Here is a 121,896-nt window from a genome sequence, read left to right as displayed (position 1 = left end):
AGATGGAGGATGCCCAGCCAAGAGACAGTGACCAAGTTAGCTGAAGGCAAGAGCCCTGTTGTTTGAGCAATATCCCTAACAGACATAGGGATGCTGAGGGTCCAAGGGGGAAGGGCCCTGCCAGGGAGGCAGGGAAAAGGAGTCTAGAAAGGAGCTTTTAGGGTTCGGAATGTGGCGTGAACGAGAACTTAGGCCTCTTTGTTCGGGCACGCTTTTAGCTGTGGCCGGCAGTGTAAGCAAAGCTCTTGCACCGAGGAACTGTGCAATAAAGCACATGTTTCAAGAGCTGCCCTGGACTCCAGTGATGTCTCATCTCTGTCCCTACACTCGCCTACAGATTTGGAGTGTTTTAGTTTTTGAGTCCTGTGTGGGACTGGGTTAACTGGGTGCTGCAGGGGCTCAGGCAAGGCATCCAAAGCGCTTGCCCCACACCCAAGGGTGCAGCAAGATCTGCTCCAGCTGTGGCCTTTGCGCAGGGTGCTTGGACAAGCACCAGCAGATGAGATGATGGCACTCTGAGGAGAGAGAAGGCAGAAAGCGCCGGTCAGTTGCAGAAGGCTCCCGCCCAGCGGCTCCCGGCACCCGCAGGGCCCGGGCCGTGCTGCGTGTGCTCAGAGGCGCGCCAGCCTCCCGACGGGCTCTGGCCTGTGCGGGAGAGCGGCCCGGCGGGACACAGCCACGTCCTTCAGCCACGTTTGCCTGGCCGACCCCGTCGGCACGGGCCGCCTCCCGCAAAGGCCAGCCCTTGAGGGCAGGCCCCGGCGGAGCCGTGTGAGGGCCACGCCGGGCCGCGTGCCACCATCTGCCAAAGCCTTCCTTCTGGAGGCCGCATACCAACCTGGAGAGAGCTGCCGCGTGAAGAAGAGCTGCTGCCACACAATGTCACGGTCCTCCTGGAAGGGGAGGCTCCCGCACACCATGACGTACAGCAGCACGCCCAGGGACCAGACGGTGGCTGCATGGCCGTGGTAGTAGCCAAGGCAGATCCACTCGGGTGGGCTGTACACGCGTGTTCCTAGGGGACACAGGTGGCACTGTCCAGGCGCAGGCCACTGGCTCCCAGAGCCTGGTGCCAGCCTCCTGGCAGAGGCAGGGGCTGCACCGGTGGCCACAACTTCCCCCCAGGCCCCCCCGCATCCCCCATCCAAGCGGCCAAAGCCAAGGAGCCATTCTGCAAGGCAGAGAAGGCCAGGGGAGCAGCCCCTTGTGGGCCTGCCAAGCCCAGGGGCCATGGCCTGGCTTTTGCAGCCTCCCTGTGTCAGCAGGGCTGGCAGCTGGCTCCCGGGGCACAGCATCTGCCCCGTGCCACAGGACAGCTGGCAGCAGGCTGAGGGACGCACCCACAGCCCAGGAGAGAATGGGGCTGAGCAGTGGCTGGCACCGGGAGCAGGGCCCGGGCTGGGGCTCACCGGCAAATTGCGTGTAGGCCTGCTCCTGGAGGAAGGTGCCGCAACCGAAGTCGATGAGCTTCACGTCTCCGCTCTCCGGGTCCACGAGGAGGTTCTCCAGCTTGATGTCCCGGTGCAGGACGCCGCAGGCGGTGCAGTGCCGCACGGCCTCCAGCACCTGGCAGAAAATCCAGCGCGCCATCTCCTCGCACAGGACGTCCCGCTCCAGCAGGAATTCCAGGAGATCCTGCGACTGCTCTGGACGTTCCATCACCAGTGCGAAGCCGTCAGGCTGCTCGAACCAGTCGAGGAGCTGGATGATGTTGTAGCAGCCGGAGCGCACCTTCTCCATGAGCACAATCTCCATTGGAACACGGGTGCCGTCGGGCTGTGAGGAGAAGGCAACACCTCCAGCAGGCCTGCTGCTGCCCTGTGGCTGCGCTGCCCCTGCCTAGGATGCCCCAGGGCCCTTTTGGGCAGCCTCTCTGGCCATGGGGATTCCTCCCGCCCAGGGGATGCTCGGGTGCCACGGCCCGCTCAGTCCTGCTGGCCCTGCTCACTCACCAGCTCGACCCACTGCAGGACGCTCTCCCGGGCCACGCGTTTGATGGCCACCTGCAAGCCATGCAGAGAGGGGGGCTGAGATCGAGCCCTGCCTCTCCCCACCCGTGCCCCTTCTCGCACACCCGGGCCTCCCGGCCGCTTACCGGCCTCCCGTCCGAGAGGCGGATGCCCGAGAAAACGGTGCCGAAGCCGCCGCTCCCCAGCTGCCGGCCCCGCTGGTACAGGTCCTGCAGCTCCTTCTTTTGCCCTGCAGCCGGGACCGAGGCATCAGCCTTGCGCCCAGGAACCCCCCCAAGGGAAGAAACCCACCAGTGAAGCGGGCCGGGCCAGCGCGGGCCACGTTGCTCTCACCTGCTTGCTGCTGCGCGCCAGGCAGCGGGCACCGCCTTGCAGCCGTGGGGCTGGCGAGAGGCAGAGCCGGGGCAAGGCAGCACGCAGAGGCGGCTGCAGGAGCCGCAGGGCAGCAGGGCAGGGTGGCACCGTCGCTGTCCCTGGCCTCGTGGGCTGCACTCAGCTGTCGAGGATGGCCGGGGCTGCAGCCCGAACCTTGGCACAGGGGGGTCCCAGGAGCAGCTGCCAACCAGAGAGGGGTTTTTTGAAGCCGCGGCATCAGAGCCACTGGGAACAGCCAGGGACTAGGCTGCTCTCGGGGCCCTGGCCTGGCCTGGCCTGGCCTGGGGATGCCCCAGGGGAGCCTCAGGACAGCTCCTGAGGAGATCTCACCTGCTCCTAGAGAGGCCTTGGAGGTAGTCCAGGGCTGTTGTGGGGCAGCTTCCTGGAGGTGGAGGATCCTCCTTGGTGTCTCAAGGATCGTCTCCACCACCAGGCTCGGGCTGTTGCCTGCTGGCACAGCCGGCACAGCCAGCACAGCGTCCTGGGAGCTGTGGAATGGCAACTGCTGGCTCCCGGACGCTTGCTGCTGCGCCAGATGCTCCTGAGAAGGCTCCCCTGCATTGGGCTGGGCTCCCATTTGGACTTCGGGGCTCTCCCTGGCCACGTTGAGGGTCAGGGTTGTGCCCGTGCTGTTGAAGTCCGTGAGTCCAAGGGAGCTGGGAGACCTGTCCACGGGCTCTGCACCTTCTGCAGGCGGACGGGTCTCGCTGAGCCTCTGCGAGGGATGGAGGCTGTCAGAGATAGCAGAGGCTCCTGGCAGGATGGAGGGTCTCTGACAGCCGGAGCTTCCTGCAGGGATGGCGGGTGTGCGCTGCTGTGCCATCCGTGCAAGGTTCGAGGCTCTCCCAGGGATGGAGAATGTTGCTGGGAGCAGCCTCTTGGAGGGATGGAGGCTTTGCGAGGAGCTGAAGGAGCCACAGCAGGGCAGGTGGCCCAGCTTCACCAGCTTCTCCAGTTCTTTCCACAAGGCCTGCCACATCCCAGTGTAGAGCGGCACACATGTCCCTTTGCGAGCCCAGTGCAGCAGCATCAATTCCTGCAGCTCCTGGGCTGCTGCCACGCAGGGGCGGCAGCAGCAGGACAAGTCCAGGGGGCTCGCGGGAGCACGTGGCCGCTTGCGAGGGGTGGCCCGAGGTCTGGAGCGCCTGGGAGCCGCAGGGGCTCCTCGGTTCCTCCATGAGCCTCTGGGCCAGAATCTGGGAACATTGTTCCTCTTGGGGGTCCGTGTCTGCCGCCTCCGTGGTTGCCAGTGGCCAAGGGCCCAGCAGGCAGCCACGGCGGCCAGCAGCAGGACAAGTGCAGCTAATAGGACGCCACCGTCACTCATGGCTCCGGCACGTGCCATCGCGGCTGCACTGGCAGCTGTTGGTGCTGGCACAGCTTATATAGGCTTGGCGTGATGTCACAGTGCTGTGGCCAGGACAGCTGTGTGACATCACAGCCCTGCCTCACGCCAGCGCGTGGCCCCTTTGTGATGTCATGGCCTCGCCTTACCCCAGCGCTCTCTAGTGACATGACAGGGAGAAAGGGGCTCCCTGTGGGCACTCAGGGGCAAAGTGGGTGGAAGATTCTTGTCTACGTAGGACACAGAGTTGAGAAAGGGAATGGTATGGTGTCGCCTCCTTGCTGGCAGAGCAAGGGACATGGATTTCCAATGGGACCCTGCCAAGTCCTTGAGGAGGGCAAGCCCTGCTCAGCTACACCCAAACCGTCTGTTTGCTATCCACCACATTCCCATACAGATTTCAAAGCCAGCTCTGTGTTATTTACTGGGAAGAAAATGGATCCTATCCCACTGAAAACCAGTACATCAGTCAGTTCACCCAGCACAGCCTGTCCCTGCTCATCTCACACCTGGACCCCTGCTCCCAGATTCTGTGAGGGACAGGATCAAAACTCCACTGAAAATCTTGAAAGAGAACCTGCATTGCCTTCCCATTATCCATGAGCCAGGTGACCTTATGGCAGCGGGATAATCAATCAGTTAGACAGAATTTTCCCTCTGTTATCTCACACTGCCAGTGGCTGATGCTGGCACTGTCCTTCCATCACTTCCTGGTAGTGCCAAGTATGACCTTCTCCACCATTTTTCCTGCTATCATGTTTAGATTAACAGGGCTGGACTCTCCTGGAAAGCCCAACCCCTTCCTTTTAAGTCAGATACAAGTGGAGAATGCTGAGCCACCATGGACCTCCTCATCTTTCAGGAGCTTGGGTAGATGTTGGGGGTTAGGTTTCTTTCCTTTCGTTCCTCCTTACTTATAGAATTATTTCCCTTAAGTTGACAGGAAACACTAACAACTGGGAACTTAAGAAAACAGAAGAAGTGACCAAGCTCAGGGCAGGGGGGCATCTGGTTGCCCTTCTCTTACCTGGGAGTTTCTCTCCAAAGGGCAGAGATACCACAAGAGTTGGGCAGGTAAAAGATGGGGCTGTGTGGCCACATTCTGTGAGTTTTTTGAATTGTTTACCGTTCTGCAGCTGAGCTTCTCACGCTTGTACCATAAACAAGAATCGTTGTTTTTTACATTCCTTTCTGATGAAGAACACTGACTTCTAGCCTAGCCAGTGGGATGGAGAGGTAGTAACCTTGTTCTCCAATCCCTAGTCATTGTTCAGAACCTATATGAGTGAAGGCTTAGTAAGTAATAAAACTTTTTCTTCAACCTTCTTCTTGAACTCAAAAATGTGTAAGTATTCATTTTCTCTTCGTGTCCTCTAGCAACAGGGCTGGGGCAGCTGCTGGCTCTCCCTCTCTCACCGAAGGGGAAAGTGCCTGTGGCCGAGAAGGGGTCACTGGGTTCCTGGTTCTCTGTTGTTAATGCCATAGTTGTTGTTTGTTTGCTTTATTGTACATACTAGTAAAGAACTGTTATTCCCATTCTCGTATCTTTGCCTGAGAGCCCCTTAATTTCGGAATTAAAGTTATTTGGAGGGAGGAGGTTTACATTTTCCATTCCAAGGGAGGCTTCTGGCTTCCTTAGCAGACACCTGTCTTCCAAACCAAGACAGCAGATGATTTAGGGGCTTCCTGCTGGGATATATCAGGATGAATCCCATCCAATGCCACAGCCTCATGGATATTATTCTGGTCCAAGTTGTCCCTAGAAAACCCAAATGGAAGATCATTGTCCCTCACACCAGTGTCCCTCCACCATTGGAGACACTGGACACCAAGAGAAGCCGGTGGTACTTGGAGGAGCCAGGGTCTGTGGAACAAGGATACTGGGAACAGATAAAAGCAGAGAGGATGCTCAGAGGGCCCAATTCCTACAGGATTCTGCCACCCTGAGTGGGCCAACCTCTCCTGAGAGGATGCTTGGCATGGCTTTGGGTATTGGGGTCCTCCTGGCCCTGGTGGGCTGCACAGCCATGGAGGGCTGAGCTGAGGGAAAGGGAGGGAAGGGGAGAGAAGGGGAGGCACTTGGTCCAGAGAACCAGGCACTGCAGGCTTGGCACTGCTGGCTCTCAGGGTGCCCTGGGTGGACAAGGTGGTGCCAGGTGCCATCCCATCCCATGGCCCAACTTTCCTCATGTCCCCAAATCCGTGACCTCGGGACATACGGCTCTGCACATCCTTGCCCTCCTCTTCGGCCAACACAGTCCAGGGAAAATACTTCCACTACCACTACTGGTAAATGTGGGAGATAGGTTTGAAATGCATGAATTTCTCTTTGTTCCTAATTGTGATTGTAATTCACTGGGAAAGGATTTGACGGTTAAACTGGGAATGTAAGTTATTATTGTGAAAGGAGGAGCCTGACAACTCAACAGCACCAACAGCTCTAAATGCAGCTCAGCACATTCCAGCCAAAGCTGCTGTTATCTCAAACCCTTCCAGCTCCATGTTGGGCACCACAAAGGGTTTAACCCCAGCTGGCAACTCAGCTCCACATGGCTGCTTGCTCACTCCCCCACCGTGGGATGGGGAAAGAATCAACAAAAGAAGAAAACTCATGGGTTGAGATAAACATTTTATAGGTAAAGGAAAAACTGCACACAAACAAAGCAAAATAAGGGATCTATACTGCCCACTTGCCCCCTGCAGGCAGATGTTCAGCCATCTCCAGGAAAGCAGGGCTCCATCACATGTAATGGTGACTTGGAATGACAAATACCATCACTCCTGACATCCCCCACTTCCTTCTCCCTCCAGCTTTATGTGCTGAGCACGATGCCATATGGCCTGGGATATTCCTTGGGTCAGCTGGGCTCAGCTGTCCTGCCCGTGTCCCCTCCCAACTCCTTGCGCCCACCGCTCCCTGGTGGGTGGGGTGAGAGGCAGAAAAGGCCTTGCTGCTGTGTAAACACTGCTCAGCAACAGTGAAAACATCTCTTGTGTTATCAACCCTGTCTCAGCTCAAATCCAAAACCATGCCCATACCAGCTACCATGAAAAAAATTAACTCTACTCCAGCCCAAGCAGCACAGCTCAGTAGCTTCACAAAGTCTGGTTTCAGGATCAAAATAATCCTCAATTGGTCATGTTCCCTATTGTCAGGTGCTGAAAATTGCACTAATTTATAACAGTTTTCACTTTTGTTTTCGATTATAACAGTTATTTCAGACCAGATTTTGCAGTTCAGTATTTCCACTGCTCATCTCTTGACAAGCAACCAAGAATCAAACCTTCTTTGCCATTGTTCCCAACTGTAGGTTCTGATGGTCACAAGCAACTGCATCAGAGAACTTCTTTCCTAAGGAGATGACAGATTTTTTTTTTTTCTTCTTCTGAAGCACTGCAAACTGCTTCCAGAACCCTGCTACTATCAAGGGTAAGGCCACCTCCCAGCTTTGGGATTTCTCAGGAGTCTCAATACATGCATCTTTCCTTAAACTCCAAGTTAATTTGGAAATGGGGAGATTCAGAAGGATATTCCAATTAAAAGAATCTTCTAAAAAAGCAGGGCAGTTCAGTGCCTCACTTCAGTTACTTTAAACACGGCATGCCTGCATATTTCTTCTTCCTTCTTTCCCCTGCATCCCGTGTTAGCCTTAAAACACTCCGGGCAGGAGGCGGTAGGGCACTGCAGCCGTGTAGCGCTTCCAGTCCTTCCCATACTTGCTGCTGCAGCGGTGCTCGTCCCTAATGCAGCGGTGGGTGAGCAGAATGGTCATGTAAATGATGTAGAAGTAAGGCAGGATGTGCTCAAAGCCACAAGCCAGGCAGTAGGCCAGCGAGCCCATCAGGTCTCCCGTGTAGTTGAAGTGACGTGCCCAGCCCCAAAATCCGGAGGTCATCAGCTTGCTGTAGTACTTGGTGCCATCCACGGACGTGTAGGAGCACTCGATGTACTCCGGCCTCTTCCCCCAGATCCTGCAGTTGCCATTGGTGCGACGGAAGAGATCCTTTTGGTGGTTGGTCACTCTGAAGATGTAATAGCCCAGCAAGCCCAAGATCAAGACCCCTACAGCATGAGCTGTGTGCAGCTGGACGGGATGGTAAACCAAATACAGACCCTGGGGAGCACAGAAACAATTAGCCATTCACTTCCAACAGAGGCTAGGCATGCCTTGTCAATTTCCAAGTCAATTCCTTGACTACAGTGACACACAACAGAGCAGAAGAAGCAGTAGAAAAATCCACTGCAATAGTGAAATTGCCCCAAACTTTCAGAAGACTCTGCATGCTAGAGTTTCCTTCTCTCTTTCTCCAACACTACACTTCTTTGTGAAACAAGAAGGAGGCAAACTGGACAGAAGGAAAAACCCGAGGAACAAAACCCAAACAAACCACCACTAACCAAAAGACCCTCAACAAGCAGTTTCCTTAAAGGAAACTGAAAGGCTTTAGAAAAGTATGTAGACACAATGGACAGTGACAGAAAGAGGCACAGAAGACGGGCAGGAGAGGAAAAAATGTCAAATCCATGCAGGGACAGGAAGCCTTCCTACAAGAGAATTGTTACAGAGAACGTTGCAATACTTTCTCAACAGTTCAGCTACACAGAAACATATAAGGTAGAAATCAAACTGCTAGAATGTTTCTGGAAAGTTTCATTCTTGTTAGCCCAAATACACAGTGTACACACTCTTACCTGCAAAGTATAGAGGTAAGGCAACCAAACACAGTCTCCCCAGCCCAAATACCATCCAAAATGATCATGGCAGATATCAATGGTTTTCAAGTACCAGGCTTCATTCCAAAAGAAGTCCAGAACATAAATACCCTGCAAGAGAATAATTTCACATTAATAACAGAGCACTGTCACCAGTTACCCTGTTTAACAGCATCAGCTTAATGTCTGTGCTGCCTTGTGATGTGGTCTCAAAATTCCTTGGTGTTCTCATGTTAGCACTTCAAAACCAGACATTTCTGAACACAGTTAAGAAGAACTACCACGGAAATACAACCTACCTGGATACACAACATCTATCTCTCTGGACAGATAAAGCAAGAACAGGATGACAAAGGCAAGCGTACAGGTCAAGGACAAACACTTGGGAAGTGAACTCACAACTGAGCACCCTGATCTCTCTTCAGCTTAGAGTCACGGGCTTACAAAGAGGAGGGACAGCGATTCTGTTGAGCAGGCTTCCATTTACACAGATCAGGGAATAAATCCAAAGAAGTCCCATTGCTGAATGAGCTTGTTTCAGGCCAGGAAAAAATGCCTCTGTTTCATTTCCATGGAGGGAGGTTTTTTCCTATTTTCATAGTAGCTCATTTCCAAACTGGTTTCTTAATTTCCCCCTTGGAATTTACCTGGAGGACATTGACAAGGATCATGGAGTTTGTCACTTCACCGTAGAGCTCCTGTTGTTTGGCAGCAAAGGAAAGGTTGATCAGAGTCCAGGCCACAATCCCAGGGCGCCCATTAAAGAACAGCTTGAAATCAAACCACTTCCCTATTCGAGGGTTAAATTCAATCCCCATCATGTAGTCATAAAAGAAGTTTCCAGTGAACTTGCTGTAAAACATAAAAAAAAACAAAATTAGAAATGTACAAGGTTATGCACAAATACAGGTAATTGCTACTCTGACTACAGAATTCAGATTAATTTGATGTAGCAATAATAAAAATCAGAAAATCACATAACACTGTGCAAGATAACACAAACTGACCGCACTGAAGTATTACATTAATACTCATAAATTGTAGGATTTCAGAGGTGCCTGAGTTTAGGATGGGTGTATCTGTGACATGGAGGCTGCCAGTCCCATGGTGTGCAGCAGGAAACACAGGGAGAAGCAAAGAACCACTGACATACACTGGCCTAGCTCTCTGTGCCAGTGAAATACACTCTGTTATACAATTTGTATATCCCATTTTTATTTAACTGCTTTAATCTCTGATATCTAGCATTCTCTCATTCCTAAAATTCACATACCAGTCTTTGGCATTGGTAGGGAACAAGTAGCCTTTAATCATTGCAAAGGTGGACACTGCATATCCCAAGATATTGGCACACCACAGCAGAGGAATCCAGTTGTCAAAAATGATGGTAGGTGAGAAAAAGTGCAAGCAAGAAGCATTTGCAAACCAAAGCACGTGGGTAATGATCCAGGCCTGAAGTCCATTGATTTCATATTTATTCACAACACCTAAAACATGAAGAAACAATGGAGTGTTAATGACCCTGCATTAATAGAGCTTTTAATTAATATGGGGATGCACTGAATACACAGAAGCTCAATCAAGTGCTCATGAAATGACTTCTCTTCCCTCATCCTCCCACTTAAATACCCCGAGGCACTTTTCTGAAAGTTCCATTAGACTCCGCTGTAGCCATTAGGCTTTCTTAGGCTGAGTTTTTCTCCTCACAAAACTGAATTTAGACTTTCCCCAAAACTGACTAGAGTAACAAGCCACCAGTAACAGCTCATGTCACACATTTTGTCCAAGTCCCTTGGGTTAACGGAACTTGAGCAGGTAAAATTACCTTGTCAAATACCAGTAATAGTCCACTGACAATTTCAAGTGCCAGAATTATCAACCAGTACTTTTCCACTAATGGTGTGGTGCCTACCAGATCAACAGTTTTACTAATCATAAGAGACAGAAATGCTACCATGTATTCTAAAAGATAACCTAGATTGATTTCTAGTTTTGTTTGAACTGAACACGTGAGGAAGGTGAGAGCATTTATGTCCATGTTTCCTCTGGCTACACATGGGTTATTGAACACTCAGAGAACAGAAATGCTGTAATTTCAGAAGATTGCATGGTGTGCATGGATTCCAAGGAAGACCTTACCAGCAGGGGTGACAGCGCCTTCTTGGACACCTCCCACATAGCCAGGGAGAAATTTATGGCAGAAATCAGGAATGGACATGTACAAAACCACCTACAAGAGAGAGAATGCATTCACAGTAAATACAAGACAAAACCCCTCAAAACACTGTACCTTACGTACATGTACCAAATATAACATTTCTATTAAGTTTCTGGTAAGTATTGGGTAAGCCAATATGGCAATATTTAGCTGTTGTGATTTTGTACCAGTAATACATCCAAGCTATTCTACAGCTCTCAAGATGTATTTCATGTAAGGCTGTCATCCTTTATTGGTGGGGACAGTTGGTAACTACATTCAGGTCCTCATTCTTTTATTTTGATCTATTTCTCATGTATTAATTTAAAACAAATGAGTATTGTTGTTATAGAGCTTCTTTTTCTTAAAAACCTCATTAAGGAATATGTCACACAAAGAATACTTGTGTATATTCCCATCATACTTCTTTTCCAAGTACACAGGCTTCATCTGGATTCCAAATGCCAGTCCAGCATTCCACCATCCTTTGTGCAAAATGATTCATCCAACAGTTGTGTGAGAAAGCAGAGACTGCACCCGGAGCATAACCCAACTGTGTACCTGGAAAGTGACCCAAAGGGAATAGATGCCAGCAGCCCTATATGTCAGCATGGGAGTCCTGTTCCAGATGTCAGACAGGTGCTTGTTGCCCTTCAGCAAGTCCAGGAGAGGATCAGTCAGAGAGCACTGGTACTGGGCACAGGACATGATGAAGTAATACACAATCAGTGGTGCAAACATCAGCAGGAAAAGGATGCTCGCCAAGGAAAACCAGTCCACCTCCCTGCAATCCAAAACAGAGCATCTTGTTTCCCCAGGTTTCACAAAGATGAGTTACAGCAGACAAATTTTTCAGCGGACCTTTTAGACTTCACTGGATGAAAGCTGAAAATATGTTCAGGGCATGGACATGTCTGGGGTTCAAACAGCCATAAAAAACTCAGCACAGAACAAAATTTGCCACAAACTGCTCTAAAATTATGCTAAGTTGATCAGAGCAAGAAATTAGATAAGATCTCCCTTCCAAAAACCAGATTATTATTACAGACTCCACCTTTTTTGATGGCAATCGTGGTTCTGACTGGTGGAGTATTCAGCTGGAAGTGATAATGGAATCCCAAGAACATTATGCAAAGCTTGGAAACTTGGAGAAGACAGACCTTGGACAGCCATATGTTGAACCTGTTGTGCCACTATTGCTGTTCCCAGCTCCACTACAGCGTCCTACCTGCCCAACCCTTTGAGAAAGTGGGACATGAGCCATAAATCTTGCTACAGCAGGAATTTTCAGCTGGGAATGCCAGCTGATGCCAGGATGTCTGTTTTCCAAATCTTGGGAAATATTTATTTCCTTGAAGGAACGAGAAATTTCACCCATTTTTATGATTTCCTTTTTTTCTTTTTTATTTTTTTTTGCAAGGATAGTATTTTAACCCGAACCATCTGGCAAACTCTCTGCCTTCAAAAACTTGAAGAACTCTTCTTAAGCACCTGTTGCCACAGCAATCTACCCATGAGCTTCCCAGAGCAGGGCAACACAAAAACCTGTTCTTCACAGAGGGAAGTTTAAAAGGAATACAGCATCCCTAAAAGTAACAATGAAGCAATTGGAAATACAAGGACTACTTAGGATCATCGGCTTCTCTCACCATGCTCTTCCCCACTGGCCTTGAGATGCTTTAGGACCATTTTGCTTGTTTTGGTGTTTTCTTTCTTCAGCAAGTTTTTTCTCCTGATGGGCTGCCATGATGTCCTGTAGTAAAGAAAACAGGAATCCTATTACTCCAGCTGGTTCTCAGTAAGTCTTATGCCTCTACAAGAGAATCACAAATAAAAGTTACTAAAATCTATTATATAGCCTTCAGAGCTGGTGAAATCTGGGGGTGGAGGGAGAGAAAGCAAAATATTTTCACCAATTAATTCCCTGTGAACTTACATTCAGCAAAACATAATCAAAACACATAATCAAAGTCATCTATTAAACTTCTTGCTAACTGGAAAATTCTTTTAAGATGGATAGCTAATATATAGCTTATTACTTACATGTAGATGTAAAAGGAAAAAAAAGTTTCACCCCATTTTCATAAACCTCTGCAACTAAACTGCCTTTCTTATTTTGAGAAATTGCTACTGCTGTAACATTATCCTTGCGGGACCCTGACAATTGGATGATACTTTTGCCCAGAGTCCTTGGTTCATATATGTCATTTACACCATAGAAAACAAGATATAATCCTTCCCAAGCCAAAAATCAGTGGGAATGGAGAATGATTTACTCGGCACCACCTAATTCCGTGGAATATGCACTGTAGCTTTCCTTCAGTCTCATCAAACACTTCTTACGTTATAGATCATCATCCTATGTATGATGTGAACAATGGACTGACTTCCTGGCTCTCTGAGCCTCATCACGGCGAAACTGATGCATTATCTGGACATGGAGCCTGGCCATACCCTCTGTATCCACCACCTCTGGGGCAACCTGTTCCATCGCCTGATCACACCAACAGCGGGCAAAAAATATTTTCTCGCATCTAATCCGAATCTGCACTACCTCGCCTTAAGGTAGCCTTTAGTCCGCCCCAGTAGGCTTCTTTTCAGAAGCGATCTGAGGAGAAGGCGGCTCGGCGCTCCGCTTTGCACATACGGCCGGCTCCCTTCCAGGCCCGATCTCAGGCTCGACAAAGAAGGAACGCACCCACCTGCGGGGCTGGGGCCGCTCTCTCTCGCCGGGGGTCCCTGATAGCAGACCACTTTCTCCCGAGGCGCCTCTGTCGCACCAGCGGCCCCGCAGCCGGCTCGGCCCCTCCGGGCCCGCCCCCGCCCCATGGCTCAGCCAATCCCCGGCGCGCCCCGCCCGTCCCGCGGCTCCCCATTGGCTGTGCGCGCTCGTCCCATGGGCCGAGGAGCGCGAGGGGCGCAAGCTCCGCCCCCTGCCCCGGGAGCCGCGCTCCGCCGGGAATGCGGGCGCAGGAGCGGGAGCGATCGCTCAATAAATCCGAACGTTCGGGAGGAGCGGGAGCTGCCGTCCATGGAAATAGGTCACACCTGCTCTTGGGCCACAACATCCCCTTCCCTAAACCAGGCTGGGCCGCCTTGAGTCGTTATTAAACTCTCCACGTTCCGCTGATCATTCTGTGCAATTTCCAATGGTCCCGCAGAAAAAGACCTGGGGGCGCTGGCCGGGAGCTGCTGGACACGAGCCCAGGTGTGCCCAGGTGGCCGAGAAGGACAATGGCATCCTGGCCTGTGTCAGCAATAGTGTGGCCAGCAGGACCAGGGCAGTGACAGTCCCCCTGTTCTGGGCACCGCTGAGGCCCCACCTCGAATCCTGGGGTCAGTTTTGGGCACCTTAATCCAAGACATTGAGTTGCTGGAGAGTGTCCAGAGAAGGGAATGGATCTGGGGCAGGATATGGGGGGAGAGCGAGGTGGGGAGGGAGGTCTCATCCTGGAGAAAAGGAGGCTCAAGGAGGGACCTTCTTACACTCCACAACTGCCTGAAGGCAGGCTGTAGTCTGTAGGCTCTTCTCCCAAGTGACAAGCGACAGGAGAAGAGGAAATGGCCTCAAGGTGCGCCAAGGCTTGTTTAGATCAGATGTTAGAAAGTTCCTTCATGGAAAGGGCTGGCAGGCATTGGATCAGGACTGCCCAGGGCGGTGGTGGAGTCACCACTACTGGAGGTAAAAGCCGTGGATATATGTGACGCTTGGGGACATGCTTTAGCGGCTGTGCTGGATTAGCGGTTGGGCTCAGTGATCCCACAGGTCTTTCCCTACCTAAATGATTCTGACTCTAGTACAGAAAGAACAGCAGCCAAATATGTGATGAGGGACATAAGAGAGGTGATTGGACTTCGAAGAGGTCATCCTCTCTGGCGTCAGCACCCTGAGAGCTGCCGGGATGATGCTGAAATGAGAACAGCAGAACGTTGCACCCTGTTCCAGTTACCTTCAGCACTCACACTCTGAATTCGGTTTGAGAGACACCTCTTAAAAGAAGCTGCAGGGCCACGAAGCGGGCTAAACCTGCATTCCCGTTACTCAGGGCTCTGGAGAGATAAAATTGCGGAAAGCGCTCAGGGCGTGCGGCAGCGCACGGCGCGGGAGGACACCGGGTGTGCGCGGAGCCCGTGCTTGAAGCGCGGACGGGGCAGGGGCCGCTGCCGGGACCGGAGGAGGGACCGGGAGGAGGAACGGGAGGAAGGACCGGGAGGAGGGACCCGGAGGAGGGACCGGGAGGAGGGACCGGAGGAGCGGCCGGAGGAGGAACCGGCAGCCCCGGCCCGGTGCCGCCCCGAAAGCCGCCATGGGCCGAGCAGTGACCGTGGCCACCTGCGCCCTCAACCAGTGGGCTCTGGACTTCGAGGGCAACCTGGAGAGGATTTTCAGAAGTGAGTGCCGAGATGCCTGGCTACCCCTGTCTGTTCCCGGCCATGGGGAAGCCTGTCCCGCTCCCTCCTTCCTTCGCTCCTCCCGCGGGCGGAGCAGCGCAGCCCGTGTCTGTTTCACGCACTGCGCTCCCAACACTTGCAGGTATCGACATCGCCAAGAGCAGAGGAGCTCGGTACCGGCTTGGGCCAGAGCTCGAAATCTGGTAAGGGCGCCTTGCTGGCGCTGGGTTTGGTGCGATTCCAGTTCACCGTGGAAGAAGAGTCAGGAAAAGCTCGGGTCCATGGTGCTGCAGTGCACAAAGCCGCGCTTACAGCATGCGGCTGTCGATGCAAAGAAAAGCGCTGTAGTTGTGAGCACACGATTGGATCTCTTGGAAACCTGACTGGTAGCGATAATTTTGGACCTGTTTCAGTGAGTTTTACTTCAGGGGAACTGTAGTGCTTTGATTTCTGCCTGGGCCCGGGCTGCTCTTGGAGTATCATGAGGTGATGCAAAATGCCACAGTTTTAAATGCTGTAAGTAGAGATGGTGTTGACAGCACTGCTTCTTCATTTTCTCTACAAATTACCTGCGTGGGTGAAATGTTCCCTGTCTGAAGTAGTTTTGGTTCTTTGGCTCTGGTGCTGATCTGGCTGAAGTTCTGATTTCTCCTTGTTTCTATACACAGTGGCTACGGCTGCTCAGATCACTATTATGAGTCAGACACACTCTTGCATTCGTTTCAAGTTCTGGAAAAGCTCTTGGAGTCTCCAGCTACTCAAGATATTATCTGTGATGTGGGAATGTAAGTTGTTTTTTTGTGTACGTGTGGTAAAGGGGTAAGTGCTTAGGGAATGCTGCTTGTGCCATGCTCTGGATAGCGAGGGCTGTGCGCCAAACTTCCAAACAAATCTTAGGAACTGCACTACTTTTCCTCTTTTAATTATCATGACCACGACTGCAACATGCAAAACACTTTCTGACAGATAATCCTTTCAGAGATTGCTGGTGGCTGAGCCCTTCAAGAGAGAAATAGGATAATTACAGTTATATATTGGAAGCCTTAATGTCTGCTCCTTATTGCCACAGGTCAGACTTGGTGTGAGGTGTAACACAAAGGGCTTTATAAATTGACTGTCTCGTAGGAACGTGGGGGCTGCTTTCTCTGACAGACACCTCAAAGCAGCATAAGTGTATGTGAAAGTCGCTGAAGGCATTGTGAGCCTTGTGCTGACACAGAAGGGTGATAAATGATACCTGTAAAATTAACGTGTTAGTATTGATATAAACGTGCAAAGCTAGTTTGATTTTGGACTGGGTTGGCAGTATCACGAGAGGTCATGTTTGATTAAATAACCTGGCCCAGCCATGGGGAATTTTCTGGTGTGCTCATATATCTGATATATCTGTGTGCTGATATATCTGAAATTGACAGCACAGTCAGTGACTCTGATTTTTTCAAACAACTACTTTAACTAAAAATTAGAAGCTAAAACTTGATATATTGTTTTGCTTGATTCCCTCTAGTGAGGGCTTATGAGTAGTTCTTATGCAGTGAAGTAGTATTCTGTAGCTTTTTATAATTTCATTAAGTGAGTGTAATCACTGCTAATTTTGCTTCTTATTTTCACAGGCCTGTTCTGCACAGAAATGTTCGCTACAATTGTCGAGTGATCTTTTTAAATAAGTAAGTAGCTCTTGATGTGTTGTGAGGTAACACATATTTTCAGACACCAGTCTGGCTTTTAAGCAAGATTCTTCAATGCTGCGTAGAGTGATGGATTTGTCTTCCTATTTGCTAAGTTTTGAGAGATACAACTAGGGTTTTCCATGATCTATTTTTTTCTTTTCTAATTTGTGGAAACTAAATTCCCACTGCTTTCTGAAAGAGTTCAGAAAACCCGCTTGAGCCTGCAAACAGAAACTTGAAAAATGTTACATTACAAAAGAAAAAAAATGAGTTGATCTTAATCAGTGTTCATATATAGCCTTGTTTGGCTGTACATCATGTGTTAACTCAGTTTTTCTGTTTTGTTTTATGATTTAAGGAAGATTCTTCTGATCAGACCAAAAATATCACTGGCAAACGCAGGAAACTACAGGGAACTTAGATGGTTCACCCCATGGAGCAAAGCAAGGTATGCCGGTAATTGTTAGAATTGTGTTAAAAAACACAGCTTGCTGATAGCATCCACAGCAACAGGGTTGAAATACCTACAACAAATCATCACTGGCTGCTCCAGGGAGAGCAGCAAGACAGAGTCGGCCAAGTGGTGTGGTTGCAGCTTGGTTAGGAAGCTTATTGAGCAGTCAAACTCTGGGTTGCTGAGCTGGAAGAAAAAGTGGGGCTGCTTGATCCTAGAGCCAGTGTAAAGTGTCATTTTCCTGGTGTGTGCTTTCTAAGAACACCTAGCTCTGGACTGGAAGGGGCTGTGTTTATCCGCTGGGTTGCTGCATCCCAGTACTGAATGGGCAAACATTGAAATGGACGAGTTCTGTCAGAGCTTTCAACAACTGCAGGGAATAAGAGGTGCCTACCTTATGATGCTGCACAACAGGCCTGGCACTCATCTCTGATTCTGTGTACTCACCGTGTAGTCAGGGAATGTTTCCAGCTTGAGGGTTTCAGTTAAGCACTTCTGGTCCCTCCTCTGAGCCCCAGCCATTTCTGTGTTGCTGGTGCAGTAACCCTGCAAAAAGAGAAACTTCAGCTGGCATTTGACTTGCGTGCTGGGTTCTTTGTTGGGTCTGCTTTCTAGCCAGGATGGGGCATTGCTTGCCATGCCTTTCTGAAGCACAGATGTTGCTATCTTGAAATGTTAGCGTTTCTGATTAATCCCACAGAGAGAATATGAAGGTAATTTTTCATTTTTTAAGCACACACAGTTCTTATAACTTCAATACGGTTTCTTTAACCAACGTTAGAAGGTGAGATGAGAACCAGTTCTTATGGTGTGATTTATGTAATGATGTATTAACATTCTATAAACTTCATTTAGGCATGTGGAGGAATATTTTCTACCCAGGATAATTCAGGAAGTGACTGGACAGGTAAGGTGGTTTGTTTTTTTTTTTAAACTTTAGCATCTTCCAGATTCAGCAATTAAAAACTGTAGTCCCCAAAATTCTTCTGCCAGTCATGTTGTAGATTCACATGTTTCAGTGGTGGTTCTAAATTACATTAAATGAGAGCATAATTTAACATTTTTTATGTTAGTAAGTGGCAGCAAAGGAAGTAAATTTTAAATCTGCCTCAGGAATTTGTACATACAGAACAATGATTGGCATATCTTGCACATTTTTGATACTGAGTTTATCTGTGCTTGAAACTAGAATTGAGTATTTGTTTTTAGGTAAAAAAAAAATTAAATTAAAAATCATTTAAACCTTCTTAGTTCAGAAGGATCTAAAATTTATGTTAGTTCCCACTAAAGCATGAGTGTGATTCATAGCAACAGACAGTCTCTGTTTTGTAAATTGTTTAATACCTATCCTTAAGCAAAGCACTGGATCTGAATACTACTGAAATTGAAACACAAAATTTCAGTCAGTCAAGAAATTTGCATTTCAGATTTTTTTTATTTTTTTATTTTTTTTACTCAGACTTGGTAAAAAATGAAAGAAGTTATAATGTGATTGATATGTCACTAATTTCACATAAATGAGCACTCAATTTTTATATTTTCTTAAGATTTGTTGTTAGGTTTTTGAGCTGAATAGCTTGTTCTACTGCATATGTGTAAGAATGTTCTTGTTTTTCCTCAGGAAACTGTTCCTTTTGGTGATGCAGTGCTAGCAACCACAGATACCTGCCTAGGGGCAGAAATATGTGAAGAACTCTGGGCACCAAATAGGTAAAGGAGAAGAGGAAGTAAAAAGTAAACTGCAACATACTCTGGAGCTGCGTGAAATAGATGTTTGAAAAGATCTGCTTATATTCTTCTATGTAATTTATCTTTCAGAAAGTGCCAGTAAGATAAAATGTAATTAGGAGCAATAAATACATCATGGGAAAGACCTCATTAGGCTAGGTGCAGGATGGCAAAGAAATATAGGTGGCTTAGCTAAATCAATTCAAAACAGAAGGTAGGGGAGAAATACCAAAAAGAAGCAGAGTGAAAAGAGTGACCTAAGGAAACAAATGACAGGTAACTCCAGTGCTCACATTCCTGATGTTTTTCCAAATCTCCCAGTTATATTAATTTCCTTGTAACTGCAGAAGTTATGGTGTATCAAAGATGGGATTTTTTCTTCCCTAGTATTTCTTTCTTATGACTTTGGAAAAAGCAAAAAAGCAGTAAAAATCATCTCCTTGTGGTTCTATTTTTGGATTAAAAATCTTCCCTTGTGGTTCTGTTTTTGTGTTTACTAAGAGACAAGGGAAATGGGACAACTGAGTTTGAAGTGTTTATCCATGTTGCCCCTTCAGACCAAAGGGTTATTCTCTCTTTCTTTGAGACCTGGTCTTCTATAGAGTAGAGGGGATTTAATTTAGAGCGGAATGAGCAAAAGCCCTCCTGACCTCTGCATCCACTGCTGGTCTTTGACAGAAGAGTTGGGCAATGCAACAAAACATATTTTTTGAAAGCCCTATCCTTGTTTGAGCTAAGGCGTGCAGAAAACTGACAGTGGCATAGATGTTTCTGTTTGTCAGTGATTTTTTAATGGTATCTGCAGTTTTCACAGCGCAGCAGTGATTTTTTTTTGTGCCTTTTGCTTTGACAGCCCTCACATTGAGATGGGACTTGATGGTGTGGAAATTTTCACCAACTCTTCCGGGAGTCACCACGTGCTGCGGAAGGCTCACACCCGGGTGGATCTGGTGAACTCTGCCACAGCAAAGGTGTGCACTTTTCTACTTGGAAGGTTCTGTTTGTTTCAAAAATGAGAAGGCATTAAGTATTTGGACTGTAATCCTATCTAACAGCGATGGGGACAAAAATAAAGCTATCGGTGTACATTACACTGTGAAAAAGCTGCTTTGTCATTGTAATTAACATGCTTTGCTTATATTTAACAGTATCTGCTCTCTCCTCTTGATATACAAACACAGCTTCTGTCATCACCTTCCTGCTTTTTCCAACCTCAATTTGAACTCAGAATTTCAATTTAGAAGTGCAGCTCTCTCTGTTTGGGTCGAGGGAATGACTCTTGCTACAAATAGAGACTCCTGTCAAGGGAGAATCTCAGCCATAAATCATTCACAATATAAAGGGAGAGGAAGTTTGTAAGAAGGGCAGGAACGGAGAAATAACATTTTGATTTTTAACATCCTGTCAGGTGCTATATTCTGAACAGCTTTTTTTTTTTTTTTTTTTCCTTCCCTGCATGTTTGTTTCCCTGGCAGAATGGTGGAATCTATATTTTAGCAAACCAGAAAGGCTGTGATGGTGATCGTCTGTATTATGATGGCTGTGCCATGATTTCCATGAATGGAGAAACAGTTGCACAAGGATCCCAGTTTTCACTCGATGATGTGGTAATGTATTCACCCCACAGCTGCCAGGACACTTAAGCTCAACACTTCTCAGACATTCCAGACTCTAGGTCTGCATCTCTAGACTAAAAAGGGTGTATTTAAATTGTGCTATTCAAGTAGATCCGAGTGTTTTCCTGGTCAGATCACCCACAGTTTTTCTCCTGCTTTTGTGGGGAAGGAAGAACTGTCACAGTGGAAGAAACTTCATGAAAACATTTTTGTATGCAATCACCATGAGGAGGAGAGACCCTGTTAATTGAGATTCCCTTATCTAAAGGAAGAAAGGTCAAAGACTGCAATGTTCTAATTATGAGCCAATTTTTTAGACACAAGGTTTCACTTTGATTTCAGAAAAAAGATTTGTCATCTAGGTTTCCTCACATTATGTGCCAGACCCATCTCTTTCCCCAGTAACGTTTCTTGCCTTTTCCTTTGCCACAGCTGATGCTGAATCTTTTGCCAGGCATTGTTTATCTGTTTGTGTAGAGTGATCTAATGTTGAAAACCTTTTCCCAGGAGGTGCTGGTTGCCACTCTGGACCTGGAGGATGTTCGAAGTTACAGAGCAGAGATCTCATCTCGTAACTTGGCGGTAAGAGCTCTTTGTGTTTGTAAACCGTGCCAAGTTTGAATAGTTATTGAATGTAAAAAGTATTTGCATGTCTTGATTTTCACAGTATCTTATAGAGCTGATGTTTTATAGGTATATGCTACGTTAAAATCGGTGTCTTCTGAATTCTTCTGTACTATTACTTAGGCAAGTAAAGTGAATCCTTATCCCAGAGTAAAAGTGAACTTTGCTCTGTCCTGTGCTGATGATGTAGCTGTTCCTACTTGTATGCCAATCCAGTGGAGACACCACAGTCCTGAGGAGGAGATCAGGTAATCAAACACTGAATCTATTGCTTGAAAATTATTTTGATTTAAAAATAAACCAAAACCAACCAAAACTCAAAAGACATAGACATAAGGTGTTGTTTAGATTGTAGTAAAAGAAGCCTCTCATTGGAAGACCACAGTAAATATCTTGACTTGCTTAGGTGTTGTTCCCTAACCATCTTAGAACTGTGATGTTCTGTAATTTCAGCCTTGGACCTGCATGTTGGCTCTGGGACTATTTAAGGCGCAGCAATCAGGTAAGGACAACTCAGTTTGTTTTTCCCTTGGCATACACTGCTTCTTTTGTGCCACAGGCACAATCCAAATTGTTACCCTGTGCTGCTGGTAACCCAAACTGATGTTAGTCCAAGGTTCAAAGTTTGAGTTTTGAGGTAGCTCGTTCAGTGTGATCTGTGCACCTTTCCTTTGGGAATTGTTCTGTCTTGAGTGCAGCAGAGTGACATGAAGTAGTCATTCAGTGTAACAGTAAAGTATATATGAACAATGGGATCCTTATTATTAGCTTTTCTGTCTTACTAGAGGGTGAAGACAACTGGATTTTTTCCTAGCCAGGGGGTTTTACACTGACTGTTTGTTTGATTATTCACTTGATGAGAGTTCCAGAGGACTGGCTCTGGGTGGTTTGTTCTATTTTTCCCCAGTAGAATATAAACAGCTTTGAGCAATGCACCTGTCATTCTTCTACAGGAGTGTGTTTCTGAGTGGTACAATAGTTTTTTTTTCTATTTTTGCTATGTGGAACCTCTTCCTTGCTCTGTTTTCAAGGCAGGATTTCTCCTACCTCTGAGTGGTGGAATTGACAGCTCTGCTACAGCTTGCATAGTGTATTCCATGTGCCACCAGGTTTGCCTGGCAGTCAAGAATGGCAGTAAGTAGATCTGTGTGTCTGGCCAGCTGTGTTTACTAATGGTTATGGACAAGGTAATATTAGCTGGGTGCAGCAGCTGCAAGAGCTTATTAATGGCACACCCTTTTCCATTTGTTGTTCTAATGGAGTCCTTTTTATTTCTTCAGAAATTCCAGCGAAAGCATGTACCCACATTCAGATTCTCTGATCTGGCATCATGGTTTTTGTTCTGGGTTTAAGAATTGGATGTGGAACTCACACTAGTTTCTGTCTAGAATGTTGTCCAAATGTTGGCTGATGTTTATTCTGAAAATTTTCCCCTTCTATTAAAACCAGCACTACAAAGTATGGTTAGGAATAGTTTATGTTCTTAAACTGGCTTTAAGCAGACTTCATGCTGTTAGCTAAGTCCTTGTACGTACAGGATCGTGTTTTCTATGAAAATTCTTTAGTAGATCAAAAGGATGTAATATTTCTGTGCTCAAAATCAGGGTCAAAATCAGTAATTTTTTTATTTGCTAGGTGAAAAATTTTTGGGGGGAATCAGATGTAGCCATCTTATTTATCATGTAAAGCTTAATTGGAATACAAGGGATGTGCAAGATATTTGCATTTCCTGCAAATGGAGGAGCACATTAATTTCCACTCTTGTCCTGTTGTTTTTTCCTCTGTCCTCAGATGCAGATGTGCTGGCTGATGCACGCAGGATTGTGAATGATGAGACCTACATCCCTGAGGATCCTCGGGAACTCTGCAAGCGTGTCTTCACCACGTGCTACATGGCTAGTGAGAACTCCTCCCAGGATACCTGCAACAGGGCCAAGCTGCTGGCTGAGCAAATAGGCAGGTACAAGCTCAGAAGTGCTGGGAGAAAAACATTGTGTTCTGGCAAAGACTTACATCTAAAATGTTCAAGCACGAAAATGGGGAAAAAATAAGGGAAGAATGGTTAAGTGGGTTAAGTAGGAATGCTACAGATATTATTGTTTAAGTGTTAAAGTGAGGTAAATTTAGAAGCATTTGGCAAAGGACATGGAATTTTGGAAACAGACTCTGAAAAGTGTTATTCTTTCGTAAGTTTCTTCATACCAGATCTGAGATTTCAGCAGCTTTAAAACCTCATTTGATGGGTGGATTTTTGTTGTTGTTGTGGTTTTTTTTCCCCCTCTTTTTTTTTCTTTTTTCTTTTTTTTCTTTTTTCTATTTTATATAGTCAGATTGTGCTGGTTGTGTCACTTGTGCTTGAATTCTTCTCAGCTACCACATCAACCTGAACATTGATACGGCTGTGAAAGCTGTTGTGGGCATTTTCAGTGTGGTGACAGGTCGAACTCCCCGCTTTTCTGTCTATGGAGGGAGCAGCAGAGAGAGCCTGGCTCTCCAGAATGTGCAGGTGTGTGTCCTGTAGGCTGAATCAGCTCACACTCTTTTGGTTCTGTGGGTTTTGGTTTGGTTTTTTTTTTTGGTTTTCTGACCTAACCAGCAACTCTGCTTTAGTTCTGAGTGTTGGTTGTCCTGTTTGATAATTTCTGTTAATTTGAGGACTTGGTTTTTCTCTCTCTGTTACTGGAGAAATCCAGTTGTTTGCTCTGGAAGCAAACATTGACTCCTTTATCCACTTTTTGACAACAGGAGAGGCTTAAGTCACAGAGAAGTGTGGGCATTTGCTTAACATCACCCACTACTGTGGCTGGAGCTGGAGGCTGGATCCCAGGTTGGTTTGGCATTACTGCCATCCTTAGGAAAAGCTGAGTTTCAGAATGGGGACAAAAGCAGTGTGAACTTTTTTTCACAGACTAGAGGGATTTATTTACTCTATAAAAGGGTATGGTTTATCTGCATACTTCATCCATCATGGATCCTTGTGAGTGCTATTAGAGGTAGCAGATGGCAACTGCTCCCCAGTTTGTAGTTGGCCAGGAGAAACTTCCTCACTCTGTGGCATGAGCAGATCCTGAACCTGGATTTCCTGAGTGTGTCCAACAATTTCTCCACAAGACCATCCTTCCTGCAGCCACACTTACCCTGCCCGCATTTTGTTCTTCACGAGTTTGTTTAGACAATTGATTCATAAAAGTGGCTGGGGAGAAATCACTCTGCTATGCAAATTTTGCTTTCCTTTTCATTTTGCTTTGCAGGCTAGAATAAGGATGGTCCTTGCCTACCTGTTTGCTCAGCTGACACTGTGGGCTCGTGGGATGCCAGGGGGTTTGCTGGTGCTGGGATCAGCCAATGTGGATGAAAGGTTGGTGAAAATTAGAAACCCAACTCAGGTGGAACACGTCACTGTCATTTCCTAGAAATTCTACCAAATCCCACTGTAGATTATTACTCAGAAGAGGTAACAACCTAAGAATACACTAGTAACAGTGAAATTAATGAATGTAGTTAAATCAGCCTGAATGGGAAATTGTGTATTTTTCAGAGGTTTAGCCAAAGTATTGCTGTAGCTTTCCCATAAAATGCTGTTTTCAGTAGAGCTTACCTGTGCATTCACTAGCCTAACTTCCCAATTTGTTGAGTTTTCAATAACGGTATTAGGAATTAAAATGTGAACTTTGAGCTGAAAAAACAGACTTTAAAATCTGGAGTTGAGTATTTGAAGATTAAAGCAACCCCTCTAAGACTGTGGGAGTGGTAACCTCTAAAACTGTGAGAGTAGCATGTGCTGGTTGTGGGGTGTTTTGAGATTTATTGGTCAGCACAGTATTTTAATTGTTTTGCACTTATTGCTTCAGCATGGACAGTTTTGCAGTGCTTTATAATTGTTTAAAGTATCATCTTCTGGAAATGTCAGGGCTTTAGGATAGCCCTGTTGCAGTTAAACATGTTTGCCCTTTAGGTATAAATATGTTACTTATCTGCAGTCTGTTTTCCCCTTTCTTCATGCTACATTGTAAATTCTCTGTAGTGTCAAGGATTATCTGTTATGCTGCAATTACATTATTATGAACTGCTGCTATATAAAATTTCCTGTTTTGCTCAGTCTCTGTGGTTATTTGACCAAGTATGACTGCTCCAGTGCTGATATCAACCCCATTGGTGGCATCAGCAAGACTGATTTGAAGAACTTCATTCAGTACTGCATTGAAAACTTCCAGCTCACAGCCCTCAGGAGGTGAGCAGTGATTCAGTGACTGTGTTTGTTCACTCCGCTGGAGCAACTGTCTGAGCCACGTGCCTCATTTTTGGGATGAGGCGCTGTTTTAACAAACCAGCACTCCTAAGACTGCATAGAATCTATGTTTTTACTTTTCCTTCTCCCTTACAGTATCATGTCAGCTCCACCCACTGCGGAGTTGGAGCCCCTGGTGGATGGACAAGTGGCTCAAACTGATGAGGTAATAATGGGCAGTGTCTCGAAAATGCTCTGGTAACCCTTACCCCAAAATCTGGGGTTTGTCCCTACCTCTGTGGCCTCCAGTCTCCCAATTCAGAGAGATTCCCATGTTTATTTTTAATTTCTGCTCATAATATTACTATATCTTTTTGACATTGACAATTTCATTTTGGTGTTTCTTTGATTTAACTGGGTTATTTTAATTGCTCCAGGAAATTATTCATTAAAATTTGCATAGTTAAGATTTTCAATGACTTTGTGTGTGTGTGTGTGTGTGTGCATGTGTGTTTGTTTTCAGGCAGATATGGGGATGACATATGCAGAGCTCTCAATCTATGGGAAATTAAGGAAGATTGCAAAGGCTGGACCATACAGTATGTTCTGTAAGCTGATCAATATGTGGAAGGAAATTTGTACTCCAAGAGAGGTAATATACCAAAAAGAAAAAAAAAATCAAATAGTTTAATGCTTTTGCCAAAAGTAGAGTATGTTTGGAGAAAGGTCAGGTTGCTTTTAACTGAAAGGAATAGGTTCATTATTTTGTGTTTAGAGATTATTCTACAGCTGCAGCAAAATATGCTGGAAAAGCTGGTCTGCATCTCTTAATTGGAGCTTCTTGTCTTGTGCTGCAAATTGTTAAAACAGTTGTTAATTGGGTAATTTGGAAACAATTACTTCAGAACTATACCTCGGGGAAAATTGTTCTCTGAAACAGAAATGACCAGTTACTCCTGAAGCCTTTGGTTATGTGTTCTGAGACAAAAAAAAAAAAAAAAAAAAAAAAAAAGGCTCTTGCTTTGAAAGAATATCTAGGCTGTGTAAAGGTAGAAAAGTCTCCAAAATGCTGTGCTCCTCTAATTTTTTTAAATTAAAATACTAAGGAACTTCATCTGATTAAAAGCTACATTCTTTGTACACCAGGTGGCATCCAAGGTTAAGCATTTCTTCAGGATGTATTCAGTCAACAGGCACAAAATGACCACCCTCACTCCTTCCTACCACGCTGAAAACTACAGTCCAGATGACAACCGGTTTGACCTGAGGCCCTTTCTCTACAACACCTCATGGTCCTGGCAGTTCAGGTGTATAGACAAACAGGTAAATGCCCTCTGCTTCGGGAATGATTTTGTATTTAAATTATTCAAAGTGGAATAATTTAAAGTGAATCTCCAGCAAAAGACAACTGACATTTAGGGTAGCAGTTATTACAGAAATAATTGTGATTGTTCTTTTCACATAACTGTGAGGCTAAATCCTCTGATTTCAGTGTAAGCTGTTTAGGTTCTTTTTTTTGTTGTTGTACTGCCATGAAAACAAGAAAAAGAAAAAATAAAAGAATACATGTATCGAGGACAGAAAGTAATAGGTGTACCCAGACTCATGAAGTCCTGTGCTAATGGGAGAAACAAGATTTTGTGTTTCGGTTTCAGTACAGGACCTGTCTGAAGGGAGCTGCTTAATTGCAGAATTAAGGCTTGACCTACATCAGCTTGGGGAAAGTCAGTGTAAGACAGCAAATCACTGTGAGTGCTTCTCCCACCTGCTTCTGCAGCAATTCCTTTTTTGCATCTCAGGTTAGCTGACTCCCAAATACACATTTGCTCAAACACAGCAGCAGTAATGGTACCGTGCTCACTTTGAGCACTGAGATGGGGAGGGGCTCAGGCGGTTATTGGAACCATGCTTAACTTTTTATAGTATTTAGCCGCCCCTTCAAACTTATTTTAGTGCCTCTTTTATGGCAGAAATGCTGGGGTGAAGAATTTTAGCACCTTGAAGTTTTTTCTGCCAGAGATTTTACACCCCAGTTGCTTTTAAGAATATGTTTATACATGTAATAAACCATTAATTCCTTCATCTGTGAAATGCCAGACATGTTGTAATAGTATTTTACTACCTTGAAACCTGTGATAAAAGCTACCATGTGCAGTACTTTATTGTAAAGTATGTATGGTGGGGGATTTTTTACATCATATTAGAATTTTTCCCACCAAAGTCCAGGACAAAAGTTCTTTTGGTCTCAGTGGGAGTCAGGCAAAATGTTTTTGTAGGGTCTGGACCAAAATGTAATTATTTTATGCTTACAGTAAATGTGATTAAGACCTTTTTATGATGCAGGATATTGTTACACTCTCTAACTAGATTTGTATGTAATAGCAGCTGTGCTCTGCAAGGGTAGTGGCCATTGCAACTTAATCCTGGAAACCGGGAGACAAGTTTGGGGAAGATTTTATTGTGTAGATAAGAGAAACCTGAACTGATAACTCCTGCAGGTCTTTGCAAGACCGGAAAATAATAACTTGCAGTGGTTTGAGTCAAATCTGCCCTCTTCAAGAAAAGGAACTCTGTAGGACAGCGTCCCACTGGTGATCCTGCTCCTGGGACTCAATCTGCAGTTAAGATTTTTCTGGTATAAAACAGACTGAACATGTGGCATAAACTTGACATAAAACCCACTTTTAGTTAGGTAATGCCAAGTTTTCCTGTAGGAGAGTCACGTTACAGCTCCAGCTCAGTTGTGAATGGAAACAATTTGGAGTGCTAATGATAGAGAAATCTGTTGGATCTGCTGTGGATGTCTGTAGTGTAGTCGAGCTAGTTTAGTTATCCAGTCATTTTTACTGCAAAATTCATATTTGCTGCAGAAGGAACAGGGGTAAAAGGAATTTGACATCATAGCATTTGCTGGGAATTGCCAGGCTTGCTCTTGGACTCTCCGTGTCATTCAGCTCTACCTGGCTGAGGGGGTTTAGAACAACCCCAGGAACTCTGGCAGCGCTGTCTGTAGCTTCTGCCTTGGAGCTGTGTCTCAAGTGAAGGATTTGTGGCCAGAGCACAAGTGCTGCACTTCCAGGTGCCAAAGTTCACTGGGATTTTTATAGCTGGCGTAATTTGAAGGAACTGTGAGGCAGCTCAGAAGAAAGCCAGCACATCTGCCCACAAGGACGAGATATCTGCAGGCTGTCTTCTGCTTTTTCCAGTGTCATGCCACAAGATTAGCTGCATTTGGTCAGACCAAAAGATATATACACTTCATAAAAACCTGACCTTTGTTTGTCTCTTTTACAACCAGCAGCAGATGCTGATGGAAGAACAAGCTTATTTTTGCTGCTGAATTGGTTTCCTTTTTACTTGCAGGTATCCAAGCTAGAAAAAAAGGAAGGAATTTCTGCAGTTGAAGATGTGGACTGACTTGCTGTCTTGTTTAACTCTGGTAACTAATTTGCCAAACAGAATGTTTAAAACTGGATTATACTGTGATGATGAGCAGGGATGACCTGCTTAAAACAGTTCTTGAGCTGACCATTGTAATCAATTTTTTTAATTGACTCCCAGTTTTACTCCCAATATACTTAAACTGTAGTTTGGCTAAGGGATCATTTATTAAGGATTTTCTTCAACTTTGTGAGTTAATTGCCTTTAATTTAAAATATTTGGATAATCATAAATAAACCCAGGGTAGTCTTTTGTTTGGTTCTGGTAATTTGGATATGACTGTTGAGTAACATTCAGCTAAAATTTTAACAGTTCTGGCATATGCTGTTGAGGGGAAAAACTCACCTTACTTTGCAATAAACTTGTAATTTTGTCACGCTAATTGACTCAGTTCTCATGCTACATGTTTTTTATTTGCCTGGCACTGGCTTTGCAGACTTCGTCCAGTGTTTTGAGTTGCCACAAGGTCTAACGTTGTGCTAGTGGAAAATGTCTGCTAGAAAGGGCACACTCTCCACATTTGTTTTCCATAACTCTGGAGTTGATTCACTTGGAGGTAAAGATGCTGCATTGTTCATTGTGTGTTTCTTATATGGTACTAATTTAAATACATAACTAACTTACCTTAAGGGGTGCTGCTGGTAGGAAGGATGGAAAAACCCCAGCTGCCATTTGCCTTCCATCACAGTTAGCTGGGCGCTTCCCATTCCAGCCAGAGGGAGTGGATGAATTCTGAGCAGAAGATCGAGAACTTGTTGTATATTTGAAGACTTCTTACTTCTTTGTTTCCTCTGGAGGTTACTGGTTTCTCTTTCTGGACAATCACAGAAGAGGAAAGAGGAGACATTTGCTTTCATTCAAATGAAAACTAATAGCACAAAAATACAATATTTACGCACATCTCCTGGGTTGTTACAGTTACTGTTAGTGTTGTTACCCTGACTACTTCCGACACTTGTCTTTCCTAGCAATGGCATTTACAGCACATGTACAAAATGCATTTTATTTCTTGCCTGCTAGTGCTGACTACAGATTGTACTGGGTCTCTCCTATTCTGCTTTTGCTATCCAGAAATTTTCACTGTGTCTGTTCCGATGCCTCTCACTGGACCGTTGTCAACACTTAACTCCGGTGTTATCAGTGCATTGTTCCCTACTGCGAATGGGAAATAATTCCAACGTGTAGCTGATGATGCTCCCTTTTTACTGGAGACAACTTGTGTTGGGTTTGTGTGGCCAGGTTTTAGTGGGGGAGGGCTACAGAGGTGGCTTCTTTGAGAAGCTTCTGGAAGAATCCTCTGTGTCTGGCAGAGCCATTCCCAGCTGGCTTCGGGATAGACCCAGCGCTGGCCGAGGCCAAGCCGAGCAGTGCTGTGAGTAACGCCTCTGAAAACAGATTTAAGAGGGAGAAAAAGGTGTTGTGCAGAAGTAATTGCAGCCAGAGAAGAGCGGGGTGAGGATCTGTGCGGGGAGCAGCCCTGCAGACCCCCAGCCCGGGGCAGAAGGAGGGCAGGAGGGGCTCCAGGCGCCAGAGCTGAGATTCCCCTGCAGCCCCCGGTGAGGCAGCCGTGTCCCTGCAGCGCGGGGAGGGCACAGGGACGCACGGATCCGCCCGCAGCCCGTGGAAGGGCCTCCACCACAGCAGGGGATGCCCAAAGGAGGCTGTGAGCCTGTGGGCAGCCCGTGCTGGAGCAGGGTCCTGGCAGGGACCTGCAGAGCTGTGCAGAGAGGAGCCCACGCTGGAGCAGGGTCCTTGTGTCACTGTGAGCAAACCACAGTGGAACAGGCTGTTCCTGAAGAACTGCAGCCCGTGGGAAGGACTGACGTTGGAAGAGTTCGTGGAGGACTGTTCTCTGTGGGAAGGAAACCCCCACGCTGAAGGACAGACTCATTGCCCTGAGGAGGAAACAACGATAACTGACCATAATCCCATGCCCTGTCTCCCTACGCAACAGAGAGAGGGGTAGAGAATCAGGAATAAACTGAAGCCCAGGAAGGAGGGAGGGCTGGGTTGTTTTTAGGATTTGCTTTATTTCTCATTATCCTGTTTTGATATGACTGCTAATAAATTCAAATAATTTTGCTATGTGCATTCCGTTTTGCCTGTGATGGTATTCAGTGAGCAACCTCTCCCTGCCCTTAATTCCTATTTTCTCTCCAGAACCATTATGGTAAAGATAACATCAAAATAAAACATCATCAACATCAAAATAAACCATCATTTTATCTTCAGATGGATCTTACCCTGACTTATTTGGAGGTCAGTTTTAAACTCATTTTTGACTAAACAGTGGTGCAGATGAAAGCAAAAGCGATCCCGTTGCTATTTATCAAACATATATAAATTTTCAAACATATATAGAATTATACATGTTCCTTTTCAGAGTTAAATAAGTGTGGCCCATAGAGACCAATCAATTTGTTGTCATTTGGCTGAATTTGTGACACATCATGATTTATGAGCCTTTTGTTATCCCTACATACCACCAGGTGAAAGAGACCTGGCCCTACGGTAACACCATTGTCCACCGTGAACATTGCTTCCTGGTCCATGATTTTACTTGCAATTCACCTAGTTCTTACAACTAAGTCACCTTATAGCAGTCTTGCCTAGTAAATGTGTAAAACGTTCACTGAAGTAAAGAGCACGCAGTTCGATAAACAACGTGTAACTTCCAATTAAAGAGCAAAGGATGGGTCAGCTTTTACTTATCAGGCTGGAATAGTAAAATGAGGGATTGATAACGCCCTCGTGTTCATCATCATGCTGCCACAGATCCCAGTTTGTGACCGAAAAGCGTTGTCAAATTCTGCCGACGCCTCTCTTGAAATTTCAGCTTTGTGAAACTGACCATTGGAAGGGCGTGTGAAAGGGACCGTGAGAAAAGCGGGCAAGCAGCACAAGCGAAGCGTCTTTTAACAGTAAAAACATGAGTGAAATTCACAGTTCCTTATGGAATGCCTAGGTGATTAAATACAAGTTAACCGCTTTCTGCGAACAGGGACGGAAATGGTTTTTTAGGACTGTGATACATGAGGGAAGCGGCCCCACAGCCGCCCTCAGGCACCCGGCCAGGAGCCCGCAGCTGGCGTGCGGCAAAAACCCCACAACTTCTCATCAGGGATGTACTTTAAATCCATAAATGACTAGTGGGATCCCCCCTGGGAAATTCAGCTGAAATCGCGACACTATCCTGCCTCACACCCCCACTTCTCTCACCTCACCCCGCCCGCTTCAGCGCCCCAGGTCGCCAGGGGCGGGCGGCAAATGGCGCTGAGGGGAGGCTGCCGGGGCAGCGCCGGGAGGAGCCCGGCGGGGCGGCGGCTCCCGCCCACCCCCGCCGCCGGTCACATGCGGCGGGCGGAGCCGCCCGGGCCGGGCCGAGCCCCGCTGCCGTCCCGCCCCCTGCTCCCACCCCTGCCGGCCCGTCCTACCCGGTCGCGACCCGGCGGCGGCGCGGCCGGAGCGCGGTCGGTGGTGCCGATGGAGGCCGGCGCTGAGGCGGAGCCGCTGCTGCCCCCGCGGCGCTGGCGGGCGGGCCGGGGGCTGTGGCGGGAGCGCGGCCGTGCCCGCTCGGCCGCCGAGGACGGTGAGTGCCCGGGGCGGGCGGTGCCCGGGGCGCTGGAGCGGGCGGAGCTCTCGCCTTTCCCGCAGAGCTGGGGCTCTCCCGGGAGCGGGAGGGGCAGGAACCCCCCGGGCCGCCGAGGGGCTCGGCGGGGCTCGGCCGCGCTGCCCGGGCTGCTCCCGGCTGCTCCCGGCAGCTCCGGCGGGGACGGCTCTGCGGGAGCCGCTGGGCTCAGGTGCGAGCCTCGCACTGCTGCTGCAGCCCCGGGCTTCTTTTAGTTCCTTATGTAATTTTACGGTTTTCCTCTAAAGCGCTGACAAGTTTTTCTCGAAGCCGGTGGCTGTCGTAGGTCTGACATCTCGATTTTCCCAGGATGGAATCCTTTGGAGACCTCAGGTTCTCTCTTTTCAGGGTATCGCATCACCTAGAGGAACTCACACTTTTTATTGCTCTTTTGTGCGATGCCAGAAGTACGGCGGGGTCTCGGATGGATCCTGTGTGCCCAAACCCAGCAGTGCTTTAATCATCGCTTGTGACTAAGCGTCACTTGCTGTGACTAAGAGTTGCAGGATAAGTTGGATATCCATGGTAGAATGCACGGAGAAATTGCTAAAGTAAACATTTTTGGCTAATTTTCCTGTTTTATGCTGTCAATAGTCGCTTAGATTCTGCCCTTCCAAAATCCTTGGCATCAACACTAGTGGCTTGCTGTGTGCTTCCAGTACCTAAAGCTTTTGCTGGCCTTGCAATCCTTTTAGCTAATGGTTCCTTTAAGCAACTTTTATTTTTATCTCACTGGTGTGGGTTGTCATAAAAAAAATAATGTCTTTACTGCGTGAGCCTGCCTTGCCTCCTGTTTATGCTCCGATCTTTCTTGTGCTGTGGTTCATATCAGGATCAGTACAAAACTGTTGTTGCTGATGCTCAGATAAAGGGTGACATTTAAAAACCGCTTGCAGTCTTTGTAGGAAATTGATGCTACTGAATCATGTGGAACATAAAACTGTCTGTGGCTCTGATCAGTGGGGTTTCTGGCATCGCTTGGTGTCTGGAGGAGTGCATTGTGCCACTGCTGGGATGGACTCTTTCTTCTTTTATCCCGGCTTATGATTGCTGTCTCCTCGGTGGAGATGGTGTGAAGTGCTCCTTGGGACTCTTCCCCTCTGTGGGAAGGTTACACTAGCATATGCTTTTCACATTTTGAGTCGCCCTCAATTTTTTATCTCTTTATATATATATATGTTTGGGGGTTTTTTCCTTATTTTGGTCTTAACTGCCTTTATTTTTCTTTTTGGCTTAATTGCCAGGTTAGTTCCTGAAAGGTCTTACTTCAAGTAAACACGAGTGGCTGACACTTTTTTTATGTTTCTATCTTCACAAAGACTTCTTAATAATGAGTTTTGAAAAGTGGCACAGTAACTGATTTGGTGGTATTTTATTTCGATTTGTGTTCTTTCGCCCCTTGTTCTGTCTTGAGCTCTGAGCTGTTTGGTATGGTAATAGTAACTCTCAGAGCAAATTTTAAAAGCACTTGATTTAGTTCTCATATGACTGGAGATTCCTGTTGGTTTTGAAGGTGCAAGATCACTCTAAACCGCGGTATCTTTGTTAAACAAAAATAAAAATTGCTGTAATAGTAGTGCCTGATTTTTCTGGCTTCACTTGACTGTACACCCTGTCAAAGAACAATTTAAATATCCATTATTTTGCGTGTTAGGACTTGTCCCTGTGTTGTTTTGTGGTACTTAACTACCAGTGTAATCTGGCTACTTAAGCCTAAAAGAGAACCTTTTAACAAGACATAGAAAGATGCATGATGTGTTTGATATTATTATTACTTCCTCGGTGTAATGCACAATGCTGCCGACAGAGCAAACGTGGCTGGAACTCTCTCCTTTTTTTGGATGTGTACAGTGCCCTTTGTCATGAGAGACGTGATTGTGCACCTTCTGTTAGCTGATAAGCAGTTTTATCCAAAATTTGTTTATCCAAAATACAGCAGGTGATTCTTATTTCTTTTTGACTTCATAGGAGCTGGAGCTGATAATGACCTGTATATAAACCAAGCCATAGTATTTATTGAAGATGCAATACAAGTAAGTAATTTTGTTGTTGTTGTTGTTAGCTGTTATGCTTCCCGTGCTGGGTGTTTGTCACACGCTCTGCCAGTTTTCAAGTTTTTCTGTGTTCAGGAAACGTTCGTACACCACCATCTCGATTTACAAAGCAAAATCAAAATTTCAAATTCCTGTGGCATGCAAGTCTCAGTGAACTTCTGCCTAGGAGAAATATATTTTTTCCCCACAATGAAGTAATCTCTTTAAGGGTTTCAGAAGACATGCTGGTTTGTGGAGGGATTTTCATGGTGGTTTTTTGTTTGTTTGTATTTGGGTTGGTTTGATTGTGGGTGTTTTGATAGTGACTAACCTCCTGCTGAGAGAAGCTATTTGAGCAAACCCTGTAATTTGCCTTTCAATCCGACTTCTTGCACATCTTAAGAGCTGGTAAAAGCTTAAGAGCTTAAGGCTGGTTTCAAGTGTGAAGCTGGAACTCTTCAGCTGAACTTGGTGCCTTTGGAAGTCTTGATTCCCTCTTTGTCTCTCCTTTATTGGCCATTACTGCGGGTTCCTAGATGCTGTTTTCTCCCAGGCGGTGGGAATGCTGAAGGGCAGTTCTTGAGCTCTTTTGCTGCATCTAGATGGCTTTTGTTTGGGAGATTTCTGGGGATCAGATGTATTTAAGGTGTGGCCACCTTTCTGGAAGCATCGACTCAGCGGGGTAAGAACAGCCCAGGAGCTGTCACACAGGAGGGTTTTTGGAGTTTCCTGAAGAATCACAAGCGCTTCCTGATCTGAAAGCATGTTTTATTCAAAGACATAGGTTGAAGTCTCTTCTGTTTGCATCTTATGGGCTGTTGGAAGAGAAAGACAAAAGAAGATCCATGAGTGGAGTGAATGTTGGAGAGGGGAGTTAAGTGGGTGGACCATTTTAGGGAGTACATAGAATTGGCACTGAGTTATTATAAGTGCTGTTATTTGAAATGATGGCGGTGCTTGTTTCAGATGACTGGCACACAGTAGGGTCTTTAGATAGCAGAACTTCTTTAAAATCTTTCTCTTTTCACACATGTAGAGTACCTCTGTGGTCATGGGTGACCTGATACTCTAATAATTAATAACGTGTACTAATTTGTTTTGCTTTGGTCACTTGATCTTTGTCTTTGGGACAGACTGAATATAATGTTTGAATTAGCCTTTTTGCTTCCTGCCTTCAGTATCGATCTATAAATCACCGCATGGACTCCAAATCCCTGTGGCTTTATCGCTGGTACTATTCCAGGACTTGCCAATGGTAAGAACTTGGTTATTCTCTTTGCTTTTTTTTGTGTAGGAGTTAGTCTTTCTGAAAAACTACTCTTCATCTCTCTTGCTTGTTAGAAAATTAGATAATTGTGTTTTTATCTTTATGAAAACTTACTGTGGGAAGCAAGGGGATTGACCACGTGTGAACACGATAGAAGTGGAAAGCAGCAAATTTTATGGAAGCGTGGTGACGTAGATGGCTCTTTGGAACAGCCACAGGACTGTTGCACGAGTGTTCTCATTAGCATGATTTACAGCATCGTGCCTTAAGAGTTTTCAAAGTGGCTATTTCTAAACATGTTGTATACAGCAAGATTGTTTGCTGCTGTCAGTTTCAAAAGGACACCACCTAGGTTATTTGGTGGTCAGCAGTTACATCTCCAGTGCAGGCAACAACACGCTAGCCAAGTGCTGCCTTGTGGTCTAACCCATTTGAGTGAAATACGATATCGATATCATAAAGCTTGGTTTGTTTCAAAGAGAATTGCTTTACTGTAAGTTTTTTTTGGGGGGGGGCGTTTATGGTTTTGTTGGTTTTATTTTTAATTTCACCTCCATCCAAACAGGATCTTGAGCTTAACCATCACTGTAATCTTGGCTTTGGCTTTCGTGGAAGAGCCCTCCTCGCTCACCGTCACGTCGGATGTGCGGTACCGCCTTCCTGCCTGGAGCCCTCCCTGCGGCCTCACGGAGAGCATCGAGCTGCTCTGCTTCCTCGTGTTCGTGGTGGACGTCTCTGTGAAGGTGAGCATCTCCTTCAGCCGGTGTTGAGTGAAGCAGCAGGCGTGTGGGAGAAGGCGTTTGCAGAGTGAAATCGCCTTGCTCTATCGGAGCCTCGCTTCCGGAGAAATTAGCAAGTGTATATTTATGAAGACATTTATTCTCCCCCCCCCTTTTTTTTTTTTTAACCCAATTTTCCTAACTGTGTGAAATAATTTTTTCTAAGAGTGAAAGTGTTTTGGCTTAGCTGCTTGTATTAAAATCAGGGTATATATTAAATATGTGTCAGTTCATTTACACAAAGCAAAAGTTGTCAGAAACTGACCTTTCTTTGGGTTCCTTATCTTTATTAAGTGGCGAATTTTCTTGCATTCAAAGGATTTCTCTCACATGGCCTATGTGTACCTCTCACTTTTACTGATCTTTTTTTAGTTGTTATAGAAAAAAAATCTCTCAACAATGTATTTTTGTTTGGATTTTTAGGAGAGCTTTTTAAGAGCACAAATGTAAAATTGCAAATACTTGGAAAAAAAATGGCACTGACTTATTAGTTTATGGGATTTTATTATTAAAATAAGTTATGGTTCCTCCTTTTTTTTTCCTTTGTCCAGAGTTACTTAATGGGATGGAAAGAATTTTGGAAAAATAAATGGCTAATGGCTTATATACTGACATTAATTGTTTCCCTTGCTGATTGGATTGTGTCACTGAGTTTTTTCTGCAGAGAGGTAAGACCGGCTTTATTTTGGTCTTTGATAGCTGCATAATGCACTGAAACACAGAAAAAGTTGTAGCTTAACAAAGAATTCTGTTTGATTCTTAATGTAAATTTTGTGTTTGTTGGCAAAATTAAGTAGAACTCATTGCTTTAGTCTGTCAGCAGTCAAAGAGTGCAGGGAAAACTCATTACGTGGCACGAGTTGTGTTGTGCAATTGGAGAATTACGTGCTTAACTTGACTGAATGGCAAAGCCTCTGTAGTATAAGAAAAAGGTAATTATGTAGTTTAACAGCTGCTTTCTAACCTGAAGCTGTGCTGTGTTCAAAACAGTTGAGTCCTGATAAAGGAGAAGGGAATGCAGGTGACCCTCCCCCTGATAAGTAACAGCTGTGTTAATTACCCAGTACCCAGCCTCATCCCCTATGAGTCCCAGCTGTATCCTTTCGAGATAAGTGATGAAAAGCGGATGGGTTGGCTGGATGAATGGGAGAGGAGGAAGAAGAAGGATTTTGAGGAGAGAAAAATCTTTGCTCTGAGGTCAGTCTGGGTGTGCAGTCAGAGCCTGTTATTGGAACCTGCAGAGGTTGCAAGGGAAGCTCAGAGCAGGAGCTGCTGCTGCCAGTCGGTGAATGGTTGGAGTCAGGATGACTAAGTTGTGAAGGGGAATAAACCAGGACCCTTTTCATGGTGTGGTAAATGAGAAGTCTGTCTTGCCTCATTTCTACTCTCTAACAAGAGGGCTGCTGCAACATCCTGAGAGTAACGTCAGGTTTGGAAATGGTTCCAGAAGTGCCCTCTTTGATGCAATACTGCACTCTCCAGGTTGGTTTTGTCTGCCACAGATTTACATTAAATTAGTTATTGTGCACTTATAGTCCTTGTTAAGAAAATACTTAGGTGGTAAAAATGCTGCGAAGTGAATGAGAGAGACGTGACGTTAAAGTGTAAATTCTTGAGGTGTGATAGTGGACAGCTCGTTTGAACAGGAGCCTCCCAACACAAAGCAGTGGCAGAAGGAGCAGTTGAACTGCTGGGGTGGATGAACAAGAAAATAGAAATAAAGAAAGTGATTTTTTTTGTGTGTGTTTGTTTGTTTGTTTGTTTTGCTGCTAAGTGTGCCCTATCCGAAAATGTAGGGTGCTGAAACACTTGAAGTAGCAAATAACTGATAGGAATTACTTGAAGGCTTGCAAATGTCTTGACTGCAAGAATCAAAAAGATTATCTGCTGTAGTGTTGTGGGGGAAAAAGCAATTGCAGCTTGAGTCTTGTCAGAGACAGAAAATGCTAAGTAACAAGCAGGCCCTTTAGTTATAAAACAAGCAGTCTGAAAATTGAAATTAAGCACTTATTTTTAGAAATATGTATTTATTTTTATTGAAAGCAGCTCTCTATTGATCCCTTTCTCGAGATGGACCTTGGCAGAAACTACAAAAATGCCATCTCTTGCCAGATTGTTATGTCTACTGAGCAATAAAGTTAGATTGTTTCTAATTAGTGGCCTGATGAGACCATTGGAATGTCAGTGTGTGTTTTTAAAGTAATCTCTCCTCATTTTAATGAGGTATGAGATCTTTTTCTGGTGTTTTGCAAGCTCAGAAGAGCAGAGCTCGCTTCCTTTTCTGTTCCACTGTTGGCTCTGTCGACATGTGTGTGAAACGCTTTCTGACAAATTTGCATTTAAACTGTTTGTGCTGCCGGTCTGGCAGGAACTCAGTGTCTGCTCCGTTGTTTTCTGCAGAGTGTGAGAATAAGAAGAATCCTTCGCCCCTTCTTCCTCCTCCAGAATTCTTCTATGATGAAGAAAACGTTGAAGAGTATCAACAGCACATTGCCTGAAATGGCAAGGTGGGTTGTGGCAGAGAAAACATCCTTTCACAGCATGGTTGTTCCCCTTTGTGTTCCTGTCTGGGGCAGCTGAGCAGCTTTCTTCTGGGTCAGCTAGCCAAGTGCTCAGTGAGATCAGGTCACAGAGGGTGAAGGTTGTGGTAACTTCTGGATTCCTTTTAGTCTGTACAGGATCTCTAGACTTTGACATGACTGTGTATGTGACATAGTTTTTTTTTTTGAGGCTGGTCAAGTGGGAGGTTTTGATTCTGCTTTTCTAAGCCCTTTTGTAAGGGAAGAACCGAGGCACATAAGTGTGATTTTTATCTTTTATCCAGACTCAGATCTCCTCCTGTTATCTCCATATAACTTCTTCAGAACACCCCTGGTTTTCTTTATATGGCATCATTTTGCATTTTCAGCAGGGGATATTAAGAATAAGATAAAGTTACTGTTAATACTTGGATATCTTTTCTTTCTGACAGTGTTGTTCTGCTGCTGGCTGTTCATCTGTCTCTCTTCACCATGTTTGCCATGCTGCTCTTTGCTCGAACAAAGGTAATGAATTCTACTGCTGCTTTGGTAGATTTGGGTGCCTTTTCCCTGGGCTTGCACAGCTGCTTCTTGTCTAGTTTTAGAGTCAAACTAGTGAAACTCGTTTTCCCTGAAAAAGGTCACATTGTCAGGTGTGCTGAGAGTTTGAAGTCCATTTGGAGAGCTCTAACATATGCATAGTGTTCATGTATACCGAAGACTTCCTTGTACATTTACCCACTTTGATCCCTTGAGTTACTTCCTCTGCTGTTGTTGAAACCCTCTGTGCTGTTCTGTCTCCAAAGCTCTTGTCACTTTTTCATTTATATTATCGCTCATTTCTTTTTTTTTCTCTTCCCTATCTAGCTGTTTGCTAGCTTTAGTTTCTTCTGTGTTTTCTCACCTTTCACTGCTGGCATCCCTGGCTGTGCCCTGGTGGGGTTTTTTTGCCTGTAACTAGTTTTGATTTCTGATCCCTTTGGATTTTCCTCTCGTTTTTCTCTTCCTGTTTCTGAAAAGCAAAATTGAAATTTTGTGGTTAAAAATTTTTGTGTTCCAGCAGCATTGGTATGTTCCTTCTCTTCTAGACTTCCGGTATCTTTATTTATCACACTCAGATTATGTTGGGGTTTTTTTTTTCATTCTTACTTTTTAAGGCCTTTCATAAATATGTTGCTGTGAACACAAAGAATTCTTGCATACTTCTCCCAGTAATTTTGGTCCTGTCCTTAGCCTCAGTTTTGCGCCTTCATTTCTACTCTAGCCAGCTCCTAGTCTTCCTTATGATGAGCAAATTCCCTGAATCCCCATGTTACTGGATCTTTGTAATTAGAAGCAGAGTCTGTTTTCCCACTGTTAGTTGCCTGCTGGACCTTTGTCTTATCTTTGTTTGTCACATCTAATTTCAGCTATGGGCTTCCCCAGCAGATGTCTATTTATTTATAACTTGTATATGTAAACTAGTCACTTTTGTGTACATTGAGGTAAAAAATAACGAATTAGAGAGTGGATGTTCCTATTTTGGTGTGCTGCTCTGACATACATGCAAACTAATTTTATCTAACACAGCAAAATACTGCAGGCAAGTTCTAAAAGTAGGTTTATTAATGAAGTTCATGACTCTGCATTTTTGCCTTGTCTTTTATATGTCCTCTAGGGTTACATATTCCAGTCTTTGCAGCAGATTTGCAAGCTGTTTGTCCTCTGCTGCCTGACTTATTGTGTTGTTTGCATTCTGCATCTTTTATCTGTCTTTTCTTGACCTTCAGGAAAAAAAAAGTGGAGGATCCAAGATCAGCCTCCAGTGTGTTTTTGATGAAGGTGTTCTGAGTCCTGTACTGTCAGTTTGTGACATGATTGTTTTTTCTGGGTCTGAGGTGCTAACTAGACATAACTTCTGTGTGCACGCTTCCTGTTCTTCCTTGTGTTTTTTAATTGCTGTTAATAAGTGATTGCTCTGTACTCATACACATTCTCTTATTTTTTATGTTTGGCTTTTGCTTTTTCCACAGAGTAGATTTGATTACGTATGTAAGAAATTGATTGTTGACTGATGGTAATTAAAAAAAAAAGAAAATTTCCCCCTTCCTTGGTAAGGCAGTGATTCCTTGATATTTCTCTTAACAATGAACACATCTCTTTGTTATTTTTTTACCTCTAGGATAACCAGCAGGATAAGGAGTGGGTGGTGTATTTCCGGAATTTGCCGGATTCCCTGACGTCACTGCTGGTCCTGCTGACTACTGCAAATAATCCTGATGGTGAGCAGTCTTTCAGAAATAACTCTTGTCTCTCCTTTCGAAGAGCAACAGAGTAAGATTGCTCTGTTCAGACTACTGTAAGAATTCTTTCAGCTGGTGGTTCTTAGTACAGCCAGAGGAAGGCTGTGTAAAGGTTTTTCATGCCTTTGGTAACTTGGTTCTTGCTTTCTGTGGGGTAATTATATATGTCACTCTAAAGTCCAGCTGTATGAGAGCTTTTACCAATTGCCAAGAGTTCATAGAGGTCTCTACTGTGCATCTCCAAGCATTGAAATGATTTCCTATTTTTGTTAAATTTGATCTAGTGATGATACCTGCGTATTCGAAGAATCGAGCGTATTCAATCTTCTTCATCCTCTTCACTGTATTAGGTAAGGAACCTCTTGTTTTCAGCAGTGTAAATGCACTTCAACCGTGACACCTGTGCATACCTTCTGCACCTGTTTTATTCTTCTAGGAGGGTTTAATCCTTCATTTCTCTGTTTTTGTGATTCTTCCAGTTACTGTGTGGTGTCTGTGAGATCATTCTCATGGAAGGTGTTTATGGTTTGGAGTTTTTTGGTAACATGTCACAGGGGAGTGGCTGCATTACACTATATTCAGTCATTAAAAATGCTTTGGAAATCAAACAAACTAACTAACCCTCTTAAAGTTTTATCATCTGGTTTTCTGCATGCATTGGAACTTCTTTGAGAAACAGGTGTTTTTCAGTAAATTTTACTGCCTCTTTTTCTCCAATAGGCAACTTGTTTTTGATGAATTTGCTTACAGCCATAATATACAACCAGTTTCGAGGGTACCTTCTGGTGAGTAAAGCCTTCCTAATTTCTGTATTCTGCCATAACATTAAACCTTTGAAGAATTAAGTTTGATCTGTGTATTAAAGGAGCCTTCCCACTCTGGTTGCAGAAGCAGTTTTAAGGTACTAAATGTTCTTTGGTGCAGATACTTAGTAACTTCAACCCGGTTTGTGTGGAGAAAATCTGCTGTGCCGTTTAAATAGCTGTTGTTGCAGAGCAAAGAATATTAGGGGGTTGGAAGGCACATGATGACATAATCTGTCTACTAATAAAGTAACTGAGTTTGAAAGTGATCACTGTAATAAAACAAAAGGGCATGAAAAACCGTAGCTCTGGATTTGTGCTTTGAGGCAAGAAGCTGGAGTAGGACAAGCACTCTACCTCTTCTCTCTGCACACCAGTGTGAATTTATGTGAATGCTTGAGCTTTGCTGTTGCCAGTGCCTCTGGAAGAGGCACATGCCTATGCACTGCAGAATTGAAAATAAGCCACAACCTGGATGTTTACTTGAGTTCCAGGGACTTGTTTGCTTCTACTCGCTTCCTTCCTCCTTGTACACGGAGTTCTTGGAGGGAGTGAGGCCCAGGGCAGTGTCCTGTTCTGATCTCTAATCACAGATCTGGGATGTGTGCCCAAGGGTCAGTATATTATCTGGCCATGGGGCACAGTAGTGCCTGAAGTGTGAGTAAATTGTTTCCTCTGTGGTGTTTTTGCTGCTCAGAAATCAGTTCAGTCCTCCCTCTTCAGGAGGCGGCTGGGAATCCGGGCTGCGTTTGAGGTGCTGTCTTCCCTGAAAGAGACTTCTGCTAGTGCACAACAGTAAGTGAAGGATCTTGACTACTAGACTATCTAGCAAAAAAAACACAAAAAAACCAACAACTTCTGGTCATCCTGTTTTTTTTAATATATTTACCGAGGATCTGTTCTCAAAAATGGCAGTTTGTTGCTCATCTCATTTATTTATTTTTTTCTGTAACTGGATGTTCACTGTTTGTGACTCTTAACAAAGTCTGTTCCCTTTTTTCCTACTTTTAGTTTTATTTGCTTTTCGAAACAAGAAAGAGGCAGGAACACATGTGGAACAGCTCATTTTGCCATCTATAAAGTTATCTGTAGCAGAGCCTGTTCTGTTTTCTTTTAAATAGGTCCTGTGTCAGTGTTGGAGCCTTACTACAGGTGCTGCAGAAGGCTGAGATGGATTCTCGCTGCAAGCAAGCCATCATGAGAGTAAGAACTGGATTTTCTTAGCCTTTACCTTGGTGACTATCAATCCTGATCAGCAAATCCAGAGATCTGCCCTCTGTTGCAGCATTCCTTGGATCATAACAGAATAGCTGGTGCTACTACATGGGACTAAAAATTTAATTTAGTCAAAAGAACATATGATCCCAGAGAAGGAAAATAGAAAAGGCCAGATACGTCCTCCAGTCACTTGGCAGCGTTGTGTTAAAGCAGAGCAATATTGAACCTTACTCAAACAGCTTGAATTACATCTTTATTTCTGGATTTCCAAGGTAGTCTGGGGGCTTTTGGCAAACTTTGCAGATGTTCCTATTGCAGATGTTGACCTGAACGTTTTTCTTTCATGTGAAGTCACTCAAAGTGTGCTCCTGTGACCAACTGTCAGCTGCCCAGTTCCAGAAGCTCTTTGAAGAACTAGACAAAGATGCCATTAAACAAGTATGTATGTGATCATCATCTCTAAACCATCAGAAGTTGTCTGGTCTTGTACAATAATAAAGTGAGAGTACTCTAGTATAAAGTGTATAAACAAACCTTGCAACATGTGATCACATGGCATTGATTTTTAAGCTTTTTGTGAGCTGCTTTTATAGCCACAAACAAAATTGCTGTGGGAGCTTTTACAGCATTAGTTTGGCATTGCTAGGTGGCGTTAAATGTACAAAACGTGCCTTTGTTTATTCTGTCCGCGTTTTAAAGTGAGTTGATCAGGCAAAATAGCTCAAAGTCGTTTTTCTCCAATACCTGAATGAAGAACAAAATGTGGATTCTCTCAGTGTTCAGGTGAAGATGGGCAGAAAGCAGTTTTCTCCACTTGCAGAGAGAGAAAGAAAGAAAAAACCCACTAAACTACTTGAGGGTTAGAAAACGTTCTGTTCTATGTTTGCATGTAACTAAGACTTCTGAATTAAACATTGGGGAAGGGGAGAAGGGATGTATACAAATAGTAGCTTGGTGTTTAGTTTATCTGCTTGGGGCACTGGAGAGAGGTTGGATTATCTCCCTTCTTTGACATTACCTTGTGTTGTGCCATAATGAGGAATGATCTCTTGTTGCTAGTAGCCACAGCAGGAAAATGTTTTCCAGATTAAATGTCAAAATTAGCCTGTGGCCCTGAGGTTTTGCTTTGAAACTCTCTGGGGTTTTTTTTTAAATCTGGGATGGGATGTGTTTCTAAAATTATTTTATTGTTTTTAAAATGCTTATGCTTTGTGACTCAGCAAATCCTTTGTGTTCTTTTCAGCACCCTCCCAGCCCAGAGTACCAATCCCATTTTATGCAGAAAATGCAGTTTGCCTTTGGCCATCCCTGCTTTGGCTACTTGGGGAACGTGGTAGCCCTGGCAAACATTATTTCTATTTGTGTAAGTAAAGGGTTTTTTTGTTCTGGGGCGGTGGTTTTCTTTATTTTTCTTTTTGTCATTGTTTTTTCTCGGCTACGAATTTAATTTCCGCTTTTGTTCTTTTTTTTTTTTTTTTTTTCTTTAAATAACTACTTTTTCTAGCACAGTTGGGTTTTTGGCACACTTTAGTCATGCAAAGTGTTAAGAGGGAATACTTGAAGTTAAAAATGTATTTTGAGCGGTTTGAAAAGGTCTATGCAAAGCATAAAAGACTGTTCTTGTGCTTTAAAATCTGTTTAATGTGGCAGTAAAGCAGTAGATTGATAAAATATTTTTTGTTTAAGGTGGTTTTGGTGATGGATGCAGATAAGCAGCCATCTGAAAGAGATGACTTCTTCCTGGGGGTAAGATGCAGCGATGTTCCACGCAGTTATTGCTGTTCCCTGAGATGTCACTTATTCTAATGGTTGTTTTTCTTTTGGGGGGCGAAGGCTATCAACTGCTTCTTCATCCTATACTATCTGCTGGAAATGTTGCTGAAAATCTTAGCAATGGGCTTGAAGAGATACTTGTCTTACCCAAGCAATAGATTTGATGGACTTCTGACTGTAATTTTGCTGGTAAGTGCTTTGTTAGCTTACACATATTTCGATTTGTTGGCTAGGGAAGTTAGAGAACTACAAGAGCTGGTGGGATTGCTTTTTTTTCCCAGCATTGATCTGCTGAGCTGTACAACAGGAGCCAGTGTTGCGAGTTTCTGTGGCTGGCAGGTTATATGCTGGTACATGGTTGTCTTAGCGTCTGTGTTCTGAGGATAGGCTTATTTAAATCCTTGGGAAAAGGTGCTTTTCCTGATAAGAAGCCTTGAAAATTTTATTTGGAGAAAATCAGCTCTTGGAATAATTGCACGGGGCATTCTGTTTAGTAATTTAAAACTGCTTTTCTCTTTAAGTTTAAAAAATATTGTCAGACTATTGTAATAATTATTTGGTCAAAGCCTGGTGTCCCTGTGTCAGATGAGGTCAAATTCAGTTAATGGTATTCACTGCATATCCTTCTATGAGTCACTGTTGGATGCTCTGTGTACATTTGGTTAGTTTGGGGAGTAACTAGGGAAATGTGACAATTCAGAGCTTTAAAGGGAGTCGAATTAGTGGCTTGAAGCTCTTGAAGATGTTTCCTGTCAGGAAGCTTACATAATTTCTGGAACTCAGAATTATGAAGTAAAGTTTTGACTCTGGTGTTTTTTTGTTTGTTTGTTTTTCTTTCCTAACTGAAGATCCTGGAGATTGCAACTTTTGCTGTGTATGGATTTCCTCACCCTGGCTGGTGAGTAACCTCTGTGACATGCTGTGCTTTGTCAGGGGAGCACACACACTGTCATACATACATGTCATGATGCTGTGCCCAGTCTTAAATTTACCAAATTTGATAGAATTTCACACCCTTGTAGTCATTAGAGGCCAAGCAACATGGGTAAGTGAAAGAATTTTTCTTTTTTCCTAGTGCTTTAGAGTTCTGTGTAGCTTTTCTGAGACGGATGCTTTTGTTTTAATTGTAATCTGATTTAAAAGAATATCTTGGCAGTCTCTGCTTACTAAGGAGTGGGCATTTGATACAGCACACACAACCTAATGTTTCAGTATCAGATTGTCCATAAATCCCATTATATGAACTCCCAAACAGCTGATGAAACCTCTTCAACCCTGTATGTAGATTGAAGGCTGAGGTTTTTTCATGCCATAAAATGTAGTAAGAATATTCCCATGGACTTATACTATTTGTCTATGTTGTGATAGCGAGCAGTTGTATTTTGATTTTCCTAAGTTCAAACTGCTTTTGGATAACTGTCCTGTTGTGTATTTTTTTGTTGTTGAAAAAAACTTAAAAATCATTGCGTCATTTTAAAATTTGAAAACTTCCTCCACAAGGAGAGAGAAAGGCAAAGGAATTCTGGAAGATTTCTTGAATCTTCAGCGGTTATTCATAGTGCGTTCTGCTACTTTGTGTCTTCATGCAAGCTCACACTTTTAAGACTCTGGCACTCCCTGAAGTTTCAGGATGTTTGTTATGCTGCCCTCAAGAAGTTCTCCTAATTTACACCAGAATCTCTGAAGAGAGTTAGACAAGTCAGACCTTATGGTTTTTGAAGGGTTTATATTTGAGTACTACTTGTATTCCTATCACCCAGAGGTGATGGCTGCCAGAAGAGTAATTGTTGCAGACTAATGATGTTAATCATTGATGTTATCATTATGTTTGGATTTGATTCTGCCCTTTGATTCTTCAATGTAGGCAACTGTTTGCTCTGTCTTCTTGGTGCACCAGTAATTGTTGTTAGGTCTTTGTGTCAGTCACTGCAGACAGATTTAGAACCCAGATGAGTCGGAGTCCTAATGTGTGCTGCTGTCACATCCACAGACGGAGCAGCCACCACCCTAAGGGCGGGACAGTGATGTTGCTGTTATCTAGAATATGCCTTCTATGCAGTGTTACCTTAAATAATTTCTTTCATTATTGGAGGTGCAAATCATGATTTAGCATCAGTGTTACTGAGGGCCTTTGTCATTAGCTTTAGATCCCTACCACCTGCCCTCCTTTCCAGCCAAGAAGCATCCTGTAAAAGCTGAAATTCAGGGCTGGGTTTTGGAGTGTGCGCCCATCTCCCATGGAATGTTAACACATAAGGAAGGAGGTTGACAAGACAGTCCTTTTAACCTTGTGCTGTTTTCAAAGCCCTTCTTCAGCCAGGCACACCCTGAAGGATTAATGCCCATCTTTGTGCAAGTTTCTGAAGTATCTCCCTCTAGCAGTTCTTTTGATGGACTTTGTTTTCTGAAAGGACCTTCTTTGGTCCCTCCTCCCCAGCAGAAGGCAAGAACATGCACTTCAGAGAGCTCTCTGTACACATTTAAGAGCCCAGGATAAAGGGATTCCTTCCTTCATCAGTTATTAGTTTACTGTACCTGGGATTGCTGCTGAGTAAATCAATGTATTCACAATTACCTGTAGCCCAGTAGATTTAACTGTATCTTCCTGTCACGGGCTGTTCCTCTGATTTGTTGCTTTCCTCTGCCTTTCCTAGGAGACCTGAGTTCATGGGCTTGTTGTCCCTGTGGGATATGGTGCGGCTGGTGAACATGTTAATCGTGTTCAGGTTCCTGCGGATTATCCCCAACATGAAGGTGATTGCTTTTCCCTCCACAGCTTGGCTTTCTTTGTTGGTCAAGCTATACATTTTGTTAGAGCCTTTCAGAATAACGTGTAGTTTGCACTTCTCTTGCACATGTGAGTGGAGTAGCTCAGCTCTAACTGTCCTGACTTTTGCACGGCCCCTCACAAAATCACTGTCTCTTGAGCTGGTTTTCTCTGGTGAGGGAGTAGGCAAGCTCTTGAAGTGGTTCCTTGTCCTTTTAGTAAAAATTTGATATGGATTGGAAGTGTGATGAATGTCATGCTTGCAAAATTCTGCTCTGTTTTAGTTCATGGCTTTGGTTGTTACTACACTGCTGGATCTGGTGAAAAACTTAAGAGCCTTTGCAGGACTCCTTGTGGTAAGTCACGATGCAAGATTGTAATTTCCTTGTCATGGTATAATGAGGGTATGTCACCAGCAAATGAGGTTCTTGTGAAATCACCAGGAACGGTTACATTTCACCTTAACCAGCCAGCTCTTCTCCAGGGCATGTCTTGGAAAGCCACAGTAAACTGCTGGTTTGTGATGGCCAGCACACGGTGGCACTGCCTCAGTTACCAGAATTATCTTCAAAATATTGATTAGGACTTCCTTTGAGTGTTTGCCTTAGCTTGGGTAGCATGGCTTCAAATAAAAATTCATCCATGCTAAAAGTAGGCCAATTTTCCTTACCCTGGTTTGCTTATGTTAAATTAAATGGCAGAACAACTTTAAAATAGTTTTTGGCTGCGAAGGTCTTGAGATGGCATGTTTGGGCATGTTTAAGAGCCTCTGCCGTCCTGGTGTAGGTGTGTCTGTGTAGAACATAAACTCAACAAACGTGTTTAAAGGGTGGATCACAATGTGAGATGTCCATTACATAAATTCTCCCAACTCTGGCTGGAGTTTCTGGCTTTGCAACCATGCTCTTCCTAGCAGGGCAAAGAAGTGCCTGGGTTAGGTTTGGTTTTGCTATTGTTCCTGGGGTTTTGTAGGGTACCTTAATTTGAATGGTTAAGGATCAATGATTTGTTGTTCTATCTAGATACCTACCATGCAATTTAACCAGAATATCTATTTTTGTCATTAATAACATCTACTTTTAAGGTGGCTTATGTTTCACTTTGAAATAAAGAGTTGGGGCAAATCTAAGGTGGTAAAAACCTTGTTGTGCTGTACGTCTCACACTTCTGAGACGAGTCTGCCACAGTGTTTTCCCCTTTCATTAATTTAATTTGCTTTTTCTTGAGGCTACATGGGGGCTCTCACTGAGCTTCTGCTGTTGTGAAATCTCACTGTAGCTGATGGAAAATATCTTTCCTAATGTTAGCCTGGAACACACATGCTGATAAAACAATGTAACTGATTAGCTAATTTCTCAGACAGTGACTGTTTTAAATAGATCCTTTTTTCAAAAAATAAAGTTAACTTTATTGCCAGGCCAGACACAGCATCTTCCGGAAGGTTGTGAAATGTCAGCTTCAGTGACACTCCAGTGTGTCCAAAGTTTGTACATCAGGGCGGTTGTCCTCTCTTCCTTCCAGATTTCCCATTCTCGGATTTGTTTTGTAGCAAAATACAAAAAAGCCCAAAACCAAACAAACAACAAAACAAAAAACCAACCCCCTCCAAAAACAAAACAAAACCCCCCCCCAAACATTCACACAAAAGAAAAAAAGCCAAAACCCTTTTATTTGAAGACTCAGCTTGCTTCAAGTTTTCCTGGGATAAATGGCCCCTTCTCAGAGAAGGAAAAGCTGTTCAGTTATTTCTTGAACAATCTATTTAGGATAGAAATTGCAATATCACCTAGGCAACTGCTGAAGACTGAAAGGTGTCCCTTTAAAAAGAAGTTTGCATTTCCAGCAGTTAAAGAAGTTCCCAAATCCTTAGTGTTGTTGAAAACTTTATTTTTAGACTAATTAGCATTTTTTAAGGAAGTTGCTGATGGAATATAAAATAGTGACATAGTATCTTGCCTTTCAGGTAAGCTTACTGAAAGCTTTTTTTCATTGACTCTAGCAGCAAACTCCTCGGATATTTAGATTTGTTCTTTGTAAACGCTGGTACTGAGCTTTGGTTTTAAGTCTCTATTTGCAATGTTTATAGTTAAATATCAGCATTCTGAGACACAGAAGTAAAATACACGAGAAAATGATTTAATGCGTTTTAACAACTGAAAATTAGGTAGAGCATTTAAAAGTAAGAGCTAGCAGTTGAGAGGTATTTTCACTTTAAAAGCTTCAGGCACTGTTCTTGATGCAATTACCTCAACTGTGGTACTAATAAAAATACCGTGTTAATTGGATTTTGCTGTCTTATTTTGTGACAGAAATATTCAAAGTTAATAGTTCGTTGTCTTCCTTCCAGGTGGTTTTCTATGCATTTGCTATAACTGGAATAATGCTATTTAAAGGTGCTGTTGTTCCCTTGGGAAATACCAGGTAAGATTCTAAACATGACCACTGAAAGAATCTGTTTCTCACAAGCATCTGCAGCTTTTTACCTCTGAGCTGTTTGTGGTTGATTTTGTTGGGTTTTTGGTTTTTTTTACCTCTCATTCTTGGAGCCACCCTACTTTTAATGTTAAATTACAAGGTTTCATTATCTGTTACTCCTTCTGTTTCTTCTTGCAGTACTGAAATTGCAGGAGTGCTTATCTGTAGCTTGGAATTTACCCCTGCTTTACCTGAACTACTTTTTTTTTTTTTTTTTTTTAAACTGTTTCCCTTGAATTCTGCCCGTATGAGAGATTCTAACTTTCTGCAAGGGGCTCAGAAGAATTCTAAAGCAGAGTTCACAGGGAGCTGTGCTCACAGCAGCCTGTAATCTCTTGCAGTGCTGCCAACACGACGTTTGCCAATGGCACTCTGCAGTGTGGGACCTATGAACAGCTGGAATATTGGCCCAACAACTTTGATGACTTTGCTGTGAGTCTGATCATGGATGAAATCCCTCCTCCTTCCCCTCTCTGCTTGTTTTTCCTGCTCATTTTCTCAGGCTTCAATCTGTGGTACAGCCACTTGAACGCTGTTCTTTTCCCCTTGTTTAGGCAGCAGTGGTGACCCTCTGGGATGTGATGGTGGTGAACAACTGGCAAGTCTTTCTGGATGCATTTTCAAGATATTCAAGTCCGTGAGTAGCTGTAATAATGCTGAAGGAATCACATTCCAATCTGGTTTACAATGCGCCTGAACAAGAAGTGTACACATAGCACAGTTCCTACCATCTGCTCAGAGGGGTGCTGCTTACCTTTATTTTGCACCAGTTCAGACATACAGGAAATAAACCTAATGCTTCTGTGTTTTCTCTGTGGGGGAACAGTTTTTTGTAGACTTAAAACCTTGGCCATACCTTTCATTTGTATTTGCTGACTTGGTGGGGAGTGTTTGAATGAACTGGATTGTGCCTGGGCTGAGCTGTTCCTGTGACCCTTGGCTGGTTAACCCCAGAGAGTGAGCCTGTTTGGGTAACTTAATGAAAAGCAAATATTTTTAATTTTTTTATCCAGGCCCTATTTTCCATTAAGAAAGTTGTAGTATTACATTTCAAGGGAAAAAATAGGCTTTCATGGTGCTGTGCTTGCTTTCAGGCTGGGGTTGTTTACTGCCTCCTTTATGTATTGTCTGTTCATCTGATCTGCAGGTGGGCAAAGATCTATTTTGTAGCCTGGTGGTTGATCTCCTCTGTCATCTGGGTCAATCTCTTCGTAGCTTTACTTCTGGAGGTAAGGAAGTGTGTTTATTTGGTGTGAGGTGCTGAAAATGGGTTCTAATTGGTGCAGGAAATGAGAAGAACCCAGACAGCTTTGTGAGGTTTATGTGTATGCTCACTTTACCTTTCTCCTTGCTGCCCTATGCCCAGGGAGCTGAGGAATTGTTTTCTTTTTCCTAGAGAATTCTGTTTTATTTGCAATTTTGTCACAAAACTGGTTGTGTCTCATTGGGTATCTACAATTTTACTGTATCACTCTCTTTATAACAAAGATGAGAAATATTTAAAGTATTATAAAACTGCTTGTCTCTTGTACATTACCATTTAAATTCAGCATTAGTTATTCAAGCTGCAGGCAGTTTGCATTTTAATTTGTCAGCAAATGAAGTGAGCAATTTAAATTTAAAATTTTTATTTTATCTGGTTCTCCTGTGTTTCTTCCCACCCCAGTTTGAATTACCACAATTGTTCAGTGCCGCACTGGAGGAGTGGAACTGATTACTTATTTTCAAGGGATCATATTCTAGAGTTTTTCAGAGAAACTGTGGGAGTGCAGTTGCCTGAGCAATGCCATGAAGAACAAGTGGTTCTGCTAGTTACTCACTGCCTATTTCGCTGCAAATCCAAATTTCTGATGGAGAAGGGAGCTCTGATCATAATCATCTCCAAGTTCACCGTTGTAGACTTCTCTTATAGGTAATGGAGGGAGCTGAGAGCCTGTAGAGGGCACTTCACCCCATCTCAAACCCTCTGAAAGTTTCCTTTGGAGGTGTTCTTGACGTTGCTGACTGTACTGAGAATTAAATACAGTAGGAAGAATGGCAGACTTTTAGTCTGGGACTTCTTCTTCCTGCTTGTTTCTGCAGGGCTGTGGCCAAAGGTTGCTGTCAGAGCCAAGATGCAGGAGAGCAGGATGTCACTATTTTCCCCTACTCTTTTTTTATATTTTTTATTTTTTTGTCTGAGCTGTGTGTCTACTCCCTAGGTATTCTTTTGTCAGAGTTATTCACAACGGGTGAGGGCATGTGACAGAACCTCGACTAGCAGTATGTTTATGTATTGCTGGGTTTTTAAAGAGGAAGAAATTCAAATTAGGTGAAGTCCTGTGGGTAGTTCACAGGGTTGTCTTGGGGAGGCAGTCCTTGCTAGGAGCTGAAAGCAGCAGGGCTGTCTTCTGCTCTGCTGCTCTTTCAGTTTGTGATGAGAAAGTTATTTCACTGCTGAACAAAGGCCTGAATAAAGTAGTGTCCTGCGGCGAGTAAATAAGCTGATGCCTAAATCAATCAGTGTTCACCATGGAAAAACAAACTTCACCTGCCTCCCAAATGTTATCTGCAAACACAGTGACCAGACATAACCTCTTTTGTGGTGCCATCAGAGGAAGCCTTTCTATCTTTTGCTGTTCCTTTTGCATTTCAGAACTTTATTCACAAGTGGGACCGTCGCTGCCAACGAGAGTCTCTTTCAGGCATTGAATACCAGAGGACAGTTGAACTCATGTTCAGGTGAGTTGGGCTGGACTTCATGGACTTCATGTTGTGGTGTTTTTTTTTTTTTTTTTTTTTTTTTTTTTTTTTTTTTTTTTTTTTTTCTTTGTCTATTTTAAAGAAAGTGTGCTGGCTGCAAGATGTCTTTTGTTTCCTCCTTCTGAAGCAAACTGTTTCATCTGTTAGTTTGGAGAAATCCAAAAGTGCTTTAGTTAGGCCTGCTTTAAGCTGACTTGGTAGCCCAACCTTTATATGCTTTCTGCTCGTGATGGGATGGGAGAAGAGGTGCTGGGGGGTGAGGGGGACAACTGCTGAGGGAGGAAAAAACAAGGGAAAGAAGAGAAGGGAAGATGAGGGAAGTGATGCATGTTCTTGGCTTATTATGAAATTGTGGGTGGTGAGTTAATACTTGATGATCGTGCATTAGTTGAACTTGTGGTGCATGTTGGATACTCAATAGCAGCAGTGGGAGCATGTTCTCATTGGGGAGTTTCTTCAGGAAAACAAATCCACTGACCTTCAGTTGTATTGTACTGCATGCAGGAAATTGCTTCTCTGCTTCTTGTGGGAAAACAGCTGCTGGTTTCCATGACACATCTGTAGAGGATGGATCACTTGCAACTAGATGCATCTTTAGGGAGCATCAGCTTATTGTAACTTTAATTCCTCGTTTCATTCCCAAAATAAGCACAGTTACATCTCAGTATTGCACATTGCAAAAACAAATGCTGGGACGCTCCCTTTGCTGCCCCTAACAACTCATGCTTTTTCTTTGTAGAGATGTTTTGGAAGAACCTACAGAGGAGGAGTTGATGGAAAAACTGCACCAGCACCCACACCTGCAGTTATGTAGGTGACTGGTGGGAAGGACTGATTTATTTAGACCTCTGTTTTCTTGAGGTTGTCAGCTGGAAGAAACTGAATGGATTTTCTGTGAGATGCTGTTAGGAGAGGGGCTTGTAGGACACTATGTGAGGTTTTGCTTGGGAATTCTCTGCAGAAAGTTTTTTTTTTTTTTATTTCTGGGTTCATATCTTTTGAAAAAGATTTGAATCTTGCCGACTTGATTTTAAGTTGCAGTTTTAGAAAGGAGTATTGCAGCTGTTATTTTTATAGGGTGTTGATATCAGAAGGTTTTATTTACTTTTTTAAATAGGGAAAAGTCTGTTTAAAATGACAGTGCACTTTAAAACATGAACTTTATAACCACTAAGCCTGCTACTTTTTTCAGCACAAGAAAATGGAGCTGCCTTTTCTGGCAGGCGAGCGTGGCAAGGGCTGTGCCCTGCAATTCATGAATGGATTAGGCAGGACCAGAACAAAATCCTTAATCTTCTTGTAGTGAGAGCTGAAACACTATTTTTATTGTAACATGACACCAGTGTACCTTACCAAATTTTTGGGAGTTAATCATGTTGGAACACAAACAATTCCAGCTTAGTAACAGGGACTGCCTGCTTTGCACATCCTCTGTTATTCTTTGCTTTCCATGGGGGGTTCACGCTTGCTGTGCCATTCTGGTCACTGAGAGCAGTTAGAACCTGGGCTGGAGCGATTGCACTCGTGGTTTTCAATGTGGTAAAACTGAGCTCTTTCAGAGTCAATGTTCTCATGCTGCTTTTTACTGATCCTCTTCCTTTTACGTTCTTCCAAGTCCTGTTCTACGCTGTGTTGTATTCCGTGAAAAAGCTAAGGGGAATGAACTTTGGCTGGATTGTTGTACCATGATCACTGGAGTTGCCCACTTAAATGGGGAAGGGGGGTAGAAAAGGTTGAAAGGGATAAGCAAAATGCTAACAGTTGAAATTTTAATTTGAGACACTGGGAATTGAAGGTGCTCAACCAGTATTGCAGGATCACATTCTTTTATGGCTTAATGACCACATACTGTGTACCACTAACTTTCACCTGGGTACAACTTTTTGGGGAAATAAGTTTCTCAACAAATCCAAAGTGGAGGATTCACGGTAAAGCTGTGTCCATGTGCTTTTTGTTATCCCTTAGTGTTCCTCTAAAAAGGTGCTTTTGCTTGAATCTCTGTCACATAACTGGTAAACTGCTATGAAGAATAGAATCTACTACAGCTGCTGTTCTTATATGTAAGAATGAAACTGCCCTTTGGGGCACTGCCTTCTAATTTGAGACACTTGTCACCAAAATAGACATTATTGTGGTCACCTCTGTATTGACAAAGGCTTGGGGGAGGTAACTGGGTACTAATTTATAAGTCCCTTGATTCTTTTCTTATTTAAAAAATGTTTTTCAGAAGTGCCAAGCAATCCTCTGTACCTTTCCTCATCTTTTTTCATCATTTGCCATTTCTCTCTGTCCTGCTGATGGTGCGTTTGAGGTCAAAAACAGATTTTTGCCTTGTCGTCTCACTGTTCAGAAATTACTTAATTATTCTTGTCTGTTTCTTTTCCTTTTTGCTTGTATTTTCTTCCTGCTGTGGAGCAAAATGTGGTGCAGCTTTCATATGTGTAGTGCAAGTGTGAGCTAAGTTCTGAGCTACTCCTGCAGTCTTTCTTTGCTTCTGTAATCCTGCCTCTCAAGCCATGCCCTTGTCTGTGTGCAGTCTGTTGTCTCTGTTCCAGATTAAGCCACACAGACACTCACTTGCACTGGTTTCAGTAGCATCATCATGCTTATTTTCAGTCATGCACTTAAAACACTCACCATGGCAAGCCGATGAAGGCATCAGCGCACGGTTTTTCTGGTTTTGACTTTGTTCTGTTCAGTACAGCTTCATGTCAGGATGGTTTCTGTTCCTTCTGGTGTGTGATGTGTAATCACTGCCACCAGTGTATTGGTACTTATTACACAGGGTTAAAATGCTCTTGTTTTACCTTTTTACTGGAAAAAAAAAAAAAAAATTGTTTTCCACTTTTCTGAGTACTTGAAGTGCTTTGCCTTGCCAAGAAGGAAGTGTCCCGTTCTTACCAGCCTACAGTTTGATTATTTTTTTTGCCTCTTAAGGTTCTTTGGGGTTTTGTGGTTGATATTTTCTTTTTTTTTTTTTGCCATTACATTACACTATAATCCACCGAAGCAATGCAAATTGGCGTGGGATTACTATCAACATCACAACTGTCTCCATTATGCCATCTTTACACATCTGGACAAATGTGGGGAAGGCATTCTGAAGGGAATAGTCTGCCTTGTTCTTGTTTCACACTTGTGTAATTGACTGAAAGTCTAACTAGAATTTAACACAAAATTGTGCTACCTAATGTCACTTGAACTGGGAGATGTAAATGACCACAATTCTTATGCAATAACTGTATAAATCATGAAAATGAATGTATGTTATTAGGTAAAATTTGAGGTTTGAGTTATTAAAAAACGTTTTTTCTTCTTGAACCATGAAAATAATTGGGTTGTTGAAATGACTCTTGTGGTTTGTTTTTGCTTTTCCCTTGCTACTGATTCCTGCAGTGCTGGACATCTCTGTTCCCATTGTTTTTGCCAGGTAAAGGCTGGGCCCTTTAGGGGAGGGGGTTACATGCAAGTGAGATATAAGTGCTTGGTTACAAAATGCAGACCTAAGGGGTGCTGCTCTGTTATTTGCCAACTCTAGAGGCACACAGCTGGTAATCTACTTGAAAGAATCCTTTTGTAGGTACTTGGCACACTCAGTTTTTAAGGTGAAACCTCACTGGAACTGAGCATGATGGTTTTGAGCAGGTTGATTTTTTTTTTTTTTTTTTTTTTTTTTCATTTGGGTTTCTGTCTCTACGGACCTGATATTCTTTCATCTCTCTTTTCCCCAAGAGACCAGTGGAAAAGCATTCTCATACCACTTCAGCTGGGGCAGGTTTTGCACGCAATTTAGCAGAATCCATGGTATTCTTTGGTAGCATGTTCTGGTTTGGAAGATGGTGGGGTTTTATTAAGGATGGAACAGAATCAGTTCTGGAGCAAGGTGATGTCTCTGACAATGGTTGTTGCAGGTGCTTAGGTGGAGCATGTGGAAGCCAAAGCAAGGAGGAGATCACCTTGTGTTATTAAATCAGGATCAGATTTTTCCAGCTTCTGAAGGAATACCTTAATCATCTGATTAAGATTAATTCCTCACATGTGTGGTTTTTCTTTCCTTCCTGATTTGTTATGAATTTTTATTGCTTAAAGTTTTAGGAGTGGAGGGAGAGGAAGGGTTCAACTGAAGTGTTCTTGATTCTTTTAGTAAAAATACAGAAATACAGTGATGAACGTCACAGGCACGCTCAGCTATGAACTTGACACATTTTGGGGAATATTGCTTTGCATCCCCCCAGTGCTTCTTAAAGTGCAGGCAAAGAAATAAAAATGGACATAGAAAGCTAGAAGAACAAAGAGGGCCTATAGGAAAATGATGCAGGGTATAGGTTAGTTACCTTCACCTCACATTTCAGAGCTCTCTTACCTTGCTAGATGGTTGATTTTTTTCACCTGCCTCTATAATAGGAGTAGTACAGGGTGTTACCGCAACTTTTGTAGTTTAACATTGTGCTTTTGAACAGATTCAGTAATTCTGGTGCTCTGTCCTGGGGTTTTATTTGGAAACAAAATAAAAATAGGTGTTTGCCTATTTTTTTTCTTTCACTAGATTTTTGTCTAATTAAAAGCGTATATGACTCTTGGGAGTTTTCCAGAAATCACCTGGTTTTGACTTAATCTGAAGTCTTTATAAATATACCATTTGTTCTCTAAATTCCAGGTGGCAATAATTTGGGGTTCAAGGGTGGGGGGGTAAAATTTGCTTTGTAGTCCATCTCTAAGCAATACTCTCTGTATGACACTGTTTCAAAATGACCTTGATAAACTGGGGGGAATTGCCAAAATGAGTGAAGTAAAATTTAAGAGATAAATATGCACTGCTACAATTTATCAGTACATGGCAGGGGAAAAGTAGCATTAGAAGACAAATCTGTGGCTGATAATGTACTGCAAGTTGAATGAGCTAACAGCATCTGAAAAAGAGGTCAAAAGAGAACTGCTTTGCTGTAATTTCTAATAGTACTTCCTTTGTCTGTCTCTCTGTTTTGGGCCCTGCATTTTAAAATAAGTAGTTGGGGGAAGGTGTTCATTACAGCACAATAACAGAGGTCTTAATACATGTGAAAGGTGTGATTTTAGAGGAAATAATTTGTTCAGAACAAGAGACAGGCAAATACTTTAAGACAATATTCAAATCTGTGAGTGGTTTAGAGGAGTGAGCTGGTGATGCTGTGCAATAGCTGTGTGCTGGCTTTAGGAGAAGCTGCAGTCTGGATTTGAGGCTGTTCCCTAACTGAGCACTGTCTGGGAGGTAGCAGACTCTCCCCTTCACTTGAGAGCTGTTTTAGGGGGGATTTGACAGTCACCTGCTGGAGCTTTGGCTGGATGTTTGTGAACCTGCCCCTGCGTGCTGGTGGCTCAGCTGCTCCCTGAGATCCTGTCCCGCCTACCTCTGTGTGGTTTCCCTGGAAAGAATTCCCATGGCTGTAACAAACCTAGCTTTTGTTGTTAGAGCATGTCCTGCTGGATCTAGCTAATGGCTTACAAATGTTTACAGCGTGCAAGTGTTGTACAAGTAGGGATAGCAAAAACAAGATTAAGCTCCTTCAGCTTCCCATTGTAACCAGGAAGATGAGCTCGAGTTGTGTGTGCTGTGGTGCTGATCCTTGACCTTGTGCTGGCTCCCCGTAGTTCTCCATGCAGTTCACTCTGCTGGGTTCCCTTTAATCTCATTTCTAAATCCCTTAGCTTTTTGGGCAAGAGGAGGTTGCCTGTTGCCCTTCTCCCAGCCTGTGTTGGCTCGCTGACAAGCCGAGTAGGTTGGATAACTTGAATTTTCCTTTGATGAGGACACTTAGTTCGGGCACTCTGCTCTGCCCGCTGCCAGGTGTCACCAAATACGTGGCACTCGTGCTTCTCACGCTTCATCTCCTTTTTCACACTTGGTTTGGTGAACAAATTCAAAAGTTATCACCAGGGGACTGACTCTGCATAAATCCTAGGAACAACCAGAAAACCTTATGAAAAGCAAAGATGTAGTAATTACCCTTGATATTATGAAACCTTACCAAAGGTAATGATGGAGTAGTTAACAAAATTTGTTAATTGCAATAGGTCTGATGTTTCCCTGGATCTAAGGCAGAGTAGAATCTGAAGCCTTTCTTGATTTCTTCGCTGCACCTTCCAGACATACAATCTCTTTTTTTAAAAGATAAAATAGATCATGAAGCATCTAGGTGATGAAGTTAAGGACACGAGAAATTTGTTGCTAAATCAGGAATAAACACCAGATCATCAGACTTCCTTAATCTTAAAGTTCATATTTCATGATGAACTCAAAACCTCTTCTACATTTGTAGAGCTACAATTTTCCCAGCATAATGTGAAAGAAGATGGTCAGGAAAGAAAAACCCTCAAGGCTGAGCTGGCATTTTTCAAATACTAAGTGCATGGGGATATGTCCAGCAAGCCCCTGGAAGAGCCACCTATAATTATCTCCCACAGAGAATATGAGGATAACTTCAACACTGCATAAAATGGAGTCACAAGGCATAATAAATGCTTTTCAAAAGCGTCTTAGTTAACTAAAACTGTTGCAATCCTGGAGGAAACAATCCTGGAGGAAAAACTGGTGTGTATTTATCTCTGTCATTTGTGCACTTGTTTGCCAGAGGAAGCAAAAGGATATTTTGTCGTGAGCTGTTTGTTACCCACTATAAGGGAAAACCTAAATGTTGCCTTTGATGTGGAATTCCAGCCGTTGATGTAGTTTATTTGCATTACTTTCTTATCTAGTCCTATACTTAAATGTTTTCCACAGTAATTGTATGAAAGGCTGGTTTGCTGATGCTGAATTTCTTAACTGTGGTCCAGAGCCAGTTGCAGCTTGTCCTTTAATGCTAGAAATTCCCTGTAACTGTCTCAGTCATCTTTTTCCCATTAACCAGTGGAGCAGGTGTTGTCTTTGTTCTGTGCAGAGACTTTCATGGACCCCATCCCTGCAGCGAGTGCCTCCCAAGCACTCTTCTGAAAACATCCTGCTGGGAGAGGAAAATACTGCTATCCTTATTTTGTAGATGATCAGCTGAGAGATTTGGTGATCTGCCCACAGCCGAGCTTGAAATCCGTGGGAGAGTTAAGAATAAAACCTGCAGTCCCTGCTCACAGCCTTTGCTAACACACAATGCTGCCTTTTTTTTTTACTTTGTTTTTCACCAGCTGTGAGCTTCAGTTTCATGTTTAGAAGTTGATGTTGACTTTTCCACATCAATTGGTTCGTAATTTTGTTGCTGCCTATTCCTGTATGTAACTTTTTACCTTTGTTTTAAAAAAAAAAAAATCTTTGAACCTCGAAGCTTCTAAATCTGCTTATTTCCTATCTTATCAAAAGCAGAGGGAGGGCTATTGCTGGGTTGCCATCTTGCTTGTAAATATTTAGTAGGAATGAGCTGAGGCTGGAGGTTTGGTAAGTGTAAGTAAACTGATAGATTCTGGTCATTAAGTCACTACTTCAACTGTACAGACTAGAGGAAAAATACAGGATGATCATCCTAAGCAGCAGCTCCAGCCTTCTGTCGGACCTGAAACACACTTCCAAAATGCTTTTAGCCACGCCTTCCTTTGTACTTCTTGTGCTTTGTTCTTGGAGGTGAGTGAACAGTCTGACTTCTCAGAGCTGGTGAGTGCTTGCAACATCGTACAGAATTTGGAAAACTGCCCAGGAGGTCAATTGCCCTGCACAGTCTCACTGGCAAAGGATCATCAGCGTTTGAGAGGGTGGAGATTCACATCAAAACAGAAAACTGAGTGTGTTTTTAAGACCTAGTTCTGCTGTGTAGCAGGTGTGCGTGTCTGTGTAACGTGAAATACGACTAACGCAGCCACGGGTTGCTGGGCTGGATGCAGAAATTAGAATTGAATTGTAAGGGTTGTGTTACACTGCCTGTCACATTAGGTAAGACCAGAAGGGATTTTGATTTTTTTATGCTTAAAATTAGGGTTGTTCTGTCGGACTCTGGCTAAAAGCAGGCTGGATTTGTTAGCTCCCAGGAAAGAATTGCTGTTTTGTGTCTGCTGCAAAAGCATAATACTGTAGCATTGAACTGAGTGGTGGTGTGACAATGGCCTTGTACAAGGAGCATCCTTCTGAGGTGAGCTGGGAAGCTATGTTATTATGTTAGGTCTCCTTGCCTTCAGGGATGAATTAATTCCTCACATGATTTGCTGAGCTGCTGACAGTGCCTTTTAAATTTTTTTTATTTTTTCATAAGTACTGATCTTAAACTTGAAACTCAGTAAACCTTGAGTCTTTAATGTGTTCTTCCCATACCTGTTTAATACCAGTGAGAGTACTCTTGTATTTCACCAAAACTATGAGTGTTTAGTTCCCAGCATCCTGGATAATTGGTGGTTTCCCTGAAAGGACTTGGACAATTGCTAGAGGAAAAATGCCTCCAAAGAAGCTCCCTGTGAAATAAAACAGACAATAAAACTTAGATCAAAGTAGCCAGCAGAAGGGGCCATAGAGGAACAGGTTGTCCTTTAAGCTTTGCTATGTTGTGTGAGGTGTCACCCTCTCTTACTGTAATCAGATCTCATGAAGGAAGCAAAGCTGTTCTTCCCTGGTGTAATTCAATCAGAGCCCTCAGCTGGATGATGAGCAGGAAAAACACCTGCCTTCCTTGCTTTAGATTTTGGTGATGGACCCCCAGTGTTTGATAGGAGTTGGTTAATCTATAATCTATGTGCCTACAGCAACACCTGCCCCACAGGTGAGCTTTTAATCTTGTTAATATACAAATATAATATAGATTTTTTTGTGTTAACTTCACGCGTGTACACACCCAACAGTAAATGTCATGAGTAGGAAAACTGAATAAAATGAGATTATAAATGTCTAATGTACTTTTTGCTGGGCAATAAAATTGGCCACGTGTTGTAATTGAGGTCTGAAGTTAACTTGCTTGCTGAGGCCTCTCTAGGGTAGATTACACAGACTAAGAGAGCGTGTGAAAAAATGTTTTTCGTGCTCTGCTTTCCTTCCTGTTTTGTCCGCTAGCCTTTCCTCCTTAGCTCTGTCTTGGGTTGGTGCCCACTGCAATATCTACTGCCATCAAACTCAGCGCTTAAAAATTAGGCACATGTTTGAAACATCTGCTTATTTGAGACCCTCCACAGTGACTATTAACTTTTGCCTCTGACGTTTTTCCAAAGCCCTTGGTTCTCTTCTCATCTCCTGAGTGATCCTGATGCAGGATCTCTGGAGATCTGTAAAGCAGGATCCTCTGCTTCCTGATTGTGTAGACATTGGAAAGTGAGGTATGAGGGAAGTTTGGGTAAATATTCTAGGGCTCACATGCATTGTAGAGGTGGGCCTTGTGAAATATAGGTCTGAGGCACCTCACATGCAATTCTGCACCAAACTTCCACGTGTGGTGTAGTTTCTGGTCTGCACAGAGGGGTGTTACCTGGCTTTTCAGCAGACACTCCTGAACAGCTGTTTGGGGAGGACCACGTCTAGCTCATTAAATGAGGAAGAGCTGAATTAAACCCCAATCCCACACAGATAAGAACATGGCTTGGATTAAAAGATTTGTGACCTGTCAATGTATAATAATAATTAAGTAGAGTGTGTGTAAAAGATTGCTATTTGAGCTGGGTCACTGCAGAGCTGGGTTTTACCAGGGCTGTCAGTGGGACAGAACCCTCAGACCAGCAAGAGGCTGCTTTGCCATTTATGCTTCAGATCCTTTTATACGGTTGCTGTCACTGTCCTTCTAACTGTACAGTATCTTCTTGGCTGCTTAATTGTGGTGTAGGAGTCAATACTCCTGTGCAAGGTAGTGGTAGGTCAGACATAATGCTCTCAAAATAATTTTGGAATAAGTTTTAAAAAAAAACCCTGGAGCATCTGACCTATTACAGAAGGCACAGAATCTGCTCTCTTGGCTCCTTGGGGCGAAAATCCTTTCTCTGGAAATTGAGATAGATGAAGGGAAGGAATACTTTCCAGGGAAGAAGCCGAGCCAAAATGACTTGGAGCACAAAAAATTCTCTTAGGATTGGGGACTGAACCCCATTTGCCACTCCATTACCTCTTAGCAGAACTTTCTCCTCAGTAAGTTTGACCTAAAGTTGTAATTTTGGTCCTTGTCAAATCCATCTTAATTTGCTATTCTGATGGTGTATTTTTTTTCCCAGCAGTTCTCCCATCCTTTTTGTACAGACTGGTTGGTGTTTCATCACAGTTACTGCTCTCTTTGTGGTCTGTTGGCAGTGCTTAAGAAGGAAATTGTGCAGGACTCATCTGCAGAGCTTCCCAGTTGCAGACCAGTGTTTCATGGGAGCAACACACAGGGGATGTCAAGAGTTTTCCTTTCAGGTACTGCAAAATCGCTAAAACAACTAAAAAAGTGGAAATCTCTAAAGAAGAGATAAATATTATCCTTATTTTAGTTTTTAAGCTTTTTAATGTGCTTTTTTTTCTTTTTTTGAACATGAGAGGTTTGTTCTTCCTAGCTCTTTAGCTGTGTTTTTTAGCCAGCAGAGGGAGTTCAAGCCCCCATTTTTCACTGACCTTGCAGGCTGGGCTGTGTGATCAGCACTTCTGGATGCACTTAATGGAACATTCTCAGCATAGTTAAGTGCTGGGGCCTGAATCAAGGGGGTTGGAATACAATCAGGTTTTGTTTTTTAATGGCAAAACATGAAAAGGTATGTTTTGAGGCTGTGGATCATCAATAATACACATCTGCTTGTACCAAGATGTTTGTATCTGCCACACTTCTGCACTGTGCTTGGAGTATGACAATGGCACTTCTTATAAAGTGCCAAATCCATTTTTTTTTTTGTCTCATAGTTAAATACCATTAACTGTTAACGAGTCTGAGAGCAATCTCTGATCTTTGAGAACTCCAGGGAGCAGCAGTAGACAGAATGTTTTGGAAGTTGCTTCTATCTTTAAATGCAGTGATCAAATTTTCTTGTAGATGGTTGTTGGGAAAAGAAGTCAGTTCTTCCTTCCTTAAGGTTTTTAGTGTATTCTTCTACAACCTGTATGTTCTGGTGAGAGGAACATTCTGCTAGATGAATAGTAATGAAATCCTGCAAGAATAATAATGAAATAGGTGAAAATAAATTGAGCACTGCTGTTCTTCTTTTAAACCTGTAATTGTGATTCCTCTGTGACAATAAACTCTCAACTGAGCTTTCACCCCTGAGCAGTCAAGGTCTTTTATATCAGTTCAAGCTGATAACTGAAAATGTAAACCACGTTTTAAAGTAATTCATTGTATACTCTGGGCTGACAAATGTTAAATTGCACTAATTTGAGCAGATGCACATGTTGTTGCCCTAGAATTCTGGACAGATTTTTCAGAACTGAGCAGCTCGTTCTTGTGTGCAAATACATATTGACAAAAATTGCTTGGCTAGTTTCTTAAACTTGGATTTCCTTAAACTGGCAAATGCCAGTTTTTTGTAAACTGTAATGTAAACTACACAAATGCCTATTTTTACTGCAAGGAAAGCTCTAAAGCGTTCAAACTTTTGAGAACTTAATTATAGAGGTGGGGTAAACCTCAAGACCCACATTTACAGCATTTCCCCTTTTTCACTTAAACTTGACGGGCTACCACTTGTGTTTATACAGCGTTGCAAACTAAATTTAGATGTAGCAGCAAGGGCTAAGACAAATTGTGCTTTGTCAGGAGAGCAAAGAAAAGAACTGAGCAGTGAAAACAGCGCGGGGAGTTGGCGTGTCTGGCATTGACACGGTGCTGCGAAATCAACACTTTGATGGCCCGTAAAGCATAATAACAGCTGTGTGAAAGGTTTGCCGTGCTTAGCTGGCATTATCTCTTGTGCCCATTGTAAACCAGTAAAAATTAACTGCCGCGGCACAATGATGGTTCTGGGATTGGCGATTCAGATAAAGTTATGCCGCTGTTGGCGGAATGATGAAAAGGACTTGGGGCCATTTGCATACAGGTGAGGAGAGGTGGGGATGTCCTGTGTTCCCCAGAGGCCAAGGCACAGCAGGTATGCAAAGTGGTGCAGCTCTAAACGCTGCCCTTAATCTGATTTTTTTTAATATTTTTCTTTTTCCCCTTCGCTAACCTGCTTGTAGAGTAGGAGAAAAGGGTCTTGGAAAATGAACAATCCCGGGAAACGTCATTGGGTGGCAGCAGAGCATTTGCCACTTGCCCGTGGCATCCCAGCAAAATAAAGCTGGGAAGAGCTGCAGTCGTGCTTGTTTGTGATACAGGTAACTGCAGATGAGATCTCAGAACGGTATTTATGGTGAAGACAGCCTTTCGTGTTTGAGACATGAGATTTCTCTCCAAAAGTGTGTTTGCATGTGTATATGTGTAAAAATATCTATTTATACGTAAACATGCATGTGCATGTAAAGGTAAAAGCTGCATCTCTGCAGGTGAGGTTTGCTCTGTGATACTGAGGAGCTTTAATGTGATAACTGCAACTACCAGGTCCCAAATTAGATCCCATATCCAGACCAAGCTTCTTCCCAAGGAGATACATCTTTGTGCTGGTGCGAATAAAAGCATGTAAAAGTTCTAAATTAATTTTTCTACTGGAAAGAATCAAGTGGGTCTGTGAACATGGCCAGAAAAAGTGGTAGGTTTTATTAGTAATTCCTGGTTTTCTGTAGTAAAAATATGACAAGCAGCACAGTATTTGTTACTGTTTTAGGAAGGAGTGAACCTCTCCGTATTTATTCTACAGTGTGAGTATTTGGCCTTTTTGGATAATGTAGATAGTGCTTGAAAGACTTTGAAAATCTGTCCTATATTTGGAACTAGGAGCCAAGTTTGGATGTGTTCATTTCGGTGAAGAGATAGAGCATTTGCTTTTCTTTGTTTTGTGTTTAACACCTCATCACCTAGCAAACACAAAGGGCTGTGTCATGGCCTTAAGGAGAACACAAACTGCAGCAGGCATACATACAAACGTGCCTGCTTCCTTTACAGAGTTACATCTTTGTTTACTAGCTTTTTAAAAATTGTGAGTTGCTGCTGTTGTAAGTAAATCTCTTACCTTCCAACAGCCCATTCTGCTGTCACTGCCATGGAAATGCTGTCAATTTCCTACTTCATGGGCAATGCCGCTGCAATATGGAAACTCGGGGACTGGAAGGAATTTAACATCTTTCTTCTGCTGCTTTGCCTGGGAATAAGAGAGTTAGAACTGTCCCCATGGTCTTCCTTCAGGCATCAGGGACAGGCTGGCTTTGGGAATTGTTTCTCCCTGAACTAGGGAGGGACCTCTGTGCTTCACTGCTCCTACTGAGCACTGAATGTCAGGTGCCAATCCTTACAGTCTGGACTGAAGATCGTGCCTTTGTAGTTGCTGAGGCTTTTCTGAACTACACTGATTTCTGTTTGGTTTGAGCCCAAGGCCCACAAGCCACAGAAACAAGAACAAGCTCTGAACAAGAGCTGTTTTGAAGCTCCCTCTGAGCTCAGGATTCAATGCTTGCTTCTGTATTTCCTAAAGTTATGATCTTGCACCAAGAAGAGGCAGCATGTTGTGGATCCCGGCTCCCTGGGAGCTCTAAACCCTTGTTTGCTGGTGGCATATGGCCTCTTTTGGCTTCTGCAGAGCTTAATAAAGCCTATTTTTATACCACATGTGAGAACTCTCTGAAGAAAGGTATCTCTAAAATTTTATTGCTGTTTTGTTTGTACAGATTACTGCAAGAGGTTCTCCAACTTCTAGCAGCTAAGACATAAGATGTCCTTTGTCTTGAAAAGCTGGGAAAATTAGGCAGGAGTCAATGTGGGACAAGAAACCCCTTCCATCACAGGAAGGTTCCTTGTATTTGGACTACTTCATTCCTGAACTTTTCTCTTATTAGTTTAAGTAATTCCTTGTTAATGGTTGCACCCACACAGCTCTGGGATTGTCTTTATCTGTCCGTACATGATTGAAATGTCCCCTTATGCAGTGTTTCATTATTTGCTTCCATGCTTTGTGTACCTTTTGCAGAACGTTGTGGTGGTAGGCTGGAAATGACAGGAATTGTGGTACTGAAGGTCTAATGTACAAACTCTTGGGATACCCACTTTGGCACTAACGTAGGAACGCAGTCATCAGTGAGAATGTGATGGTAGAAACAGCACCTGAGCTTTTTTACCTGTAGGGAATTGATAAGAATCCACTTTGGGATTATGGTGGAAGGAAATGTTGGTGACTAATAGGATCGTCCTCATTTTTTCATTTGTAGTACATGTATCAGAATTTTCTTTTTTTTTTTTTTGACCAAGATGCTACTTGAGGAAAGAGGCTGATACCGTATAAACTTTTTATTAGAGAAATCCATTATACTTGTTCTATTATTGAAGTTTCATGTTCTTTTCAAGGCTCTGTGCTGCTTCTGTCTCTTTGAGGAGTCAGCTCTCTAAATCTCAGCTTTATAACCCTTAGTTAATTAATAGTTCTTTGGAACACACTGCCTATGGCTTTCGTTTTTGCCAACCTGACTGCAGAAAAATCATGGTGCCTATTGTCCTGTGCCCATTTTGCATGCTGACAATGGGAAAACTTGCTTTTTCCCACAAGTTTGCAGTGACGTCCTCATCCTCTCTAGGGGTTATCAAGAGGATAGCCACCATTTCCTCCCAGTTCAGCTTCCCCGTGTCAAAGACATTTGATCATTTCCAATGGCTGGAGAAGGGCAGTTTGCAGGCTGATAATTCCACGTGTACCATGTTTTGAAGGCTGTATCTTAGGGCAAATCTCCAAGAGGCATAAAACCATCATGTTAACAAAATAACGTGAGGACCTGTGAGGTCAGCACTGCCTGTAGAGCCCTTACAGCCTCAGTGGCTGCAACCAAAGGCCATTCCTGCTAGTAACACTAGCAGGGATTTCTGAAGGTTCCTTTGGATCTGCTGTGGATTCAGCAAAAGTGCATCCAGCGTTTAAAAGGCTGCATTTCAGGCTCAATGATGTGCCCATTTTATTAAAAAGTTTATTTTAGCTAGAAAGCTTCAGAATGTGTAATTAGGAAAGACCCTACAGAAATTCTTGGGCAAAGAAAGAGGAAAGAGGATACTGCTGTTGTGAAGGAGGGCACCTGAAATTGTCAAAGCATTCATGCATTTTTGGCTCACTTTATTACAAATCAGGGGTTTACGCCTCTTCCAGTGTACCACTGACCTCTGGAATGTCATGTTGCCCTATATCAAAGGAAAAGATTATGTGTTATTCATAAAACAATGTTTCAACCATTTTGTCTGTTTCCCTCAGTTCACCAGCAGTGGGCTGAAGGATTGATCACCTACTTAATTTAGCTTGAATTCACAGCTAAAGTACTCAAATTATGCTGTTCCTGCCCCCAAATAGGGTTTGTCAGTCTGTGCTATCTGAATTCATGTTATGGGTTGCAAACCTTGCTGAGCCTGGAGGCCCATCCTCTCCAGAGCTGAGTAATGCTCACAGCAAAGTTGTCAGATGTCGCTTCTCAAGGAGGTGTGGCATTTTGAAGCTTTATGGTTTTTATGCAGAGCTGCCAAGTGGATGCCTTTCTGGAATGTGCAGTTTTAAGCTTTTTAGATCTGCCTGGTGGTTTCTGCTCTGTGTGAGGGGTGATGATTAGATGAGGTGGCTGCAATGGCCCCTCTTGATCTGAAACTGATGTCTCTTTCCACAGAAGCCGTGCCTGACTGCTCACTGCACATTCAGGAAAGGTCCTTGAAACTCTCCTGGTTGCATGCCCTGCTGAGTTGGGTTTAAAACACAACTTTGTATTCTGAGAATGTAGCCAAAGGTGGAAACCTGAGCTTCATGGGAAAGAAAATAGATCCTTTTGGCATGTCAGAATGGGTTAGTTCTTGCAATAACCCCATGCTTTCCCAGCAACGGGTAGACTGAGATTCTGAGTTCCCACTTCCTTAGGAGTGGGAGAAATTCAGCTCCTACTCTGCAGAATTTGTGGTTAAGTTGCCTTTGAGCTGTTCTGCGGAAGAGTGACTTATTTCTTTATTCTGTCTCCACTTAAAGGTCTGAAAGATTTCTTCTGGTTTCAGTGGCCTTTGGTCAGGCTTGGGATGTGTTTTGAAAACAACAGGAGCTGTCACTGTGGCTTTTTTTTTTTTTGACCCTGAAGCAAATTTTCAGGTGACACCTAGCTCAGGGTGGTGACACACCTGAGGGGTGGGGTGCTGTCCAGAGGGACCTGGATAAGCTCAAGAAGTTGGGCCCACAGGAATCTCAAGAGGTTTAACAAGACCGAGTGCAGGTGCTGCACTCAGGTCAGGTTAGACCTTGGTGTCAACCCAGGCTGGGGATGAGCAGATCCAGAACAGCCCTGTCAGAAGGATTTGGGGGTGCTGGTGGGTGAGAGGCTGGACATGAGCCAGGAATGTGCAATTGCAGCCTGGAAAGTCACCCGTGTCCTGGGCTGCATCCAGAGCATGGTGGGCAGCCAGAGAGGGGATTCTGCCCTTCTGCTCTGCTGAGACCCCACCTGCAGTGCTGCATCCCATTTTTGGGTCCCAGCACAGGAAGGACATGGAGCTGCTGGAGTGACCAAGGTAAGGCAGCACCTCTGCTGTGAGGAAGGGCTGAGAGAATTGGGGTTGTTCAGCCTGGAGAAGAAAAGGCTTTGGGGTGACCTAACTGCGCCTTCCAGCACGTGAAGGGAGCCTACAAGAAAGATGGAGAGAGAGTTTTCACAAGAGCATGGAGTGGCAGGACAAGGGGGAATGGATCCAAACTAAGACTAGATTTAGATTAAATATTAAAAAAATAATTCTTTATTGTTAGAATTTATTAGAACTATTTTGTAGTTCTTAATAATTCTTAATTCCTGGCACAGGCTACCCAGAGAAACTGTGGCTACCCCACCCTTGTAACTGTTTAAGGCTAGCTTGGATGGGGCTCTGAGTAACCTGGGGTAGGGCAAGGTGTCCCTGCTCAGAGCAGGGAGCTTGGAATGAGATCATCTTTAAGGTGCCTCCCAACCCAAACTATTCTAGGATTCTGTGACGCACACAGATTGGCAACATACCTATAGCCTAATCTCTTGGATTTTCCAAGGGCTTTGCCACTAAGAAAAAGACGTACATGGTTGCTGTAAAATTATCAGTAAAAAAAATATTTAGATGCTAAATGTGTTCAGAAACAATTTTTTAATGGCTTTATGGGTGTCTTCCTAAGTATTTTGAAATTTTTATATGTCCAATTATGGTCTTCCATAGGAAAATTTTTGCAATTTGAATGTTCTTCTGACTGTATTCAGGCAGCTCAATGAAGAGAAAGGAGTAATTATAAACAGGTAAAATTTACTCCTGAGTATCCTGAAAAGATGCATGAATGACACTCAAAAATAAAATTTCCACCATGATTAATATTTTACAGGTGCCTAGGATAAATGTGATTCCATTTCATGCTATAGAAACTGTTTAAAATATATATTTTACAGAAGAGCTGGTGATTTAGGTTTTATAATGTTTGGCATGTTATGTGCTTTCTGGGGTTTCTTTTGCAAAGGCAGATAGGTATGATTTGATATCACTCTGGTCAGCATTTACCTAGGGCAAAAGCAGTCTCTTTTTATTCTCAATTTCTTATGGTGGTACCTTGGGGCTGGTTAAGATTCAGCTTGTGTTGTATGAGCACACAGAACGGTAAATAATCCCTGTCACAAAGAAACTTTAACCTGAAAGGGCAGCATGAGGACAGGGGCATACAGAGAAGTAACGATATAATAAAATAACATTAATTCCAGTGTTTTGCCTTCCTGTTGAGGTAAGGTGTGTTCTAGGGGAAACTGAGAGGATTGGTGGAGGAAAGGAGCTGGCTGAACCTTCACGGGAGGTAAAGGATGTTGGAAGGAAGCTGAGGTAAAAGACTGAGAAAGGAGGGGAGAAAGGTGGCTCTAAACTGGATAGACAGTGGTGGGTCAGAGCTTCTGGATGAGCCCTGACTCGGAATGATTTCCTTCCTGTTGAGAAGCACAGGGTGTTTTACATGTATATTTATGTGTACTCAGGAGCAGACATCTGCATGAGCTTCGTTCGTGGTTTTTCAGGTAGAATACCTGTTTGAATATTCTACAACATTCTTATCATTGATGCAAAGGTGTAAAGCCCCTTCAGGTTTTCTCTGTTCCAGGGAGCATGGCAACTACTCTAGATTCTGAAATCCCCCAATGCTTTTTAAAGCTGTATGCATTTTCTGTCTCTTTTTGGAAATGAGCTATTTCCTGCACAAGGTTCACCATTCAGAAACTAATTTGAGGTGTGTGAGGATTCTTGTTTTCAGTATATTCAGTGTTACCATCTAACCCCAAAATTTCGATTCATCTCCTCCTCATTCGTTGATGGGGTAAAAGAACAGGAAAGTTTTGAGCTGCCTGGATTTTGAAAACCTAAAGCACACAAAGGCCTATTCTCTTTGCAGCCGCATCTCTGCTGAAGTGCTCAGAAAAAAAGTGAGGGGTGAAACACTATATTTCTTTTTTTCTCTCCTGCAGCTTGGAGATGGGTTTGGAGAAGGTTGGGGGGGGGTTTCTTTTTCTATTTTTTTTTTTTTTTTCATTTAGCCAGGAGAGTTGATTATTGTTAATAATACTACCTCTAATGTTTCATTCAAAATCTTATTTTAAGGAAATGTTTGAGCATTAAGCATTTTTTCCCACAGCAATGAAACAATGTAGCTTTCCCTGCCAAAGATCACGTTCACATATATCCTCTTCATTCCTGTAGTTGGAAGGTGAAGCTTGGATTTTTTCCAGCAGCCTGGCTGCCAATTTGCCATCATTGATCATTATCAGGAGGCATTTGGCTGAGGTGTCTCAGGTATAGCAAAGCATGATCTTGCTGTGTGTGATGTATTTATTACCTGTGCCAGGTCTTGGGGTCCTGCCTGTACTGGTTTTTGGGAGGTTTTTTCACTCCATACCTGGCTGTTGTTTGCTAAGAGGTGGCTCCTATGAAATAATTAAGTCTTAGTGCAGTGATTGGTTAAGGGTGTGTGTGTGATGAAGCACAAAGAGTTTGCTGGCACCCACGCTATCAACAGAGCTAATTTGATCCCTTGGCACTCCATGGAAGTTCGGCTATTGAATTCAATGACAAGAGGTGCCTGCCTAGTGCTCTTCTGATTTAATATTCAGTTCTGAACCCCCCAAAATGTTGCAATGTCTGTTAAGAAAGTTACAAGATCGTGTCATCCATGCAGATTTGGTATAATCCTCAGTTAAGCAGAAAGTGGGGAAAAAAAAAAGGAGGGTGATGAGGATGGAAGAAAGAAAAGCCCATCAGCAGCTCTTACTTCAGTTGCAAAGAAATCAGATTTTTGTCATGTGAAGGTACCTGACAGTATTTACTGCTTTAGGGTTTACCAGTGAGTGACAGTGCAAGAACTCATCACATCCTGATAATACACAAAATGCTGTAAATGCTTTGCGTGCTGATTTATTTCTAAACCCAAAATTTCATCCCAAGTGGTATTTTTTTTTTCTGTGACAGCTAAGCACTTAGATGTGGCTTCATGCTTTGCATCAGTGCCTTGCTTTAGCAGCGCAGCTATTTAAGCTGAGATACAAAAACAGAAGGCATTTTAAAAATTCAATTGATCTTAATTCTTTTTGATCCATCTAGTGATGCTCATTGCATTTTGAATTTTTCAATTCTGTGTATTGGCATTATGTATGCCATATGAGAAATTGTGCAAGGATATTTTTATTTAAAGTAAAATAGAAACTGGAAATTTTTCTGATAGTCTAAGGTTTTATAACAGCTTCTTTATTCAGAGTATAGATTCAGAGACAGATTTGACTTGTACTTTAAGAATAATAGCCTCACAATACTACTAATAAATGCTGGAGAACTTGTCAATGCTCAAACAAGCTTGAAGATATTTGAATTATTTGCCAGACTAGGCCTTCACACTGATGGAGTTGGAGCTAGAATGTACGCTCTAGATGGCTGATCAGTTAGTATTGGGTGCCAAACAGTTATTCTTAGTGTTTGCAGTTGTCCGTGCTTCTTTGACGTTTTAATAATCTATTAATCATTATTAACCCTTTATAAACCATTTATAAACGTAACCCTGAATAAAAAAGTGTGACCATTCAGGATTTTTTTTTCTCAAGTTTAATATTAAAGGCAAGTCCAAGGTCAAGATGGGCACAGGGAGGCTTTAGGGAGCTGATGTGGTTTATATTTTGGCCAGTCAGCTGAGGAACCACGTGGAACTAAACTTAGTAAAGTGCGGGCAGTGAAGAAAGTTCACACGGTGTAATATGCTGTGGGCAGTATTAACGTTGATTTACCCAATCTGTTAATGGCATGGTCTGTCTAGACCTTTGGAACATTCCTCAGCTCCTTATTTAATGTAGGAGGAATCATTTCTGAAATTAGCATATAAATTGTCCAGAGTCAGCAGCCCTTTAAAGCAGTGTTCTACCCTTGTGTCATGGCACAGTGACTGTTTCAAAAAAAATAAATTTCCCAGTCAGGCACGTTCTCATGAAGAAGCTCTCGACTTTACGTTGCATGCTGAAAAAGTGCATAAACCTGAGAAAGTTCATTAAGTTTATAATGGGGAAATGGTCAGAATTTGATTTGGTTAAGTTGTGTTTATTTAGTCATGTTAACAAGGGGAAGTGGATTATGATAAGGAAACACCTGGCAAGGCCTGTCCACATAGGTTTACAGCTATGTAGTTGAAACTGGAGGCTTTTCTGACTTTGACATCCATTCTTTTCTCTTTCCTTGGTCTTCCACGTGACTTGAATACGAGCCGTGCTGTAGGGCTCCCTCCGACTGGCACTCGTGTGAGAGCAGTGATGCTTCTGGTACTTGGCACTGGGATGCTGCCAAAACAAGGTGCCAGGAACCTGATGGAGGCAGATCCTCCTCCCTGGCTCTTGTTCTTTTGTTGCATCTTCTGCAATCCTGTTCTTGCTCCTTTGGACTTTAGTTGCCAAGAGTAACGTGCAGCACTGTCTTCTAGGTTATAGTTTTCAAGGGAAGATGATAAAGCATGCATTCAGCCCGGGAATTCCTGCAGGAGCTGGCAACTTGCATTTTAGAAAGAGTAGGTGTAGCCAGAGATGAAAAATGAAATGTTAGTATGGTGTGTGGAAGGTTTATTTGGCCTGAATCTGAGATGACCGCACTGAGCAGTGAAGCCAATAAAATCTTTGTACTAGGAAATCATGTGTTCTGAACATGCCATGCACTTTACAGAAAAACTATTCCAGGAATGTTGCTTGAGAGTTTTATATGTTTATTTGGTATTTACTTTTTGTCTCCCTTGCTCCAAAAGCCAGGTGCTTTAATCACAATGAAAATCCACTGCCCAGGTCACGGAGAGATAAAAAAAAAAGGGGGGAAAATTATGCGATTACAGCAAGTCCTAAAAATGGTCTAAAATATTGTTTGTATATGCAACTGAATAATAATTTTAAGTTGGAGTATTTCTTTACCTCCCCAGGGTTAAGTAGTGAATTTTTTACTGAAAATGCCTTATTGAAAAGCTTTTTTCCATTTCAGAAAGGTTTGGCTTGTAGCCAGGAAAGCCTCCAAGATGCTGGATCTTAAATTTGTCATAGGCCCAGTGTCCATCCTATATGTTGCCTTAGCATTCTGAAGAAAATGTGTGGATCAGAGGAAGGGGGAGATAAGATTTTTTTCCTGATTAGATTGTGAAGAACTATTCAAGGAGGTAAAAAACCCCAACAAAACAACAAAACCCAACTCCTTCAAAACAATTTAAAAAATGTATTTAAAAAAAAAAAAAAAGCAAAGCTCATGTGGCTAAAAGGCAGGAGTTTTGATAGATGCATGTTACGTGCAGCAAGCAGGGTTTGTGTTCTGTGCTGGAACAGGGAGGCCTTGGCTGGTGCCTGTGAGCCCTGAGCTTGATACAAACCAAAAATCACAGTACAAGGTGCCAGGCAGAGAGGGTATGGCTTGAGGGGGAACACGGGAGTCGTGACTTGTGTTTGGATGTTCCGGCTGTAGTGGGACGGGCACGCGGAGCCTTCCCCCTGGAGCGAGCGATAGCGGCTTTCGCGACGTGAGCTTAGCGACCCCAGGCTTGCGTGTGTTTCACAGGCTTCAGGGTGTCTGACCCAAAGATAACCGTGCTCAAAGGTGTTGGAATGTACCAGAAGAACCAGAGCAAGCTCATGGGGGTAGTGCTTTGGGACAGGCAGGCATTTGGGGAGGTGCTCTGCAACATCTCAACACCGTAGCTCCTGGGCAGCTGCCTCTGCCGAGTTTGGGCTTTTGACAGGTACCTCTGAGGGACCAGGCTTTGGGAGCATTTCAATAAATTTGTGCCCAAGTCAGCCCCAATTCTGTGACACAAAGCCGTGGTGTTTGTGGGGCACAGGGTTGCGTTCTTACAGTCTGTATTTGTTTGAATGGTCCCCAGAGGAAAAGGGGCTTTGAATTTTCTTATCTATGCTCCTCTGACATTTTGTAGCTTGTGGTAAAAGATGTATGCTTGTTTTTATGTTTTTCCCCTAAAAATATTTCTGCATCAGTGGCGCTTAAAGTGTTTGAAGGGTTTCCCCCTCCCTTATTACTCAATTTAATTGGAATTATGGTGCCTATCAAAAAGTATTACTGCAAGGTGACCTGGAAATAATAATTTCCTTTCATCTATACCAAGCATTTGTAGATCATTAAAACATCACCAATAAAAAGAGTCTTAGTCACAAAGAAATGGTTTTATATGAGCACAGTAAAGTATGAGATTTCATTATATACAAAAAGGCTATGTTTTGTATTCCTTGTTCACAGAGGAAACTTCCAACACATGTGGAATGCAGGGCAGGATGTAGGACCCTCTAAGGGCTGTATACAGATATGTGAAGGGGAGGAGGAGGGGGAGAGAGAGGAGAGAGAAAAAAAAAAAAGGAAAAAAAAGAGAAGGCTCAGTGGTTCTGAGGAAACGACCCCTTTCAGTAACAAATGGAGCATGTGCTCTGGGTCTCCGGGAGGATTTGTGCCGGGATCTCGCTCTGCATGTGCGCGCATTCCTCCGAATCAGACAGGTGTTAAAATGAAATGGTGCCCAGAGGACGCTGCACCCTCCCCAGCTATCAGCAGCCCGGCCACATGACGGATCCAAAGGCAGCCAAGCACAACTGCTGAGGGCTTTGCCAAGGGCTTTAGATGCCAAGTGCTGAGAGAGAGTGTGCTTGCCAGCTTGGCACCTTTAGGCCATGTGGCTGCTGCTGGCGTGGAGTTGTTGTAATGTGCTGGGAAGAATGGAACCAGAAACTGTCTTAATAGTTCCGTGTGAATGAAGCCCTCTTATTGTCGTGAATATAAAATATTAATTACCTTACCAATGTGTTTGAGTGGCTGTATGTGACGTTGGCACCTGTCCAGACTGGCAGTGGTGAAATCGGAGGATTGCCTCCTGGCAGCCAAATTTATTTATCCCCCTGCCCCTCCCCAGCATCACACTGGAAATAAGACGGGAACTATTTGAAAAGAGTTGACATCTGGAGGAAGATGTTCATTGGCTCCTGGGATTTGGATCAGTCCCTGAGCTGGTGCCTTAAGAGTGGATTTAACCAACGCTGTAATCTTCTGGCACCTGTTGCAGTTTTTGGCAGTGGCACAGGACAGCTTTGATTGCACTGGAGCTGGAGTAGCGAACATATGCCTAATGCCCGTCCCAGAAAGAGTGACTTAGTGCTCTTAATGCCTTTTCTATCGTTTTCCTTTCCACTTTCTCTTCTCTTATTCATCAAGCTGCTATTAATGGTCAGCATTACATGCAGGCGAGCACCCACCAGCATCTTCGAACAAATCGAGGGTAAAGCAAGAGGCAAACAGGAGCTGGGAGAGCTCTGTCTTCTCAGAATCTAACTCCTGTCTGCATTTGATTTTCAGTTGTTTGTCTGGCCCTGAATCTAAGAAGTGTGGTAAATTAAGGACTCCTAGAAAAATGATACGTATGCTGGTGTCTGAGATGTAAGCAGAAGAAGAGTATTTGGCTTTCTAAACGTGTTAATTGATATGACCAAGTATGTGTCTTCAGGAAGAGAATTCAGAGGACCCATTGAAGGAAGTCTCTGCCTCTGTGTCTCTGTACTGATTGTACATCTGTAAATGGCTGCCATCCAGCAAAGCTCTTAAGTGCATGCTTAGCTCCAGCACAGCTTGGCTGCAGCAATGTTGCTAGCTTTGGCATGTTTGGGGCGTTCATGTGCCTGGTGAGAGGCACATGCTCCTGTAGGATAACTAACTCCTCCTTGTGTCCTACAGGCCTGTGGCCAGGAGTGCGGCTCCGGTGTCCAGCTCCCGTAGAAGGTATTGAAGATGGCAGTAGGTTTGTGCTTCATCTACAGCCCTGGGGGTTTTATCCTTCTCTTGGACACCACTGGAATGCAGAGGTACAGACTCCTGAAAAACGGCATGAAGCGTACCAGCAGTGCGTGTAACTTTACCTTGCCTGGTACCCGTGCAGAATTTAGTGGTGTTTGTATAAAGTGGCTCCAAGTAACCCGTGCAGAGTTGTGGCAAAGACTGAGAGCACAGAGGAAAAATATCCCGCTCAGATAACAAACAGTTAATTAAAATCCACGCTGCTGCATCCCCATTGCGGGTGTTTGTACAGAGGGGTAGCTCCAGGGGTGCATGTGTTAAAATTTATCACTGTGTTTGGTGCCTTGTGCGGAGAGCTGGGCTGGTTGATGAGGTTTGAAGAGAAAGTCCTTGTATCCTTATGGTGGTTCTTGGGATTGCAACGTGGCTTGTTTGTCTAGGAAGCCAACAGAAGACCTTGGGCTTTTCATCTACCCACAGTTGAACACTGCTGAAGGTTCCTGAATTATAAATTAAATATAATATAACCACTCATTGAGTACCTCTTGAGTACATCTCATTAAGCACCCCTGTCAAAATACCTGATTTAGGGGAAAAAATATAAAGGGAAAGGAAAAATTCCATCAGTAACAAACAACTGTACCCATAAAGTGCAACTCATACAGTAAAGTCCAAGCAAGCAAACTTGGTGAAATATTCTTGTGTGTGCGGTTCAGAGTCCACTCAGATATTTTCCAGACTACCATCTGCATCAGAAATTTGCTGGACAAATAGCTCTGATTCTCTCCAGTAGCTTCTTGGTATGCCTGAGGTGGAATTCCAAAAGAGGAATAGCTGGCAAGCTGGGTTTTGTTTTTACCTTCACCAAAGCCTGTTTGAATTACAGAGATCATAGTGCATCTCTAGTCGTTGGAACCTGCGCTCATTTATTTTAAGAAAGTTAATTTCTTGGGGATCATAAAAAAGCCAGATGGGGAGAAGCTATCCTGTTGTGGGGAAGTTCTTATCTGCTTCATTGCAATAATTGAAAATGGCTTTTTAAGTAGCCTGAAGAAGTTCACTTATGACTAAGACCCAAATTTCTGGGTGGGTGGGGGAGGAAAAAAAAAAAAGGCAAATGTGAGAAATACTTTAATACTTTAAAATATCTGTGTCCAGCTTTTTTGCCCCTGGAGGAGGAAGTGAGATATTTAGAAAGCAGCACATGTGACAGATGCTGCTCAAGCTGCTCAGCACATTACTCAAAGATGCTCTGTGACCGTCATGTTGCGAGTAATAAAAGAATGTGACCGGGATGGAAGTGGAACAGTCCACATTTACTGTAACCACATCTGTAGCCTCGCCACTCTCGCGTGATGGCCAACAAATCCCTGCCAGTTCCCGGCGTATTCCTAAACCTCTCTGGGCAGTGCAATGCAGCACTTGGGCTGGGGAGCCCTCTGGTTACCTCCAAGTGAGCTGGCACGTCTGTAGCAGTTTACCACACAGGGACAGCAGTGTCGGTGCCAGAAACAGTAAAGCTCTGTTACTGCCACACATAGTTAATTAGCTCGGGTGTCATGGCGAGCAAACACGGCTATATTGCTCCCGGTTCTGCGGCAAAGTTAATTGAGACTGGCTTGGGGATCTTTGCCCCAATGTGCGGTGCAGACATACCCAGGAATGCGCTCCTATTGTTGACTGAATACTGTATTTTCACATAAATGTGGCAGGAATATAATTGCAGGGTGGAAAGAGAAGGCCAATATACATTCACTTCGCTGTAGAAACTAAATTAAACCTTTGACTTAACTCACTTCTATACCAGCTCCCTGCAGGCATTTCTACAGGCTTCATTAGAGCCAACCTAGAGGCCATGGAAAAGGTCTTACAAAAGACTAGCCAGGAAGCCAGTCACAGACCCAGATCCTGCTGCTACAGAACACAATCTGCCTCTTGGCACCTCGGGCTTGCAGCTGCCAGGCACTCTCCTTATGTGGTCACTGGTGTTGGCTCAGAGGCTGGGGCAGATAGACGAGGGGGAGCGCATTCATCACTGCCAGCAGCAAGTGGAGGCAGTGCCAAGTCACTATGTAACCAGGCACATGTGCCAATTTGCTCAGTAATTGGATTGCTATTTGAAAAATTAAAGCGGTGTCTAGAAAATTCTAACCTCTGCATTTATGAAGTATGAAGTTTGTGCTGTGAGGCCGAGCAGGAAGGCTGGAGGGGATCAAGTGGAGGTGTTTAAGGAGAGCAAATGTAGGAAGCGATTTGATTACTTTCCAGAGTCTTACAGCAGCCTCAGAAGCAGCCTCTGTGTACTGGAGAGACAAAGAGCAAGACACAGTGCAGTGGAAAGCTGTGACATTACGGCCAAGCTGTAACCCCTTGCTGACTGTGGAAAACCAGTGGACTTGTCAGCTGAAAGCAATTTGTATAAAGGAAACATCATTGGAAGGCAAGGCTTGATGTACTTCTGCAACTATTTTTTTTTTTTTTCTAAAAGAGAAAAAAAAAAAAAGGTCTTAAAGGGGATTATTTTATGTTTTTAGGGTTTTCTCAGAGCCTGTGAATTGTTGCTTCTGTCTACCACGTACATTGCTGTCAAATACATTTGGTGAACAAATTCCATTAAACATAAGTGATGTTGAATTATCCAGCTACAGGGAGGTTTTGTGACTCAGAAGTATACTTCTGCCACAAATTATTTCTGCTCCCATTGCAGTCAAATTCAGACTATGCTTTGACTCCAGCAGAAGCACAATTGCATGCAAAGCTATAGTTACACAAGTAGTCCTGCAGGCATTTCATTATTCCTTTTAGCTGAGCTCACTGGCCACCCTTTTTCAGCTGAAAACTTTGAGCATATGGGGGGATGATGGATTACAAATTGTTCCTAGGATAATATTTGTAGTTGCTAGTAGGTGCATAAAAGTAGTGCCTGTGTTCTTCATCACTGTTAAGCGGAAACTCAAGCTGGAAGCTCTGTATTTAAAATAATAACGAGTAAAAATCTATGGACTCATACTGAGGAAGAGCTATTTGGAACCTCTGTGAAATGTCTGATTATTTATCATGCACTCAGACCTGGTAGAATGAGGTTAACACATGTCAAAGCAAAGGCAGAGGAAATTTTGAGTCACATTTCTGCCCCTAGATGGAGTATTCTGCACACTGGGTTGGTTTTTTAATATATGTTTTGGGAGAATGGAGCTGTGTTAGGAGACTTGAAATGCCTCTTGTTCTGAATTCTCTTTACAGCGTATCAAGTGCTGCCCGTTGGGACTGGCCTAACTGGGTCCCAGAGACCATTTAGAAGAGAAAAATCAAAATAAGGTTGGTTTGTATAATTGATTGAACACTATAAAGGCCACTGTGCTTTTCTTAGCGTCTCCTGTTTGTTGGTGATAGATACCTGTGTTAAAGTGCAAGAAGCCTCTGCTTTACAGAACGTCACTAATTACCTACGAAACATCTGACATTTGCAGCTCCCTGTGCTGGATGTTTCCGTGAATTTCATGGTATTCCCCCTTCTATGAGTATGCTGTGAACGCCATGGTAACCTTAACTGCTTGTAAAACATTTTAATAGTGACCACTGTAATACAGTGGTTGTGTGCAAACAGCATGCACCACTGCTTCGGAGGTGTTTGGAACATTTTGTTTTGGTCACAATTGGAGTAAAATGTTGCCAGACTTCAAGAACTGAATCCTAAACTTGCCAAACGGGGAGCTGAAAGTAAGGTCTTCTGTTCTCCAGCTCCCGTCTTTGATCATCTCTGGGGTTTCATTGATACATTCCTGCCCAGCACTCACACGCTTAGTGAACCATGGCTCCAGAAAGCTCAGAGCTGCTTGGGAAAAGCGCTTGGCTGCAGGCACTGGATTTGGAGGGGGTGGGTGTCAGATTAGTAGCCAGCTTTTGAAAAACCTCGCTTGTTTTGTGCGTGTCAATGAGAATTCAGCTGCAGGCTCTCAGCTCAGGTATGTTCGTTCTCATGTGGGCTTCTGGCTTAGCCCAGGAGGGGCCAGCTGTAAAGTCTGTCCCTGGACTGGGAGCTGAATTCCTGCAGAATCCGGGATTTTCGTTTGGACCTTTTTAAATATGATGTAAATGCCAGCAGCTTCCTAACAACTGTTCTTGAAGCTCAGAGCAGAATTTAGAGCAGACCCTTGTGAGTTAGGGAATTGCACAAGATATCCCTTCTCAGAAGAGAAAGAAAAGGCCCAACAAAACCTAAGCCATCTGACTGGAGTCCTGAGAAATGCTTTCCAGCTTTCAAAGAAAGAAAGGGTCTTAATTCAGATTTGCCAGAATTGTCTAATTAGTCCTTTTAATGCCATGCACCTTACAGTCTGCGCCACCGGATTCGTCCTATAAATGAGACGATGGGCTAATTCATTTTGGCAGCAGTAAACAGACCTTGTGATTGTCCTCTGTTACAAACACCGGCCTGATTTTAGGAAAATGCTTTGACCAAGCCTGTGTCCTTGCCCTCCCTCCATCCCCCGCGACGCCCCCTCTTTTTCTGAGCGCTGCCTGTGCTTCTTGCCCTCCTTCTTCCCCACCACCCCAGCCCAGCCCGTCTCACACACAGTGACATACCTCACACATTTGCCACTGCTAACAACAACCTGTCAACTCTTTCTTTGCACCGTGCTAGGCGCCTTTTGTTTCTGCAGCCCAGCAAGCCTTGCAGCTGTTGTCCGAGGCCTGCTCCGACAGCCTGTGATCAGTCAGCTGCAAAATCCTCCCCGAACAACTTGGTATTCACAGCTCTAATCGGGCCAGTGGACTGTTTCCTCCTCTCTCGCAGTAAATCTTTATCACTTGCGCTCTGCTCGTCACTTCGTGGCGCCAGCTCTTTGGGCTGCTCTATCCCTTTCCCATACTCTGCTGGGCTGTGTGCTCTGAATGCTAACTCCAGCCTTGTTTAGGCTCGGGGCTGCCATCCACATGTTGGGAAGGTCCGGATTCCAGCTTCCCCCCCCCCCCCCAACGTCCCAGCTTTTGAGCTGGATGTACATTAAGTTCGTGTCGCTCCAAAGGTGAAGATATCGGAGGCTGCCTCCCTCCTTCCCCTCCCTGGGCCTGTCTCATACTTTGTCCATATAAGTTAGTTGTGTGATGATCTTGCTGTTTCCTCCCAGCGGTCTGTTGTGCTTCTGCCTGAGAGCTGTCTTCGGTGAGGAGATGAGGGTGAGCTGGTGATGGCAAGGGAAAGCCTGGGGAAACTGGCACAAACCTTAACTTGATCGCATGCCCAGGGCTATTAACCCTCCTCCTAATGGTCTCCCCACAGAGGAGTCGGAAACGCGTTTCCTCCCTTCCCGTCCCTGACTTGATGCCATCACAGTCTTTTAAAAGATTTACATCAGAGGTGTTGAATTGTGAAGCAGATTTCTAGGGGGGCGGCGGGGGGGGAAGAGGATCAAAGTTTGCATCCTTAGTATCCTCAGCTGAGTCAAGGGGAGTCCTTGGAGAGTTTAGGGTGGAGGTTTGTGTCAACGTGGAGTTCCTGAGGATTTATGCTGGTGGAGTTGAAAGCACAACTTTATCTGTGCCTGTTACCTCTTAGGATACAGCATGAAAACCCCTTCTGCCTCCTTTGGGAAAATGCTGAGGGATTTGTTTCCCTCAGTACTTGGGCCTGGGATTGTAGATGAGAGTCTAGTTAAACCTCAGTTAAACAACACATTTTGCAAGGAGACTCAGCTAGCTGTTAGGTAAAGCTTGCTGGAGACTGCTTTTAAAAAATATAAATTATTCAGGAGGGTTATAAGGAACCTGGGAAACTTTTGTATGAGCACTGGCATGAGGGCCAAAACCTGGTGGGTTTTAATTTTCTCTCTGAAACTCAGTCCATCTCTGACACTGGGAAACCCATTTCTCTTTCTTCATCAGCTTTCCCCACCTGTAAGTCTTAGTTTCAGCAGTTCCAGGAGTGTGTGTGTGCACGTGTGAGCAGGGGTGAAAATTAACCAAATACAGAAATTCCTTCAAGAGAACAACATGAACTGGCTTTAAAAATGTTGTTTCTCTTAGCTTTATGAGGCGGCTATAAAATAGATGGCGCTTGGAAAATCTGGGTTCATTTCATATTCAGGCTTTCTATGCCTCAGTTTCTCATCAGTACGGTGTTTGCTTGGTCAAAGATAAACGCATGGATATGAGATACTCACATTTTTGGCATTGGTAGCCATACAGTTTGAATCTGTAGAGAGATGCCATCCTGGTAGGGCTCTGTTGGCTCCCACTGATGCTTCCAGGTGGGATGTGTTTTGTCTCTTTGTGAACAAACAGACCTGTATACACCCTTTAGGCTTCACTTGGGAAAATGGCTCAGGTTTTGCTGGTATTAGCCACCAAAGTGCCCTTGTCAGTGTGTTCTCTAGTGAAACTGAATGTGTGTGAACAGGATCTGAATGTTGGTTCTTCTTCTATAGTCTGTCCCCAAGGGCAGCAGTAGAAATACCACCTTCAATAGTATGGAGCATCCTACAAATAAGCTGATTGTACCAGTTCACAGAATGGGATCGTAGAGTTGATTGGAAGGGACCTTTAAAAGCCATTTTTTTCCCCCCTGTCAAATAGGAAGCCACTGGAGATAGTTATTTTGTGATATGATTAACTTCTATTTTATGAAACACTGGTGCCTTGCCATGCTTGGGGAGAGTGGGATGGGCAGTCCATCTGCTGTCTCCTGCACAAAAAGCAGTTGATTTTTAAATTGTTCCTAAAGAACTTGATAGCCTTTAAACAACTTTGTATATCCTATTTTTTTAATTTATTTGTTTACTTTTCAGAAAACTCATTGGTAGCTAAAATTTACGTGTTACCTGATGAGGTGGGAGGAAACATTTTGGCTTTAAGCTACAAAGGATTCTGAGAGTCTGAATTGAAAGTGAATGGAACAAGGAGAGAAGACTTTCTCAAAATTATTAGTTTTTTTTTTTAATGAAAGCAAAAATCAAAACACAAAATGCAAACAGTATTTTGAGTCTCTTCATACAGAAGTAAGTAAGGATGTGCACAGCTTGTCTCCACTTTCCATGGTAGCTTGCCACTGTCCACATATCCTGGTTCTCCTCATCTGCTGAGGTTTGTGCCCTGAAGTTGTAATTCTGTGGTGGTTGGTGATGTGGGCTTGGAATGGTTAATTGGGAAAATGTCTGGAAGTTGTGACCTGAAGTTTTTATCTGTTCTTTTCCTCAGAGCTTTGTACCATAGGGGAAGACTCACAGGAGGCAAATATTCCTAATGGGGGAATGTATTGCTGTTCTCAGACTCCTATATGAGTTCTTTTGCTTTGGAGAGGTAAGTTCAGTCCTCATTTTTACCCAGACCACAATGAAGGCTCTGTACCTTTTTCTATTGAGTGGCTGCTAGAAGAGGGCTCCTTCACGGCTCTGGGATGAGCAGGATGAACTGAATTTGAGAACAGCTTCTCTGTTCCCTGTTCCAGGTTGAAACTGGACTTGACTCACTTTTCCTGATGCATCTGGATGCATATATTGGAGCAGGATATTTTATTGCTCTGCTTCTTTATTTTTAGGAGCGATGTCAACTGTTTTTTCTCCTAGCTCCTCCCATATCTGTCTTCTAAGAAAATCTCAGATGCCAACAACTTTCTATTAGTGTTTTTTTTTTTTTTTTTTTTTTTAAACAGAATTGCTGCTAGTATGCTTGCACAGTAATTCCATTTGAAAATAGTCTTTTAGACTAAGAATTTTCTTGTGTGATTTGTCTCAGACTTTCCAGAAAAATTCTACCTGGACGCAAAGTTTGCACCTGTGAAAGTTCAAGGAAATCAGTTTAGCTTTTGCTGTGTGAGGGAGGGATTCCAAAATTGAATTTCTGATGAAAGTCTAGTGTAAGCATGGATAGACTGCCTTCTTCATTACTAGGTAATGTTAATGTATAATCAGTCTCATAAAGAAAAAAAAAATGACTTGAGTGGATTTTATATCCCTTATGAAAATATTTCTGTTTTTTTTGTTTGTTTTGTTTTGTTTTTTGTTTTTTTTGTTTCCTCTTTGGCTGCTCAGGGTAAAATGTTTACAGCTAACCTATCATGTTTAATTTTGTGAGTCACTTTTAGTGTGCACATTTCCTGTACATCTTGAACAAAACCATGCAAAAGATGAGCGGGGAATAAGGGGGAAAATTATAAATGGATCCATGTGACTACCTCTTCTACAGATATTTTTTTCTCCCCTTACTTGAGAAGTTAAGAGGGAATGTAGGGCCATGCAGTGTTTGTTAAAGCTGATGGAATATCTTTCTCCCTCTGGGTATTTCTTTAATCAATGTTTCTTTATACCATTAGGTCATCTCCTCTTTTTTCATGGCTTTTTTTTTTTATTCTGAAGAAGCCTTGTTTTGTACATTTCCGTACATCTTGACGTTTATTCTAAGAATTATGGCCTGATCACTTCCTCTCTTTTCCTCAAAATTTCTGTCATTTTATCTATTTTAAGTGCCAGAGCACAAAGATAACCCCATCATAGTTCTCTCATTTTCCCCAGCAGTTCCCCCCCTTCCTCTCCCACCCTGCAATGAAAAAAATGAAAGGTCTCATGGTCTTACAGATTTTCTTTATGCTTATTTTGGCGTACTTGCAACCCAAATACATCATCATGCTATAAGACGGCTCTCTAAGGCTCTTGGATCAATTAAAGGTGGCCCTATTCATTGCCAGTACAAACCTTTGCCTATTAACTCTTTCAAAGGGCATTTGTCATCACAAAAAGCTGTGAATGCCGTCTGGGGACATTGATTAAAAAAAGGTATTGTTTTATGGCTGCTGAATATCTTAATTAGTTGTAATCAGAGGGTAGCTTGTGTCTATAAAGTGATACAGTTACCTTTCACCTACTTGCTTTATTTTCTGGTTTTTTTTTTTTTTTTTCTTAACGTTAAAAAATCTCAGATGTACCTCAAGCATGCTGTTTTCAGGGTACAAGAGGAGTGCACTTGCTGATCGAACTGTAACTTAGGACATTATTTTGTAAAGCCAAAGATTTTGTGTGGCAACCCAGAATGCATCTCCTTGGCCTGCCATCAGCCAGGAGCGAGCCAGTGGGGCAGCACTGCTCCTTGCCAGCAGCCATCCTCCTTTTCTTCCCTCAGAAATCCCGGGTCTGTATGCTGGAAATGCAGAAATCCACCCCAGCTCTTTGAGCACTTGCACGTGTGCTCAGCTGGAGCCCGTGAATTGTCCATTAATGCCGAGTGTACACAGCCCTGTTTGGCAGGTCGAGGTAGAACAAGGTAGCATCTTTTACACCAGTAGTTCATTTGCCATAATTATTGTCTCAAGTGACTTGAAACAGTTTATTGATGTGTTCTAAATCTCTGGGACAGTGCCCTTTTCTGCTGTTCCCCAAATCAAAACTTTTCTGTCAGTAGTTAATAATAAAAATTTAGTTTTTATTCAAGGAGACCCTTCTGAAAATGAAAATCAGCATTTTACCTTGGTCTTCATGCAAAGTTTTGTTTGTGCTTGTTGCTTCCTTGGTTTATTTTCCTGAGCAAACAGCATAGTTTAATTTAAAATATTTTGTTCAAATCAAATATTTTTTAATGTGCATTTAATGGAGGCATTGAGGTATAGACAGAACCCTTCCAGTCACATGTCTTGATGGTACAGCAATGGCTTTCATCATCTGACCCTCACTCTCAGGAGGTGCAATTCCAGAGAAGGGGATTTGGGAGTATATGCTCTTCTTTCTGTATTTATGAAAATATCTTCTTACAGGGAGGAGAAAACACTTGACCAAAAAAAAAAACCAAAAATAAAAAAAATTGTAAGTCGCACTTGATAAAGCATGTGCTTTTGTGCTTGAATAAAATACTAGATACAGTGATGGTAGTAAATAGTAATTTGTTTCATTATGGGAAGGGGAGGGGATGCAACTGGTGTGTTACAGGGAGTCCCCATTTTCTGTGACAAAAGTTGTTTAGAAAATACCTAACACACACCAACCATGGATATGGAATGGCTCGTGCAGTTTGGTCATTTGGAAAGCAGGGCAGTGCTGTTGCTGGGAACCACCAGGCAAATGAATCCCCAACACTCAAACTCAGCTGGTGGTTTGCTCTATGAATTTTGTTACAGGAAATCCCTGCGTGCACAGATTCTCAGGGAAATATGGCAGAGTCATGTAAATACAAGTGGTATTGTCCTCAGTCTCTTATTTTCCAGTAAATAAGTGTACTAGACAATATGTGGCTTGAAGTGAGAATTTGTTTATGGTTTACCTAATTTTTTCAGAAGCCGAGATAATACATGCACTTCTATTACAGGAAGATTTCTCTCTATGTGTCTGGATTCTGCATGAAGTACTTCTTGTGAGTATTTTATCTCCTTTTTAAAATTTTATTGTTACAAAAATGCTTCAAAAATGTAGTTCTGTCTCCAAATTACTGAGCACTAAGAGTCTACTATAATCTCCATTTCACAGTTGAGGAAAACCAGTCTGATAAAGATTAAAGTTCCAGTTCAAGGAGCGGCAGGAGCTTAAGCACATCTTGTAATGTTCTGTGATTTTGGCGTTGGCTATTATGAAGAGTTTCTCTGGGATGCTGTCAGAGGTGAAAATAGAATATGCTCTGAGTTGCAGACAGTACCTCAGCCGCAGTACTGCAATTTTTTCTTGTTATACTTGATAAAAAACCTGATGCAATGGGATTGTCATAGAGGAGAAAGATTTATTTTTGTAGTTAGTTGTTCAATGGTGTTGAACCTCATTTTAGCATGGAGGTCAATGAAGTTCTGACCTTTTCCTTCAGCTTTGTAGATTTTCACAGAAGCGTGTAGCATCTTTTCTTTGGTCAGGTGCCTTGGAAATAAAGTTGGAGAAATAAATTTGCATATTTCTCCCCTGGCTGTGATAAGCATATGTATTTATACATAATGACATTGTGAGACTTGCTCTATGTAACATTTTTAGGTGTCTGTACAAGTAGGAGATTTATGAAGTGTGACTCATTTTTCCTTCTCCACACTGTTCCAGTGGAAGAACTCAGACTGCGATGAGAAAAAGTAGTACACGTTATTAAGAATTCTGATAAAGTAGGCTGAATAAATTTGTTTTCTTTGTAAGCCTTAATCCTGTGTTGTATTGGCTTCTTGGACATGGCTAATTTATTTGGAATTCCATTCTGTTCCCGACAGCATTCCTGATTAGCAGTTTGATCACCCAGAGCAAAGTTACATACCAGCTTTCAACTCTTGTAATCTAGCAGTGTAATTTTTTCAAATGGACTCTTTTCTTTCCTTCTTTGCCCCAGCTCCCCCTCTTTTTGTGTGCAAAGAGACTTTAAAATAAGCAGGATAACCTGTTACCAGTAGAATGAAAAACTTCTTCAAAGCACAATGTAGTTTGCTGAAAGCCCAACTTTCATTTCTGAATAGAAAAAAATGAGGTTTGGAGCAGTGTCAGTGCAGCATGTGAAATGTTTGTCTTCCATCACTTAAAAAGGATAACAGTTCTTTTCAATAACTGCATTTTATGAGTGGGGTGATACAATCTTGAAGTCGTTTCCAAGGTCCGTTGTTCGCCAAAGCACATTTTGCTTATGGTTCATTTTAGAAAGTTTGAATTTTTCTTCAGTTGTTAAGTTTGTCACATGGTGGACCTTGTAGGAAAATGGCAGCTGTGTCATTGTTTGCTTCTGTCTGAGCTGGCTTGTGCTGTCAAAACAAAGGATGACCAGGACACCCAAATTTAGTTGTAAACCAGAGGAAGGTTTGGGTCTGAACTCTTTTTGGTACAGCACAGGCAGAGCATCATCCAAATGATCTGGTCTGCCAGAGACATGGAGTTGCAGATGAGAGGGAAGTGAGTTTTCCATCCTGTGACATTTCTGAAAGTCCCAGTCTAGTTTGTGCACAGTGAAAAGGAAACAAGGATTTTAAGTCAAGGGAGGCTTGGGGATATCCCAGAGATAGGTGACCACAGCACTCGTCAGAAGGCTCAAACTGTGGATTTTATGCATGTGTGCCTTGACTGCATCATGTTTGAAGACTGTGATCTGTCTGGTTTGTACTGATCTGGAATTTTAGGGGTCTGAAAAGCAGCTCTTGGAAAATACTTGGTCAAAACTGAAGCACTTTTTGCCAGTTTTCTGTGTTTAAAAAACAGGCATTTTGTTGAAACATTGTTTTATCAGAAATAGTACTCTGCTATTAAATTCTCTGCTGTATTAATGGGAATTAATGGGAATTCTATTGATTCAATGGGGATAAAAAGTCCACTGATGGATTTTTTTTGAAGGAGAGCACAAGGAAAGTTTGGTTTAGGGCTAGATCATTGTGCCTGATTAAATTTGGTGATAATTTCTTAATTTCCCCAGTAAAAATCCCTGAGGTTCTTTCTACCTCAAAAAGTCTAGCTGAGTGTGAAAACTTTGCAAATTTTGTATGGTCTCTCTGATCACTAAGGAGATAATAATTAAGGAGGTAATAACTGATAACAAGCTGTTCTGAACTTTATGACATCAGTCTTAAATATGTATCCCTGATTTTTTCTGTTGGGTCACAAAGTCTTTTGTATTTTTGTATTTGTTCACAATTAGGTGGACATTTTGGGCATTACTAATCTTTTAATTGATTGCCTCAGTTAAATATCATGGCGTGTATGTGATCTATTCTGCTAGTACTGGGTCATGTACTGATCACATTCCTAGTAAGAAATCCCCAGAAATTAAAGGGAACCAAGGTGTCTCCTGCTGACCATTGTCCCATCCAGCAGCACATGGAGGTGGTCATGGAATGACAGCAGAGATCTCATCAAGTCTTTTTGGAAATACAGATGTCTTCATATAATCACTTTTAAGACTGATTTATAAGGTTTTGTTTCATTTCCTTCTAGTCCTTTCCCTTCATTTTATTGCTCTTTCCTGCGATGCGTGCTCTCTTGTTGCATCTAAATCTCACTTTCAACACCTTTGAGGATGAGCTGGAGTTCTACTAACACTTCTGGTTTTATGAGGCTGAAGTTAGTCTTAAGGGATGAAATTTGTAATAAATGAAGTATCTTCTTTCTGTCCTTGTTGTTCTCGATCATGGAAATGGGCATACCGAACTGACTGTAGTGGTAGGAGTGGGGATTTTCCAGGGGAAAACCAGTGGGGCAGGTGTTGACTTTGCTTCGACTCAGTGCAAGATTGAATGATCTTGATATGAGCACGTTATCGCAACTTATGTGGAGCAGTAATTGACTCTGAATGTCCGATTTTTGTCCTCTAAAGTGGTGACTCCTTGATCTGGTGCTTTTTTAAGTGGTATTTTGTTTTCAGTGTGATGTAGAATGTTTGCTCAGGAGGTTTCATGTATGTAACCTGGAGCAAGGTGCCTTTTTGATAACTGTAGAAGGAATGTGATTCTGACAGATAAGTGCTGATCTTGAATTCTCCCCCTTTTTTTTTTTTTAACACAGAACTTGGAACTTCTTATTAGCCTTGCCAACACCTGCAACTCTTTGCTGTTCCCTTTGGTAGATATCCTGGCTTCTGAATGTGTGGAAAATGTAGTAAGTCAAATATCCTATTTTTTAATTCTAATTTGCTTTTGCTTTGGGATGTATTTCAAGCTGATCCTAACACTGGGTGGTTCGTGATTATTGTTGTATTGTCTGCTTTGTCGCTTATAGGTTTACTTGATATTTTAAAATTTTGGGAATGTGGTGATATTTTAGAAGATGGCTTTATAAGGGAATTGGAAAATGAGATGTGAAGTCTGTTGCCTTACATTTTAAAAGTCAACAAGACTGTGTAATATGTACTTTCCCCCCCCCCAAACTATCCTTCAATGGGCATTTACCAGGACAGTTAATTATGTGATAATTTAAAAGTGAAATATGAAATTTGTCTGGGAAATAGTTTCAAATTAGAGGATTTTAATAAATATTTATGGCAGAACAGGGTAGTAATATTGGTTTTGTGATGAAAACATATGTTAGTAATAATATATTACCCATCAGAAATACTGTTCTATCATGTCATTGTTCCCTAGAGAGATGACTAGTTGAAAAACGATTTTAACAAAACAAACTCTGAACAGAGAGGATGCTTTTATGGGTGATACAGCACGCATTCATCAAAAAAGGCACATCATTAAAAATGGTGCCAGACATTAGGAACATCTGTTGTGTGAAAAAGTAAATTTGGGAAAATCCAAGCAATAATGCTCAATGTATAGGCTTTACATAATGCTTTTCCTCACTCGTTCTCAAAATTGCAAATAGGCGAAGAACAACTGACTGTGTTAAACCACGTTTTCTAAAATCTGGCCACACGAGTTTTCATCTGGCATTTAAATTCTCCTCGCTCATGCCGTGCCATTAATTTTCCGTGGGAGGAAATCTGTCCTGAGAAGCGAAATCCAAGCAGGAAAGCACCGTCCTTCCATCTTGGGCAGCATTCCTGCCTGTGAATAAATGCAGGGTGCCAAGCTGACAGCCGTGGCATGCGGAGCCAGGGAGCTGCCATTGCCCGGGCAGCCGGCGTGGAAGCTTCCCCGGCTTTGTGTCAGCCTGTCCCGGGCACATCCCGCTGCCAGGCGCCAGGGATGTGCCGTCTCTGTTCCGGCTTTGACACCTCGCAGGGAACGCCGGAGCCGGCGGAGCTGAGAGCCGCTTGTGAGCCCAGGGAGGAGGAGGAGGAGGCACCTGTTGTTCCCTTGGCACTGGAATGAGCCCCCAATTCATCCCTGGTGTGCCCTTAAATAGCCGCTGGGCTCTCGACACTGACAGAGGGAGCTGGAGCTGGTGGCCAAGGCGTGGGATGTGCTGGATTACAGCTGATGCTGAAATCGGTGTCTGGAGCGCAGACCAGCAGCATTGCACCACGCTGGAAGAAGAGGGTTGTCACAAAAGATGCGCTTTCCTTGCATCCATCCGGATGGGCCGGTACAAAGATAGTGCTTCTCTAAAAAAAAAAAAAAAAAAAATTCAGGTATTGCTGCCTCAACTAATTAATTGTACAGCTACAAAATGAATGAGTTGTACTGTGGAGCCTCTGTCTTGCAGGGGTTGTGTTGCAGCGGGTAGAGCCACTGAGCAGTCTGTCAAACTGCTTTTCCTGCTGAAATCCCCTTCAGATGAGATGATGATTTCCTTTCTTCTCATCTGTGCGGGTATGGGTCTCTTAAAATAAAAGAGCAGGTTGTAGAAACAGCTGTCAGGAATGACATAGTTGATTTTGTGACTTTGCTTTAGGGCAAGCTGGTAGACTTTTTGGGCCCCTTTTATCCTTTTTCCTATAGCTGTAGGTGACCCTAGTAACATATATATGTGTATTTACCTGTTCTCTCCAGCCTGCTGCATTTTTTTTCAGCAAAATCTTTGCTAGATGAAAGGAGCAGTCCCTTTAAACTCAGCAGCTTTTGGAATCTGTAGGTATAAAAAGACATTGTTTGGTGCACCTCCACAAAGATTCCTCCTTAATCCTGATTTTGTGTACCTCATCCCTTGGTTGAGCCTTCCTGTCCAGAGGAATTTGAGTTGCTTCCCATTCCTTCATAAATGCACACAGGGCAATATGTCAGACTTTCTGCCTTTTAAGCAATCTGATCAGTTCTGACACTTTCCACCTCCATTAAACAATCCCTGTGGTGGTTGAGAACACCCATTAGTGTGAACAAACTTCTGAAACCCCTGAAAGTATTTGCTTTGCTCTGCCATTGAACTGTTTACAAAGCCCAGGGCTTTGCTTCTGATACAGTCAATAAAAGGGAACAGACTATTTTTTTTATTTTTTTTTTTAATTGCAGTGTAAATGTGTTTCTGTTGGCTGTGTGGTAGGCCACACGGTGACTTTCGTGGGGTTACCCCAATCAAGGACAAATTTGACCAGATTGTGGTAATTCGAGAGGATACCGACAAGTCAGTATTTTGGTATGACGTTTGGTTTAATGCAGAATTTTTAAAAAGCAAGGAAGCAGCTCTGCCACTGGGCTATAGCTTGAACCATGTCCAAGTCATTTCACTAACTGCTGATCCTCCCCAGTTTTGCCTTCACAACTTTACATGTCCAGGCCCAGGCAAGGAATTGCTTAAACATCAATAAAATTTCCTTGTTTTCTTCTGAACTGGGCCCTGGAGTTTGTGCTAGTTCTGATGAGGACTTGGCACCTCCAAGGACCTCAAGGTATGTCCTGAATTTAAGAGAAAAAGAATGTAGAATTCCCAAAGCTTTATGTCTTCAAATCAGTCTTTAATTTCTTTTTAGATGGAAAGTGCGGTTTCTGGGGAAAGGAGCTTGCTAGTTAGTGAGTCTAAAAGATCTTAGCAGTTCCAGTAATTACTCATTTCATCAATCCATCTATATTTAAAGTGAGCTAAACCGAGTTCTTTCCTATAGTGTCTACTTCAAATAATGCTGCTTTACATTTGGAAAGCCAAATAAGGAAACAGAGCATAATCTTACAGGAGTTTCTTTGCCTTTAAAGTTTGCACGGCTCAGGCTTGCTGTAACAAGAGCACTTCTTTCTATGAAACCCTTTTAACATATTTGACTAAACAAACTATCTCCTAAAGAAAGCAGGAGCGTTTTTTTTTGTGCCTGTGCGCGCGCTTCGCTCCAGCCTTGGCTGTCGTGGACATTTCTGCGTTTGTCGATGTACTAAATGAGCGATGCATTTTGGACAGCTTCTGTGTTCTGATTTGTTTTCTTGTGCTTTTTTTGTCTCCCCCTCTTCCCCCTCCCCTTCTTCCCCTTTTCATTTGTCTAGGGGGAAAAAAAAAAAAAAAGCTCCTCCAGTGTTGTTTCCTGCAAAGACCATTCTTAAGAGCTCGTTGGACAGCGCAGGACTCTTGAAGTGATAGCTAATTGGTGAAAGAAAGGCCCTGATTGTCTTGAGGGAGCTGGAAAGTGCTGCGTGTGCTGCTGAAAGGGACTAGGGAGAAGGTGCCTGGTTTCGCTGAGCAGCTGCTGCTGGAGATGTTTGGAGATTACATCAGCATTGGAAAAGAGGGGCCAGAAAAAAAATAAAAAAAAAAGAAGTCCAACTTCACAGAGACGGAGTTTATGGAGGTTTTTTTTCCCCCTTCCAAAGGTCTTCTGACAATACTGTCATTGTCAATATAAGAGTTGTTAATTCTTTATGAATAGCACATGGGGCCTCTTGACTAAATAGTACGTTATATGTCCCAAATCTGTCAGCTGGACTCTTCTCTCACATGCTAGTGAGATCACTTTGATTGGAATGTTAGAGGAATTGCTGGGCTGGCCGTGCAGAACTGAATACTGCATTATATAATTAGATCTCCCAGAGTATTTTTTTCACATTACCTCATTATTCTAGCTTAAATATGGAATCCGTCCTTTTGATGGTTTTACTGGTTGTAATTATATTAATACGATTCATTTTGTGGTCCTGCCTTAGTGCTTATATAGATCATAAAATGTCCCAAAGGTTTCCTGACACAAGAAAAGAGGACTGAGAGACTTCAAAAGCCTCGTTCAGATTTGAATTGACAATGGGGAGAGCTGGATAAGGTAAATGGAGCTAGAGGAGCTTTTACCTTGGGATCTGATGAGAGAGAAATGACCTGTTGAGACTGCAGCCGAGTGAAGATCCTTCAGAAAGCCTCACGCTGACAGAGGGGAAGGAATGACAACTGATTGAGTCAAATGACTTCCTCTCCAGCCTGGGCATGAATTTGCTGTTGGGAGCAGAATTGTGGACTTCTGCCAATTAAATGGTGTGGACAAGCTGGAAGGAACCCTCTTGCTGGGTAATCCAAAAGTGCTCAGTGCCCACGGGCCACACTGTGGGCTGATGGGAATGGATTTTTACTGGGCTGGTTGCTTTGTTACCAAATTCCTCATGGCTCTTTCCCAGCCAGTCAGATCTGAAACTGGCTGAGTGGTTTTAGCTGACCATAAAGTGCCAAATCTTCACATTTCTTGGCAAGCGATGTATCTGAGTATCAGTACAAGCTGGGTACCACTGGGATAACCTGTTCCACGGAAGGCAGATTTGTGTCTCTGAGATTTTCTGATGGACTCTGGCTGTGCTTCAGCACTGACAATGGGTGGGGTGACAATGTGAGTGAGTTGTGACACCAAAGCCCTGCAAGGGATCTTCATGTCAAGCCTGGAAAAAGCACCCTACTAGGACACTGGAGGATTTGACTGCTTGCCTAAGGACAAAATGACTTGGGATTTCTTGGTTAACTTACCTGGCAAAAGGAAATAAATTTTTCCAAGTGAACCATCTTTAAATTAGATGCTGTATTAAGTCAAACACCCTAGATCTTGCTGCAACTCAGTGTAATACTGTCTTTTAAGAACTGAATTTTTCTGCAGTAAAGATAGGAAAATTGTATTACCTTGCCTGAGAAATGCACTATCCTTGGTCCAGTCACTCTTTAAAAAATATTTTTAAAAAGTCCTCTTTTTTTTTCTTTTTGTTTGGTCATTTCCTATCTCATGTGAAAGTGAAGATTACCGCTTCATGATACTGATTTCTATATCTCTTGGTAGCTCTCATGATGATATCAGCGTTTAGCTAGGTAAAAGCCTGCGGTATTCCCACAGAGAATTTCTGGCCCATTCATGCCTCACACACTCCTACAGGCTTGTTGTTAGTAACTGCTCATCAGCCCTTATCATTTTGTCTTTTAAAGCCTCCTAAAAATCGGATATGAGACCTGGTATGTGCTTAGGCAGTGGAACAGGGTGCACGTCAGGTCAATTGATTTCAGCCTCAGATTTTATTTATGGTGGATGACCCATCTACAAAACAGCCTGTAATGCTTGAAGGTGCATGTCATGGGTTTGAAATCCTGCCAGATGACAATAAATTATATGTAGATGTAACTAACCCCTTGTCTGTTGCTCTGATTCTTAATTTTAATGATAATTCTGTCCCTTTTTTGTTTCCCCAACACCAGCAAACCACAAAGGGAAAGTGAAACGTTGTCTACTTGATGTGCAGACATAGCTTTTATAATGAGTAACTGGAAAAATAGCCACAGTGATCCATTTTCCTTCTTTCAGTTAATCATCTCTATTCTGAGCTGCTGTGTGCAAAACAAAGCTTGTGGAGAAACTGATAGTGCCTTTAAGAAATAAATTTTCTTTATTTTAGTCATATTGAAATTGTATTTGACAGTGTCATGTTTGTAGTAATTGTTTGAAAGTGTGGATGTAATGAAAAGCGGTACGGGTGAGGTTGTGCTTTACTGCCTTTAACATTTGGGGATAGAGGAACTGACGCCGCTATGGAATTCACAACTTTGATTTGTTTATCCCTGCAGGACAGCATTCCCTGTAAATCAGAGCGTGTGGTCTTTTTGTGGACCGTATCCTGTGGATCTAAAATGTTTGGTTTGGTCCTTAGATGAGTCACGTGAGTTGCACTCTGATTATAAGCGTGGTCTGGCCAAATATTATTTGGCATAATATTGCTCTGTGTCCTACAGTGGTAAAACTGGCTGCAACCCCAAGCAGTTTGTTAGAACATCCATGTTTTGAGGCACGTTTGATTAATTTAATAGTTACAAAATTTTTGACTGAAAAGTTCGTTTAGATCTTGTTGCCTACTAAACTCCTTATGCGTTCAAAGCAGTTTGAACAGCAGCTTGGTTAATTTCTATAACTAAGTGCATTCATACAGTTATCCCATCCTGCAGGATGTGGGAAGCCATCCTGTTTATCCTGCATTACAAAATTAGGGCTTATCACACTTTCAGGAGTGCAAAATAAAAAGGAGATTGAGATCGTCCTCTTTATTCCTGTAGGTCTTTGCCCTCTCTCTTTTCATGGAGATAATAAAAATCTAAGCCCTTTAAATGTGGTATGATGTGAAAGTGTCCACTGGTATTTCCTGGTGTGATCCTATGGAGCACAGTGCTGACATTTAAATATTTAAAAGCTATTTATACCCTGTTGATTTTTTTTCATTTAAGGATGTATTTAAAAATAAACAAGTGCTTAATGTCAGTTTTGAGCTGTGGACAGTGTGAATGAAGATTACAGGATGGAGCCCCCTTTCCAAGACATGAAACAAAGGTATGTGTAAAAAAAAAGCGAAAAATGAAAGTGCAATACTACAATATTAAAATCCTTGCTAATGTAAAATTATTTGTATATTTATATATTGGTTTGAAATCGACTGTATATAAATAGACTTGGTACACTTTTTATTAATTTATATCATTAACATGCTAAACAGTGGCCAAAATTACTATGTAACCCGCTGAGAAGAAATCCCACTCTTTGTCTGAAGACAATTATCGTGAAGAACCTCTAAGGTGGGGATATATATACATGTATATGAATATATAGATTAAAAATAGATCCTATTTATACATCTAAACCGAAAATAAAACTATGCTGTATGGATGCAGAACTGGTCTGTGTTAGGACTGTGTTAATTTATGGTGACCTTTTTTATGGTACCAATGGTACCAATAAAACCAAATTTGCTCTCAAAACAAATAGCCATTTTGAAGTTCTACAACTGATAACTTTCTCTAAATTTTTTTATTTTTTTAACTAGGGATAAAAGATCTTTCTGAGCTGTAAAAACTCAATTGATTGTAAATACCCTGTTTGTCTGCAAATGGAATTCCCATCCCGCATTGCGTAATGTGCAAAAAGTTATCATTTTATGGACTGCATTATGGTACAGAGAACTAATTACAGACAAGCTCACGGTCATCTGAGCACGTAATTATATTTATTGATTAAAATAATGCCACTATTTCATTTTGCAGTGCCATTACACTGGTACCAACTTAAACAATTCCTGTCAAACCGCGTAAACCGGAGTGCTGGAGGACTCCCCTAAACAGATCTGGCGATGCAACAGGTGGCCTGATTACTTTAGGTGGGTCCATTACAGCCAGATTCGGGGAGGAGAAGCTGAAGGCACAAGCAGGGCTACGACTGCCCTCACAGAGGGAATCTGGACAGCTGGGCGCCCAGTCACCAACTGTTTGCAATGAACTGCCACCTCATAACCCGGGGCTCACGGGAAATCTCGTAACCCGCATTCGTGTTCCATGTCACAGCCCCAGGGAATGGGGAAGTGTTGTGAGGAACACATCCCTGTCAGGATTCACGTAGGCACCAAATTTCTGGACAGTTAAATGGCAGAAGCCCTGTCTTGGTCGGTTAGCAGGGACACAGAGTTGCTCCAGAAACGCGGTTGGGTTATGCTTGATTGTCACCAAAGCGGGTGACCCGATAGGGTGGCCCTTCCACTGCAGGCAGAGCTTGTAACAACATCTCCTGCTAAGGCTGCCAGGCATTTCCAGCCATAAAGGCCTATTTTCAGCTGTTCACAACTTTGTCAAAGTAGCTTTTTGAACTAAATTTTTCCATGTTTCGTTTGGTGTCTGCCTCTGTCTGAATTCTCTTCAGAAGGTTTCAGCCAGAACAGTTTAATGTCTTCCAAGAACAAGACGAGAGAAAAATACATTGTTTTTCCCATGCTACAAAAATATTGGAAAATTTTTTTTTTCCTGAAAAGATGTAGTTGTCCCACTCCGGGAGATAATTTTTACTCAGCCCTCTCAGGGATATGTAACTCTTGTTTGCATCAAGAAAATTATGTAGCTACCTACCACAAAATCAAGGGGTACAAGATCAAATATGACATGGGAGAATGAGGATAAAGAAACTGGCAGAGAAAAAAAGAAATTGCAGTGAGGTTTTAATTAAAGAGGATAAGTGGGCCATGCATAGTTAATGGAAGGCAAGCTGGACTGCACCATGTAGGAGAATTAGCTCCAGCAGTGAGTGAGAGTGGAGGCACGCTATGATGAAATTAGTATAGTTTGGACTATCAGCAGACAGGACAAAAGAGGAGTTGGAAATACATGACCTGCAACATTCTCCGAGTCTATGACTCAGGCAGCTAAGACTTATTTAGCAAAGTGCTTTGGACTTTAAAGAAGTCCAGGGAACTGTCATAGGGATAATAACTGAATAAAACATTTGCTGGATCACTATCCCTTTAAAATATTGATATAAATCCTGGAACTTAAGTGTCATCCTCTTTTTGGCTGCTGGCAAATTTCTGGTTTTGCTGGTGGAGCATTGTATGCTGAGCATCTGCAGGGTTGTATTAACAGAATGCAACAAGGTTGAGCACTGACATTAAGGAAGTAATAGAATTAAGGATTTAAATGCAATTTTTGCTCTGTTCCCTGAGTATCATGGCAGCTTCTTTTGCTCATTTGTTGCACAGGACAAAGTGCTCTGGGACTGAAGCTTGCAGGAGCAGTGCTTTGAATATCCTAGAAATAGAGTGATAGACTATGAAATACAGAGTTCTAGGAAGACTTAAGTTTGGAGCGCACTGATGAGGAAATTAATTCTTTGTCCATCCACTGAGTTCTAAGTGAAAACACTTAGAGATATTTATTCTTTGCTTTGTGGCTGTCCACCTGAAGATCCTGGGTCTAATTTGCTTATTTGCTAATTGGCTATTTGCTTTTGCCAGTTATCATAAACTGCACATTGTCAGTTTAACAAATAAAGTAGTACTAGTTTAACAAACTAACCCCTACACTGAGAAATCAAATGCAGAGAATCTGAAGTAAGATGTGCAAAAGAAGTAGATTTAAAAGAAGGAATTCTCCTATAATTTGGTTTTTTTATTGCAAAATGAGGTAATGTGGATATGGCCAAAGTGTTAATCAACATCTGCAACACACACACATTATGGAGGAAAATTAGGAGGAAATTAACTATTCCTGCAAGGGGGGACAAAGTGCCGATAATGAAGAAAACATGAGGACTTGTAAAGCAACCACTGTGCTTCCTGTCCAGCAAATGTGGCAGGAATATCTTGGAAAAATAATCTCCTTGCAAATGAGCGTAACAAAATGGAGGGAAAGTTTTACCTTTATCTCTCTGAGAAGAAATCGATAGTTCCTTCTCTCTAAGGTGCTAGCGAATGCCCAGATATGTGTAATCCCAATCAGTTTCCAGACCCTTTTCACAGCTGGCTACCCCAGAGATGTGGAACTTCCACCTCTGAGTTGTGAGTGCTGTGGATGTATAAAAAAATAATAATAAAAAAAATTAGAATGGAAACATCCACAGCATTTAAGTATGTGTGGGAGACTTTTAATTTTGTGTGTTGACCTTAGATATCCAGATTGCATATCCGTGGTACGGGTCTAAATATTTTTGTTTTGGAGAGGCCCAGGTGAGTTTGAAACCTGGGTCCTGTATTTAAGGGAATACTTGAACCTAGGTCTATAGCACATGAGTTTAGACCCATTTCCTGACCCCCTCCCCGCTGAGAATTGGCAGCCTTAAAACTCTTCATCCAAGTTTCTGGCATACACGTATGGGGTGGAGAGTCTCTGTTTTGTGCTTTCAAGAATACCTTTTTCTTTGCCACCAGGTTTTTTAAAAACTCCATATAATTAGTCCCTTTTCTGGGAATTATTACCGAATCATAAAGTCTAGAATTAGTTGTTTCTCCTCCCTAGTCATTGTATTAAGACAAATTCATGGAAGAAGGATTCATCAAGGGCTATTAACTGCAGGAAATCCTTGTGCCACGGAGCGCTGAGAGCTGAAGAGGGTATTAAAGAAGCATCACTAAATGCTTGTCCTATTCTTAGTCTCTTTGAAGACATCCCCTGTCATTTTGAGGGGAAAGGGTGCAGAGTTAGCTGATTCTGCAGGGCTCTTCTCTACTGGTCCAGGACACAGTGTTTCCATTTGAAAAATAAGAATCTGTCCATCATGGCACCTTACCTAGAATGGATCACTGGGACAAATGTTTTCAGAGAGTTGGAGGAACAGCCTTCAGCTGGCTGTGTCCTGGACAAAGCAGTGCTGAAAGGTTGGAGATGAGGATGGCAGGGAGAGCTGGGAGTTGCCTGCAGACACGTGACTCCAACGCTTTTCTGTGCTGATCCCAGAGCAGATACTTCCAGGAGCATCCCTGGTGGTGAGATACCTGTGTCTCTCTCCCTTATCTCTTTCCTGAGACGTGCTTTCCTTGGCGGGCGCCTCAGACCGAACACAGCGACTTCCAGATTCTCAGTCCCTGCAGAATGTCTCCCACCACGCCTATGTTTAAAAGGGCACAGGATCCAGCCAGCTAATTTGTTCCTAGGCAGTTAAACTACTTTACATGAGCTCCAGACCCTGGAGTAGGTTTAATGTACTATTTAAAGAATATGTGAGCAGGGACGGATCTGTATCTGTCTTAGAGTGATAATCTGATTGGAGGTTGTCCTTTGCGTAACCCTGCTAACATTTTGGACTATTCTGGGAAACCCCGTGGCCCAAGTACTGTGGAATGCAGTTAGGAAAAACAGTGTTTTCTCAAATATTTCAGATGTGGAATATTTATGTTGTAGCCAGAGAAACTTGTTACCAAGCAACTGACCATGAGCAGGATCCTCTGCCAACTTGAAAAAAAGGAAAAAAAAAAAACCTGCTTACCTCTCCTCAGGCTGCATGTGAGAATTTACAATTCCAGGAGGAGAAATGTATTACGAAATATCCATTTGACAGAATTAATGGTTAATGGTCTCAGGTCAGTCAGGTCTTTTCCCTTCACATGCCCCTGAGTCATATAATTGACAGAAGAAGCCACTAGTGAAGGTATTATTGCAGGAAAACCAGTCACTTTCAAATCCATCCCATTTTGAAGACTGTTATTTCAAAGTCTTGAATAATGGGGTTTGATTGCTCGTTCTTTGCTGGTCCAAAACCAGGCAAGGACACAACTCAGAATTGTGCCCAGATTTTTTTTTTGACTGGATATATTTGCTTGAGCAAGCTTCCAGAGACTCAGGTATTATTTTTTTTTAGAGTTCCAGCACCCAAGCTGTTTTTTAGAAGAGCTGAAGATGCTCAGCTGGCACGCAGTGGATAAAGCTCAAAATGGGACATTAATTGCTTTGAAGGAAACTTGGAGCAATGTGGTGTTAAGTGTTCCACACATGCAAAGCATTCCCTACTGCAGAAATCTGTCTAATGGGAGTGTCTGACTGAGCAGTTGTTGGTAAACAAATCTTCCCATTTCACTGGATGCATCTGGGGCAAAACATCATTCTGGATTAATTCTGATGTCATGGGGATTCATTCCCTGCAGTAGGAATGGTTGTGATCAATGCTTCCACCTCTGCTTCTGGACTGAGGCCTTTAGCAGCCATACTAATGGGGGGAAATGTTAATTTTCTCTTTCTCTTTTGAGAGATAAATGGCCTGTTTGGCCTCAAGTGGGAACAATAGAAAATGCCACCTACCTGGATAAGGATGAAGAGGGGAACATTAGTATTGCTTGATACAAGAATCAGGCTTGCAGTGAATTCTTGTGGAGAAGTGAGTCACGAAAGTCTAAGAAGAGCTGTGAATTTGGAGGGTTTTGGAGCAGTCTCGGTGACATTTCAGAACTTTTCCCTGGATATCTGAGCACTGTTTCTCAAAGCGTGGATCTTCGGGGGTTTCCCAGAGACACCCAGGAAGGCCCTGTTTATCTGTTTAGCCAGTGTGTCTTGGTTTATCTGCTCTTTGTTGTGGGGACATGCTTCACTGCCTGCTCTGGAGATGCTGCTTGGGTTTCTCCTAGGAGAGGTCAGATGTCAGATTCTTTCTGCTCCCGAGCACAATAGAAGCTTGCCCGTGAGGCTGCTGCTCAGCCTCCCAAAGCTTCCTCTCCAACCTTGGCCCATCTTTCCATTTTGTCCCCCTCCTTCAGAATAATGCCTGTCAGTTGACCTCATTTAGCAGTCAAGGCCCCACATGGTAGCATCACCTGTTCTGCAGCTTGGTCTTCAACTGCTGGTGGAGATTGTGTGCACACATGGTGGCTTGGTCAGCTTCAGTGACCGGAGATGATTACAAAACTGCAGCGTTGCATCAGGCAGTTTTGTGGCTCCTGGGAATTAATTGGAAAGTTCAAGTGGTGGATTACTTTAAAAAAAAAAAAGAAAGAAAAAACGCTAATTGAAATTTATTTCAATCAGGCGAGAATGATTGCTCTTCAGTAAGACAGGAAAATATTCACCGGACATGAAGATAAACATGCTTACTACATTTCTGGTGTACTTGGGGGAATTAGTCTCCCCCAAATTCTACTCATGATATTTTTCTCTAGCTAAGAGCATGTGCAACTTCTGTGCTGATTAGTTTGAGTTTTTTATTAACATAGTTGTATTTTGCAATAAAATGTTGAGGTTTCAGGCTGGATTCCAAAAATGTAGTCATTCAAAGTATTGTCCTCTACCTTTAAAAATTAGATAAATTTACTTTTGGTGCAAAGTAGTGCGTGATTATTAGTGGTGGATTCAGTTTCTGTCATCTACACATTAGGGTAATATTATTAACAAGAAAATAAGCTCTGCAGATAATGACACTGAAATGTATAACCTTTTTTGATATAATTTTATGTAGAGATGGATATGTTATGAGAAATCTGTGTCTCTGCCAGTTTCTCTAGGTCAAGACCATAAAAACATGTTTGGGAAGTAAAAGATTTTTTTTTCCTCATAAATATTAACTTTTTTTTTTCAGCAGAACTGGGGTGCTGGTTCTTTCCAAGTTCTCCCTCAGCCCATTACCTGGGAATTTTATCTCCCAGAAATTCCTCACTGGATAGGATCAATGCTGCTGGCGTTGTGTGTGGAAAGGCAGAAACCTCTCCTGGATGTATTTGTTTCCTTGTCTTCCGCTCACCCTGGTTTCATTTATAGGAGAGCTGGAAATCCTGACAATTCTTATGCAATGTACAGCTCACTGCATTCCATAGGTGAGCAAAATCACTAAAAAATGTGGTCTCCTCAGCTGTTTGTCAATTCCTTCCCAATATTGACTTACACCAGTGGAAATAATAATTTTTGTTTGTTTGTTTGTTGGATTTGTTTTGTTTTGTAGCACAGGGGTTATGATTTCCCGGATTACATCAAGTGTTGACACGCCTATGATTTGTACTAAGTATCAGAATTTCAGCTCAGCCATTTAGCACCGTGACCTCAACAGAGTGGATGTGTCGCATTGCTCTTGGTATCTATTAATTAATGAACCTGTTTTTTCCTTTTGCATAGAATTTAAAGTTAAGAGAATGCTAAAGAACACAAAATCAAATTTGTTTTGGTGACACAGCATTTCAGTTTATTTCCTGCAAACTACTTTTTTTTTTTTTTTTTTAAATCACCAAGAGCAGCAGAATCTTCAAAATAATCTGCAGATATTGCCTGCTGAAAGATCCAGCCTGGAAACACTGTTCTGTCATCTTTTTGGCATCACTAATTAGTGTGAGGAGGGAGTAGAGGCAAGAGGATCTGGTATTGCTGTCCAGTCATAAACAAGGATAGCAGCTGATGAAAGTATGACCCAGTCCAGCGCTTTGCCCAAATCCGTGGTCAGAAACATGGTTGCGCATTCTTTTAATTTTAACAGATAATTTTCAGTAACAGATAGGACAGGTTTTTGTAAGATTGGGAGCTACACACTCCCTCTTTTGATCCCAACAGCTACAGCAAGCAGTGCCAGCTGAAGCTTTCCCAGCTCTAGCACGGGCACAGTGGCCCTGGCCCATTCTGCCTTATTATGTTTGAATTTTTTGTTTGTACTTTGTGCTCTCACGACGTGCACTGGCTGTGCAGAAGGTCCTTATTACTCATCCTGGCCGGGGCTCCTGGCTGTGCTGTCACAGGTTTTGCTCTGGATTTGCACCACGAAAGTCACTGTGAGTGAGGCAATCCTCTGCTGCCCCTCTCTTCCCGTGCTCTGTAGGCTGCAAAGCCGTAAGAGTGGTCAAAACATCCCAGCAATGCCTGAAACCTGTGCCAGCTCTGAGCCCCTGACAGCTGATGGGAAGCAGAGCACCTCTGAAGATGCTCTGCTTGCCCCTGGGGTTTGACCTGGAGGAGGCTGGCAGGGTGTACCTGCCCTGGCTCCACTCTGGGATATTCTTGTGTGGTTTGATTGCTGCTCAGAGCCTGGCTCGGTGGCTGTGTGCTGCCTGTGGCAAGGCTTATGTTTTCTGAGTGCTTTCTGAGTGCTGGATGCACGTTGGGGCTGTGGTGGATGTATGTATAAGTCACAGTTGGCAAACAGAAAAAATAGAACTGGGTCAGTTAGCAGAAATGTCTTTTCATGCTTCTCGTGATTTGCAGTTAAATTTTATTTATTTGCAATAAAATTCATTGGTGCACCTAATGCAAGACCGACACTAAATCATGTGTCAGCTGAAATGCTGCTTCTGCTTTTTCCAGGATCTGAAAGCACTGAAGTATTTTTTATTTTTCACAAAAGTGTTTGAGGGTGGTGCTAGGTCATTGCCAGATACTTTTGGTTACTTTTTTTTTTGTCCCATTTTTACTTTTTCTGCCTGTCTTGAAAAAAAATGGTCACCTGTGGAATATTCAGAGCAAAACGTAATATTCTGAGGCTCCACTTTCCTGAGGTTTCCTGAAGGATTCTCTGTTTATCATTCAGCCTGCAGTGCCTGTATTGGGTTACACCAGGAATGTGGAAAGCAATATGGGAAAATCTGTCAGGCTGTGGAAAGGTCTCAGGCTTTGAAATTTCATGGAGCGTGCTTGCTAATGCACATTCTGTATTTCAGGGTATCTGGCTCCCCTTGCTCTGGGCAAGGATGTGACGTGGAGTACATGGACGTGTTTTGTCACGAGCGCTGCTGAGCTGATAAACAAGGCCATGGAGCTGGGGAAGTAGCAGAGAGGAAATCCCATGAAGGAATAAATTACAGTGACACCTACTAGTGTTGGTACAGCTAAAGGTCAGTCCCCATTTACAAAACACGTTCTCTCATACGGCAGGGAACACTGGTGTAGCTCCTTTTCCACCACGGTGTTCCAGTAAAATCCCAGTTTAGGAGTGGGGCCCACGTTTTTCCTATAAACAAATATTTGAGAGACTCATCTACAGCTTAGAGCTTCAGCTGCTGTAAATCAAATTCATGCTCATAAGAGGGTTCGCTTTCAGATATTTCAGCAGGACCTAAATTTGCAAGTTACCAAGTGCAGTAAATGGGACTTGGATCAAGTGCCCTGAGTTGTGCAGGTGTCAAGTATAGTGTATATTTTGTGTGCTTTGTAAAAGAAAACAAAAAGAAAATTCTTTACCTTTTGCACACACAGTTTCAAGAGCCTAAAACTGTGGATTGTACAAAAGAGACTTTCCCCCTGCTTTTTAACTGCAAAATGCCTTGTAAGGTTACCTGTGAACCCTTGTATGATAATTTAAAAATAAGATGAATGAACCAAAATCTTGGGAAATAGAAGGAGCTTCCAAATCAGAAAGCTGCAATGAAAAACATCAAAACACTTTATTATTTTTCCCTCTCTGCTGAATGTACGTGCCAGCAAATCAACCTTCCTCTTAAAAAGGTGTGATGTTAAGAGCAAATCTGCTGGTGTGTGGTTGACAGATTGAATTTTCTCTGTGCATGGGCTTAGAGAAAGTGAGGCACAAATTCCAAAACTGCAGGAGTTTGGCTGTTTGGCCATGTCTGATACTTGGTTCTATTAAAGAGGAGTCCAGGTTTAGAAGTGCAACGTGGAATCAAAGCCAGTCCCCCAAGTGGTGTATCCAAAGCCATTTGAGTATTTTATACATCAAAACAAAGATGGCATATCTGGCTTAAAAGGAAGCAGACACCCCATTCACATCCAGTCAGTCCTGTAGGTTCAGGGAAAGACTTCGTGTAATAAATACTCCTCCATGCACGCACAAAAACCCCGCCAGTGTGTCTGCTGGATGGAATTCTGCGGCCTGGTTTATGCAAATCAGACCACAGTGTTGTAATTTGGCTGTAAAATGACTCGATGCATTTTTTGAGTGACTCCCAATTTCAAATAGCAGTAGTTTAGAAGCTACTGTGGTTTTATTCACCAAAACAAATAACAAAGAGAAGCGCTGGTGTGGGGCAGCCACTGCTCGCTTGGGAAGATCCTCCTTAATTGGACATGACCTGGGTTAAACTTCAAGCCCTCGTGAGGGTTATGAATCGGTGATGCACCTGGATGATTGCTGGCCAGACTGAATCCCTACCCACACCGTAGCTTGTGCTATGGATTCATGGGTGCGCTAAGGGTGGTGGATGATCTTCCCCTAACATTTGTGTTGTTTCGTCAGACTTATATCCAGACCTTTAGCAATTTTAAGACCTCATCCTTCTTTTTTTTTTTTTTTTTTGTTTTTTTGTTTTTTTGTTTCAAATACAAAGCAAATGCATTGTAAAACTGATCTACTTCCAAATAATTTTGTCACCAGGCAATTAAAATATCATGTGCTATAAACATCTCTAAGACTTTATGGATGGGAATGTTGCCAGTTTCACAAGCCACATTGCTTTCAAAAGTACAATGAATGTACAGTTCTCTGAACAGTCTGGAAAGAAAAGTCACTTTCCAGCTCTTAAAATCTTTTTTTAGCTTTTTGCAGAGCTCTGAAGTCAAATTATGATGATTTTAAAGACAGAACTGTTAAGTGCCAATGATTTGTCAGTACTGGCACACTTAAATTCATAACATGATTGGGCCCATGCTTAATATCTTAATTGTGCATGCAAAATTCCTTTTAAGTGAAGCTGGCCTGCAAATGCATGCTTCTTATATTAAAAAAAAAAAAATTAATTCACTTTTTTTTATTAGAAAAAAGCCCCCTTCAAATAACTTGCACCTTTTTATTTCAGTGTTGCTGTTTCTGGCTAAGAAATGTGACTGTTTAGACTAGGAATTTAAAGAGGAGTCTGTAATGGTTGACTCTTTTGCCCTGATTAGGCACCAGAATATTTTCCTGGACTTTAAAAGCTGCATCACTCGTGGCTTGATCAAATTGACTTCAATTTATGAAAAGTGAAAAAGCATCTCTTGAAATTATTTGTTAGCTTTAATACAAAATGCTGTGAACCTGACGGCTTAGAAGTTTAGTTGGAGTTCTGAATGTGAGCTTGTTAACTGAGTTCACTAAGTGAAAGATCATGAGCTAATTAATTGTAATCCTCATGTGGTCCGGAAGATCTTCAGTGCCACGTACTAAAAAAGAAAAAACAAACCAAAAAGTAATAACACTCCACAACTTGTAATTGCTATCTGAAAAGAAGGATAAACAATGTAATAGCCTTAACGACCAGCCCCAAAGTCATGAAGTTTGCTTTAGTCTATTGTTGGTCTTTAGGAACAAGAATTCCGATGGGAATACCCCAGAGGAGTGCTAACAATTGGAAAAATTTACCTAAACAATTAAGAAGACTGTCCTAAGTAACAGAATTAGGAAGTCCAGCTGGCTGTGGATGCTGTAGGTTGGGGCTCTAAAGCCACACACTGGGAAATGTGCTGGTGTCCAACGGGCTCCAAGGAGTCTGTCTCAGCCCAGGAGAGGGGAATTGTTTCTTTCTTCTTCTGTCCTGATGCACAAACGGCAGAGCAGATATTCAGGCTGAATTTGCGATCCTGACTCGGCTTCAGCCAGAAACTCTCGTGATGGGGCTGATTTGGGTCAGGGGATGAAGCAGGAAGTTGCCTTGGGCGAGGCAGGGGCACAGTGAAAAGTTCCAGCAATGGGCATCCCTTCTCCCAGCCCTTGGTCCATGCAGGCATCCAGCATAACTGACTTTCAAGGTGAATTTTGAATGTTTTCTCAGTAAAATGTATGTATGTAAAATGGCTCCAGAGTTTTTGAAGAGGACATGCCTTCTGAAGAGATTCCTTTTTGAATACAAAGCCTTTGTCTCCTTTATCTTACCTAACCTCTAATTTTACTTTGCTTTGGCAGTGAGAAAGGACCCTCACAGTGAGGGTGTGCTGTTTAATTTAATTTAGTTTAATTTAATTTAATGCCATTGCTCCTGGTACTACATTGCACTTCAGTAATGGTGTCAGGAGAAATGGATAAAACTGAGGTATGGATGCATGCTGGAGGTTATGATTGCATCCTGGTCTGCAATATTTTTGGAACGTTCTGTCTCAAATCTTTGTTGGAAATTGTATGTGGAAAAAAAACAAAGCAGTTATTTCTTCTTTTCTGATGCTTAGTAATGCGGTATATAAATATGACCAAAGCAATGAGCATGCGATTTCACTGCAAGTGCTGAGGGAGTAATAGATGGGAATTAGCAAAAGAATAGGAGGAATGAATGGGGATATGCACTGAGAGTTTATTCTCTTTGAAAGATGATCTCTTCCTGAGTTACTGAATAGCTAATGGCTGATACAAATGGTTGCAGATAGGATAGATTGCCTCAAGATTGATGGCTGACTGTTGTTGGTCTAGGTTTTTAATCCAGGCTTCTGCTGGAATGCAAAGTTCCTAGCTCAAGATCAATTATACAAGGACATCAAGAAGAAAAAGACAGTCACGGTATTTGTCTGCTTCTCAAACTACCCAAGATGTGAAACTGGTTTTGCTTGCAGTGACATGCCTGGTAATGCAATGTAATACTTTCTTCTTACAACCCTTTGCTTGCAGTTAAAAGTTTTTTGGTTTTTTAATTAAATGTTTCTGAAACACAGCACATTCCTTGCACTTTTTGATGCCTTGTGATGGTGTTGTCTGCAAAGATAAATCCTGGGGACCTGGGAGGTCACAGGAACAAAGCTGAGTGCTCCCGAGTGGCTTGGGGTGGGCAGCACGTCAGTAGCCGTGCTCTTCAACTGAATTCATTTCATCACACCACAGAAATGCCAGCCTGCAACAGGGGGCAAAGGCAATACAGGTCAAGCAGAGATGGGCCTGAGTAGCTGTGAGGGAGGCACTTCCACTGAGTTTGTCTGAAACATGTGCCAGGTCTTCGCTGGCGTAAATAAAACAGGCTGGGGCGGGGAATGGGGCTGGATAAGAGATCCAAACCTTCCAGTGTGGCTGCGAACCACAAGCCAGATAATGACCATGAAGCTGTTGTCTCGAGTGTAAGTGGCTCCTTACAACAACACCTGTCAAATTTCCTTTGATTTTCCATTAACTAAATACCAAGGTGGAGGTACATGCATAAGGAAGGCTGGGAAAAAGATCAAGCTATAACATTTTATGGGGAGTTTTTAAAAAAAAATGGCAATGCCAAAAGAATGTGTGTTATTATTTTTATCTGCTTTTAGGTTCTGGTAATTCCTAATTCCTCTAATATACAGGGCAGGAAAATTAGATAAATGTTCTGTGCACAATTGCATGCATCAAATTTTGAAAATTTTGCTCATTTTTCTTCTATGAAGAAGAAAAAATCCTGCCCAAGTCAAGTGAGACACAGAAGGCAGTTGATGCTGGTAATGTTGTTTAAGATGGTGAAATCAGCAATAGATACAAATCAGATTAAATTTCTGCACAAAATAAGGATATTATTTTAATAACTTCCTGCCAGTGGTGAAAGTCAAAAAATAATTGGATCAGAGAAGGGAACTAGATTAATTGAGCACATAAATTCTTAACTACTGGGACAGTTTCAGTTGAAATACATGACAGTGGCGGTTATTAATTTTAAATGAAAGCTTCCATTCAAATATCAAGAACTGTGACTTGCTGCTCTCCCTCAGACAACCAGCTACGGTCAGAATTCTGTACAAGCGGGGAACTGAGTTTTTAAAGATAAAAGTAGAAGAATTTTAAAAATTTATGTTACTTATTTGTGGCTACTGAAGAATTCTCTAATACAGCTCATTGTGTTGATACTTTTCCTGTTTTTCTGCTCCCCGTTATGCCCAAATAAGCCACCATAATAATCTTCTATGCAACATGCGGCCATTGGACTTGGAGGTGATGTGGATAACTTTGGAGGCTATCCCTGCTCTCTTCTTGGAAATAAAAGGCACAGCCCACTTCCTCTGCTCTGTCTCCCCCATGGAGGTTCCTTAACTCATGAGTTTGAGCTGTGAGACAGGACATCCTGTGTGATTTCAGCGAGTCCATATGGTTCTCCAGTGCTTTTCCCAAGGTGAGGATTAGAGAACATCAAATGCTGCTCGACGGAGAGAGGAAATCTCGTGTAATGCTTTTGTTCTGCTAACATCTATGTAAAGAGCTGCCTGGGAGTTTTGGAATGGAATCTGTCATCGCTGTAATCCTGTTCTGGAAAATTATGATGGAGACAGCAGAGGCAGTGATGTCATTGACTGTCTGACACAGTCACTGCTCACAGCAAACTCATCTCCTCCCCAAACTTTCCTTTGTTTCTGACATTTGAATGCCCAGTTGGCAAAGCTTATTGGTGGGGCTTTTTTTAATTTTATTTTTTTTTTAATTAGCGATACTTTTTTCTTTCACAGCTGTATTAAAATTCACAACACAGATATGTGAGAAAAAGGCTCATACAGAGGAGGGTCTGTTCAGTGCTCTCTGCAGACTTCAGAGGAATTTTTGTGCACTCTGCCTTCTGTGTCATATGACGGAAATTTGTCTTTGGTCCATACAGTGCAATAAACAAACCTCCTGTGTATTAGCTTTAGATTTTAATACTTCTACTCACAGTCTATGGCAAGTGGTAGAACTATAAGAAAGAAACTATTTGCTTTGTAAGGGCTCTGCCCTGTCCCTCACTGCCACAGACACCTATTTATTGAGGACCTGTTGCCATGTTAGGGCAGTGGTGGTTGTGTGACATCATGCAAAAATGCTATTTATACACCGTGTGCTAGCAGTTGTGTTGGACAATCACATTTGGTTATTATCATTCCAGGCCTTTGTGGAGGAAGTGAGAAGAGGACCTGTGTTGTAACCTTGCTTTAGTGGTGGATTGCCCCTTTTCCCAGGTAAGTTACCTGTTTGTAAGGTAGTGTTGCTGGTTGTGCTTTATGAATTGTACATTTGTATTTGGACACCTTTAGATATGCACTGAGCTATTGTTTTACTGATTATAACTTTACACATAGCAGTGTTTAGAGAAGATAATCCCCGAATGGCATGATTTTTGTTGTGGCTGTGAGTGCTCAGCATCATTGAGATTTAGCCCAGGGATTAAATGTATCAAGAATACACCTTATCCCCATAATAATCCCTGCTTGCATGTTATACAAGTAAAGAACCTACAAAATGCTGGGAATTGCTAAAGCTGTACAAAAAATCAGGCAGCTGCAGGTGTTTCCTAGTTCTCACAGCAGTGTGTGTTCCCTGGCTCCATCAGGTCAGGTCAGGATGAGATCTGTACCTCTCCATCCACATTTTCCCCTCTTGCCACCCTGCTTTCCATGAGCATGGGAGCTGGATGGGAATGGAGGAGGGATGTGCTGAAGCTGTGTCCCTGACCTGGGCAACAGGAGGGCTCCCGTGCATCCCTCTGAGATACTTATTTGACTGATGAGTTGGATTTTTTGCCTTTTGGACTTTATTTTCTAAGTGTCACCGAAAGACATCACTTTCTTTTGTTTTCTTCTGTTACGTGTCTTTGATTAGGCCATTGAGTGACAGTAGAGGCGTGAGGGAGAGAAGTGAGAGTGAAATGTGACCCATTTGTTCAAAGGGCTTGCCTTTCTTCCACTGAAACAAATACTAATTAGTGGTCAAAGTCTGTTCAGTGGCTGAAGTGATGTGGCTCCTGTGCACAATGGGTAGTTTAACTGTGTTCAGAACCCACAAATAGGGTGTCTACTGGTTTGGTTTAGTTTAGAGAAGAATTAAGTGGACGGATTGTTTGGATCCACCAGAGCTCCAGCTCAGAAGAAGATGGACAAATACTATCCTCTTCACTGCCAGCACCACCTCCTGCAGGAGTTATTGCCAGCTGAGTGGGGAGAATCCCTGCCAGAATCTGAGATGCAGGCATGAGGATTTGGAATCACTGTTACTTCCCCATGAGTCTGATCAAGTAAAGGAAGTTTATCTGTTCCTGAGAGGTGTGTAGGTCAGCCCCAGAGTGTTTTTGCTGGGGACTGGGAAAGTTTTAACCTGGCTTTAACCCAGGTTCAGGCAGCATCCCACATTATGAATTTGAAAGTCGGCTTGGCTCTGGAATATAGGTGCAGAAAACTGGACGTGTGGATGAAAAATGCTGCATCCTTGTTTCCTATGAGACAAATCTTGGTTATGCACTTGGACCAGAAAATACCACATCACATGCTGGCACTCTTTAAGTGATGGAGTTTTTCCTCTGCACAGTTTCTCTGTTCTTCTCCACAGAAGCAGCTGGAGGCTGAAAACTAGGGTGAAACTCATAGCAAGGATTTATCAAAAGCAGGACTGGCTGTGTCTTTAAATGGAATGTGCAGAGAGCAACAGATAGCCGTGTAGTCTGTCGGAAACACTATACAAGATCTCAAGTCTTTAACTTTTTAACCTTTGCATAAATCCTAAAATCTTACATGGTTTCACTAATTATTTGCTAAAAGCGCCTGTCGGTAACGGTTTTCTTAAACAGCTTTAACTCTGCTTCCACATGGACAGTGTCTTTTCCTGCTTTGGTTTGGATGCTCTTGGGTAATTCTTCATGATGGGGGAGGAAGGGGAGCGGAGCTCCCAACTGGGAATCTTCAACACAAAAACTGTTAAGGGGTGATAAATCATTGGAGGCCCAGTGTGTGATTAAAAGCTGTGGCCACCAGCAGTGACCCATGGGGCTGGAGGTATCAGTGACAGGGAGCAGGGGGAGGTGTTTGGCATTCCTGCTCGGAGGCCTAACCAGGGCACCGGGGTTTGTTTATGTTTCTGTTCCACCGACTCCTGTGAAATGCCCTCTGTCTGTGTGGGGAACACACATCGAGCCAGGGAAAGTATCCTTGGTATTTCTTGAAATGTCGAGGCATGGATACGTGAAGGCAGCGTGTGAGTAGAATTATCTGGGATTGCAGAGTGAAAAGCAAACAGTTTCCGGTTCAGGGCTCTGTGATCCAGCAGTCAGCATCACATAGTTATTGCAATTTTAGGTAAGCTTTGCACGGGTGCACAGGATATTGTAAATAGAACTCCTTTCCTCTAAGCTAAGTCCATTCTGGAAAAATAATTCTCGTTGGACCAGACATGGGGACGTCCAATCTCAGGTACAACTTTGTTCTTGGTTAAAAAGAAAACTTTATTAAATAAGAGTTTAAAAAAATGTGCGGAAAACCCAATTATGATTTGACCTAATTTGATATACCCTTCTGGAGCAATAATGATATTTTTGTTTTGTTGGTGTGCACAAGACAGTGGAGATATGGGAATATGGTTCTAGGGACATTGTTTAGTGGTGAACATGGATGGTCTTTTCAAACCTTAATGATTCTATGATTCCATGAAATAATTTCTATGTGATATTCTATGTATCAGCTATTTCCCAACAAAAAGATTTTCATCAGCAAGTACAGAGAACAGTTGCAAAGTGCTGGCAAGAAAGAGCAGCAATGAATGAAAAGATGGGTTTGGAAGACAGTGAAGAGCTGGATGAGTGGGAGCTCCAAGGCCTTACGTGGTGAGGGTCTCTGAGTTACATCAGTAGAGAACCGCAAGGAAGACTCTTGCTTTGGTAAGTGGAAAAGGTCACAAGAAAGGACTTGAACAGAGGAAAAGTCACCACAATGTGTCAGATGAGGTGCCTTTGAAGACAAAGAGATTTGCATAGGTAAAAGGGCTGCAGAAACATCTTTCTGAATGCCACGCTGTTTTGATAGACTCTGTGACCGTTCCGAGGCATTCTTTTTCCCCTGCGAATTTATCCTGCAGTGTGGGAAACAGGCTTCAAAGTATGATAGTGATTCCTTTATGGACATGTTGTTGGATATGTTTGACAGCAGCAGAGAAAAAGGCAAGAAACCTAACGTCAAGTAGATGTGAAAATACAAGAGATTCCTTCCTACCCCCTGTATGCAGACCTCAGCTTAAAGCCTGACTCAGAAGATTTTATGCTCCTTCCTGTGCTCCTTTTATTAGCTTGGACTGGATGTTTTAAGCTGCCATGTAATACTGAACAACCCAAAAACACCTCACCATAAACTTCTTGACTTTTCACCAGCGCCAGGAATATCTTAAAAGTTTCACTGCGCTACAGATAAACAGGTGATTATTGTATAATTGATGCTGCTCCGTGGGATAAATGTGGGTGATGCAGGCCCACCTTGTAAAGAGAGAACATGACACAAGGAAGTCAGTAGTAATTTGATGTAAAAGGACCCCTAGCAAGTTTGGAGACATTATGGTTGCCAGATGTGCTCTTCCAGATGTCAGGATTTCCTATTAATTCCTGACCGCTGTTCTGGTCAGGAGGAGCGGTGCCTGCGATAGTGTGTTAGAGCCTTTGAGACATGAGGGTTACCCGACCCCGAAGATTAATTCTGTAACTTTTGCTGCAAATTGTGCCTATTATTAGAAAATATTGTGATAAACTCCCAGCAGAACCCTTGGCCGTTCAGGAACACACTGTGCACAGAGCTGGAATTGTCCTGCCAGGATGCTGCTCAGTCAGTGACTTCCAACATTCCCCGCTGCATTTGAGTAACCTTATAACACGATATAACCCCAGATGATTTCATACACTGCTGCTGCTTCAGTTCCTTCTCCCTGGACTTCCCTAGAACTGCAGCCAGATGTTTGTGAGCCAGTTATCACCTGCTGCAGAAGGGAGTTTGCTGATGTGGTGGAACTAAACTGAGTTTTTCTCATGACCTCGTGGCTCCTCCAGATTCCAAGCACAGAATTGCTTCCTAAACTTAAATTTCTGTTTGAGTTACCTCAGGCCATGTAGCTTTGTAAGTCAGTGATTCTCTCCGTTAGCCTGCCTGGCCCTATCTGGAGTCATTTTTGCCTTAGTTTTTTCCACTCATTCTCCTGCGAGGGCCTCAGGTCCCCAAAACCTTCATGGGAAGCTCTGACAGGCCCTGTCCCTGCTCTAGATTTGGGGCTTTGCCTTAGTTTGACGTGTCTGGATGCTTTGAAGGATCCAGGCTTCCATCAGGCTGAGTTGAATCCCTGTTGCAGTGCCAGCTCTGTTACCTGGGATGCGATGACAACACACAGGGAGCACACAGGAAGAGCCCAGTACTTCCAGGAGCATCAGCCATTCCTAATCCGTTCCTAAAAGGTGCTTTTTCTCCTGAGAATAATTGCTGTGTGGACCATGTCCCTTGACAGAGCTACATGTTGCTACGTGGAGCTCTCTGTGAGCACAGGCCTTCATTAATTAATTCCAAAATAAGCCCTCCTGACAACTTGTGGGTGTTCTAGTAAGACTTGAGAAATGTTTATGGGTCGGATACAATATTATTATGAAAGATGTTGCTTCTATGCTCTCAGCAGCAATCCAGTTGGATATTTCACATTCTGGCCCGGGCTCCTGCTGGAAGCACACAGTGCTATCTCTTTTTAGATGGTTATCTGTGGCCACTTCACAATTATTTGGCTTGATTATTTATGGAGAGACTTCTTAAAACTCATCTGTTTAAAAATCAGTCTGTGCTCATGGTAAATGGTCCTCTGGCTTTCTGTGCTCCCTCCAGCAAAGTGACTCAGCCTGATTATGGGTAAAAAGGCAATGGTGTCGTGAAAACCAGCTTTTTGCAGACCCAGAGGGTCAGAGCAGTAGCCTGGAAAGGCACTGGGGTCACCATGCAGGGAGGAGAGACCTTTAGCAATTACATTTAATTTGACTTGCAATCAAACAGAAGTGGATGGCCAAGCAGGAAATGGTGTCTTTAGGCACGACATGAAATAGTATTGCTGTCAACTCGAATAAGAAAATCTGACTTTTTTAAAGCAACTACGTATTAAAATAGCCTTTAGGGTCAAACAGCCTTTCCTACAGCCTTCTGATAGCTGTGCTGATAATGGCATAAACACTATAAATATCCTAAATCAATAATCCTGTATCACTGCTGAAAGCAGGTGTGTTCACATATCACAGCAGATGGGAAGAAGGCAAACAATATTTGTCTTGCCTTTCAAATTGATTTCCTGTTTTTAGTAAGCCAGAGTATGTCCATATGTTAATCAGATTGCTAAGAAAGATAGCTCAGGGCAGCAGACTTAGTATTTCTTGACCTGCTGGGAGAAAGGGGGCAAGGAAGGGAGGAGGAAGTCCTCCGTGACCCTAAAATACCTGTGGCAGGAGCTTCTACAAATGGGATGCAAATGGCTGTGCTTCCCTGACTTTCCCTGGCAAGTGCCCTCCTGTCCTTCCTCAGGCAGATCAGCTTCACAGGGCTCAGTAAGCAGCAGGATCAGACCTGTTCGATGATCGTAGTCCTCCTTTTCTTTCCTTTTGGAGGGAGTTTGCCGTGATGAGAATTCCAGCATCCCGATGTCAGGCAGGAAGATCCAAGGTCCCTGGGAAGAGCAGAGGCTGCAGCCCCTCTGCTCTGCCTTCCCTTGCCCTTCTGCAGTGCTGTGTGTTTCCCTGCTCCTCCGCACTTGCGCTGATGCATGGCTGTCTCAGTGCCCTTCCACAGAGCACAAAGGCCATCCATAATGGCTTCCAAATGCGCTCCCAGCTCCAGTTCATTTTCCTCTCAGACAGGAGATTTTGATTAAATTTAACGACAAATAGTTCAGAGATCATTGGTGTGTGCATAAACTCTAATGATGTTTATGGGCAACGTGCAACTGCCTGAGAGGAAACGATGGCATCCTCGGTGTTCTGAGTATATTTTCTGTGGAGGGCATTTCTGTTCCTTCTACAGGCTTCAGTTTTATCCTGTTTATACAATGGATAAAGTGCTTGGTATGAGAGTGTGAAGTACATGATTTCAGTGTACGCTTGGCCCGTACCCCTGCCCTGCCAGAAGCTCACACGGCAGCTGCAATCCTGTAGAAGTTGTTTTTGTGTGTTTGTGCCAGTGTGCTACACTCAGGTTGTCCCAAATATGAAAATCAACCTAACGTAGATAATGTATTGCATATCAAATGCACAAAAAATGCCACGATTAATTGACAATGGTTTTGTATCATTTAGTGTTCAGTGCTTGGTTGATATGAGCTTATACAAGGTGATGCTGGCATCCACATTGAGTCCCAGTTACTTCCTTCAGGCTTTTGGGATGCAGGTGGATACAACAGGTGAAGCAGTAAGCTTTGAATTAGGAAACTACTTTCAAAAACCTACCTTCCTGTCTGACTTTTAGCAGCTTCCTGGTCTAAACCTTTGTTCTCTTTCTCCTGATGAGGACCGATACTTCCCTCCTTGTAGATCTGAAAAATACACCAGGGGCTGGGATGTGCTCAGATTCCATGGAGACACCTGGAAGAAAAGTGAGCATGCCAAGGATTAGTTTGTTTAATCCTGATTTAGGTTGTTTGCTGTTGGGAGCATGAAGGGGAAGGTGTGAGATGAGAATGAAGCTGTTCACTTCTTTCCTGTGTTCAGTGTGCATTGGCTGTTCTCGGAAAGCATCTAGGAAGTCCAAATGCAGGGAGGACCAGAGCTGATCATTCCTTATATTTCTGAACTTAAAAGACAAAAGCAGACCACCCCTTCCTGCAGTGGCTTTTATTATTAGAAAAGACAAGTCATTTTTTTGGAGAGGAAGGATGATTTTATGGAGCTGGAAGCCAGATGATCTCACTTCTAATCCTGGTGTTGACACAGATTTTCCTGTGTGACCTTGGAAAAATCTCTTGCTACATTCCAGTTTCCAATCAGTAAAATGCAACAATCATTCTTCGTTATCTCTGAGGAGCACTCTGCAGTTAATGCATAGTTGCTAGACAGATTTTGACACATCTATAGGTGCTTAAAGATGATCTTTTCACATCCAGTGTTTTTTTTTTTTGTGTGTGTGTGTGTTCTTATAAAAGCATTTAAACAAGTTAAGTCTTAACTCCTGTGGCACTTTGGGATCGCTCTTCCTATCTTTCATCCACATGTAACTTAATCCCTTTCAAAATTCTGGCATAACAGATTTCCAGAAATAAATTTGGCTCTTAAAGTGTATTCTAGCAATTCCATTAAAGAGAAATAAGCAGTTGTAATCAAGTCAAAGCTGTTAAAATATTTTAAAGTCACTTTACTAAAATATGGGATCAGCTGACCCTCCTGGTTGAGCACCAAGCTGCATCTCCATGCTTGTGCTGCCTACTCCCTGCATTGCTGCTGCTGCTGCTACTCAGGAAAAAGACACACATTTTCTTCCCTCATCATTTCTGCCATTGTCTGTCATTTTTTTTATGCCATCATGTCATCAGTGCTCTGTCCTCTGCCATTTCTTCATACCCAAAAGTGCCCTCAGCACAGTTTCTGGGTGTTGCTCTTTCTCCTGACTGTGGTTCACAGGAACCAGGGAATCTGTGCTGCTCCCAGTATTTGTCCTCCCCACATCCTGCCACTTCAGCTTATCCATGGGAATCATAGTTCATAAATGAGGCAGATATTTTGTCTCTTTGAGTTGATGGTTGTGTCCTCTGGAGTATCTGGGGTGCACCATTTCCAAAGAGAAAATTTTGATACCTGCCTTTTTTATTTTGCAAGGTGTGGGAAATGCTTGCAGTGGATCTGAAGAAGGTCTCAGCACTGAACCCTCTGTTGGTGACTCTTTCATGTTGTTTTAATGGGCAGAGCCTCAACAAAGGTCAGAATATTTTGTAGAAGCCACTAAAAATAGTGCAAGGGAGAAGCTAGAGACAAAGTGACCTGTCTAAGGTTATGGAGCAGTTCAGCACCCGAATCAGGAGCAGGTTGCAGCCTCCTGAGAATTACAGAGTGCTTTGTGCTTTAGCCACCAATTTATATCAGCTCCCAAATATTCCAAGTCTTTATCCAGATCCTTACTGTGTGTATAGCTGAGCCATAGAGGACTTTTCCCTTTTTTTCCTTTTCCAAATAATCACCATTTAAGATCCATCACCAGTTTTTTTGGGTTTGGGGTTTTTTTCCCTTCCTTTCATTTACTTGGAATCTTCTTAGCTGCACATCTGATTCTTGATAGAAACGGGTTCTGTAGTTTCTATGCTTTTATCTGATCCATTTGCTAGTGTGTGTGACTGGTTTTGAAAGCAAATAAAAAGTAATCCAGTTAGACTTTATTTAAATCCGTCCACTAGGAACAATTATCTCAAATGCTACAGCTTCTGACATTCATCAATCCAAAAAGAATACGAAGATGTGTATTAAAATATTACCATTGGACTTAAGTAAGTGGTGCTTCAAGGCCATGAGAATAGACTCATTCTGTTGTATTAAATAATATTATGTGGTTAAAATGTGACTAGCAGGTCTTGATTATGGCCATTAATATTTGTGTCTAATAAGGAGAGTCTGATAAAGGCACTCTACCAAATATTGCAAAGGGTTGCTTTGCTGTTTACATCAGCAACTCTTAGGTAGAGGGAGAAAATCGTTAAGTGTTGGCTGTTAATCTTGGGTAAATGTAATAGATTCAATTATGTAACATGACAATGACTTTGTTCTGCTTTGCCTTGGGTTAGTTAGAATTTAAGCTTTTCCTCTTTAGATTTATTCAGGTTGTTAAGTGGCTGCTGAGAAGCTGGAACCTTGTCAAACAAACTTGGCTTTAGATTTTAAATTATTTTTAATCAATATGTGAAGAGGCCAAGCTCTGCCATATGTTACCCACCATCCATTAGTTGGTAGCTGGTCATTAAACTCTCACTAAGGTTTCCTAACTGAGACTATTGTGGTGATTTTTTTCTCTCTTTCTCTCTCTCTGTGTAGAGTATGGGCAAAGGGGAGCAATCGTGGCAGATTGCCTTGAGGACAATAAAAACTCTCATGTAGTATGGTTGTTTGTTCAGACACAAACAATAGAGACATTTTGCTATTACCATTTGCCAGCTATCAAGGGGTTTTGAGCCCCCTCCCCCTTGGTGGCTACAACTCAAAACAGATGCAAAATCTTTCTTTTCAGTCCCCTTGAAATGACCTGTGGTGGTGCAGTGTCATTTAGAGGAGAAATTATTGGAGTGAGAGTGGCTGGTAACAATAGGGGCCTTGTGCCAGGCACATGACAGAACAGTGAGGGGGCTGTTGGTGACTTTATTGGGGAGGAGAGCGGCGATCTGGCAGGTGCTGCCATTGTTAAAGGTCCCGGCTCCTAGACAGTGGTCGCAGATGAGTTCATGTCACTTTGTTCGAGCTCTTTGCGCGGGTTCAGTCAAGTGACACTGGTCAAGTAGCCGATCCAGCCTTTTTGATCTCCTTGCCATGGTCCCTTCTGTAACACAACCCTTTATTGCTGAGATACGTCAACATGCTTCTGGGCCATATGGCTTCGAGGTAGAGTAACTTTTATGCTCTCTGAAAGGGACATAATAACTTGGTGTGCGCTCTGCTGGTGCAGCCGTGGTCCTCAGCACCCACCCCGGTGTTATTCTGAGGTGATACCATCCACAAAACCAGTCCCAGTGCGTTGATACAAAATAGATCCGTGGGTCTAATACTGAATTCGACAACAGCAGAGGTTGTTGGTCACCATTTGAAAGCACTGGCTATATTTAGGTATGTGCTCTCCCTGAGTGTTTTCCTTTTGATCCACAGAATCGGGACTGTGGTGGCGGGATTGCAGCAAACCGGGGTGAAGAAGTTTAAATTTCCCTACACTCACAAGAATAACGTGAATGATGTTAAGTAGGAGAGGTTAAACACGTTGAAGTAAATGTATTAATGCATTAATTTTACCCGTCCCTTTTCTCAAAGCACCAGGCCACGCCATAATGGCTACATCTGCTTCTGTTGTACATATTGTTTAGTTCTAGTTTTTTTGGCTCAGAGAATAGAAACTGGTCTTTCTGTGGGGAAACAAAGAATTTGTTT

The 121,896-nt window shown here is 42.9% G+C and overlaps 5 protein-coding genes across 16 annotated transcripts; 3 read left to right on the top strand and 2 right to left on the bottom strand.

Annotated features, from left to right (window-relative positions):
* Nucleotides 1-399: 399 nt before the first annotated feature.
* LOC120754260 (serine/threonine-protein kinase pim-1-like) lies at nucleotides 400-3,168 on the bottom strand. The gene is made up of 7 exons (XM_040067617.1): nucleotides 2,676-3,168; nucleotides 2,304-2,353; nucleotides 2,096-2,224; nucleotides 1,953-2,003; nucleotides 1,410-1,776; nucleotides 839-1,015; nucleotides 400-515 (listed from the first exon to the last, which is right to left on the bottom strand). The coding sequence occupies exons 1-7, from the start codon at nucleotides 3,166-3,168 to the stop codon at nucleotides 400-402; spliced, it is 1,383 nt and encodes a 460-aa protein (XP_039923551.1).
* A 3,138-nt stretch (nucleotides 3,169-6,306) lies between these two features.
* DHCR7 (7-dehydrocholesterol reductase) lies at nucleotides 6,307-29,491 on the bottom strand. Of its 4 annotated transcripts, XM_040068417.2 has the most exons (9): nucleotides 29,379-29,491; nucleotides 17,565-17,663; nucleotides 12,251-12,354; nucleotides 11,163-11,385; nucleotides 10,544-10,634; nucleotides 9,678-9,891; nucleotides 9,052-9,256; nucleotides 8,384-8,515; nucleotides 6,307-7,805 (listed from the first exon to the last, which is right to left on the bottom strand). In XM_040068417.2, the coding sequence occupies exons 1-9, from the start codon at nucleotides 29,424-29,426 to the stop codon at nucleotides 7,341-7,343; spliced, it is 1,581 nt and encodes a 526-aa protein (XP_039924351.1). In that variant the 5' UTR covers nucleotides 29,427-29,491; the 3' UTR covers nucleotides 6,307-7,340. The 4 variants fall into 4 exon arrangements, with proteins under 4 accessions (XP_039924351.1, XP_039924354.1, XP_039924352.1 ...); XM_040068420.1 differs by lacking the exons at nucleotides 17,565-17,663; nucleotides 29,379-29,491 and adding an exon at nucleotides 13,300-13,415; XM_040068418.1 differs by lacking the exons at nucleotides 17,565-17,663; nucleotides 29,379-29,491 and adding an exon at nucleotides 13,304-13,415.
* Nucleotides 14,850-29,451, top strand: NADSYN1 (NAD synthetase 1). The gene is made up of 21 exons (XM_040068415.2): nucleotides 14,850-14,993; nucleotides 15,136-15,196; nucleotides 15,662-15,778; nucleotides 16,607-16,660; nucleotides 17,022-17,111; nucleotides 17,973-18,024; nucleotides 18,739-18,827; nucleotides 19,699-19,816; nucleotides 20,321-20,452; nucleotides 20,969-21,043; nucleotides 21,209-21,333; nucleotides 21,539-21,587; nucleotides 22,117-22,219; nucleotides 22,877-23,045; nucleotides 23,456-23,591; nucleotides 24,337-24,443; nucleotides 25,185-25,316; nucleotides 25,470-25,539; nucleotides 25,837-25,965; nucleotides 26,460-26,636; nucleotides 28,677-29,451. The coding sequence occupies exons 1-21, from the start codon at nucleotides 14,909-14,911 to the stop codon at nucleotides 28,728-28,730; spliced, it is 2,124 nt and encodes a 707-aa protein (XP_039924349.1). The 5' UTR covers nucleotides 14,850-14,908; the 3' UTR covers nucleotides 28,731-29,451.
* Nucleotides 29,492-32,237: 2,746 nt separating the features above from the next.
* Nucleotides 32,238-79,706, top strand: TPCN2 (two pore segment channel 2). Of its 9 annotated transcripts, none has more exons than XR_005701487.2 (26): nucleotides 32,238-32,343; nucleotides 34,351-34,415; nucleotides 35,594-35,670; nucleotides 36,248-36,425; nucleotides 37,013-37,129; nucleotides 38,862-38,968; nucleotides 39,433-39,505; nucleotides 41,142-41,241; nucleotides 41,547-41,612; nucleotides 41,983-42,047; nucleotides 42,763-42,860; nucleotides 43,187-43,268; nucleotides 43,635-43,721; nucleotides 44,527-44,646; nucleotides 44,970-45,029; nucleotides 45,117-45,245; nucleotides 45,905-45,954; nucleotides 47,711-47,810; nucleotides 48,108-48,179; nucleotides 50,171-50,244; nucleotides 50,640-50,730; nucleotides 50,853-50,935; nucleotides 51,446-51,527; nucleotides 52,934-53,019; nucleotides 77,241-77,368; nucleotides 79,569-79,706. XR_005701487.2 is itself a non-coding variant. In XM_040068410.2 (25 exons), the coding sequence occupies exons 1-25, from the start codon at nucleotides 32,238-32,240 to the stop codon at nucleotides 77,290-77,292; spliced, it is 2,220 nt and encodes a 739-aa protein (XP_039924344.1). In that variant the 3' UTR covers nucleotides 77,293-79,544. The 9 variants fall into 9 exon arrangements, 6 of the variants coding, with proteins under 6 accessions (XP_039924344.1, XP_039924343.1, XP_039924346.1 ...); XR_005701489.2 differs by lacking the exon at nucleotides 79,569-79,706 and adding an exon at nucleotides 63,254-63,358 and having other exon boundaries at nucleotides 77,241-79,547; XR_005701488.2 differs by lacking the exons at nucleotides 77,241-77,368; nucleotides 79,569-79,706 and adding exons at nucleotides 53,545-53,654; nucleotides 53,780-56,373.
* An 859-nt stretch (nucleotides 79,707-80,565) lies between these two features.
* Nucleotides 80,566-96,201, top strand: SMIM38 (small integral membrane protein 38). Its single transcript, XM_040068421.2, has 5 exons — nucleotides 80,566-80,618; nucleotides 84,498-84,599; nucleotides 87,591-87,635; nucleotides 90,728-90,820; nucleotides 94,021-96,201. The coding sequence occupies exon 5, from the start codon at nucleotides 94,601-94,603 to the stop codon at nucleotides 94,730-94,732; it is 132 nt and encodes a 43-aa protein (XP_039924355.1). The 5' UTR covers nucleotides 80,566-80,618; nucleotides 84,498-84,599; nucleotides 87,591-87,635; nucleotides 90,728-90,820; nucleotides 94,021-94,600; the 3' UTR covers nucleotides 94,733-96,201.
* Nucleotides 96,202-121,896: the final 25,695 nt, after the last annotated feature.

This window comes from Hirundo rustica, chromosome 6 (assembly GCF_015227805.2).
Source record: "Hirundo rustica isolate bHirRus1 chromosome 6, bHirRus1.pri.v3, whole genome shotgun sequence".
Lineage (NCBI taxonomy): Eukaryota > Metazoa > Chordata > Aves > Passeriformes > Hirundinidae > Hirundo > Hirundo rustica.
The sequence above is the reverse complement of the archived record's forward strand: the minus strand, read 5'-3'. Positions and strand labels throughout refer to the sequence as shown.

Excerpts from the sequence above, each read along its gene's own strand:
- DHCR7 (XM_040068417.2), bottom strand. The coding sequence starts at position 29,426 with ATGGCAGCTGGGGTTTTTCCATCCTTCCTACCAGCAGCACCCCTTAAG. Across the intron at positions 10,635-11,162 it reads CCCTTTGGGTCACTTTCCAG|GTGGTTTTGTACATGTCCAT; the intron begins GTACACAGTTGG and ends TCTCTCTTGTAG. Across the intron at positions 9,257-9,677 it reads CCTACCAATGCCAAAGACTG|CAAGTTCACTGGAAACTTCT; the intron begins GTATGTGAATTT and ends TATGTTTTACAG.
- SMIM38 (XM_040068421.2), top strand. The coding sequence starts at position 94,601 with ATGGAATCCGTCCTTTTGATGGTTTTACTGGTTGTAATTATATTAATA.
- NADSYN1 (XM_040068415.2), top strand. The coding sequence starts at position 14,909 with ATGGGCCGAGCAGTGACCGTGGCCACCTGCGCCCTCAACCAGTGGGCT. Across the intron at positions 21,588-22,116 it reads ATTTAAGGCGCAGCAATCAG|GCAGGATTTCTCCTACCTCT; the intron begins GTAAGGACAACT and ends TCTGTTTTCAAG. Across the intron at positions 23,592-24,336 it reads TGGCTCTCCAGAATGTGCAG|GCTAGAATAAGGATGGTCCT; the intron begins GTGTGTGTCCTG and ends TTTGCTTTGCAG.
- TPCN2 (XM_040068409.2), top strand. The coding sequence starts at position 32,238 with ATGGAGGCCGGCGCTGAGGCGGAGCCGCTGCTGCCCCCGCGGCGCTGG. Across the intron at positions 43,722-44,526 it reads ACAAAGATGCCATTAAACAA|CACCCTCCCAGCCCAGAGTA; the intron begins GTATGTATGTGA and ends TGTTCTTTTCAG. Across the intron at positions 45,246-45,904 it reads TTCTGACTGTAATTTTGCTG|ATCCTGGAGATTGCAACTTT; the intron begins GTAAGTGCTTTG and ends TCCTAACTGAAG.
- LOC120754260 (XM_040067617.1), bottom strand. The coding sequence starts at position 3,168 with ATGGCACAGCAGCGCACACCCGCCATCCCTGCAGGAAGCTCCGGCTGT. Across the intron at positions 2,225-2,303 it reads TGGCGCGCAGCAGCAAGCAG|GCTGATGCCTCGGTCCCGGC; the intron begins GTGAGAGCAACG and ends CCTGGGCGCAAG. Across the intron at positions 1,016-1,409 it reads GGCCTACACGCAATTTGCCG|GAACACGCGTGTACAGCCCA; the intron begins GTGAGCCCCAGC and ends TGTGTCCCCTAG.